Below are 144,179 nucleotides of genomic sequence, written 5' to 3'. Positions count from 1 at the left end.
GTGAACTTCCAGATGTTCAAGCTGGTTTTAGACAAGGCAGAGGAACCAGAGATCAAATTGTCAACATCCGCTGGATCATGGAAAAAGCAAGAGAGTTCCAGAAAAACATCTATTTCTGCTTTATTGACTATGCCAAAGCCTTTGACTGTGTGGATCACAATAAACTGTGGAAAATTCTGAAAGAGATGGGAATACCAGACCACCTGACCTGCCTCTTGAGAAACCTATATGCAGGCCAGGAAGCAACAGTTAGAACTGGAGATGGAACAATAGACTGGTTCCAAATAGGAAAAGGAGTACTTCAAGGCTGTATATTGTCACCCTGCTTATTTAACTTCTATGCAGAGTACATCCTGAGAAATGCTGGACTGGAAGAAGCACAAGCGGGAATCAAGATTGCCGGGAGAAATATCAATAACTTCAGATATGCAGATGACACCACCCTTATGGCAGAAAGTGAAGAGGAACTCAAAAGCCTCTTGATGAAAGTGAAAGTGGAGAGTGAAAAAGTTGGCTTAAAGCTCAACATTCAGAAAACGAAGATCATGGCTTCCAGTCCCATCACTTAACGGGAAATAGATAGGGAAACAGTGGAAACAGTATCAGACTTTATTTTTTTGGGCTCTAAAATCACTGCAGATGGTGATTGGAGCCATGAAATTAAAAGACACTTACCCTTGGAAGGAAAGTTGTGACCAAACTAGATAGCATATTCAAAAGCAGAGACATTACTGTGCCAACAAACATCCGTCTAGTCAAGGTTATGGTTTTTCCAGTAGTCATGTATGGATGTGAGAGTTGGACAATGAAGAAAGCTGAGTGCTGAAGAATTGATGCTTTTGAACTGTGGTGTTGGAGAAGATTCTTGAGAGTCCCTTGGACTGCAAGGAGATCCAACCAGTCCATTCTAAAGGAGATCGGTCCTGGGTGTTCTTTGGAAGGACTGATGTTAAAGCTGAAACTCCAGTACTTTGGCCACCTCATGCAAAGAGTTGACTCATTGGAAAAGACTCTGATGCTGGGAGGGATTGGGGGCAGGAGGAGAAGGGGACAACAGAGGATGAGACGGCTGAAGTGAACTTCGGGAGTTGGTGATGGACAGGGAGGCCTGGCGTGCTGCAACTCATGGGGTCGCAAAGAATTGGACATGACTGAGCGACTGAACTGAACTGACTTGGAGTTGATGATATTTTTAAATTTATTGCTTCTCTACATGAAATATAGTTTTTTCTTATTTCCCTTATACTTTACATCTCATGCAGTTTCAAATCAGTTGAGTCGCTCAATCTTGTCCGACTGTGACCCCATGGACTGCAACATGCCAGGACTCCCTGTCCATCACCAGCTCCCAGAGTTTACTCAAACTCATGTTCATTGAGTCGTCAATGCCATCCAACCACCTCATCCTCTGTCATCCCCCTCTCTTCCCGCCTTCAATCTTTCCCAGCATCAGGGTCTTTTCCAATGAGTCAGTTCTTCCCATCAGGTGGCCAAAATATTGGAGTTTCAGCTTCAGCATCAGACCTTCCAATGAATATTTAGGACTGATTTCCTTTAGGATGGACTGCTTGGATCTCCTTGTTGTCCAAGGGACGTTCAAGAGTCTTCTCCAACACCACAGTTCAAAAGCATCAATTCTTTGGTGCTCAGCTTTCTTTATAGTCCAACTCTCATATCCATACATGACTACTAGAAAAACCATAGCCTTGACTAGACAGATCTTTGTTGGCAAAGTAATGTCTCTGCTCTTTAACATGTTGTCTAGGTTGGTCATAACTTTTCTTCCAAGGAACAAGCATGCAGTTTTAAGATTACAAAATCCATGGAGAGAAAATAGGAAAGCAGCATAATAATATCAACTTCTACCTTGAACTACACTGATACCAAGTGGAAATTTTTCTTTAAGTGGCCTTGAATAACTCCCTTCTGTTCTCATAACTTACCAGACAGGCAGTATAAGCTTGGCCTTCTGAGGTCAGGGCAGGGGTGAGAGAATGAAGTCAAAGTTCCAGTCTAATGCCTGGAATTGTACTGTGGAAAGGAAGCCGTTTGTATCATGGAGATATGGAGACAAAGGAATTCCTTTTGTGTCTTCAAGAATATGTTAGAAATCAATGTTAGAACATTTAACTGCAAAAAAGTGGGTCATGTGAAAGGATTATTTATTATTATTTTTTAGTGTTATGGCCTGCTACTTGGTCTCTTAGATGAGGCATAATGAGGGACGTTTCTGAGAATAACATGTAAGGTACAGCTAATCAGATTTCAGGGAATGCATGTGAGACAAAGGTGAGAGGTCAGGATGGCATTTGTCTTAAAGGAAAAGAAGATGGAGAAAATAGGGTAGAATACAACAAATAATCACCGAGTTCAGAGAAAGGAGCTAAACAAGAGATGTGAGAAGGCTTCAAATTGAAGGTGATCCAAGAAAATCCAGTATAAAAATTACTGCAAGTTTGCAACAAACATACTACTACATTTTATTGATTAACGTGAAAATTTGAAAAGTCTTGGTAACAAAGGAAATATTATTGCTAGAGGTCAGGTGAAGTCGCCCAGTCATGTCCCACTCTTTGTGACCCCATGGACTGTAGCCTGCCAGGCTCCTCTGTCCATGAGATTTTCCAGGCAAGAATACTGGAGTGGGTTGCCATTGCCTTCTCCAATTATTGCTAGAGCCAGGAGTCAAACACTTAACTTCTCATAGCAACAGATAGGCCCTCACTTCCAGTTGCTTCTCCAGTAGGTTCATTCTGCATGGACCCTGAGGCAGGCAGAGTGACATTTTGAGCTACGGTCAAGCCACTGGATGCTAAAGGCTGAAAAATTTGATAACTTACTTACAAATGAATATGAGAATGAGTGTGGTTACTGTTTAAAACATTCTCAAAATTCAAAGAGAATTGTTTTTAACCTCAGCATTGCTCTTCTAAACAACTGCAAAAATCCCCAGGGTAGAAGTTCACACTATTTTTTCATCAGACAACAATCCATTCACTGATAAGCATGGGGATGAGGAAATTAGGTCAACTCGTGACATTTTAAAACATTTATATTTAGGTTACTTTTTTTCTTCAGAAAGTAGTGGCCTGGGTAATGAAGTACAGGATTTTCCCTATCACAGTTCTACCTATGGTTTAAATTATTTTTTAAAACTGTCTGCTTATATTTACATATATGTATATACACATATATAAAACCATTAATACATATATTCATAAAGATGTGTGTGTGTGTGTGTGTGTATATATATGTTTGGGGCTTCCCTGATGGCACAGATGGTGAAGAATCCACCTGCAATACAGGAGACCCAGGTTTGATCCCTGGGTTGGGAAGATGCCCTGGAGAAGGGAATAGCTACAATTCCAGTATTCTTCCTGGGATAATCCCATGAACAGAGGAGCCTGGTGGGCTACAGTCCAAGGGGTCGCAAAGAGTCAGACACGACTGAGCGACTAAGCACATATGCACGCATATATGTGTTTATATAGATTTTATATATGTATATATAAACAAATTATGCACATGGTGGGCTAGAGTCCGTGAGGTCGCAAAGAGTCAGACACAACTGAGTGACTAACACCTACACACATATATACATGCATTTATACATCTATAAACTACGATTCCCACAGGAGATGCTGAATGACAAACTGTTTATTCTGAGTCACGTGGTACCAAGATATAGGAAAGAACTTTTTCTCCTTTCAGAATCCTATGTCAGCATTGATTTAAAGAAGAAAAGAGGGGAATTCCCTGATAGTCCAGTGGTTAGGATTCTGTGCTTTCACTGCCAAAGGCACAGATTTACTCCACGGTCCTTGTAGGAAGATCCCACAAGCTGCCTAGCACAGCCAAAAAAAAAAAAATTCATTAAAAAAATAAAAAGGATAAAATAATGCTTTAAATAAGCTTGGAGGCAATTTTTTTTTGCATGCGGTTATACTTAACATACTACAGTTTTTCTTTGCTATAGTTTAAAAATAAATTGTGGAATAATGCAGTAACAGTGAATATCTTATTTTAGGCAAATTGGAAGGTATTTCAAATGTTATTCATATAAAGTGATAGAGCCATTTGGTCTCTGATTTACTGGAATAAATATGACAAGTCATTTGTTATCTCCTTGGCAGCAGAATAGCTGGAAATGGAGATACTAGTTTTGATGTAATTCAGAGAATTGTTAACATTTATAACTAACCTTATATATATCTGTAACACATTTTCATGTGCAAACTGTAATGGCAAAATTAAAAATAAAATATTTTGTTTTTCTGATATTCTCATGTTGAACCCAAAGATAAAAGAATATCGATTATTATAAAAATGTTGGATACTTCAGAAAAAAGTCAGTAAATATTTTGAAAAGTACTTATAAGACCTTATAAACTCCTGCCAAATTGTCTAGTCTCCAGCACTGCCTTCAATCACAATAAAATTGCCAATTTCATGGGCTGTGTCTTATAACTGTTCACAGGCTTCTCTTGAAACTCTCTTCCTTCAGTTCCTATGAAATTAAGCTTAGTTTTCTCCACTGACTCATGTCTTCTTTATTTCCTGTTTCAGCTTCTCTTCCCCATTCTGCTACATAATTTGGGGCTTCTGTCAAATTTCCATTCTTTGTCTATGCTTTGTCCCTCATACTTTTTATAAACTCTGTGGCTTCAAATTTTACTACTAAGTTGAGCATTTCTTCAGCAGCAGATCTCTTATGGTTCTAGTTCTAATTTCAGCTCCCCATACATAAAATTCATGTGTGTATCCTATGTAATATTTATAATATGGGCATAATATTATCCTATGGAATATCCTATCCTATAATAGGACATAATTAGGACATAATCATATCCTATGGAATATCCTATCTTATATGTAATATTTTGGGCACCCAGACCTTTCTGATCATGCAGGGCTTCCTCAGTTGCATTTGCTTCATATTCTCATCCTAAATACCAATCACCTCTCTAACTAAAACCTCTAGGCTCCAGATCAATACATTCAATATATTCAACTGACTCTTAACAGCTCCATGTTAAAGGCAAAAAATTCTAGCCATTCAGCTTACACATGGAGCCCTTCACTTACCACCTTCTCAATTTGATTCTTTCCTAATGCTCTTCACCTCAATTAATTGTATCCCTCCCCATCGTGTGTCAAAAACCATGACATGGGGATTATCCATGACTCAGCCCAATTCATCACAGCCCAATCATCATTGTTGATTTATTCAAACCTACCAGTGTCTTTCCCAGTACTACCACATAGCTTCCTAACTATTTTCTGCACATAAGTACTTCTTTTTCCTACTTTTTTTTTTAAACTGCAACTAGAATTAACCTTCATTTTTTTCATGTATCTAAAATTTTATCCATTTATTAAAATCTAAGTTTACAGTGGTTTTTCCAGTAGTCATGTATGGATGTAAGAGTTGGACTATAAAGAAAGCTGCTGCTCCTGCTAAGTCACTTCAGTCATGTCTGACTCTGTGTGACCCCATAGATGGCAGCCCACCAGGCTCCCCTGTCCCTGGGATTCTTCAGGCAAGAATACTGGAGTGAGTTGCCACTTCCTTTTCCAGTGCGTGAAAGTGAAGTCGCTCAGTTGTGTCCGACCCTCAGTGACCCCATGGACTGCAGCCTTCCAGGCTCCTCTGTCCGTGGGATTTTCCAGGCAAGAGTACTGGAATGGGGTGCCATTGCCTTCTCCGTAAAGAAAGCTGAGCACCGAAGAATTCATGCTTTTGAACTGTGGTGTTGGAGAAGACTCTTGAGAGTCATTTGGACTGTAAGGAGATCTAACCAGTCCATCCTAAAGGAGATCAGTCCTGAGTGTTCATTAGAAGGAATGATGTTGAAGCTGAAACTCCAATACTTTGGCCACCTGATGGGAAGAGCTGACTCATTGGAAAAGACCCTGATGCTGGGAAGGATTGAGGGCAGGAGGAGAAGGGGACAACAGAGGATGAGATGGTTGGATGGCATCACCAACTCTATGGACATGAGTTTGAGCAAGCTCTGGGAGCTGGTGATGGACAGGGAGGCCTGGCAAGCAGCAGACCATGGGGTTGCAAATAGTCGGACATGACTGAGCAACTGAACTGAACTGAAGTTTACAGTCCACTCCTTCATTTCTTCCCTGATTTCCACGAACTTTCAAGTTTTATTTGTTTTTAAAGTAGCAATGTGATGGCAAGCTAGGAGCTTTGGTTATACCCATTTCTCAGATGTGCAACCTAAGGCTTAAAAAGGAAAATGATATGCCCAAAGTCACCAAACCTATCAGTAATGGAAGAGGGCTTTAAAATCAGATGTATGTGACTTAAAATTCATCCTGGTTGAAAAATCACCTCCCTCAATATTGTCTTTCTCTAATATACTTCTGTTATTAAGATGAAATGTACCTTGAGATTCCATTCTTTCATATTCCCACCTAGAACCTCCTTGAGAGAGGAACTGTTGCTTCATTCACTCACTTGATAAATGCTTTAATCTATGATACACCTGGTGCCACATGAGGATTTAGGAATATTGTACTGACATGTCAGATTTAAAAAATATGTTTCCTACACAGCATATACTGTTTCAGAGGATCTTAATAATTATTAACAATGTATATGCTCTATTTTAGTTTTAACATTATTAATAATTTTCAGCAGCTACAGGACTTTGTGAATCTAATTATTGGAATCTTGAAAAAGTAAATTATAGTTGCCTATTATGTTGCCTCAGATGACTTTATTTCAAAGAAATATCCCTATAAAATACCCAGAGCTTCAGCCAATTTTTATACAGCCTTTGAAAGATTATATAAAATTCAAAGTAGGAATTTTCAGGCTGAGTTCAGAAGTGATTAAGTAAACAAATATGGATATTTGTGGCATAACAGACATAATTTTATATAATTAAGAGAAGGTAGGTAGTGGAGTCAGGAGCTCAAATATTCAACAGAAAACATAACTGTTTAATTTGAGGAAAATACAAGGGTATGAAATGGTCTGCTGGATATGCTGAATGACCTACATTCCATCTCCCCTGGCCCCTAGGACAGAACAAATGGGTACTAGGCTCAAGTTGGGGTGGAGATAAGTTAGTTCCGAGAAGTTGGTATATCTGGAGCTGTGAATCTGTCTTAGAAGTTGAGCATATCCTTGATGGCCAAACAATCCATGCTTCAAGAATTGGGTTCAGTTCAGTCGCTCAGTCACGTCCAACTCTTTGCAACCCCATTAATCGCTGCACGCCAGGCCTCCCTGTCCATCACCAACTCCCAGAATTTACTCAAACCCATGTCCATTGAATTGGTGATACCATCCAACTATCTCATCCTCTGTCGTCCCCTTCTCCTGCCTTCAAGCTTCAAGAGTAGCTCAGTTCAGTTCAGTTCAGTTCAGTCGCTCAGTCATGTCCGACTCTTTGCGACCCCATAATAAAGAGCCAGTATGTCCGGAGCAGTAAGAATGCCTCTAATGTCAGTTTTTATTTGCTGACCAACCTATCCAGCGTAACTTTGAGGCTATCCATACTTTAGTGATATTGATATCATTATCCTAACAACAAATATTTATTTAGTTGGAATCCAGTGCTTTGTGGCAATTAATTTTAGCCATAATTCATATTACATCTATGGTTTTTTAAAATGTTAGAAACACATTAATATTTAAATGCTGTCAGGTTGTTGTTGTTGTTTTTTTTTTTTTTTAATGTCAATCCAGGAAATGACTGGCCTGTTGTGTTGACCTCAGTTGCATCAGACTCTTTGCGACCCCATGACCTGTAGCCGCCAGCCTCCTCTGTCTATGGTATTCTCCAGAGGAGAATACTGGAATGGGTTGCCATGCCCTCCTCCAAGGGATCTTCCCAACCCAGGGGCTGAACCCAAGTCCCCAGCATTGGCAGGTGGATTCTTTACCACTGAGCTATTATTTTTTCAGACTTGACTCTACACAGCAGAAGACCTTCTGCAAGAAGTCTGTCCCTAAAGAATCACTAAGCGTTGGGATCAGAGACACTTCACCTATTGACAGTAGGTTTCTGCACTGAATTACCTGTTCTCAGACTCTCGGGCGCCCTGAAGTATAACTTTGAAATGGTAGGGGACATTCTGAGGCTTATTGTGTTTGTTCACAATGCAGCCCTTGATCATGTTGTCACTTCACATGAAGAGACTAAGCTGGAGAATAAGTTGACTTTTGCTGTCTCTCTCTGGGAGAGTCAGGTCTTGAATTTTCTAACTTGATTGAACAATATTTCACCTGCCTGCAAAGCAACCCTATGCTCACACTTTCCAATTGCCTTTAGACTTGCTAAATGCATTTATAGAGAACAAGCACGAGGAAAAAGGTGGTGGATGAAATGAAGTCTTTTTCCCACTGCACCTTTTATTATTGTGTTATAAAAAACAGGCTTGAAATAGACTGAGGCAGATTTATCTTTTAATGAAAATCACCAGGAGGTTTGAAGTCAAATATTCTTATCTTTTTCTGCTGTCTCCAGTGCACGACTCTTTCACAGGGCTGACCTTGCAGTATGGTCCTAGAGGGAGCCACAATGATATTGTGGACTGACTTCCTTCAGAAGGGACTTTTAAAAGAGATAATGAAGCCAGCATGCGTCCTTTTAGGCTCCATTGTCCAAGGCGGTGCAAGTCGGCCTTTCCAGAGAGCAAAGGGCGGCAGAGTTCAAGGGCACTGTGTGTAGCAGGAAGCAGCAGGCTCTCAGGACATTGTCAGGAAGCTGGCCTCGGCCGACTCGGGAGGCCTTCTGCAGCCCTCACAGGCTTCAGAGCTCACCTGAGCTGCAGGTGGGAGGTTGGGCAGGTCTAAACCTCTGGGTCCTTTCCTGGATTTCCCCTGCTGGGTCTGCACAGAATGGCTCTGGAGTAACTAGCTACCAGACTCCTTCCACCAGCAATGCACAGGCTTCTGCTGTCACTGTGGCATCCCCACAGTTTAAATAGACACTCAAAAAGCTGTTTGGTATGAGACTGATTTTACCAATTCTTTCTTGTCTTGGCTTTTCTTCTTAAGTAAAAATGTTAATTGCCCAGTCGGGTCCAACTCTTTGTGACTCCATGGACTGTAGCCAACCAGGCTACTCTGTCCATGGGATTCTGCAGGTAAGAATACTGGAGTGGGTTGCCATGCCCTTCTTCAGGGGGTCTTCCAGACCCAGGGATTGAACCCAGGTCTCCTGCATTGCAGGCAGATTCTTTACCATCTGAGCCACCAGGGAAGCCTCTATATAAACTGCTCCTGCTGCTAAGTCGCGTCAGTCGTGTCCAACTCTGTGTGACCCCATAGACGGCAGCCCAACAGGCTCCGCTGTCCCTGGGATTCTCCAGGCAAGAACACTGGAATGGGTTGCCATTTCCATCTCCAATGCATGAAAGCGAAAAGTGAAAGTGAAGTCGCTCAGTTCTGTCCGACTCCCAGCGACCCCATGGACCGCAGCCCACCAGGCTCCTCCGTCCATGGGATTCTCCAGGCAAGAGCACTGGAGTGGGTTGCCATTGCCTTCTCCCTATATAAACTAGTGGGGAAATAATCTGGACTTCTTTTGCTTTCAGTTACTTCTTGAGTTTCAAACTTCATAACGGAAGAGACAGGGTGTTGGCGTTGGGAAGCAGGAAGTAGAAGAAAAAGTAAACAAGGAAATGGCATTGAAAAAGGTTGTTATCAGTCATCATTTCAATGGATATATGTAAAAAGAGCACACTGGGGAAATACAGTAATGAGAATTTAATGTCATTATGATTGTAATTTTATGCCTAAGTACACTTAACATGACAAGGAATTCTCTTAATCTTAATTAGGAGTAGGTGGGGGCATCTTCATTTTTTTCCCACTAACTGCTTAGCTCTTGGAACTAATTGCCTTCCAAGAGAAAGATATAATAGAAAAACACGATTGCATCATACATTCTGGAGAACATAAGGAGCATGTTGGGCTGTACTCTAAAGGCCCTTAAACCCTGTGCTTGCCCAGCTTCAAGACCCAATAAAAAGCCTTGAGTCAGCGACAGAGACATCAGTGGGTTTAATGGATGGGTCAGCTTACAAGTGGTCCTGGAGCAGCACTCCACCTTGTGCGGGGCAGACAGTGGCAAGACATGCAGGCAGATTTTGCTCCTGGAGGCAGGGGGAGATGGCCACTTACCTGGGCAATTGACATCAAGTGGGCTCAGCAGGTTACCAGGGAAACCAACAGACGAGCACACCCCTCACAGCCCCTTGGATTAGGACAATCACTAGCTGGGCCTGGGGCAAATGTGGAGGGAGGTCAGTGAGGTGAGTAGGGTGTAGGTGAAACAGGTGATGGTCAAGCAGGGGACACACAGAGAACAAGAGGACAGCCATCTTGACTGTCCAGGCCAGACACAGCATCACACTGATTTCTTGACTCTCTGAACTGAAGCAGCATCTCAATCTAGCTGGTAGTAATCAAAATGCCATACATCTAGCTATCTGATGGGCAGCTTTTACATTTGATATATATTACTGTACAACCACTTCCTATGAATGAAGTCCATGTGCAAATGGCAAAGCAGGCTTGAAGAACTGATTTGGGTAAGTCCTTTTGAACCTATTACCCCAAATGAAAACCTCAATGAAATTGTCTGCAGCTTAGTATTTTAAGGATTTTTATAAATTGGAAAGACAATCTTTCCTGAAACTAAGTATTGTCTGCTTCTCAGATTGGAGGAAAGAGTGCTGCATTTCTACACAGGACGAACACCTGTGCACGCAGTGATGGTTTTGGCTGTGTTTCTTTTCTAGTCTTAGTTTTGTTATTCTTGATTTTATTTTTCACCATGAAAAGAACTTCATATGTTTTCAACTAATAGAGATAAAAGTAAACTTTTTCAACCAGATCCAATTATGGACATAATTTTCATGGCACAATTGAATTTAAGTACAGTGTGTCTTAGAGTAGGGAAAAATAAAATACAAAGAGGAATTTTTTTTCCCTAGAACCTTCCTTTCTTTCTATGTTCTCTCCTTTAGTAGAAGGCCTATTTTCAAAAGTTAGACACCTCTTATGCCTTAGACATTCTTAAAGGAGCACGTCTGACATTATGAATGAAGAAAAATAGGCAATGCTAAAGGTAAACAAATTTCATTTTGTTTTATTTGCACGTGAATTTCTGTAAGATCAGTAAGTCTATGTTTACTACTTGTTGCTGTTTCATTTTTAAAGGTCATTCATCATAGGCTAAATTGACTTCTAATACCATGAAGCTGTTGTGAATGCCTGCCACAGAAAAAGCATCTTATAACCTTTATTATGCAGATGACACTACCCTTATGGCAGAAAGCTAAGAAGAACTAAAGAGCCTCTTGATGAAAGTGAAAGAGAAGAGTGAAAAAGTTGGCTTAAAGCTCAACATTCAGAAAACTAAGATCATGGCATCCAGTCCCATCACTCCATGGCAAATAGATGGGGAGGCAATGGAAACAGTGATAGATTTTATTTTTTTGGGCTCCAAAATCACTGCAGATGGTGACTGCAGCCATGAAATTAAAAGATGCTTGCTCCTTGGAAGAAAAGCTATGACCAACCTAGATAGCATATTAAAAAGCAGAGACATTACTTTGCCAACAAAGGTACATCTAGACAAACCGATGGTTTTCCCAGTGGTCATGTATGGATGTGAGAGTTGGACTATAAAGAAAGTTGAGTGCCAAAGAATTGATGCTTTTGAACTGTGGTGTTGGAGAAGACCCTTGAGAGTCCCTTGGACTGCAAGGAGATCCAACCAGTCCATCCTAAAGGAGATCAGTCCTGGGTGTTCATTGGAAGGACTGATGTTGAAGCTGAAACTCCAATACTTTGGCCACATGATGTGAAGGGCTGACTCATTTGAAAAGCCCCTGATGCTGGGAAAGATTGAGGGCAGGAGGAGAAGGGAATGACAGAGGATGAGATGGCTGGATGGGATCACCGACACAATGGACATGAATTTGGGTAAACCCCAGGAGTTGGTGATGGAAAGGGAAGCCTGGTGTGCTGCAGTCCATGGGATCCCAAAGAGTGGGACACGACTGAGTGACTGAACTGAAAAGGCTGAACAGGTGAATGAAATCTTCCTTGAATTTACTGTGTGATTATGACATGAGAAATTATTAAAATGTGAAGGGTGAGCACCACATTATAAAATTTATTGCTTGAGGTACTTTTAAAAATCAATGCTCAGTGTTACACTGGCGTTCATGGAAACAATTATGTTTTACTCATAAATAATGGGTTTATGGAATTAGACCTAGGAGGTTTTCCTGCTTTAATCTTTTCAGGAATTAGAATTACCAACCTAAATATGGTAACCTTCATGGCAACCATGAGTCTTCAAATATTTGTAAAATATTTCTTTTTCTCAAAAATGTGTTTTGGGTGCTTACTCTGTGATGGTGTGCTGAGTCACTAAGCTGTGTCCAACTCTTGTGACCCCATGGAGTGTAGCCTGCCAGTCCCCTCTGTCCATGGGCTTTTCCAGGCAAGAATACTGGAGTGGGCTGGCATTTCCTCCTCCAGAAGATCTCCCTGACCGAGGGATTGAACTCAGTCTCCTGTGTCTCCTGCATTGGCAGGTGGATTCTTGACCACTGGTGCCATCTGGGAAGCTCTAAAGGGTATGAATTGAGAAGTGAATAATAGAAGCAAGATGTAAGTCTCAAAGCTAACATTCTAGTAAAGGGAAGTAGGTGATAAGTAGAAAGTAACATGTAGGTATCAGATAGTGATGAGTGGTGGGGGAAAACCCAAAGAGGAAAGGGAGATGGATATGAATTAACATACTGTAATTAGGAAATGCCCATTGAGACTGTGACGTTTGGGAAAAGAGCTGAAGACGTAGAGGAAATGAGCCAAAGAGAAATCCAGGGGTTGAGGGAACCTGAGGAAGAAGGTACAGTAATGAGTACAAAGGCTCTGAGGCAGAAACATGCAGGAGATGTTAGCAGGCCAGTGTGACTGCATGGAGTGAGGGACGGGAATAGTACGAGAGGTCGGGCTTCCCAGGTGGCTCGGTGGTAAAGCATCTGCCTGTCAGTGCAGGAGACCAGGTTCCATCCCTGGGTCAGGAAGTTCCCCTGGAGAAGGAAATGGCAACCCACTCCAGTATTCTGGCCTGGAGAATCCCCTGCACAGGGGAGCCTGGCGGGCTACAGGCCATGTGATTACAAAGTGTAAGACACCACTGAGTGACTGACCACATATACACGCATGTGAGAGGTTCATTGCTGCAGATAGTGCAAGGCCACTGTTAGGCCTGACTTGGCATCCGAGTGAGATGAGAAGATTGGTACTTTCACTTTAAAATTTCCACTACTTGGATATACTATAAATCTGTATATTTAGGATATACACATATCATTTGAAAGTTACTTTTTTGGAGGCTGAGTTCAAAACAAGACTAATCCCCACAACTTCAGCTTTCCCCCTGAGTTAGGAAGGAGGGTTTTACTATGTTTTTTGACATAATTGTCTATATTGTCAAAACTAATAGGAGCATGAACATTCGATGTAGGGCACTGGGATTGCCTGGTGGCTCAGCTAGTAAAGAATCTGCCCACAATGGGTTTGATCCCTTGGTCAGGAAGATCCCCTGGAGAAGGGATAGGCTACCCACTCCAGTATTCTGGCCTGGAGAATTCCATGGACCCCATAGTCCATGGGGTCGCAACGAGTCGGACATGACCAAATGACTTTCACTTTCACTGGGATTCAAGGATTGTGTTTTAGGTCTAAACTGGACCCAGATGACCTTTCTCATACTGCTGATCATCCAAGAAAGGCTCCTTCATGAAGGAGATTAGGTAAAGAAGTGGGCAGGAGCCTGTTTTCATGTGTCCAGGCCGTATTCCCAGTGCCAGGATCAGAGCTGACCACCACCTGGTACCTGACTTTTCAGGAAAGTCTGGAGACCAAGGGGACAGAGTGCATGCTTGGCAGTAAAGGCGCAGAACAGGGAGATTGGTGTCGCCTCCCACTGAGGCCTGGAGCCCTGGAATTTACAAAAAGGCACTGCCAGGGACCCCATGTCCTGGCACAGTTACAGAGTCAATGTGGACAAACAGTTTATGCCTCAAAGGAGTCCACAAACCCTTCCCTTCGTATGAAATGACTTGCATTCTGGATCATCTGCAAATGGTTTCTAGCATTTTTCTTATTCAAAATGGAAAATAAAGAGTTTAGTTTTAAACACATGGTGAAACTTTTTTGGTCCAGACAAGTGTTTATGGCCTGAGAGTTGTGGCCAATGTTAGATTAGTGAAGAACTAGCCTCATAGGAACACAATTATTTTTAAAGCATTTGATAATGGATTGCAAAGAGTTGGGCATGACTAAGCAACTAACACACACACACACACACAGTGTTTCTATTTATTTTTCTATATGGAAGGACACTATACATTTTTAGGGCTAAGTTCTCTGAAGAATGTGCTTCTTGCCTGACCAGAGCTAACTTATGTTCCTCTTTAAAGTTGCAAAAATTTTGTGGATAACCTAGTGATATTAATACCTAATGCTTCTCAATAAGAAATTTTGAGATCTTGAGGTGATAAAATTTTGAATTGCAGCAATTGGTGGAATGAGAACAAGATAATGCTGCAAAAAAGAAATAGTTAAGCATCTTCTCTTGAGAATACAAAGTGACAGAAAGGATCTGATCAGCACTAATTGATGGTTAACAGTGAATTCATTTTCACATTATTAGTTTCAGTATAGTTCAGTTCAGTCGCTCAGTCATGTCCGACTCTTTTTGACTCCGTGAATTGCAGCACGCCAGGCCTCCCTGTCCATCACCAACTCCCGGAGTTCACCCAGACTCACGTCCATCGAGTCAGTGATGCCATCCAGCCATCTCATCCTCTGTCGTCCCCTTCTCCTCCTGCCCCCAATCCCTCCCAGCATCAGAGTTTTTTTCCAGTGAGTCAACTCTTCGAACGAGGTGGCCAAAGTACTGGAGTTTCAGCTTTAGCATCATTCCTTCCAAAGAAGGTTCCAAATAGGAAAAGGAGCACATCAAGGCTGTATATTGTCACCCTGCTTATTTAACTTATATGCAGAGTACATCATGAGAAACGCTGAACTGGAAGAAACACAAGCTGGAATCAAGATTGCCAGGAGAAATATCAGTAACCTCAGATATGCAGATGACACCACCCTTATGGCAGAAAGTGAAGAGGAACTCAAAAGCCTCTTGATGAAAGTGAAAGTGGAGAGTGAAAAAGTTGGCTTAAAGCTCAACATTCAGAAAACTAAGATCATGGCATCCGGTCCCATAACTTCATGGGAAATAGATGGGGAAACAGTGGAAACAATGTCAGACTTTATTTTTGGGGGCTCCAAAATCACTGCAGATGGTGACTGCAGCCATGAAATTAAAAGACGCTTACTCCTTGGGAGAAAAGTTATGACCAACCTAGATAGCATATTCAAAAGCAGAGACATTACTTTGCCAACAAAGGTTCGTCTAGTCAAGACTATGGTTTTACCTGTGGTCATGTATGGATGTGAGAGTTGGACTGTGAAGAAGGCTGAGTGCTGAAGAATTGATGCTTTTGAACTGTGGTGTTGGAGAAGACTGTTGAGAGTCCCTTGGACTGCAAGGAGATCCAACCAGTCCATTCTGAAGGAGATCAGCCATGGGATTTCTTTGGAAGGAATGATACTGAAGCTGAAACTCCAGCACTCTGGCCACCTCGTTCGAAGAGTTGACTCATGGGAAAAGACTCTGATGCTGGGAGGGATTGGGGGCAGGAGGAGAAGGGGACGACAGAGGATGAGATGGCTGGATGGCATCATTGACTCGACGGACGTGAGTTTGAGTGAACTCCGGGAGTTGGTGATGGACAGGGACGCCTGGCGTGCTGTGATTCATGGGGTCGCAAAGAGTCGGACACAACTGAGTAACTGAACTGAACTGAACTTCCAAAGAAATCCCAGGGCTGATCTCCTTCAGAATGGACTGGTTGGATCTCCTTGCAGTCCAAGGGACTCTCAAGAGTCTTCTCCAACACCACAGTTCAAAAGCATCAATTTTTCTGTGCTCATCTTTCTTCACAGTCCAACTCTCACATCTATACATGACTACTGGGAAAACCATAGCTTTGACTAGACAGACCTTTGTTAACAAAGTAATGTCTCTGCTTTTGAATATGCTATCTAGGTTGGTCATAACTTTCTTTCCAAGGAGTAAGCATCTTTTAATTTCATGGCTGCAATCACCATCTGCAGTGATTTTGGAGCCCCCAAAATTAAGTCAGCCACTGTTTCCACAGTTTCCCCATCTATTTCCCATGAAGTGATGTGACTGGATGCCATGATCTTAGTTTTCTGAATGTTGAGCTTTAAGCCAACTTTTTCACTCTCCACTTTCACTTTCATCAAGAGGCTTTTGAGTTCCTCTTCACTTTCTGCCATAAGGGTGGTGTCATCTGCATATCTGAGGTTATTGATATTTCTCCCGGCAATCTTGATTTCAGCTTTTGCTTCCTCCAGCCCAGCATTTCTCATGAAGTACTCTGGATAGAAGTTAAATAAGCAGGGTGAGAATATACAGCCTTGACGTACTCCTTTTCCTATTTGGAACCAGTCTGTTGTTCCATGTCCAGTTCTAACTGTTGCTTTCTGACCTGTATACAGGTTTCTCAAGAGGCAGGTCAGGTGGTCTGGTATTCCCATCACTTTCAGAATTTTCCACAGTTTATTGTGATCCACACAGAAAAGGCTTTGGCATAGTCAATAAAGCAGAAATAGATGTTTTGCCACCTAGGGACCTGATTTTGATAAAACAAGTTTTCTTGGTGAAGAGTTCTACCTTCTTTGCATCTGGGTTCTTCAGATGATTGTTTTGGGCTAGGTCCTCAGCTTTCTCTGACTTCAGAAGAATGCATCTGTCTGATGGACTCCCAGGGAGTCCTTTTCTTTATCATTCATAATACTTTTCAACGGCCTGTCAATTAGACATTCAGTCCCAGTGTCATTTAACCGACCATTTCCCCTGTACCTCTTACTGGAGTTAGTATGTTATCTGCATTCTCCAGGTAGCCAGGAGGTCCACATCAACTACTTCATCTTCTTAAAAAATAACGTATTTATTTATTTAGCTGTGCTGGGCCTTAATTGTCGCATGTGGGATCTTAGTTGCAGCATGTGGGATCTAGTTTTCTGACCAGGAATTGAACCCAGGCCTCCTGCATTGGGAAGGAGTTGTCTTCTTAGACACTGAACCACCAGTGAAGACCCCAGGTACTTCTTTTTTAAAATTTTTATTTATTTTTATTTTTTGGCCATGCCACGAGACATACAGGATTTTAGTTCTCCAATCAGGGATCAATCTCACACCCCCTAAAGTGGGAGGGCAGAGTAGTAACCAGTGGACCATCAGGGAAGTTCCATATCAATTACTTCTAATGAAGTGTTGTTTATCCCTTAGCTCACATCTATGGCCTCCTAGGGAGTTCCCTATGACCAAACAACAAAGGGAAAATTCTGGTCTGGTTCTCAGATGGGTCAGCTTACCAGTTTGATGTAAGCTGAAAACAGATATCTGCTGCAGGTCCACCCAGTCTAGGTACAGTTCTACAGGTCAATGGTGAGAGAAGACCCTCCCAGTGAGCAGCGTTGGGGGTAGTATCACTGGTCATTCATTTTGCTGAATTGGGACCTAGACCATTGGAAGACAGAAGGAAGGAAGACTGGAGTATTATATGCTGAAGGATTTGGGATAAGGTACAAGGCCTGTGGATTATTGTATGTCTCACATTAATGTCTGATAGACATAAAGCCTCTGTGACAGAAGAGAATTTCAGCGGGAAAGTGGACAAGATGGCCTGCCAGTCAGCTTATTTCTCAGCCAGCACAATGTTTGTGGGCTGATGGATAGATTGTCCATTAGGGCTGAGAGGGAGCTATGCATGAACCCAGCAGTGTGAGTTCCCTCTCACTCTGGCTGTTAGCTATTGTGACCACACTGAATGGATAGACTGTCAATGGTAACAACCAGAGCCCTTGGTTTGAACAATCTGACCCTCAATTTGAACAACTTGGAGGCACGTTGACATTAGACCCTTTCAACCTCGGAGGAGGCAGCGATTTAATCTTACTAGCACTGACATAATTTTGGATGTGGGTTTGCTTTCCCACATGCAGTACTTGGCCAACCTTACCATCCAGGCTCTTACAAAATACCAAATTCATCAGAATGAGAACATACAAATTTCCTCCTGTGAACAAGACAATTTTATGGCAAATCTACTTTTCTCATTATACACCTTATCACCACAAAGGGTCAAACTAATATGATGAGGGGACTACCTCTTAACTGTTAAGTGAAATGAAAGCTCAGAGCCTCAATACCATGCATGTTTTGTCTACTGTCCTTTGCAATGTGCCTTATCTGTTAAACTAATTGCCTATATAAAGTGCTGGGTCCATCATGTCTGTAATATCAGTTCCATAAGCAATATAAAGGTACCATTGGCTCTCTTCCCATTACCCTTGTGAATCCACTTGGGAAACTGTGTTTCATGTACTCACAATTCAGACTCTTTTATAAATTTTGATTTTTATTGGGGAAATGTTTCTTTCGGGGAACACAGTAAAGATCTCAGTGAATCGGAAGCTAAAATTAACACCTTATGAAATTGGGCTGTTCATGCTAATGAGCCAGAGGTGCTGATGCTGGCAGGGTATCTACACTGATCATGACAGAGAGTCAGAGTGCATGCTGTTTGATGGGGAAGGACAAGGGCATGTCTGGGACCAGGAAGATTCCCTGGGCATATCTTGGTGTTTCAAGGCCCAGAAATAAACCTGAGAGGGATATGAGAGTTGGACTATAAAGAAAGCTGAGCACAGAAGAATTGATGCTTTGAACTGTGATGTTGGAGAAGACTCTTGAGAGTCCCTTGGACTGCAAGGAGATCCAACCAGTCCATTCTAAAGGAGACCAGTCCTGGGTGTTCATTGGAAAGACTGATGCTGAAGCTGAAACTCCAATACTTTGGCCACCTGATGCGAAGAGTTGACTCATTGGAAAAGACCCTGATGCTGGGAAAGAAGGAGGAGAAGGGGACAACAGAGGATGAGATGGCTGGATGGCATCACCGACACAGTGGACATAGGTTTGGGTGGACTCCGGGAGTTGGTGATGGACAGGGAGGCCTGGCGTGCTGTGGTTCATGGGGTCGCAAAGAGTTGGACACGACTGAGTGACTGAACTGAACTGAACTGGATAATTGCAGCCATTTAGGTCCGCCACCCATTGTCGGACACAACTGAAGTGACTTAGCACAGAACACAGGTCTGCCACAGACAAGTCAGCCAAGTGCTAGACTCCTTGAAGGCTGGGTCACCCCTTTGGGCAAGAAACCTACACGAGCTGCATGAAGGAGCTCTAAGGAAGGAGCTGATGAATACCAGTTATGACTTGGAACTGTTTACACATGATAGAACTACAGCTGCAAAACATCTCCCCATACAACTCTTCTGTAAAGCTTACAGCCAGCTGGCAGTTTGGAGAACTGCATGCCGCTTGGGGGCTTTTCTAGCATATGTTTCACCTGTGGGAGCTAGCTGAGAATTCATGTGTGCAACTCAGAAGTTCAGGGAATTTATGACTCATAAAGGAACACTCAATGGGAGACAGGATCTGATGGGTAATTGCTTCTTCTTTACATTCCTTGAATCCTGAGATCCTTACCATAAATTTCCCCAGATAGTCCAAGTGGGATTACATACTCAGTATTCACAGAAGTCAATTTGAAAACATATCTTTTATATAGGCTTTTATTTTCTCCTTTATTGTTACACTTTCCCCACTTCTTAGCCCATTCAATATGCTGCTGCTGCTGCTAAGTCGTTTCAGTCGTGTCCGACTCTGTGCGACTCCATAGATGGCAGCCCACCAGGGTCCTCTGTCCATGGGATTCTCCAGGCAAGAATACTGGTGTGGGTGGCTATTCCCTTCTCCAGGAGCATCTTCCTGACCCAGGGATAGAACCCGAGTCTCCTGAATTGTAGGCAGATTCTTTATCATCTGAGCCACTAGGAAACCAAATATAATAGACTAGGTGGCTATAATAGAATAGAAACCAAATATAATAAACAACAAGCATTTGTTCCTCATGGTTCTAGAGACTGGGAAGACTAGATTCAAATCACTAGCAGACTGGTGTTGCGGTAAGGGCCTGCTTTCTGGTTCAAAGACAGACATCTCCTTGCTGTGTCCTCATATGAAGCTGAGGTGGAGAGCTCCCCAGTGTTCCCTCTATCAGGGCACTAATCTCTTTCATGAGTAAGCCACCCTCCTGACCTAATCACCTCCCAGAGATCCTCCAAATACTGTGACACTGGGAACTGAGTTTCAACATAGGAATTTTGGAGGGATACAAATACTGAGTCTATGGTACCCTGGTTCCACACTTCTGCTTCTTGGGAGCGTTTGTCCATTTGACTATTTGTACTAAAATCCCTTTGAGCTATGTTTTTAAAAGAATCTAGGCTGAGACGGTAAACATCTGCCTACAATGCAGGAGCCCCAGGTTCCATCCCTGGCTTGGGAAGATCCCCTGGAGGAGGAAATGGCAACCCATTCCAGTACTATTGCCTGGAAAATCCCATGGCTGGAAGAGTGTGGTAGGCTACAGTCCATGGGGTCACAGTCACTTTCTTTCTTTCTGTACTATGAATATGACATACATGTGCACATTTTTCTATAAATAGAGTCCTTAATTTTATTTTCTCCACGTGTCCATATATCTGTTTTACAAAGCATCAGAATAGATAAGATCTTTAAAGGTGGCTCAGATGGTAAAACGTCTGCCTGCAATGCGGGAGACCAGGGTTTGATCCCTGGGTTGGGAAGATCCCCTGGAGAAGGAAATGGCAACACACTACAGTATTCTTGCCTGGAAAATCCTATGGATGGAGCCTGGTAGGCTACAGTCCATGGGATCTCGAAGAGTCGGACACAACTGAGTGACTTCACTAAATGGGTGGAGATTAAAGAAGACAAGAAAAATCCTACTGAAACACATTTTAGATAAGGACATAAAAAAGGAAGCCCACAAAGAGAGAAGGCATGGTCATTTGCCGAGAGGTAATACTAGAAGGCTCACATTCTGCATCTTGGAAAGACTAGGCACATGGGATTTTGAAATTCTGGAATTACCCCAAAATCAATCTTAAAATTCATGATAATTTGGAAACATGTACTGAAGTGAGAGGAATAAATCACTATAAAAATTTATTACTTGGAAGTAAGTACAAGATGCTTTCTTTCATGTGCCATTCTTTCAAGCTGGAAACAAAGTAAATATTGAAACAGAGACATTTGGAAGTGGAGGCTTTTGTGTGGTGGATAATTTCAAAAGGTCTGTGGCTACTTGGTCTTGGTAGTAAGTGCTTGTTTTAAGATGAATTTAAGCTTTATTTCGGTTCGTCTAGTCAAGGCTATGGTTTTTCCTGTGGTCATGAACGGATGTGAGAGTTGGACCGTGAAGAAAGCTGAGCGCCGAAGAATTGATGCTTTTGAACTGTGGTGTTGGAGAAGACTCTTGAGAATCCCTTGGACTGCAAGGAGATCCAACAAGTCCATTCTGAAGGAGATCAGCCCAGGGATTTCTTTGGAAGTTTAGTTCAGTTCAGTCACTCAGTCGTGTCCAACTCTTTTCGACCCCATGAATCACAGCACGCCAGGCCTCCCTGTCCATCACCAACTCCTGGAGTTCACTCAGACTCATGTCCATCGAGTCAGTGATGCCATTTCTTTGGAAGGAATGATGCTAAAGCTGAAACTCCAGTACTTTGGCCACCTCATGCAAAGAGTTGACTCATTGGAAAAGACTCTGATGCTGGGAGGGATTGGGGGCAGGAGGAGAAGGGGACGACAGAGGATGAGATGGCTGGATGGCATCACTGACTCGATGGATGTGAGTCTGAGTGAACTCTGGGAGTTGGTGATGGACAGGGAGGCCTAGCTTGCTGCGATTCATTGGGTCGCAGAGTCGGACACGACTGAGTGACTGATCTGATCTGATCTGATAAGCTTTATTTAAACTTGTAATTCAACAATGATTCTGGGGAAATATGGTCAGGAGCTGAGGTGGAAACTATGTAATTTCCATGAGCAGGGACTGTTGATTGTTGCAGTTTATTAGGGTAATAGTTTCTCAAACTGGCTAGATTACAAACAAAAACAAACAAAATCCACAGCTAGATTCTGTTCTTTGGATCATCTGTGTTAATGGCTATAGCTTGTCTTGATTTGACCACCTGATTACAAATCACACTCAAAGTTGCCTGTGTCCTCTCCTGGCCCCCGCTATGTTCCCCTAACTCTCTGGGCACTCTAGGAATAGAATCCTTGCTACTAAAGGATATGATTATTTATTTTCATGTTTGTTTCTTTTATTTAAATTTTGATAACCACGAGGAAAGGTATTCCTCATGTTTCATGGAGTGCCTAGTAGGGAGTATTACTTTATAATTGTTGAATAAATGTAACTATTTTATAAGATAAATTCTTTTTAGATAATACTTGCATATTTTATATAATACTTACAAAGACAGACATATTAACAGAGTTTATAAACTCACATAAGAAAATATGCCATCAGGGTCTGTAGAATTAAATAGAATTACCCCATAAATTATATGCCTATGTATTGATAAAGAAAAGTAGGACTGAGAACCAGGAATACAGATGATTATTCTCACAACTCACAAGAACACTAACAATTATAAGGATGTCTATAGAAAAGCAGAAAGTATACCTACTTTTCTTTTGCTAAGCCTACATTTGACCTTTGAGAGCTCAGCAAATAGGGTCTTTCTAAAAGCCCACATTTTAAAAAAGAAAACTCTTGACTTATTAGGAGAGTCTTCAGAAACGTTTCTTCATATATGCACATGGTAAATATCACACACTGAATCCTGCACCTCCCCTGTGATTCTTCTGTACCTGAGAGACAAATGATCTATTTGGACACAATGACCTTATGCCTAGTCGTGGAGATCAACGTGCGTGGAAGCCGAAGCGGAACAGCTCTGGTGGAAGTGCTCTTTCCTGGAAACATCTGCTGCCAGCGGAGTGTTTACATTTTGGCAGCCCCGGCAGATGGACTCTCAGGCAGCCCATCTGTGCGCGGATGGAGGCTGGAGCGACGGAAGCTGAGCAGGACAGATAGCAGAGAGACCGCTTACTGAAACACGCTGAGTGGTTCTAGAAAACGCAAATTAGCACCTCATTTATAGGCTTTTTCTCTTCCTGTGCTATTAATGTTTTAAAGCTAACTTATTTGTGTGTTGTCTGGAATGAGTCATAAAGTTTAGGTTTGGGACTGCTCTTCGGAATGTAGTCATGGTATGATTACTGTTATAACAAGAGAAAAGCTGTTAGTAAAATTTAATATAAAGAGTGTAGAGAATAAATATATGTTTAAAATATTTTCCTATTTGAAAATATTCTTCAAAACTACTTTACCCTATGGGAAAAGAAAAAAACACTGAGTAAAGGAAGCATCAACCTTTCTAACCGAAGCTCTTATCTGTTCTCTCTGTACTGGTATTTATATTCAGAAGTGTTAACCAAAATGGTGTTCTGAAGAACATAATTTCATAATTTAATAGGATTTTTATACAAATTATGTATGACTTTTAAACAACAGAAATTTCTTCCTTTATTGCAAGATTTCGCCGATCTTTTCCTATGTTAATATATTTTCTGAATCTGCAAGGAAGAGACATACAGAGTTGTCATCCACCGAGCAAATTTTTGTCGTGCGAGTCCTGGACCAGTGTTTGCTTCTGTTTACTTGAGAAATTCCACGTTGGAATCAGAAATCAGAAATCTGGAAGCAAAAATATTTTTAACAGAGAGACATTTATGTTAGCATTTCATAATTTGTTGACTGAGATTTCAGAAATTCAGCACCCACACGACTGAAGTCTATCTTTTAGGAACAGACTGAACAATGCTGATATTCTTCCATCTGAGATATTTTTATTTTTTGCTTTTATGGGCTCGTGCATGATGAAGCCAGTATATAGGGGAAATCATTAAACTGCTCCTTAATTTGGAGACTAGGTTACTTCCATTCTCAGGAAAAGAAGGAAACTAATAAAAAAAAATCAATATAAAATGGATGAACCTAGTCATTCGCAGAATTTCAACCTCAAGATATTTATGTAAATATTTAGTGCTAAACTGTTAATGGAGAGGAAATACTCATTCAATCAAAATGTTTGTATAGAAATCTCATAATTAGACTTTAAATGCAGTGCCATATATTTTGTGATACATAAAGTCAGATTCTAACATAAGACTAATCCAGCTTCCATGAAAAAATATAGGAAGCAAGAATTAACAGTATTTATGGAGAACCATACAGGAGACACTGCCCTGGAAGGTGCAGCTCTGTCATTAGAGATGATCATTCCTTTTTCACTTCTTAGACTGCTCCCAAGTCTAAATTATGACGCTGCCTGTATGACCCTGCCTACAGTCCATGAAGAGTCGGACGTGACTGAGTGACTGAACTGAACTGACAGACGTATCTCAGCTTTTAATCTATGCTCACTAAGTAACGACTTAACTTGCAAACTAAGTTTCCAAGGGAACTTCTTGCCAGTTATTGGCAAGTATTGCCATCAGTATTGGCATCAAAACCTGATGGTTAAGAAAGTGTACACTGAAGTCAGACAGACCACTTGAATTCAAATCCTTGTTTTCTCATTTCTGGGCTTCGTGACCTTTAGCGAATCACATAATCTCACATCTATAAAAATGGGATATTGCAGCTCACATCTCATGGGCACATGTTGAGGTCTGATTATATCCAAAGAATAAACAGGGATTGCCCACTGTATATGGATCTTTGAAAGAAAAAAATTACACAAATACAAACAAGATTGATATTCACCAACCCTTGTTCATGGTTCACTGTTGGTCTCCAGCACATATTTTAAAATTACAGAAGGTAAAAAGTGACCTCATGAAACTAAAGTTAATAATTTCTGGAGAAAATAATGCAGTCAGAAAACAGACTAGTCAGTTCTAGAAAGCGATGAAAGCTTTAAAAATGTGGTTTTTAGGATCATCCTTTGGAAGTTGAGATGCAAACAAGAGCAAGTGGGTGTAATAGTGTTTGCAATCACAAGTCACAGGGCAGCCATAAGAACGCGTAAGGAGCCACTGGCTTCTTCAGCCATGAAGCTGGAGTGACTCACTGACAGTAGTCACTGGGAATACAAATTGGATATAAACGACTGTAGCTTATGTAACACTCTATTCCCTCAACTACAAACACAATGCACCACACACACACAAAACCTGTTCATGATTCCCGGATGTCCATGAGAGTGTTGATATTGTCCATATTGTTCTGTATACACTTTAAAGAAATGACTGGCTAAATTGCAAATAGCTGGGGCTAATGGGGAGGGAAAACAGGAACCCTACGTAGAGCTTGTTAAAGCTGGTATCACCCACCTTATGTTGATGTGCAAAGCGGAACAGACCTTGTAGATATGAGATAAGAGAAATATGAAAAAAATGGGGTTTAATTTATTTTACAGTTTTACAAATGATAAAACAATAACACCTGATTGCTATACATAAACAAAAGGGAAACAGTGTTGAACAGAATGAACTGGACAGAATAAACCTCATCTTTCAATTCCACAGATGATATAAGAAACACTCAGTAGCAATTATTCTATGCAGCAATACTACCTCTGTAAACTCTTTTTTTTTCCCCCTGCTATATACATTTGTAACTCTTGTGCTTTTGCATACACAAAGAAACAGTAATTATTAAAAGGTGCTACTTAAATGCAGAGACAATGGTTCTGGAGCCACAATCTGAAAACTGCAATTCAAATACATTGCCAGCTTGAAGACTTTTTTTTTTTTTTTAATTTTTTTAAAGATTTGGGATATACTAGACCCTCATTGTAACTCTAGGTATGAACAACATATAATTTAGTTACAAAGTAGATCCCTTTAAAGCAGGTTAGCAACTGAAGTTTCAAAAGAACTTCTTTATTCTAAAGAGGTCTTATCTCCAGAGTGCTTCACAGCATAAACCCTGAAGACATGAGCGTAACACAAATCTAGTGTGTGTATATTACAGACTCAGTGTGTATACACACAGACACACATATATAACATTGTATATATGTATCACACATGTCTATTTGTACTATGTAGATATATCTATAGCACATATATAATAAAATATCTATTTCTAGGTGGGCTTTATTTGGATTTTCTTTCATCAGATAGGAACGATAACCCTCTCTCACTCAACTTGTCAAACATTGGTATATTGATCATGTCTGATGGGGAAACTCTCAAACTGGTAGAGGTCACAACTAACTACACATAACTCTTCCTATACCCCTTCCACAATTATGGATACTCCCAACAATAACCACAGAAAACAAATCTTTTATGAACCAAACACCCCACTGTGTGTATTATGACTAACGGGCTCAATCAGAAATAAATTACTTTGTTCACCCTCTTCCTGCGTAGTAGCTTAACAACTAGTTGGTATGTACACTACCTACAGCATTATTTAAATAAATTGCTTCTGTAAGCATATATGTAGAAATTCCCATTAGCAACTGATATACATTTCATATGAGATACAATACATAAACACATTTGAATGCCCAGCACCTTCTTTCAGACAGAAAAACTTTCAGTCTCATTTCATCAGTCCTGTGGGCTCAATCATCAGATCTGCCCAGAAAAATCTGTTACTGATTTATTATTTTTTATTCCAGCAACTTAATATTAAGTATAGAACAGGCTGGGTAATAATGATGAAAATGTTTCCATGGCCTCTTCATGTCAACAGCATAGTAACAACCATGTTCTCGAAGGGACAGGAGTGTTTCACACTCAGCTGCCTGAGTATTGCCAGGTACAGGTTTAAATCATGAAAAGGAAATAAAATATTAAAGCTGTGAACATAGTCTCAGAGGAAAAAAAACAAACGCAAATATTTCAAGTATGTACTTATAATTTGATTTCATCGTGATCGCTTTTGCCCCCTGATTGGTTAGATCTGAATTCTTTTTCTTATTCTTGCTGTCAGCCTTCAGTAATCTGCCTGCCCCACCCCTGTAAGAAGGCCATAGTGGATGGTGAAGGGGGAGGGGAGATGGAAAGCGCTACAATAGGGAATGGATCGGTCGGTCTTGTACAGTTTGTCTTCTTTGAACACTAAACGCCTTTAATTAAATTCATTCTTGAGTATTGAAAGTTCCCTGAGATGAACAAAAGTAGTCTCAGTCGATACTGAAGCCCTTTTTAGATGCTGAGAATTTTCAGAACTGGGCAACATATTTAGAGAACATAAAGCATAGGGTAACAAAGCAATGTGAAGCTAAAAAGGCACTACTCAATGCATTTATGAGATGAACATCAATGCACGGAACAGCGAATGTCTGGGATGCTTTTGCTGTGGCCTTAAAATTGTCTAAACACATTTGTTGAAAGTGCAGACAAAATAGCAAGGTACCTTGATGCTGCTTTTTACCTCCAATGAGTTCTGAGATGTATCTTATCTATAAGAATTGACTTGTGATTTCAAAATGTTTATTGAATTTAAATTAAAGACTACTCAAACAGCTTGTCTGCAAGTCCAAATTAAGTAATTGCCTACTTTTGATTGGTTGGGTAAATCAGACTTTTAAAGTTTACATTCAAAATATAGACCTAATCCTTTAAAAACTTCCCAATAATAAGAGGTTCAGTGATAAAAGTACATCATATTCTATCCATTTTGGGCTATGTATCTCTTTTCTGGATTCTATTTTGTTTTATTTGAGACACATAAGTTTTCAGAAAATATAATCTTCTATACCCCAAGGTTCTATCGTATTTCTAAAAAGAAAACCACATATTATTAATATATTGAGAACTGTATTACTATGAATATCCTTTTTCTTGATAACATATATATATATATATATATGTATATTCTTTATGCTATTTATTCTTTTTCAGGCCTTCTTCGCCAAGAAACAAAACATATATATTCCTCATGCTATTTCTTCTTTTCGCAGATTGCCTTCCCTAAGAAACAAGAAGTAATCTATGTTGTTTCAGGCCAAGAGTAGAAGTGGGAACGAAGCACTTCTGCTTTCTAAAGAAACAGTTTACCGTCAGAATTACCTACCAGCGTAGTAATTACCAGAAATTGGCCTGTTGGTCAATTCTGTTATATGTTAAAATTTTCAAAAATCACTTTATTAATAATTTCATGTGCTTCTCTGGAAACACATTAATGTGATAATGTGAATAAATTTAACTATAGAAAAAATATTGGTCAATTTAATTAATCTGAAGTTCAAAATACTGACATACAGTCTCATTGTTAAACCTCTTAAAATTATCTCTGTGATGAAAACAGCACTCTATTAATCATATTATTTCTGCACTAAGAAATTTTAACAGTCATCTACAGAGCAAGTCAGTGTTTCTATCTGAATTAACAAGCGGGATATCAAAGAACTGGAAGTCACATTTCAGCCCTACCAGTCAAACATTTACTCTAACGGGCAAATGCTTCCAGAAAATCATTATGAAATGTAAAAGCTGTAGAATCTTCCTTCAAACAAAAATGAAGGTTGAGTTTGGAAAATTTAAAATACCTAGAGACAATTTTCACATTAGTAGCCTCGTAATATACTAATATGTTATTTTCATGAAAGGAGACTGGTTTCTTGTGTAGACACATCAGTATAATCTTTGGTACCAAAAGTAATTTTTTTTTTTCCTGCTAATTTTACCATCTCAGATGACACAGAGTTTGTCTTTCCTTTAGAGTGGCTCGAGATTACTGAGTGAAACAGTTTAGCTGGTACCTTCTACACCACTGGGAAAAAATTGGGAGGTTTACAGTTGTGCAAAATAAAACTTTTTTTACAAAGTTATTGTGTGATAACTGCTTAAAAAATACAAGAACTTTAAAAACAATCACTTAAAGGTCAATTATCTCATTCATATTTATCTCAGAAAGGATTTCAAAGCACCCCGATACCCAAAAAAAAGAGACTCCAGAAGGCAAACACGAACAGAAACAAAACATAAAGTTTATCATGATCAGACTCAGAGTCCTGACTGAAGGCATTTACTTGAGTTGTTTAACCTTACAGATTTCACTGCTCAAACTGTTTCCATCTTGATTTCTGCTGACAGGACAGTTCAGTTTCCCCAAGGGCTGAGTTGTGTTCCTGGGTTCCTCTTCTCATGTGCTTGGCGTTGCAGTGGCAACCCAACAGTGATGAACATTTTTGCTTCGTTAACTAATGACGAGTGCATTGTTGGATCTTGTAAACACTACTGATTATACATTCAAACTGTGTTCTGAGTGGAAGTGGCACTTACTAGGACCCTTGAAGTCAAAATACTTAATTTTTAGAGCACTTTGCAGGTATTTCATCAGCTGGTAGTAGATTTCTCATGAATGTCCTTTAATCACCTTTCAGGTAAGTGGTGGATGCTGCAACCCAGTCTTGTATTGGATCCTGTTTTTCAAATCTTAGGAAGCATCTTCAGAAAAGAAGTGCATATCAGTCTGCTTGTATGTTTCAGGTGTGCTTTATTGCTTTATGCACTTTCCTGTTGTCAATTTCAGAGCTCCTCTATTATGTAGCACATTTAATGTTTTGAATTCTAACGGCATCCTATGAGGACTTGCATTGGAAAAGTACCTATATTTTAAGTCATCATAGTAATGATATTTGACAGCTTTCCCATTCAAATCCTTAGGGAATGGCCAGAATCCATACAGGTGAATCTCATCACAGAATCTCGTGGCAAGTGTATACATGAGTAGACCTGTGCTGGGTCTTTTGATGGGAACTTTGTTTGTCAGCCAGTAACTGGGAAGAAAAAACATACACACAAGAGAAGAATTTAGAGAAGCATTCAATATAACCTATAGCAAGCATACTATGTATAAAGTAAATGAAATGTGAAAAGTAACTGTATAAGTGACATTAAAAAATTGCTGAAGGAATAATATATTGCTCATGCATTTAGAAAATTGAATGCATTTATTTTATCTTTCTTATCCTTTATTTTCTTGCTTATTTTGAGGTCACATGAATAGCCAAGAGACCAAGAAGGTGAGTAAATATTACTGTGGAATCTTATATTAAAAAGAACTAGAAGAAAACATTTATAGAACCTGCAGAGTAGAATCTTTTCAGAAAGGGCTAAATATAACTGCAAAAGGCACAGTAATTGGGCAGTGATTAAGCAATTTTCTCAGAAAAAGAGGACTTGAAACTATGCCTACAAGTTTCCAAAATCTTTCACATTTCAATTAAAAATCCAAACATAAATGCTTTGCCTGTACTGCCGGGGTCCAGCCCCGGCTGATCCAGGGAGTTCAAAGCAGGGACGGCGTCGGTGAGGATCAGGATACAATAGCTTCAATTAGATATTAATTAGAGATGTAAAGAGTAATAGAATGAGGATAGCTCAGCAGGAAAATTCAGTGGAGAAAAGAGGCTGAGTAGCTTGGTTTACACGGGAGACCAATAAAACTTTAAGACAAGAAGCTTGCACCACTTACGCAGGCCGCAGGCGTCCTTCCATTCTCCCGAAGGAGAGGAGACACTAAGGCCTCCCCGGTCGGATCTTAGAAGCCCAGGCATAATTAGTAAGCATGGTGGGTTCTGCGCTCCAGATGGAGACTCAGCCAGAGTTTGAGAGAGAGAGTGACATGGGGAGACCAGTCTTTCGAGAAACTGATGCCAATTCTTTATTTTCCAGTCTGTTTTTATACACTGAGATGTTATACAAAAGTCACGCGGGGACAGCAGTCCTGACTTTTATTAAAGTCAGGTGTTTCATACAAATGTGCACAGAGGTCTGAGGGGTATTACATCATCTTCTGGCCAGGGGGCCTGCTGACAATTTATGACCCTCTCCTTGTGACAGTGGTCAGTCAACCAGGACACTTATTTCTCCAGGGGTGATTATTCTTAAAACAGACGCCACCCAAATAAAGTTACATTCCTATAGGGTGAGGGTGTAGTGGGTTTTAGTTAAGGAAAGAATTTACTTAGCCTAAGGTCTAATGTGATTAATATCAAAGGTTAATACTTATTTCTTCTATATATTCATTAATGTGTGTAATGGCAGGGGATATGGAGACTTAGCAACAAACATTGGCTCAACAAATGAAAAACCCTTCACCAATACAGTTTCTAATCAGCCCATTATACTTATACTAATAGCTTTCTAACTTTTCTAAGGAACCTGTTTTTAGAAGGTTTAAAGCATCTCGTGCCTCTCACGGTTGGGAGGCTGTGAGCAATCACATGTGGCTGGACAAGCTTGTCAGGCAGGCTAGAGAACCTTCAGAGGAGTTTGTAGGTTGAAACACTCTTGTCACGCCCAGGAGTTTTTATTAACTGGAGCTCTAAGTTAACTCCTTCTCTGAAAGAGGTGGTGGGGGACAGGCTCCTGTAAAGTCAGAGGTGTAGGTGAGAGCACAAAGTAGTAAAGTAGGCAGGCTCTGGTTATGGGGGTAGATGGCCCCCAACACTGTACTATACTGACTTATTCAACTCCAATTTCTAGGTCACATTTTACTAAAGCTAATTAAGAATACTGCCTCAACCCACAGAAGAACAAAAACATAGCACAAGTAACAAATATTTGTAAATCATTCACTGCTTATGCTGTGATTTGATAGAAAAATATTTTTCAATGCTGGTAAGTATTTTATACTATTCTTTTAAAAAGGCAATAAAATACTCCAAAATGTTTGATCCACCTTTGTTGCCAAGCTTTGTTCACCTGAATAGCATGCACACTCACAAGTTAATCACCACCTCAAACAGGAAAGGAGGCGTCCCAGCCTTCTCGCCACAGTCATGATCTTATATGGGGTCAGCTAAAGTTAAGGAAGAGTGTGGATTTTCTTTGATATAAAAAGTTGTCTACACTGCCAGAAAACTCCTAATCCCAGGGACTATTAATCAGTGAGAACTTCCAGGAAGGACTATACCTGCATACAAAGCTCAGCAGCACCCAGCTGCCAATGGTACCCAGTGCAGGACGCCTCTCCCAAACAACAAGCAAGAAAAAAACACAAAACCAGTCATCAGCAGACGGGATTCCCACAGACATCCCAAATCATACCACCTCACATAGTCCTGTCCATTGCAGGGGAAAAAGATAAACTCACCTCCTCCCACTAGAATGCAGGCACAAGTAACCCCCAACACTAAACCAACACAACCCACTGGACCAACTGAGGGCAGAAATCAAAAGGAAGAAGGAATACAACCCTAGAGCCTGGGAAAAGGAGACGTCAAATGGAACAAGTTGGGAGGGCGGGGGCGGGAAAAAGACAAGACACAAATATAGTGCAAATGAAGGAACAAGGTAGAAACTCACAAGATCAAAAGTGGTCTAGTTACAAATGAATTTAATAAAATTTGGTTTTTTTTATTTTGGTTTTTATTATCATTTCCTATTCAAGGAAATATATAACTGGCTATCCAAATATGAGGGTAAGATTGTTTGATTCTGGTCATTGCTATATTTAAATCCTTTCCTTAGATTTTACATAATATTGTTTTCCTTTTTCTTTTCTAAAAAATAATTTATGAAGTTTTCCTGGCTGGATCAAATACATCTACACTAATGAGTACAAAAACCCAAATTTTGTTTTATTTAATTTGGTTAAAGAAATATTGGACTTTCAGACCTCACTACATCCAAAACAGGGGAAATATACTTAGCCGTTGTTATTCCTGTTTTCCTTTTTTTCTTCTTTCCTGCCTTTTCTTTGAACCAGTATTGACCTTTCACACTTTTTATTTTTCTTGTTGGGTAAAGGGCATGTGCTGAATATTGTGAGCAACGTGAAACGTGTTATGAACTTTCTGTTAACGCAAGTGTTTTGAGAAAGCATATTCTCAGTAAAGAAGGTTATTAAGGAATTTTTAGAGAAGAACATCTAAGAATTTTCTCAAAACCCAAAGGCAGGAGCAAAACCCGTAGCACATATACTGTTAACATCATGAAGAAACCACAGACGGATTTTGTGCAAGGAGCATAAACTACAGCCTGGAGGCTTTGAAGAAACTTTGATACAGCCGGCAGCTCTCTCTGCTCTGAGAAAGCAGGTGTTCTTAAGATGAAATGGTTATTACAGGAAAGTTTTGTAAGCATGATTTGTGTGTGGTTACAAATGTCAGCTGAGGCAGTTGGTTAGTTTAAAAAGTGCATTTATAAATTTTTAAAGTGAATGAAGTAAGCTTAGTAAAAAAAAAAAAAAAAATCATTTCCATCAGGGAATGTCAATTACTGGAAATAGTCTGGCAATATATGGGCTTCCCTGGTGGCTCAGACCACAAAAAATCTGCCTGCGATTCAGGAGACCCAGGTTCAATCCCTGGGTCAGGAAAATCCCCTTGGAAAATGGAACGGCAATCCACTCCAGTATTCTTGCCTGGAGAATTCCATGGACAGAGGAGCCTGGCAGACTACAGTCCAAGGGGTCACAGAGTCAGACATGACTAAGTGACTAACACTTGGCAGGATATTGGTCATGCTGAATTATCTTATTTCTAAAGTGGGAGAAAAATAGATAGGAGCAAAAAATGTAACACTATAGCATTTGTATGGGACATCAAAGTCACATTGTGTGTAATTACAAGATCATGTTATAAATAACTTTTGTGATGTTTGGCATACAACAATTTGAATAATTTAAAAAAAACTGACACTTTTTGAGAAATAATGAAAATAAATAACATCTTATTTGTTTCTAGAAAGAAATCACAGGAGAAAAGGCCTTAATAAATGGCATCAATATGTAACAGATAAATTTAAACAAAATCATCTAAAGCAGGTCAAGAACTAAAGTCATAATTATTGCTGTAACATTCTGTGAAATTAAAAAAAAAAATAAGGAGCCAAACCAAATACAATCAGTAAAAGTTTACTGAGTGTTTAATATAGCTCTAAAGTGAAAACTGAAGTCACTCAGTCGTGTCCGACTCTGTGTGAACCCATAGACGGCCTCCCACCAGGCTCCCCCGTCCCCGGGATTCTCTAGGCAAGAACACTGGAGGGGCTTGCCATTTCCTTCTCCAATGCATGAAAGTGAAAAGTGAAAGTGAAGTCGCTCAGTAGTGTCTGACTCTTCGAGATCCCAGGGATTGCTGCCTACCAGGCTCCTCTGTCCATGGGATTTTCCAGGCAAGAGTACTGGAGTGGGCTGCCATTGCCTTCTCCGATAGCTCTAAAGTTATGTTTGAAATCGTTTAGGCCAACCTAAACTATCAAGATTCAGTATTTGTCCAGGAACACAGTACAATTTTAAAGAATCTGTGAGTATCTACTTATATACAAGCTGGTATTTAAAAACTACAAGTTTCTTGTGAACAGTTCATTGAAATAGACTGTTAAGTTTTTAACTCTAATTAGGAAAAAAGATGGAAGGCAATTAACTGATAAAATAATGAACTATTCATACTCCAATTCAGTACAAGCTGTTCTAATTTTTATTTCAAATTCTTATCTATTATGGTTTAAAATTCAGCAGTGTTTTCAATTCAGCAAATAATCTAGTTTCCACATATCTATTTCTTTGAAATGAATGCAGAAGAAAAGTATTACCTATAATCCAAACACAAATTGACAATTACTGCTACAAGGTGCTGAATCCTTTTGTTTCTCTAGCTGTTTTGAATCAATATATATTAGAACCATTCATAGACATACATAGGATATTTTCTATCAGCTAGACTCAGTTTTATTTCAAAGACTATTAATCCCCCTTTCCCTCCCTTCCTTTCTACTTTAATTTTCTAATACTCTGTCTTGTATGAAACAAGCTCACCCTGGATTTGCCGTGTAACTTTCTATAGATGTAAAACTTTCCACAGTTATTTCTGCTTCCCAGCAAGGTATTTTATCTTCTCTTCCTCCAACATATCAGTCCCATTTCTTATTTCAAACGAACGCAACTTGAAATGCTTTTACTCACCACATTGGTGTGCTATAGAAGGCCAAATTTATTGTCAGAAGTTACGGGTGTGAATCCGTAATATAATGCCTATGAGTCCTTGGGAAAACTACTTCTTCAGACTTTGGTTAATAATATTTAACATATAACATTGTGATAGCTCATATGGTAATAACTGCAATGCAGCGGATCTGGGTTCGATCCTTGGACCAGGAAGGTCCCCTGGAGAAGGGAAGGTCTGCTGCTGCTTCTGCTGCTAAGTCACTTCAGCCTTGTCCGACTCTGTGAGACCCCATAGACAGCAGCCCACCAGGCTCCCCCATCCCTGGGATCCTTCAGGCAAGAACACTGGAGTCGGTTGCCATTTCCTCCTCTGATGCATGAAAGTGAAAAGTGAAAGTGAAGTCGCTCAGTGGTGTCAGATTCTTAGCGACCCCATGGACTGCAGCCTACCAGGTTCCCCCGACCATGGGATTTTCCAGGCAAGAATACTGGAGTGGGTTGCCATTGCCTTCTCCTGAAGGGAAGGTCTACCCACTCCAGTACTCTAGGCTGGAGAATTCCACAGACAGAGGAGCCTGGTGGGCTACTGTCCATGGGGTTGCAGAGAGTCGGACAGGACTCAGTGAAAAACACAACATTGTTAGGATAAAGTAAAAGAGGTAGTAAGGACATAGGAACATAGCATAAAGCTTGACACGCAGTGGTGGCGGTGATTTAGTCACTAAGTCATGTCCTACTCTTGTGATCCTGTGGACTGTAGCCTGCCAGGCTCCACTGTCGATGGGATTCTCCAGGCAAGAATACTGGAGTGGGTTGCCATGCGCTCCTCCAGGGGATCTTTCCGACCCAGGAATTGACACACAGTGAGTAACAGTAGTTGAACTTCCATGTAGCCCACAAAACCTATTCTTCAATCCCGCGCCCACAGCCTACTTTCTCTCGGAAACATCTGAAACTACAAATGGGTTGGATGTGTCATTTCATCTCAGTGGTGTGTTTCCTTAGCTGAGAAACAAAACCATCTGACCGTATGGCTTTAGGGTTTCCTCTGTTTACAAGATTCGATTACTGTTTCAAATCTCTGTGAAACTGCATGCTCCCTGAAGCCGCGTGAAACTCTTGTTCCAGCTCTAGCTTCCTCCTCCCATTCTGTTCCCTTTACCTTCTTTAGTATTTAATACATTCACAGCAAATGCATTTGATGACCAATCGATATTATAATGGGTAATCACAAGCTTAAAATAAGGAGTTGAGAGATCACTGAGGATCTGGTCTCAGACATATCTCTGCACCACTGAAAACGTTAACTGTCTTTGAACTGTACCAGGCCCAAGCTCACCACCAGCTGTGTTCCCAACAGCACCTGGCAGCTGCAGCCTCCAGCTCTCAAGGTCTTTCCCTGTGACTATGCAACCATTTCGGATTCCAACCAAGCTTTACTTAACAAGCACCCTTACTTTTTGCCAGGTCCAATTATAATGATTGATACACAACTCATGTAACTAGGGGCTTCCCTCGTAGCTCAATTGGTAAAGAATCTGCCTGCAATGCAGGAAATCCAGGTTCAATCCCTGAGTCAGGAAGACCCCCTGGAGAAGGGAATGGCAACCCACTCCAGTATTCTTGCCTGGAGAATCCCATGGACAGAGGAGCCTGGTGGGCTACAGTCCACGGAGTCACAAGAGTCAGACACGACTTAGTGACTAAACCACCACCACTCATGTAACTAACTGCAACCTTGAGATTGTTTTCCTTTATAAGCCTCCTTCATTGTATAGTTCTGTGGTACACAATTCAAGTGTTTCTTGAATATATATCTCCTGGGCAAATATATGTCTCCTAACAAACTCCAAATAAACACCTTTTTATTTCAATTAGGTCTCCGTTTCTAAAATTCTGCCCAACATACTTAATAGATGCTTCTTGATTTTAAAGCCTGCAACAGGTTACATTTTCTCTCATAATCAATTAGATAATAATCACCTCAGGAGCCAACATGCATGATTGTTTTCAGAAACACATGTTTTTGAAATTAAAGCAAAAAATGTTAAATTCAAAGTAGTATTTAACATACTGATGATAGCTCATACTCAACACACTGGCAAATAAGGAATATTAATTTGTATTTATATTTAAACAAAGAAGTCAAAAAGCTTAGAAGTAATATATTTTTTCCTCTTAAAATATTATTCTTCCTGAAATCAACCAAGGAAATTTCTAGAAGAATTTGAATAGAGAGAATGAATTCCCACTGTGCCAACAGTTTTAATATTATACTATAAGCAAAATATCCATTCAAGAGTCCAGAAATTATTTTCTCTGGGATGGGAGGTGGAGTACACAGCCCAGTGTGCCTGTGCATTCTGAGTTCCAATGAATCTTCTGTATTTCTCCACTCATACTTACCCTCCTGCAACCGAGCTTTGAGCTTGGCTCCAGAGGAAGATTCTGTTAAAGGTACACAGTGTGGCTTCTGGGTGTACAATGTCTGCAGAAATCTCAGACATTATAAAAGAATTCGTTTTCATCGTCTTTGCAGAAGATGTTTGCATCTTTCCAATTCTACACTCCACTCCCCTAAACTAATTCTTTTATAATATCTGAATATTGTATTCTGGAACTGTGTCTTCCACGCTTGTCATTATTTAAGTTCATTGTTAGGAGGAGTATGTGTGTTCAGATTATAAAGTTTAAGACTTCAAAGCAATCATCCCTGGGCATTCTGAAATAGAATATCACTGCTGTTTTATTTTCAACTATTCAAATTGTCCTTTCATTGTATTCCCAGTCTGCAGCATACTACATAACATGATTTGATTTTAAAAGTGCATAAAACTTATTTTTTTCGTAAAACTCTTGTGGTAACCTTCATGATATCTTTTAGAATTGTTGAGATAGCTTGGCTTGTCACAAAACTAGGGTTGGTGATTTTTTTTTTTTTTTAAAGAACTTCACTGAGTTCTCACTGTACTCATTGAGAATTATTTAGTCCACCATGAATTAATTCTATTATTCCAGAGAAGCAAAACGTGATAGATCTTATACCAAATTCTTATGTGAGGAAACAAAAGGACAGAGTAGCATATTTAATGTGATTTGGCAAGATAGGAGTAAACCCAGGAGTAGGCGATTTATTAAAAGGTAGTAACAGTAATAATAATGTATTATTTATAATGTGCCAGAGACAGTGTTAAGAGTTCCATATATGTAGCCTTCTTCCTTCGACCCTTACCACAAACCTGTAAATGTATTTAACAGATGAGGACACCAAGGCTTGGGAAGGTTAAATAACCATATTAAGGTCATGGAATTTGAGAATGACAAGCCCACATCTATCTGGCTATGATGATTTCAATTTCAGCTAAAAAAGAATAGGATTCCTTAGCTTCTACAAAGCCTTCATCTTGGAACAGCAAGTCCTTAGGACAATCTGCAACACAGAGTTCACATCAGGAAAAATAAACAACTGTAGGGTGTTTTGGTGATTGACAGTCTAGTATCAATAGTGATGTGTTTTATGGAGGGAACTGTAATGGCTTTCTTTTTTTTTTTTTCAAAGGTAAATAAGAGCTGACCAGTATAAAGTACCCACTTTTCCACATAAGCACTCTCAAAAGTGTTTGAAGTCAGAAGATGATTTCGTAGTTTCAATATGTAACTTATTTAACCACATTGAAAATGCCAAAGGCAGTGACACTGAATCAAAGGGTAGGGATTTTCATGCAGATTTGAATAAGGCTTCTAAAAGTATTTTGAAGTGTCATTAAAATGAAAGCAGGAATTTGCAACCTCAAGAGGTCAAATTTATCAGTAATTTTTTTCTGTGTGTCCTTTATATGCAGAGCTCTGTACTGAATAGGTGATAAAAAGAAGAGAGAAAATTCTTTCTGCTGAGGCCCTTCATAGTATACATACAGATAAAATATTTTCTTCATAAGCCTAATTCATCAGAGGCATAGAGAGCTCAGAGCTTGTGAAAAGGAATAGGGTTACTATTTTGGGCTAATAATCTACATTGTATTTGGTTCCTATCTGTTACTTGATGTATACTATAGAAATGAGTCTTTTGCCTGATTCTTTGACTCTGAATTCACTCTTCTTTTCATCTGACCAGGTACACTGTCAGGCTGAGCGTAGATATAGGGGTAAGAAAGTCTAGATCCACTTACACTATGTTGGCTTTGCCAAGAGTCTCATGTTTTATCACTGAATATATAACTCCCATTTTTGTGATATTACTAATTTCACTTCATACATTTTCAAAGTACTCTCACATGTTCCTCTTAAAATCCTGTGATATATGCTATAGGATATATTACTATCCCTGTTTCACATAAGGTGCAGTTAATAGCTCAAGAAGTAAAAAAATAACTTGTCCAGTTCTGCCCAATGAATGCTGGTGTTGTACACTGACCTGCTGGTAAATGTTTTAAAGCAGACACTGGCTAGGGGAGACAGAGAGTTGCATTTCTGTAGCACCTGTCAATTTCTGTGGTGTAAATATTCCCATCAGGGCCAACTGCAACCAACTAAGCTGACATCATACTGTAGGGTGCGTCTAGTCAAAGCTATGGTTTTTCCAGTGGTCATGTATGGATGAGAGAGCTGGACAATAAAGAAAGCTGAGTGATGAAGAATTAATGCTTTTGAACTGTGGTGTTGGAGAAGACTCTTGAGAGTCCCTTGGGCTGCAAGGAGATTCAACCAGTCCATCCTAAAGGAAATCAGTCCTGAATATTCATTAGAAGGACTGATGCTGAAGCTGAAGCTCCAATACTTTGGCCACCTGATGCAAAGAACTGACTCCTTCGAAAAGACCTTGATGCTGGGAAAGATTGAAGGCGGGAGGAGAAGGGGATGACAGAGGATGAGATGGTTGGGTTGCATCACCAACTCAATGGACAAGAGTTTGGGTAAACTCCGAGAATTGTGATAGACAGGGAGGCCTGGCGTGCTGCCCTCCGTGGGGTCACAAAGAGTCAGACACGACTGAGTGGCTGAACTGAACTGAAGCTGACATCAGTGAGCACTGAGCTGGAGGAGGGATGGCAAAATCAGCTCTCGCAAGGTAGTACAAGCCAGCTTCACTACACTACTGGCAGTAGAAAAGAGATGGAAAATAGTCCTCTTGACCTACAATCTCATTCCGTTTGCACAATAAAATTTAACACTAAAGAACCTTCCCTTAGAAAGATTCCCAGGTAGGGATTAAAGAGAAAAGGTGGAGGTATAATGTGTACCTTTGTAAAGATAACTTCACTATATCCTAAGAGGGAAGCTTAACTTTATTACATAAAGCACAGTGCTCTCTTTCTATTTTTATCACATTATATTTAACTCAGTGCTGGATACACACTGAGTACTTAGTAAGTGCTTGCTTAGTGTATTATTTCTGGCACCTTACAGATCTGTAGTGTTAATGAGATGGAGCATACGCATGCCTTGGCCGTCTCCAAGTGACAACAGTCAACAGTGGGAAAGTGCAGCAAATGTTGGTGTCTTGGCTTTGTTTTGTCTTCAGCAATCTATGTGGTCATGGGCAAACTACTTAAACTTATTCAGCCTTGGCTTACTTACCAGTAAAATGAGATTCGACATATGGCTTCTCCTACACTTAAAGCTCTCATTTATAAAAGCTCACAAATAATACCTGAATTCTGCCTGAGGAATGTGAGTGTTTATCCACTAGTAGCAGCAGTCCATGGGAAATAGAGGGGGAAACAGTGGAAACAGTGTCAGACTTTATTTTTTGGGGCTCCAAAATCACTGCAGATGGTGACTGCAGCCATGAAATTAAAAGACACTTACTCCTTGGAAGGAAAGTTATGACCAACCTAGATAGCATATTCAAAAGCAGAGACATTACTTTGCCAACAAAGGTCCGTCAAGTCAAGGCTATGGTTTTTCCAGTGGTCATGTATGGATGTGAGAGTTGGACTGTGAAGAAAGCTGAGCACTGAAGAATTGATGCTTTGAACTGTGGTGTTGGAGAAGACTCTTGAGAGTCCCTTGGACTTCAAGCAGATCCAACCAGTCTATTCTAAAGGAGATCAGCCCTGGGATTTTTTTGGAAGGAATGATGCTAAAGCTGAAACTCCAGTACTTTGGCTACCTGATGCAAAAAGTTGACTCATTGGAAAAGACTCTGATGCTAGGAGGGATTGGGGGCAAGAGGAGAAGGGGACGACAGAGGATGAGATGGTTGGATGGCATCACCGACTCTATGCACATGAGTTTGGGTGAACTCTGGGACATGGTGATGGACAGGGAGGCCTGGCGTGCTGTGATTCATGGGGGATTCAAATAGTCGGACACGACTGAGCAACTGAATTGAACTGAGCAGTGGTCCAATCTTTCTGTCTTGCTATTAACTATAAATTATTCCAACTTTGATAACATGTCATGTGACAGACATGCGTCCTCTTCCTTCAACAACGTTACATAGCTCTTTTGTAAAAGTCGTCCTTGCTGAAAAAACAATTCTAGTTTCCTGTAATAGTTGTAATGGGAGAGCAGATGATTTTATTTACTCTCCAAATCACAGTAAAGTTATACTTGTTATCTAAAAATTATAAAATCATCCATCATAATTTTAAGCATTAATGCTTAAAATCCTGAACTGGCACATGGAGCCTATGGTAAAAAAATAAAAATAATAATAATAACATGAACATAATGCTACAGGCTTTAATTAGTTTCTGTTATAACCCAACTGAATTCTGAAAAACAACTGAATGTATAATCTAAATTGCCAGAATGAGGAAGTGGTGATGCTCAAAAGGTGAAATATTGGCAAGGTAGAAGGGGGACAGTCTTTTGAAGTATGATGAAGGAATTAAATGAGGTTAATGCTAAAGCGCTTTGTGAATGGTCCTTTTCATGAGGGATCAGGCGACATTTTGAAAATGAAAAATTACAGAAACTTTACATTTCTCCTCCTAAAATTAAAAGGAAGCAGTGAAGTCATTTATCATAAGACAGGGAGTCTTACAAGAAAAGAAAGAGGAATTAAGAGTAAGTAGAGTAGGTAATCCTAACACTTATCAAAAATGGCTTAGATACTGGCAGGTGAAAATGATAGCAGTGATTTATCCATGAGATTTTCCCCTTTTTACATAAACATTTATTCTAAGGAGGCACTTAGAGATTATACTTCCACATTCCCCAGCCAACATAAGCACAGTTTCTCAATAGAAGTTCATTTTACTTTAGTAACAAAATGTAAACAACTCTTCTAATGGCCTGATGATCTTATTTTATCTTCATTCAGACTATTTACAAATGGATATGCCCAGTTTACATCAATAAGTCAGGTTACAGTAACCTTCCAGATAGGTCTGGCACTCAAATCTATTTTAAGAGGAGTAAGGAGCAGCAAATGCAATCTATAATCCATTCGATAATAATGTGATCTATAGTCCACTAAATAATGAAAAATGCTTACTACTAAAGTGTACAAACTAAACATCAGCCAAAGATCAGAGTTCTTCTCAAAACCCAGTGAGAATCAGAATCAAGACAGTCATAAGCAAGTTCAAAGTACTTCTTTTAAGCTTTCTCAGCAAGCATAAAAACAATAACATTTGGGGAGGGTAGTCAAATATAGATCAGTATTCTCTATTTTTATTCCTGTCATAAAGTGTGTGACGCTGAAGAGATGGACCATTTAGAAAACAACCTTGTCCTTGGCATGGAATTATCACTCAATAAAGAACTTTCTATGAGCATGTAAGTTGAGAAAGGGGTTTCTGGCTGAGAGAAGAGTCCCATGAAGGAATATTGCTGAGACAATGCCAGCAAAGCAGGGTTTATGACCTGTGGTGGCGGTAGTGGTTTAGTTGCTAAGTCATGTCGATGTCCGACTCTTGCGACCCCCATGGACTATAGCCTGCAAGACTCCTGTCCCCATGGGATTTTTCAGGCAGGAATACTGGAGTGGATAGCCATTCCCTTCTCCAGGGGATCTTTCCAACCCAGGGAATCAAACGCAAGTTCGATTCTTTACTTGGAAGATTCTTTATTACTGAGGTGAATTTTTTTACCATTGAGTCACCCATGAAAGCCCAATATGCTAAAGCTACCTGTCACTAGAAATACTATTGGTGTAATTCTGTTCCACAAGTTTAATTATGGGATAACACATATATACCTGTGGCAGATTCATTTTGGTATTTGGCAAAACTAATATAATTTTGTAAAGTTTAAAAATAAAATTGTAGTTGGAAAAAAAAATTAAAAAAATTTTGAAGGCAATAGGGTGATAAATAATATTTTTCATTATGTCAAATATTAATAAATATTTGGGAATTTTACTCCCTCCAGACATCAATGTGCAGTTGATGAAAGTCCAATCTAATGAAATCAATGCTAATTTTCCTATCTTTTCTTTTTTAGTCTCACTTAATCCTGATTCCTTCAACATATTTATAGGCAGAATCACTAAATTTATAAATCACTATTAAATAGTTGCTGAATAGAAGACCATTAGTAGATATCAAAAAGATAATGTTCTTCTGAGAAAATAAAATAATCAGAAACTCAGCTGTAAACACAATTACATTATGTAAATACTATTCTTTGCAATGGAAAAGTACAAAAGTGAAAACAGCATTACAAAATCAGGCTACTGTGTAACAAAGTATACCTTGCCTAGGACTTCCCCCTATTCTAATGCTTGTCATAACATTCAGTTAAATTACAATGCTGAAAAAACGAAGCTGGACCCCGCCATCATATTACATGCAGGAAATAACTCAAAATGGGTCATAGACCCAAATTTCTAAAACTCTTAGAAGAAATACAGAAGGAAAATGCCATGACCTTAGGCAAACCCTTCTTAGGTACAATACAAAATGCTCAAGCTACAAAAGATAAAACAGACTGAACTTCATCAAAATTAAAAAAAAAAAAATTATGCCTCAAATGTGGCCATGAAAGTTAGAAAAAAACCCCACAGAATGGAAGAAAATATTTGCAAACCATATATCTGCGGAGAGGCTTGTATCTAAAACACATAAATAACTTCTACAACTCAATCATAAAAAGGCAAAAAACTCAGTTTTAAAGTACGTAAAGGGATAGCCGTTTTTCCAAAGAAGACATACAAATGGTCAACCTTCGCATGAAAAGGCAATATATATCACCATCCACCAGGGAAATGTGAGAGAATTTTGCAGCTACTAGATGGTTACAATAAAAAGACAAATGATGATGATGATTGGTGAAGATGTGAACAACTGGAACCATCATAGAGTGCTAGTGAGTGTGTCTGCGAGGAAAATGAGACAGCCTCTTTGGAAACTGTCTGCAAGCTCCTCAAAAGGTTAACATGGAGTTATCTTATCATGCAGCGATTGCCCTTCTCTCAACTAGGCCTCTACTTTTTGGCCTTCTGTAGTGTTCTTGCCTGGAGAATCCCAGGGACGGGGGAGCCCTGGTGGGCTGCCGTCTATGGGGTCGCACAGAGTCGGACACGACTGAAGCGACTTAGCAGCAGCAGCAGCAGCAGCAGCCATCTTTGCTGAGGTCAGTTTTTGCAAAAACCCTGCCAAGTTAGTTTAGTGAGAATCTCTCCACCACTGGTATCTGATCAAATTTCTCATACCCTAACTTTGATGTTCAAGTTCTTGGCCTAACTTTAGAAGAGTCTCATTAAGCCTATTAAGTAAAAATTACCTCCCTGAATCCCCTGTCTTCTCTCAGAATTTTCCAACCCATACTCTGCACAATGGCCGTACATTTCTACCTTTTTTTTTTTTTTTTGCTGTATTCAGAACTAACCTCAGTTTGATTCTGAAGTATCTTTTTCTTATGGCAATAGTTTCTGAATAAAATCTGTTATCATTTTAGTCAGAGTCTGTCTGGCTCAGTTTCTCTTTCATAATTATCAAGAGAACAGAAAACATTTGATCATATAAAAACTTGCAGACAGATATTTATAGTAGTATTATTCATTATGGACAAAAAGTGAAAACAAGCCACATTTTCATCAACTGATTAACAGATAAGTAAAATGTGGATCTATCTATACAATGGAATATTACATGACAAACAAAATGAAATACTGAAACCTGCTACATGGATGTGACGAGTGATTGCCAAGAGCTGTTGTTGGGGGTTTAGGGGGGAATAAGTATTGACTGTTTTGGAGTGAAGAAAATGTCCCCAAATTGATTGTGATAATAGTTGCCCAAATCTGTCGTTATAGTGATTTAATTATATAATTTAAAGACTGAATTATCTTGTATGTGAATTATGTAGCAATACAGCTGTTATATTTTAAAAAAATGTAATAATGAACATCTATACCTCATATTGGGAAGGAGATAAGGTCCTAAGTCAAAATTATTTTCCTTTAATGTTATTAATATAAATTCACAACTCAAAAAATTAAAGGGTAGAGAACTATAAGCCTACAGGACCTAAATAACAAATAATTTAAAATTACAATATCTATCCTCTATTAGGGCTTCCTAGGTGGTGTAAGTAGTAAAAACAAACAAACAAACAAAAAACCGTCCTGTCAGTGCAGGAGACACAGGAGATGCTGGTTTGATCCCTGGGTTGGGAAGATCCCTTGGAGGAGAAAATAGCAACCCATTCAAATATTTTTGCCTGGAGAATCCCATGAACAGAGGAGCCTGATAGGCTATAATCCATGGGGTTGCAAAGAGCCATAATGACTGAGCACGTAAGCACATCATCTATCTCAAAACAAGAAATGGAAAAAAAAGTTCAGAAGCAACTATGAAACTGATCTTATTGTGTTGTACAACTATACCGCTTTGGTACTATGGAAAATCCTAGGACTTAAAATAGAGTCAGCTATCAGAGTGTGCTCTGCTCAAATTGGAATCTGCTTTGTGAGATTCAGCTGCTCCTTGTCATGTCTGTTTCTGTTTCCTGTTCTATAAATTTGAACTAGAACACCTTACCTTCTGGGAATATTGGAGAAATTGAATATACAAATAAGTGTCCACTGTGAATTCATATACAAATAAATTTTAGGATGTTGCATTTGTGCTCAGCTGTGTCCAACTCTTTGCAACCCTATGGACTGTAGCCCACCAGGCTCCTCTCTCCGTGGAATTTTTCAGGCAAGAGTATTGGAGTGGGTTGCCATTTCCTCCTCCAGGGGGTCTTCCCCACCCAGGGATTGAACTTACATCTCCTGCATTGACAGGCAGTTTCTTTACCTTGGATCTACCCGGGAAATCTTATTCTATTGATGTGATTGTATTAGGTAAGATCAGTGACATCACCTGTGCACACACCTAAGTAACACTCAATTTGAGTTTAGTTTAGTTTACTTTGTTTAAAGAACTTGTTGAATTATTGCTTGCATTATACAACTAGGGCTCAAAAAGCATCTAGCAAAACAAAATAAAACAAACAAAAAACCCAATAGTTACTTCCTTTAAACTTGTTAAATTTTAAGAGGCAGGAAGAAGTAATCATTAGGTTTCCATCCAGAATATGAGCTATACAATTCAACTGAATATAGCAATCATGAAATTCACATAAATTTAGAGGCACTGCCTAAGACAAACATTTATTTTCCAAGATTTGTTTTCTTTTAGCCATACCAATATAATAGAAATTCAGAAATGAGAGTCACAAAACTTTCTTTTCACATTTTAAACAAGAATATAAGTTGATGGAGATAATTACCTCAGACTTCATAACAATAAACTTATCAAGAGGGTGAAACATAACTCTCTTTAAAATGAAAATGTAATTGAAATGCCTTTTTGTTGTTGTTGTTGTTCAAGAGGAATATTTCCATAATAAAGAATCTCAAATCACTTCTCTGATGATTGATTCTACTTGGGGGGAAAAAAAGTCTCAAGATAAGCAATTTGTGGGAGTTGGCTTACAAAGCATGTATACAGTATTCCTGACCATCTGCTTCTCTTTGTGTTAACACATTCATGTAATATTGTTTTGTAGGCTGACCTAAGGTGCATTTATAAACTTCATTAATGCATGAAACACACGTAGAGTACAGAAAGCAAGAGATGAATCTGGGGAATATACAGGTTCAGAAAGGGAGTAGGTACTTCTGGGGAATAAATTACATTTACATTCTGGAATAAAAGTGATCAGGCTGAAAATATTGAGAAATCTCACACTGAATCTCTATGGTTTTGCTTAACAAATAAAACATCCCGAAAATGTCTCAGTTGCTATCTTACTATTCATCCTTTCAAATATGGAAGATAAATGAAACACAATCCCAGAAAGGCTGCAAATCATTAAAATTCACAGAGACTTTGTTGTGAGAGCTGTCCAGAGGATCCTTCATTTTGTACAAGCATGAGCACAAGCCTTTTCATCTTTGGTCTAACAACGGTAAATGAAAGCAAACTCAGGAACTCAGGGACTGAGCAATACATCTGAAGAACACTAAATTATAGGCTCCAAGAGAACAAAAGCAGCCAACGTAGGGCATTCTGGAGAGTCCCTCAATTAAGTAAGAAAATATACCTAATAAGTTCTTAAAAATGCCTGCTTACATGAGAGACTCAGTAAATAAGATCTTTAACCAGCTTCATTAGAACCAGTGATTATTCACTGAAGAAGGGGAAACAGGTAGATTTTTGGAGTGAAGTGGAAATAGAAGGAGATTAATAAACATTATAGTTGTTTTGACGAATGGTTTAAGTCATACCATTTATTTTGAAATTGCAAATATAATTAAAGGGTATGAGATTTTGTGGGTTTTAAAAGGGGACAAAGTTTAAAAATGCTTTGAGGATTGTCTATACAGTCTACCTAAAATATTTTACTGTATTAACATTAAGCTTCCTAGATGATTTTGAAATGTAGTAATAAGCAAAGACACAAAATGTGTATGATAACTGTCTTTGATAATTGGAGCTCCCAAGTTCTTAAGCATTTAAGTATTCTTAATTCTCTAATCTAGACCAATTTCTAATTAATTTAGTCTCAAAAACCTTAAAGAAATTTAAAAACATTCATTATAATTTTTCTTCTTATGGCAAGAACTACCAGGTCAGAGACAGGCTCTGGAAGAACAGGACAGTGACTGAATTCCAGACATTAAAAGGGCTTTTTAGGCCCAGCAACTGACTATGGTAAGAAAAAGACATTATATTTTTTGCAAATGGATGATCAATGTATAGATACATATGTATTTTATAGCTATAGAATTAAGACCTGTCTTAATAGGTAGATTTTTTAAATTATTTTTTTTACAAAAGTATATTTGATTTATAGTTTGTGAATAGCTTTTCCTGAAACTGGATTGCCAGTAAGTCTCAATTTAAGTTGACTATATTAAGGTCAAAATATAATTTTAATTTGTATAGTTTACTTAAAATATAATTTGGCACAATAAATCAAATCCTTGCCAGAAGGATAGTTCACTTCCTTTTCTCTTAACATTTCATCAGCACTTTCTGCATGTCCAGAACTCTAGTTCTTTGAAGAGTATTTTAACCAAAGAGAAAAACAGGCAATTTTTACACTAGCTAAAAACCATCTTTTCAAGATATAATAGAAGTGTGGTTAGTTTGGAATGACCTAAAACTATTTTTTACATGTGGTTCTATAGACGAAAGAAACTGGAACTGCGATGCAATGCTAAGTGGTGATCTTCCAGATTTTAGTCACACACTCTGACCAGTTTCCCTGTTGACTGTCTCTTGTCCATATTTAGGAGCTGACTACATAGTCTAATGTGGGAAAACACTATTCCTTTTAAAAAATGAAGTTCTACTTTAAATTTTAATTTCCAGTTGACTTATCCAAACAAAGCTGGTTCAGAAAGGGGAAAAATTATAAATTGCTTACATCTGTTCAACCTAAAACATTATTCATAATCTGCCAATGATGATGGCTAAGCCATCTGGGGAATATGATGGGTACTTGGTGGCGGGGGGAATCTGTCACAGCGCGATGAAGAAATGACATGTGTGGAGGTCTTAAGGTTACCTCATAGTTCAGCGATGGCGTTCAGGTATTTTGGAATAGACAAGTTCTGAATTTATATACACACAAACCACAAAATGTTCATCTATTTAACAGTTTTACACAGTAAGCAGGGACATGTTTGTTAAATAAAATGAGCTGTTGGAAGCAAGAAATAAATGATTGGAACAAATTAATATAGGTTATGATTGGGAAATAGGACATTTTGCTATAATTAATAATGTGAATCTCCTTACAAGTATACTATTAAGTATGGCCATTTTATATATATATATATATATATATATATATATAGTTATAGTTATAGTTATATATATATAGTTATATGGTGCATCGGAGAAGGCAATGGCACCCCACTCCAGTACTCTTGCCTGGAAAATCCCATGGACAGAGGAGCCTGGTAGGGTACAATCCATGGGGTCGTGAAGAGTCGGACATGACTGAACAACTTCACTTTCACTTTTCACTTTCATGCATTGGAGAAGGAATTGGCAACCCACTCCAGTGTTCTTGCCTGGAGAATCCCAGGAACAGGGAAGCCTGGTGGGCTGCCGTCTATGGGGTCGCACAGAGTTGGACATGAATGAAGAGACTTAGCAGCAGCGGCAGCTATTGGTAATATTGTAATATGGTGCATATTACACTTACAGTATAATTATACATTAATACATAGGAATGCACATGTAAATACACATATGAATATGTGTAATATGCATCACTAGTTTGCTATGCAAAGATGTATACATACAAATATCTCACATGTGTGCATGCTAAATCACTTCAGTCATGCCCGATTCTTTGTTACCCTATGGACCATAGCCCGCCAGGCTCCTCTGTCCACAGGATTTTTCAGGCAAGAATACTGGAGTGGGTTGCCATGCCCTCCTCCAGGGGATCTTCCCAACCCAGGGATCGAACTCGCATCTCTTATGTCTCCTGCCCTGCCAGACAGTGCCACTTAGGAAGCCCACAGATATCTCACAGGTACATTAAATATCAGAATATCTAGATGACAATATTGCCTTAAAATCAAAAATAGTTTGAGACAGCAAGTTTTTTGAACTTCAGTATTAGTTGCATCAAATGTTTCTCTCATTTCCTTTTTGCTATTAGAATGAAGTTTGTTAGTTGACAATGTAGATCTGCATAATTCCTGATAAAACTCTGGCATTTTTGTTATGAGACTCATTTTAGCCAGTTTTGTCAAGAAAATGACCCTATTTCCTACTTTTTAGAAGCTTTAAAAATGAAATTAAAAGAAAAGAAATTTGGTCTAAAATTGATTTACTGTCATCTATTTGGACACACTTGAGGGACCATGTACGTTAATTCCCTATTAATAAAATGCTTATATAATCACTCATCTTACTCACTGAACTTCTCTTGACATTAATGGTACAAGTGAGAAGTTTTCAAACCCTATTATAAGTTTTGGTTTTAGTGCTATAAGCTGGTAAAAACATTGACTAGAATAAGTTCCATAGCAAGGAATAAATATGAAATAATTCTTTAAAATCTGGGTTATGGAATCATCTGTTCTGCAAACATTTCTTTAAAACACCTTGGGGGAATCTAGCAATTTTGTCTTCATTGAAGAAACAGAAGGACATCAATGTGTATTTTATTTATTTTTTTTAAATTTAATTTTATTTTTAACTGGAAATGGTACAATGTGTATTTTAAATCTGTCTGGTTTCCAAATACTGCCTAACCCTCTCAAATACAGATGGAGAGAAATACTGAACAAGTCTGCCTCCAGAAAACACTCAGCAATCAAAGATGACCCCCAGTCACTTGCACCCATCTGCATATTTAGTGCAGACCATCCTGTTAGGAAAAAATAAAAAAAATCACATTCAAATGTGACGGAGCCCTGCATTTGTATTCATTCCACCATGGAAACGGTTCGAATGCTTTTCTCTGGAGACTTATGTATCTCTGTGACAGCTGCATTGCCACAATATGCTGAAGTGGCTCATCTTGACAGGTCATATCCTGGATTTCACATTCTGAATGGCAGCTGGGATACCAGAGAGTTTTCTCGCAGTGGGTCGGCCCTGGCTTTAACCAAGCCCTCCCCAGCTTCTATGACAAAGTTGCACGTGTGGCTACAGGCCACTCTGAGAAGTTCAAGATGTCCCTTTTCCATTCCCTAAATAGCAGGGACATTCACGGCAGCAGGGACATCCTGCGGCTCTGAGAGCCTGCTAAGCCTTCTATCATCACGGATTTCCTGTGTCTCACTGTAGCGCTTTTTCCTGATACCACATGCACACTGTTGGGAGACACTGGTTAAGTGATTCGAGTTCAAACTGAAGTCTGTGCCTCACATCCATTTATTTCAGTCTATATAGAGGTATGAAGTGAAAAAAAAACAAAGCATCTTAATTTAGTTCTGAGACACCTTGCCAACCAGAGCAAATCTGTGATTGTAATAACAAAACATGAGTCCCCCCTAATCACAGGAAAGAACTCTGTGAGTCATTGCTTCCTTCACTGCTTGAGTTCCTTACCAAATGGGGACTGTATAAACTAACCACAATGCAAGACACTAATGCGCCGATATATTTAAAACACACGGAAGAAAGAAGCATTACTCTCAGCTTTTCCATCCCCACTTTGTGCCTGAAAAGCAGCTACCTCTTTGAAAACCTTTCTGAAAGAGGCTTGTAAGGAAAAAACAAATTCTATGTTAGAGGAGGACATAGGTTGAATTTCAGATTTTGAAGCACATCTTTGCAACAAAACTCCTTTTGGGTCAAAAGTCTAGCCTGGGTCCTAGTTTTTCTCACGTGAGGGACTCCAGAGACATCTAAGGCCGTATTTCATGATTAAACGTGCAGTTTGCCTGTGGCAGCTCTATGTAGATGGCTCCAATATAGTCTAATAGAGAGTATGAGCAATTTGTATGGGGTGTGAAAGATGCTTAGTCCAGAGGTGTCAATTCAAGTCAGCAGAGGTAAAGGGCTTCAGTTCACAGGAAAAAGTAAAAGTCGCTGATTTGTGTTGAGTTCTTTGCAATCCCATGGACTGCATCCTGCCAGGCTCCTCTGTCCATGGAATTCTCCAGGCAAGAATACTGGAGTGGGTTGCCATTTCCTTCTCCAAGAGATCTTCCCGATCCAAGAAATGAACCTGGGTCTCCTGCACTGCAGGCAAATTCATTACCGTCTGAGCCACCAGGGAAGCCCCTTTCAGTTCACACCACTCCCTAACTGAGCAAAAGATGAGAGCTTATGAACCAAGAGTTCTTGCCCAGCACTGTCTCTTTTCCCCCTTCAAAGCCATTATCTTCAGGCTTGATGCCCTCTCCTGTCTTTTTTTCCCCCTCTCCTGGATTATAAATTAAACCTTAGTCTTTTTTCAAACAAGCACATATATCCTGTTTTATCCATTTTTTTTAACTCCTCCCAGCTACTACCTAAATGCTTTGATAAATTTTTTCATTTACTTGAAGCTTTTCCTTGCCTTAATTCTATTTTAGAGTAATAAAGAAAAGGTTGAAAAGTAAAAGCTATGGACAGGGATAGATCTATAATAGGGAAAGGAAAGTCATAAGTTAAACAGAAAATGGACATAATAAATCACTTATGCTCTTGACCTCTAAAATGCTTGAGCATACCTTTCAGAATTACCACAATGTTTCTATCTAGCAACATATTCTCTTTTAGGCAAAACGAATCTTTCTAAAGTGCAATTTGAAAAGATAAAGATTTATATTATCTATTTATTATGTTGTATGTACTATTGAGGACAAATATAGACACAAATGTAAATTAAAATTAATTTTTGATTATTTAAAATTAATTTTTAAAAGAGATACAGACAAATGATTTCTACCGAGGATTAAGTACACAGTCATATGTATTTATATAACCATACCTGCATATGACCTCAAATCTAAGTATTATTCTTTATTACATTTGCTTAGGTTGTAACTATATAAGTAGTATTTCAAGAACAAAATGCTAAAATATAGTAAGGTCATTAAGAACATTAGTTCTTAAAATTTAGACCCACTGTTTCTCAAAATAAATCTTACTGTAAATACAGATAGGACTTTGAGTGTACATTGACAATTCCCTTTAATAATATAAACTGAAATTGAAGTTGCTGATTTTACCAGTGCATCATTATAATTATATTTTAAATTTAACACTATAAATTACTTTTGGAAATATTTCTCTTTTTTTGCATTTATGCTCCAGTCCTTAAGTGACTACTTAGCTTTGATGGTCTACTATCTTCCAGGTACTCTCCTGGGGAGCGAGTACAGAACAAGGCGTGCTCTTATCCTAAAAGGAGACTTATAAATCCATCTATTATCCTATTATGAGGATTAAATGAGAAAATAAATGTTCAATAAACAGTTCTCATGACTGTTGTCCTTCTTCCCACACAGAGACACACAGCTCTTCTCCAGCATCCTTTCCCATCTCCAACCTGGTTCATCGTATCCATTTTTCCTTCCTTCTCTGCTACTCTGTTACCTAACCTTCCACTGGAGGTGGAGTCTAGTCATTAGCTAGGTAGACTGCAAGGAGATCCAACCAGTCCATCCTAAAGGAGATCAGTCCTGGGTGTTCTTTGGAAGGAATGATGTTGAAGCTGAAACTCCAATGCTTTGGCCACCTCATGCAAACAGCTGACTCATTGGAAAAGACCCTGATGCTGGGAAAGATTGAGGGCAAGAGGAGAAGGGGATGACAGAGGATGAGATGGCTGGATGGAATCACCGACTCAATGGACATGAATTTGAGTAAATTCCGGGAGTTGGTGATGGACAGGGAGGCCACAGGGAGGCCTGGCGTGCTGCAGTCCATGGGGTCGCAGAGTCAGACAGGACTGAGCGACTGAACTAAACTGAACTGAGAGTGCTCTGAGATGGGTCAGATGTGACCATTTCTGAGGGGATGACCCAAAAAAAATCATTTTACTTAAAAAATGCTCATCTGACTCAATGTAAATTGTCTACACTTTTTTGAGGGGGTAGCTGGGTGACGCAGGAGTTGAGACATAGGAGGAAACTATATATGCAAACGAGCAACATTTGAGTATTTGAGTACACTCTCAGGGGCCAGAGCCAAAATTCTGTGTAAAATGTTGATTCCTCCAAACACTCAGAATTTATCCTTGAGCTCTAAACAGCAACTAATTTTGCTTAAAAAACAACACTTCATAATGGTCTACACAGATACCAGTTATCAAGAGTGGAGACTTCATATCTAGATAAGTTAAATGTGCTGTGTTCATTCACACTTCAAACAAGAGCTCTGATAGAAATCAGTCCACACTTTGGATTTCAGCTTTTTTTTTTTTTTCCAGTTAATTCCACGTGGACTAGTTTTTCCTTTGAGGCTCTGTGGGCCCACCAGAATTTGGCAATTAGACCTCAAATGTGCTACTGTATATCTGGGACATATGCCTGAGGGAAGCCTGCCCAATTCTTAAAAAATATTGAAGATATTTCCGTATCACAGATGTTTCATTTTCAAACATGCTTTGGACCACAGTAACTATAACAATAAGAGGAAAGATTTGTTCTTCTCATCAATGAAGTGAAGGAAATTGTTCTTATTTTCAGGGTGACTCACTCTCTTTCAGATAATACAGGTTAATGCATTGAAATGTATCACAGTGTTCTAAAACTTCAATACACCCTTAGCTAAGTTTCACATCTGTTTCCTTCTCATATTTATTGGCCTTCTTTAGACTATCAGAAATGTGCACACAGTTTAACAAATTAGCCTTTATAATATTCTTATAGCTCTGGTTACCCAAAACAAGACTAATTTTATGAAAATACTGCTCTGGTCTGATCAGTTCTTGCTCACAAACCTCTGCTGATTCTCTACTTTCAAAAGAATAAAGTTCTTTGTTACAGGATTTGAAGCTTTCTAGACATTTACTCTAGTCAAACTCTTTTGTGCATTGTCTCACTGTCTTAATTATTCCCTCACTGTTCTTAGTTATTCTTTAATGATTTTGTTCATCTCCTGCATCAAGCAAGTTTTCTTTTTTTTTTTTTTTACATTTTTTAGAGGTTGATCTAACCGTCTTAGATTAGGGAAATCTAACCCATACTTTAGAGCTCAAAATGTTCCCTTTTAATTAAGTAGTTCATGATTTACACCGATGAAAGTAATTCTTCCCCTCATAACACATTGTTATAATCATTCAATCATTCTGTGTTTAATCAGATGCTAGGCACTGTGTGGTGAATTCAAAGGTGAATATGACAAATTCTCTGCCCTCATATCACACAGGCATCTCTTTGGTTGCATTTGTTGTAAGTTTGAGGTACTGTTTTTGGTTAACATCTCACTTTCCTGGGCAGAACTGAGAATCCCTGGAGAGCAAAGATTAAATGAACTTGCTGTCCCTGGGTCCTGGCAGAGAACACTGCATGGAGAGGAAGACAGCAGATCTTTGTGGAAGTAGAGTGAGTTCTTGTTCTGTTATGGACTTCTGATTCATGATAAATGACACACAGACTTTTTGGTGATTCATATTATTTTAGCTATGGTGAATTGGTCTCTAAAATAATCATACTGTTTTTATTAGACTTCAAAGTGAATAAATTAAAATTGAATTTTAATGCCTTTCCAGTGTAACAGGCACTGAAGAGTACAGCTTATCAGAACAAGCTGCACAACTTGCATTCTGGCTCTGCCTTTGAGTAGTTGCGTAAACTTGAGCTAACTTCTTACTTTCTCTGTTTCCTTATTTGGAAAATGAAAGAAACAACAGAATTAGCTTAGTGGATTGTTTACATAGTGTAAAAATCACTTGTAATAGTGACTGGTACATAGTGTTACGTGAGTGTTGTAATATTATACAGTGAAATAATTGCAACAAGGCATCTGTCTTTAAATCTGTCATTTTCTCTGCCTGAAACACTTCCTTCCCCATTCCTTGCATTAACCCACCAATCTCAGGGCTTCCCTGGAGGCTCAGTGGTCAAGAATCAGCCTGCAAATGCAGGAGACACAAGCTGGATCCCTGACCTGGGAAGATCCCACATGCTGAGGAGCAGTTAAGACCTCGTGCCCCAACTATCGAGCTTGTGTTCTAGAGTCCGGAAGTGGCAACTACCGAGTCCATGAGCCACAGCTGCTGAAGCCCCTGTGCCCTAGGGCCCTTGCAACTCGACAAGAGAAGCCACTGCAATGAGAACCTGTGCCCCACAACTAGAGTAGCCTCTGCTTCTCACAGCTAGAGAAAAGCCCGCACAGCAGTGAAAACCCGGCATGGCAAAAAGAAATAAATCATTAATTCACTAATAAATAAATGAAGCACCAACTTCTCCAGCAGGTCTTTCTCTTGGCATCAAGCCCCCGTTCTCATTTCTTTTAGAAGTGATCCTCCCACAGTGCCCTTAATTCCCCTTGTCATAGCTCTTGTTACACTGCCCTAGTACCACCTGGTACTAATACAATCATGAAGAGGAGAAACTGTATTTCTTTAGCCCAAGTTTGAACCCTAGACCAAGCAAAGTACCTGGCATATAGCATATGTTCAATAAAAAAAGTGAACGAATAGGTGAAAGTAGAAAAGAAAGTTAAAGTTTAGGAAATCATCTTAGTGAATACTAATATATATAAGATGCAATCTAAACATATGGACATGTACAAAATGTGCAGGTGAATATAATATTGATGTCTACTTTTAGCAGAATTACAAGAGTCAAAAAAGGAAATAATAAATAGAAATGAAGCATGAAAGCCTACAGTGACAAAGGAGCAATTGTTAATTTGGGGGGCATAGAAGGAGTAGTGGGACTTCCCTGATGACTCAGTTTGTAAAGAACCTGCCTGCAATGCAGCAGCTGCAGGAGACTTGGGTTCGATCCCTGGGTCAGGAAGATCCCCTGAAGGAGGGCATGGCAACCTACTCCAGTATTCTCGCCTGAAGAACCCAATGGACAGGGAAGCCTGCTGGGCTACACTCCAAGGGTTGCAAATAGTTGGACACAACTGAAGGAAGCTAGCAACACATGCAGAGAGAATAGAATAGCTTAGGATTCAGCATTTCTTAAAACTTTACTTGGATATTAAACAAAGCAACCTCATGGTTGTCTATCTCACATAAAAGAGAAATGTGCTTAAACTTGAGAATGCCTGTAATTTGGTATCTAATGGGGACATTTCACAACAAACTGTAGAAAATTCTTAAAGTGAAGGGAATAGCACATCACCTTACCTGCCTCCTGAGAAATCTGGATGCAGGTCAAGAAGCAACTGTTAGAACTGGACATGGATTCTGGTTCAAAATTGGGAAAGGAATACGTCAAGGTTGTATACTGTCACCCTGCTTATTTAACTTATATGCAGAATACATCACGAGAAATGCTGGGCTGGATGAAGCACAAGCTGCAATCAAGATTGCCAGGAGAAATATCAATAACTTCAGATATGCAGATGACACCACCCTTACGGCAGAAAGCAAAGAGGAACTAAAGAGCCTCTTGAAAGTGAAAGAGGAGAGTGAAAAAGCAGGCTTAAAACTCAACATTCAAAAAACTAAGATCATGACACCTGGCCCCATCACTTCATGACAAATAGATGGAGAAACAATGGAAACAGTGACAGACTTTAATTTCTTGGGCTCCAAAATCACTGCAGATGGTGACCGCAGCCATGAAATTAAACGATGCTTGCTCCTTGGAAGGAAAGTTATGAACAACCTGAACAGCATATTGAAAAGCAGAGACATTACTTTACTGACAAAGGTCATCTAGTCAAAGCTATGCTTTTTCCAGTAGTCATGTATGGATGTGAGAGGTGGACCATAAAGAAAGCTGAGCACTGAAGAATTGATGCTTTTGGACTGTGATGTTGGAGAAGATTCTTGAGAGTCCCTTGGGCTGAAAGGAGATCCAACCAGTCCATCCTAAAGGAAATCAATTCTGAATATTCACTGGAAGGACTGATGCTGAAGCTGAAACTCCAATACTTTGGCCACCTGATGTGAACAACTGACTTATTGGAAAAGACCCTGATGCTAGGAAAAGTTGAAGGCGGGAGGAGAAAGGGACGACAGAGGATGAGATGGTTAGATGGCATCACTGACTCCATGGACATGAGTTTGAGCAAGCTCCTGGTAGTTGCTGATGGACAGGCAGGCCTGGCGTGCTGTAGTCCCTGCGGTTGTAAAGAACTGGACACGACTCAGTGACTGAACTGAACTGAATGGGGGCATCAAAACATATTTGCTGGAAGGAACTATTGTGACTTACTTTAATTTGATGGCTTTGAATTTCTGAATGCTTCAATTTTTTTTTTCTCATTCTCAAGTGATGACTTTTGATGAAACTGACCTATCCTTCTTAAATTAGTTTTTTAAAGGCATAAAACAAAGAAAAATAGAAAGAATTTTATATATATTTTCAATTTATATTCCTTCACGTATAGCTATAGCAATTTTGCATACTATGATAACTGCATAGATTTTATCAAAAGTGGATTCAATTCTTGGACATATACTTGTTCAAGGAATTAGACAACTGGTCATTTGGTATCAGAAAACACTCCAGAGCTTACTGTGTGGGGAGTTAGTCAATTGTTTACAGAAATGTTAGATATTCTGACAGCCAAGCCTGATTCTCTATTTATTTAGAATGATGTTGCCATATTCCCCAAACATAATCTGATTATGTGAGTGAAGAAATATAAAAATACATGGGAAAATCATTAACTTTGAAAAAAAAAATGTTTTTCAGTCACAACCTATGGGGCCAGCTGAAATCAGAACATGTATGATGTTAGAGAAGGCAAAGTCTGGACAATGTGCTTCCTGCAGTATGGAAATTACTAGTAGCTGAAGTACACTTCGTATTTGTTCTTACTAAATGTTGCATCAGAAGTTGTAGTTGTCACTCACGTGAAAGGTCTAAGATGACGTTTAAAATGGAAAAAGACATTATGGATGCTGTGGTTGCCAAACAGTATTTCAGAAATAACACAGAAAAGATGAGAGAGATTTCCCAACAACAAATGCAGATCGGTTTCACCTGCCAAGTTTAGAATAGACATATTTCCCCTCTTAGTATGCAGCAGACATATTCATCCATTATTAATATTCACCAGAATGGAAAGATAAACATCAGTTAACTTCAAACCAAATTGAGGGAGTTATAGAAGTGAAGAGGAATATAAACACAGACATCTGGAGTAGAGTACATTCTGATATCAGGGTAAGGCATAAGAAGTATTAATAATTGCAGGGTCTCCTATTAGTTTAGCTAAATGTTCAATATGTTTTATTAGAACTACCTGGTATTAATTTAAATAAATCAGCCAAAGAAGAGGTTGGCAGCAAAGAGAGGGATATCTAAAGAGAGAAATAAACTTTTCTTTACAGCAAAGGAAGCCATAAACAAAATGAAATGAGAACTTACAGAATTAGAGAAAATATTCTCAAAAGATGCAACCAACAAGGGCTTATTTTCCAAAATCTGTACACAAACAGCTCATACAACTCAAGAACAAAGAACAATCCAATTGAAAAGTAGGCAGAAAGATCTAAATAGACATATCTCCAAAGAAACACACACAGAAAATAGACACATAAAAGATGCTCAACATCACTAATTATTAGAGAAATGCAAATCAAAAGGACAATGAAGTACCACCTCATGCCAGTCAGATGACTATCATTAAAAACTTTACAGATAAGAAATGCTGGAAAGATATACGGAAAAAGGTACCCTTCCACACTGTTGGTGGGAATGCAAATTGGTTACAGCCATTATGGAGAACAGTATGGGGGGTTCCTCAGAAAACTAACAGAATTGCCATATGATCCAGCAATCCCTTTCTTGGGCATGTATCCAGACAAAACTAATCCAAAAAGATGCATGCACCCTTATGTTCAAAGCAGCACTATCTGTGGTAGCTAAGACATGGAGACAACCTAGATGTCCATCGACAGATGAATGAATAAAGATGCGGGGCACACATACGATGGAATACTACTTGGCCATGAAAAGCGCAAACTAATGCCACTTGTAGCAGTGTGGGTGCAACTCGCCATTATCATACTAAGTGAAGTGAGTCAGAATGAGGAAGGCAAACACCGTGTGATGTTGCTTATATGTGGAACCTAAACTATGACACAAAGGAGCCCACTTACAAAACAGAAATAGACTCATGGAAATACACAACAGACTTGTGGTTGCCCAGGGGAAGACGGTGGGGGAGGGACGGAGAGGGGGACTGGGGTCAGCAGAGGTAACTATTACTGATAGAGTGAATAAACAACGGGGGCTCACTGGATGGCACAGAGGATACATCAGCGTCCTCTGATAAACCACAATGGGAAAGAATAGAAAAAACAATGTGTACACACACACAGAGACACACACACGTATATAATATACATATATTTATATATAAAATATACATAATTGAATTTATATAATATTTATATAAAAATATATGTAATATTTATATGTATATAAAATGGAATCACTTTCCTGTACAGCAGAAATTAACAGCACGTTGTAAATCAACTATACTTTAATAAAAAATAAACTTTTCTTAATTACCCAAAGGGTAATTTATTGAACCTGTTTTTCAGGGATCTGTTAATTAGAGCCAAGCCTTGTTTAGTACTGACAATGTGTCAGGCACTAATCTCTATGCTTTATATATAACTCAAATGGTCCTCTCAGCAATATTATGAAGTAGATATTTTTAATAACCCCATTTTACAGCTCTGAAACCTGAAGCATAGACGAGCAGGAGGAATAGGCCCAAAGAGTGAGCAGGTACTGCGCACTGGGAAATAACAATCTCTCTTCAGAGTTTGTGCCCTAGAAACTAGGTTGAGCTGAATCTTAGTAAAGGTATTAACTTGGCCAAGCCATTTTTAACTGGCATTACATCAATTCAACTGGAAATTAGAAAATTACTAAAAAGTAAAATGTGTCTGAGAGTCCTATACTCACTCCATGTTAGAACTTTTGTGAGTATTATTCTGAGATTAGTTAGTAGGTATGTTATATTAACTTATAAAATGCAAAGAAGTAGGAATACTTCTAAAATCTAACACAGAAGAATAGGTCAATGAGCTTTTCTTGGTTAAATATATGGCACTCTTATTAAGTGTAACCTAGAATTTAAAAACTTTCACTTTTCTATGGCAAGTGTTAAATTCCAAGTTACTTCATACTTGTCAAAGTTATCATTCTATATCTCTAAAGGGAACAAATAATTTTAGGAATAAAAATAAACAATAAACTTGAATTATGCATAATTAGAAAAAAATTTCTAGGAAGCATTTTATCATCTCTGGATTTTATTTTTACTTAAATTTGGCAGCAATAACATTGATAGTTGGAAAAGAATAAAATCCATCAGAGAAAACTGCCACTGTTCTGTGCTGACATTGAAATGGAGTACTCTCCAATTTCCAGGCAGAAACACGCCCATGTCAGTTATTATCACTATTGACTTTACTCACAGGAGCTCTAATGGAAGTTTAGGGAATTTTGTCATTAGTGCTAAAATACACACCTGTACACATAAACACACCCATTATACCTGAGGGAAATAAGAGGTCATTCTGATTATTAGCTCTGCTTTCACTTATAAAATCCAAGTCATCATGTTAGAGGTACTTCAGGAGTCAAGGCTGAATTGGTTTGCAAAGAAAAAAAAGAGGGCAGGTATAAGATAGATAGACAGACAGACAGTTTAATAGGTAGATGATAAATAGGTAGAGTCCTGCAGCTTTATTTTCAATATTTTCTTCAAATTTGGGGAGAACACATAAGACAGTCATAAGCCAATTTGTATCTTAGTCTTTTGTATCCAAATTCTGTCTTGAGGATAATTCTAAAATATTAAAGCACGGGAAATTTTACTTTTCTTTTATGGATTTTCCTTTCATATATTGTTCACCCCAAACTCAAAATACTAACCTCTCCAATGTGTGTGTGTACATGTGTGTTGAGCAAAAGAAATTCTTTACTTTATGTGATAAGTGAAGAACTATAAATAACAGAAGAAGGTAGAGGTCACCAACTGTGCCAAGTGATTCTTCCAGCACAGCACAACATACACCGCAGTGCGTGCACACACACACAAACACCCGCACACACACGTTCTTCCATTTTGCCAGTGTTCGCCACAGAAAACATAAAATAAATGGTGTCCACAGGTCCTGTAAGCAGCAGGAACCTTTCACTAGGATTTACTTGTTCATCTCCAAATACTCTGTTTCTTGCTTTCCCTAAATCAAATACTATGTCTGTTGCTTCTTAACTGCTTCTTCATCTGGGTAAAAACAATTAATGGAACAAATGGAACACATTTGATGTCTATAGCATTTACTGGTTCTATGGCATTGAACAAGCCATCTCCAGGAAGTAGGAGCAAAATGTTGGAGATGCAGTGGTTACAGTGGAATGGCATACTTCTGCTTTCTTTATAATATTTTTACCCAAAACTATCTTCTTATATTTTTCAGTTATGACTAAAGTAAATGACAATACAATTTTACTTGCTCAGATAGATCGTTACCATTTTTACATATTATCTTTGTTTTTATGTTGCTGCTGCTGCTAAGTCACTTCAGTTGTGTCCAACTCTGTGCGACCCCATAGACGGAAGCCCACCAGGCTCCCCCGCCCCTAGGATTCTCCAGGCAAGAACACTGGAGTGGGTTGCCATTTCCTTCTCTAATGCATGAAAGTGAAAAGTGAAAAGGAAGTCGCTCAGTCATGTCCGACTCTTAGAGACTCCATGTACCAGGCTCTTCCATCCATGGGATTTTCCAGGCAAGAGTACTGGAGTGGGGTGCCATTGCCTTCTCTGGTTTTTATGTTATGTCATTAATAAATGAGAAACTTCAAATTATGTAGGTAAACAACTCTCTTACCTGTGAGAATCAATGTCAAAAAGCAGGATAAAATGGAAAATTTTGACTCTTGTCAAAATACTTTCAAGCATTTACAATTGAGAAATTAGAACATAAGAATTTTGCCATATCATAGCTATCATTAATAAGATTAGGAGCTCTTACATTTTAGAAAAAAGAACAATATTTAGATAATAAAAAGCTTATAGTACATATCCATTTCTGACACACAAAATAAAATTGAATGCCATTCAAAGTGCTTAGCCAGGCCAAACTCAATAGCAGATAAAGAACTCAAGTACTTTTTCCTTAGTCAGTAACATTCAAAGACTCCACTTTAGAAATTATCATATAAATGAGCCATTATGCATGCTTATATTTGGTCAGAATAATAAACCAAAGAGATACATTATATAAGAGTGATTGATTTTGCTTTTATATGTATCAGTATTGTCAGTGAATTTCCATTAGCTGATCTAAGCCATGATAACAGATAAAATAAAAGGAAAATATTCTCATAAGTGAGATAGACATTTTTGATAAGGGTTGCCAGTGTAATAGGAATGATTTTGTTTAATAAGCATGTATGTTAGTCACCTGAAATTCTCTAATATACGCAAGATCCTTGAATCATACATGTATTCTGGAGGGCTAGATGTGGCTCAATGATTGACAATAGCTATTGCTAAATTTTCTTGACTTTTATAAGCTGGTTGATGTCTCATTGGTAGCTTCGATTTGAACAAGGTGGGAGTATTTACACTATCAGCAAATGCGTAATCTAGGTTTGTTTTCCCAGGGAGTTGATATTAAACATTTATTCGCACACACTGCCTGCAAAGAAATTCTACTGGTGAAACGTTGAGTAATTTTCTGCAACTATTTCACAACAAGTTTCTTAAGATGGTGAAAAGAGCATGACATTTAGTATCAATAGATGGATATTTGAGACTAAACTACTGTTTATACGCAAATCTTAGTAAGTCACCTAACTTGTCCAAACATGCATAAATGTCATTACTTCTAATGAGAATTTTGGTTAGATGGTATGAAAAGTTTTCTCCATTTCTAAGATTGTCTGAATCATTGCCAAATATGTTTATACCTCACTCTCCTCCCCAAAAGTAGAACAGTGAAACGAATGGTTAAGAGCTGGATACAGCGGAAAACTATGATAAGTGAATCAGGCTGACTGTCAGGATGGAAGAGATAAAGGGCTGTGTGAATGATGAAGAACAGGATAACAACAGCTAGACACAGGAGACAACAGTTCAGTTCTGGCTCACGGGCATTTTGAAGAAATGAAGGACCAATCACTGCCAGATCTTCTAAAGAATCAACAAAGATTAAAATTTTTATTTGATAGTTCAAGGATCTTAAATATTGGCAACAAATTTCATTTGAAAATATCTGTGTTGTTAAACAGATCAGTAGGCTGGAAATGAATTGTTAGTTATCAGTTTGATGTCCCTACTCCGTAATCAAGAAGAGGAACAGAAACAGTGATAGGGTGTTTGTATAAGAAAAATGAAAGAAAGCAGGTATTTTAGTGAAGTATGAAGTATGAAAGTCGCTCAGCTGTGTCCATCTCTTTGCGACCCCATGGACTGTAGCTTACCAGGCTCTTCTGTCCCCGGAATTCTCCAGGTCAGAATACTGGAGTTATCCCTTCCCTTCTCCAGGGGATTCCCAACCCAGGTGTCGAACCCAGGTCTCCCACATTGCAAGCAGATTCTTTAGCATCCGCACAACCAGGGAAGCCCAACATTATATTACTTATACTACTAGCAAAGAGATGAGTACCAAATAGACACCAGGAGTGCCAAATACACACCGTAACAATACATAAAAAAATCTGTTTTGACCAGAAATAATATATAAACTATATTTTTCTCATTCCAGTCCAAACATTAACAACAAATTATGTTGGGAGCACTAGAGAAAAAACCTGCCAAATTATACACTAAAGTAGAAGTCTCAGTGTAACTAGCCATTTGCTTATTTATCTATAAGAATGCAGTTAGTTTAATCTGAATTTCAAATAAATACAAACTTGAGTCCAGAGACTCAGGTCTAAGTCATCAACATTGCAGCTACTTAGAATCTATTCTCTGACAGTTGTCCCAGGTATATCTTCATGAATGATTGTTTTGCATGGAATAATAAATGTATAGAATAGGAAACAGTTCTCACTAGGTATTTTCAGTCAGTTGTCAAACAATGTCATGCACAATAAGCTTCCCAGGAAATTGTTTAAACCACGTGAACAAAGCTAGTTAAAAAAAAAAAACAGATTATTTTTTGTTCCTAGCCTTTCAGCAACTTAGAATATGTAAGATTTGTTATTCATACATCTGTGTCTCTTTTGCTGTCTCACATACAGGGTTATCGTTACTATCTTTCTAAATTCCATATATATGCGTTACCAACCTAGATAGTATATTCAAAAGCAGAGACATTACTTTGCCAACAAAGGTTCGTCTAGTCAAGGCTATGGTTTTTCCTGTGGTCATGTATGGATGTGAGAGTTGGACTGTGAAGAAGGCTGAGCACCGAAGAATTGATGCTTTTGAACTGCGGTGTTGGAGAAGACTATTTTTCTTTTTTTTAGTTTTTTTTTTTTTAATTTTATTTTATTTTTAAACTTTACAAATTGTATTAGTTTTGCCAAATATGGAGAATACCCTTGAGAGTCCCTTGGACTGCAAGGAGATCCAACCAGTGCATTCTGAAGGAGATCAGCCCTGGGATTTCTTTGGAAGGAATGATGCTAAAGCTGAAACTCCAGTACTTTGGCCACCTCATGCGAAGAGGTGACTCATTGGAAAAGACCCTGATGCTGGGAGGGATTGGGGGCAGGAGGAGAAGGGGACGACAGAGGATGAGATGGCTGGATGGCATCACCGACTCGCTGGACGTGAGTCTGAGTGAACTCCTGGAGTTGGTGATGGACAGGGAGGCCTGGTGTGCTGTGATTCATGGGGTCGCAAAGTCGGACACGACTGAGCGACTGAAGTGAACTGATACTGTATTGGTGTTTTTCTTTCTGGTTTACTTCAATACAATACTGTAAAGTAATTAGCCTTAATTAAAATAAATTTAAGTTAAAAAAAAAAGATTTGTTGTTCAGTTATGATGCAAATTTCACTGATTCTCCGGGCAAATAATTTTAAAGGTCCTTGCCAAGTCACTTCAGTCATGTCCGACTCCGTGCGACCCCATGGACTGCAGCCTACCAGGCTTCTCTGTCTATGGGATTCTCCAGGCAAGAAAACTAGAGTGGGTTGCCATTTCCTTCTCCTAAAGGTCCTTAACGGGTTTCAAATTTTGGTTAAAATATTTCAAATATAGATGGTTTGAGGTTTACAAATAATATGCACAAAATCATTCAGTTTTCTAGAAGAGATCTTGGTTTTGCTCTGCAGAAGTCAGCTGAAAGCCTGGGTAGATACATGAAGTTCAATTTAATGAAATGCTTCAGAACCCAGCTATAGGATCTGTGTTATTTCCTTAAGAGTTGGAAACAAAATGGAATTCAATTTTAGGATTACTTAGGAACTTGTGTCTGAAGTTTGTGGTATAAGTCCCTAGCTAAACAGAGTTTCCGCAGTTGCTTCCTCTTTTTGTCTATGAAAAATAACATTCTTTTATCTCTGGCCAGGAAACACAAGTCAGAAACAGTTCAAGATCTGTGATAAGATATAAATAGGAATGCATTCACTTTTTGAATATCATTTTGGCAAAGAGTACAAAGCTACATAAATTGTTTTATTATAGTCAAAAATCATACATTCAAAAGGAATGATAAAATGGCACAAATATTGTCATGCTAATATAAAGCTACATTCTTCTATAGAGATATTGCTGGAAAGTGAGCTGCTGAAATCAGCAATACGGGCTCTGCCACTAATTGAATATCTACAAGTAGTCTTGGATCAGACTGGGTCTCAATAGTCTGCTCTGTAAAATGAGGGGTTTATAACTCAATTGTGTCTAAGGATCAGCCTCTTCGATATATACTAATTACCTATGTATTATGGCAGAAAGTGAAGAAGAACTAAAAAGTCTCTTGATGAAAGTGAAAGAGGAGAGTGAAAAAGTTGGCTTAAAGCTCAACATTCAGAAAACTAAGATCATGGCATCCGGTCCCATTACTTCATGGCAGATAGATGGCGAAACCGTGGAAACAGTGTCAGACTTTATTTTTTTGGGCTCCAAAATCACTGCAGATGGTGACTGCAGCCAGGAAATTAAAAGACACTTACTCCTTGGAAGGAAAGTTATGACCAACCTAGATAGCATATTCAAAAGCAGAAATATTACTTTGCCAACAAAGGTTTGTCTAGTCAAGGCTATGGTTTTTCCTGTGGTCATGTATGGATGTGAGAGTTGGACTGTGAAGAAAGCTGAGCACCGAAGAATTGATGCTTTTGAACTGTGGTGTTGGAGAAGACTCTTGAGAGTCCCTTGGACTGCAAGGAGATCCAACCAGTTCATCCTGAAGGATATCAGCCCTGGGATTTCTTTGGAAGGAATGATGTTAAAGCTGAAACTCCAGTACTTTGGCCACCTCATGTGAAGAGTTGACTCATTGGAAAAGACCCTGATGCTGGGAGGGACTGGGGGCAGGAGGAGAAGGGGACAACAGAGGATGAGATGGCTGGATGGCATCACTGACTCGATGGACGTGAGTCTGAGTGAACTCCGGGAGCTGGTGATGGACAGGGAGGCCTGGGGTGCTGTGATTCATGGGGTTGCAAAGAGTCAGACACGACTGAGTGACTGAACTGAAATGAACTGAAAGTATCTCTATATTTAAAATTATATCCTTCAAATATTTTTACCACACCTAAAATATTTTTAAACTATTTCTGATCCTGAACTTTTATTATTATTATGTGTGGTTTTATCAATGAGACTCAACAAAATTTTCTGATGCATGCAATGACAATCTGAAATGCTTTTCAAGTAAGTTAAAGTTTTCTCAGCAGTTATGCATGTCCTCACACCTTCTTTAATATTTTAAAACATTTTCTACTTATTTTAAGGAAGATTATAGTGACACTTTTAAAGAAATCCAAATCAGAGGATATAGTTGCTTTAATGTATGTGTATAAATACATGGCAATTTCAGAGATTCCTTTATACTCTTAAGAATCCCTTGGATTGCAAGGAGATCCAACCAGTCCATCCTAAAGGAGATCAGTCCTGAATATTCATTGGAAGGACTGATGCTGAAGCTGAAACTCCAATACTTTGGCCACCTGAGTTGAAGAGCTGACTCACTGGAAAAGACCCTGATGCTGGGAAAGATTGAAGGTGGGAGGAGAAGGGGATGGCAGAGGATGAGATGGTTGGGTTGCATCACTGACTCAATGCACATGAGTTTGAGTAAACTCTGGGAGTTGGTGATGGACAAGGAAGCCTGGCGTGCTGCAGTTCATAGGCTCACAAAGAGTCGGACACGACTGAGTGACTGAACTGAACTTAGGGTAAAATATGGGGGATTTTCAAAGAAACTACAAAACTAGTTTTCAATATATTACTCTAACATAATAAAGAACAAGTTATGAAAGTGTTCCCTAAAATCATCCACCATCAGTTTGTTGAGAAAGTCCCCAGTCAAACCTAAGTGTTAAAAGGTCCAGAACCCTGAGTGAGGATGCCAAATTCCCCAAACAGTTCACTTCATCGTGAGTCATAGGCTTGGGCAATGCAGAGTCATTTCCTAGCACACTAACTGCTGGCGAGGAAACCGCAGGGCTCCATCATCTCCTGGCCCGCTGGGACAGCATCATTTTTGAATAGTTCAGTCTGCTTTCAGTCTCCTTCCCAGACAGGCTATGTTTGTTTTTGTGAGTTCCCTATCACCAAGTTTCTTCACGATACAAGAAAACCAATCTACAAAGATTTCCTATTATTTAGATCCAAAAGAATAAAGTGAATGAAAATAGCAGTGTGTCACATTTTTTTTTTTTTGTAATTGTTTCTTCCTCTTCTGTTTCCCAGTAAATCTCTGCCCTCCATGTAATATGTTTGCAGTCCCAGTATGCCTCCTCATCATATTTAGTGCCTGGCATGCTGTGAAAAGCCCAAGGGATTAGGTCCTGTGCACACCAAGTGAAATGAGAAAACGAGAGCAAGGGACACATCAAGCTCACCATATATCATGGCGGAGGCAGAAGAGAGATGCATAAATCTATTTGAATATAATTTTGTTCTGTCACCTTGAATTAATTCTAAACAAGTTATTCTTTTTAGTAGCTGTATGCATGCTTAGTCGCTCAGTGGTGTCCGAGTCTTTGCGACCCCAAGGACTGTAGCCCACCAGGCTCCTCTCTCCATGGGATTCTCCAGGCAAGAATACTGGAGTGGGTAGCCGTTCACTTCTCCAGGGGATCTTCCTGACCCAGGAATCAAACCCTGGGTCTGGGTTTGATTTTGCATTTAGTAATGCAGAAAGCATGACATTCCTATCAGACTGGACAAAAAATGAAACACAAAATTTTTCATTACAAAGTTTACATTAAAGTGGCAAAATACTTTAAATCACATAATTCCACATTTGGAAGATATGAACAGATGTGTTTTCTGTTCATATACTGCATTACAGGCAGATTCTTTACCGTCTGAGCTACCAGGTTGCATACGTGTTTCCTTTTATCACCTTCCATCCCTTTCTAGAAAAATATTTAGTGTGTGAAATCACTGTTTGGATCTCGTAGCTTTGTGAAAACTGGGATTCTAATGAATAGTCTTTCATTAAAAGTCAAGCCATAACTTATTGAAATCTTTCTATTTATTTCTCTCAAAAGAGGACTATTATGCAATATTTAGCTATTAGACAATTTGCAAATAGGCACTCCTGTGAATTCTTGGTCTATTCTCTTCTAGTTAACCTTTGATCATGCTTGGAAACTGTTTTGTGCATCTCTGCTCAGTGAGTCCATTCAGCTCATATATCCCACTGGGGGTTCCAGGCATTTGCCAAATTCCTTGGGCTGGAGTTTGCAACTTACCATGTCTCTTCCTTATATGAATCTCTGGATAAAGCAGGAGGGGAATCCATCACTAGAGGAAACCCACACTTCTTTTGCTTTCTTTTCAGTTTCAGACCCCGCCCAGCTCCTGGCATAGGTTGCATCTATAATCGGTGAACGGGTAAACACACCAAAACATTTGTTCATATCTTCCAAATGTGGAATTATGTGATTTAAAGTATTTTGACACTTTAATCTAAACTTTTTAATGAAAATTTTTGTATTTCATTTCTTTTCCAGTCTGATAGGAATGCCATGCTTTTTACACTACTAAAATATTTGTCTGAAACATATTTTGTGTTATTTTCCATAAAATAATCAGCTTACTAATTTTGAAACTGACAGTTAATACTGTTGTAGGCATCTGTTCTAGGGAAAAAAGAAGAAAATATTTTCCAGCTAAATAAACTACAAAATGTGCTGACTTTGCCTATTAGTGACTTTTAATAACAGAGACCTGCTCATGGGTTATATTACTACAACTCTATGAATTCTACAGTGTCAATTTCTTTTTTTGTTGTTGTTTTTTTAAATGGTGACTACCATGAAGCAAAAACAAAGATGAGAGTTTTGGGAAACTTCCAATTTTCCACTCCAACTGTTTCTTTAATTTTTTATTATTTTAAAATATACACTGCCAAGTATTTATAATGACTGTACAATTTTCCCAAACTCTACTGAAAAATAGATACTTTAATATAAGATCAGGCTGTCATATTGTGAAAATCATATATAGATATAAATTAATTTCTGTTACAAAGTTTACAAAATTCTGTTGAGATGAGTAAGATGATTTAATGCAATAAAATGCAAAATCATGACTTTAGCTGTAATAATTTTGCTTTAAGTAAGATTCACTGAAGCAAAGGAAAAACTAAAGTTAGATTCTATTAGACTAAATCATTAAAACATATTAATATAGAATCCCTTGCATTTTAAGTTATGGAAGAATATCCAAATGTCACATGATTATTTTAGCTATTTAATTTCATCCAACTGTGAACTGAAAAGATATCATGGGGTACCTGAAATAAAGAAACTCTAAATCTGAACTCAGTTGCTGGTGCTACAGCTTTATTAATTTTGGCCAATTTCTCTGATTTTATGACAAAGGCCAGGAAAGTCAGTACATGTAAGTCATTCAATGGAACCTATACAAGCTAAGTATCCAAGAATTCCTAGTTACTTTATTGCACTATTCCCTGATTCAGTCAGTTCAATTCAGTTCAGTCGCTCAGTCATGTCTGACTCTTTGCAACCCCATGAATCGCAGCACGCCAGGCCTCCCTGTCCATCAGCAACTCCCGGAGTTCACTCAGACTCACGCCCAGCGAGTCAGTGATGCCATCCAGCCATCTCATCCTCTGTCGTCCCCTTCTCCTCCTGCCCCTAATCCCTCCCAGCATCAGAGTCTTTTTCAATGAGTCAACTCTTCACATGAGGTGGCCAAAGTACTGGAGCTTCAGCTTTACCATTTTACTTATCTTTTAAAGAAGGAGAAATGAATTCTCCCACTGACTTTACTGTCTTTAGAAGGATATCAAAGGGTGATATTTCTTCAAAAAGCCTGCTTTAAATGAGTAATTAAAGAATAGGACAAGCAAGCAATTAAAGAATGGACATACTTCCATTATGGTGAAACAATTTGATGTTGACAGTGGAAATGTATACTGCCTGAAATAAAACCTGTTACATGTTTAGTAAGGAATTAATGATAAGATAGCAACTGCCAGCCTAATCTCTGTAACACATTTCATTTGACCACCAACATGGTCGTTGGATGATGGTTTGGAGGATAAAAGTTAAAGCACGGCGGAACTGAATGACTGTGAGTTCTTAATACACTAGTATTTGACTGATATCTCTCCAGGAACATTTAATCAGGGAATATAGCTAAATAATACCATTGCTGTGGTAACAAGGTCCTGAGCTGAAAACTCACATAAAAGCAAGAATGCAGCAGGTATATATCCAATACAGAGCAGTGACTTTTCACCAACAGTTTTTTGTAGTAACCTTATCTGAGATCTAACTTCATGATCCAGTTGGATAAGGACACACAGACAGGGTATGAGCAACAGTAGCACAGAAATATCAGTACTGCTGCTCCCAATGTATATTCACTGGGCCTTTATGATTACTTTCCTTTACTCCTAGGGCCTCCCTGGTGGCTCAGACAGCAAAGCGTCTGCCTGTTATGTGGGAGACCTGGGTTTGACTCTGGGTCGGGAAGATCCCCTGGAGAAGGGAATGGCAACCCACCCCAGTATTTTTGCCTGGAGAATTCCATGGATGGAGGAGCCTGGTAGGCATGGGGTCGCAGAGTTGGACACGACTGAGCAATTTCACTGGTTTCTTTAATTCTAACAAATAATTTGCCATTAAGTAAAAATTACTTATCAGTTATGTATACCTTACTGCTTATCTAAGCTGCTCTCTCCTGAATATCTTAAATTTAGGTAGTTATTTTTCCTTGAGACAAAAATCTGTTCAAATTGCACAGAAGTAAAATCTTTTGAGGGATGAGGAATCCTCATGGCATATATAAAAATTCTACCAAACAGACAGAATTTTAATTTATGGATGAGGATAATAATAGCATATTAGAAGGCTAAAATTCTTAGGATATGATAAAAACTATCTGTTTGTAAGAATGGAGAAAATACCTTAGGATTTTACCTTCACTTAGGCCCATGAAGTGAGAGTCCCAGTACAATACTAATTGGAGGAAATGACTGCTCAGATGGTAAAGAATATGCCTGCAATGCAGGAGACCCAGTTCAATCCTTGGTTTGGGAAAATCCCCTGGAGAAGGAAATGGCGACCCACTCCAGTATTCTTGGCCTGAGAATTCCATGGACAGAGGAGCCTGGTTGGCTACAATCCATGGGGTCGCAAAAAGTCAGACACAAGTGAGCAGCTAACACTTAACCACTTTCAAGAAACTGTACATTTTTTAAAAGATTTATGGGACCTTTGATTCAGTTACATTCTTCAGCAAACTTAGACAATATATAGTCATACTACTTAAAAATTTATTATATATTTGCCTATTATTTAAAATTCACAACTAATTTTTTAATGTATATAAGAAGTCTCTGAATGTAGTCACTGCTAGATCACTTGAACTTAAATTAGAATAGCTTTATGCAGATTAATTCAAGACATATTTTGCATAGTGATCCGTGTTCTTTTTTCTTTAAAGGTCAGAGAAACAAGGGAATTTCTAATGTTATTTTTGTATTTTCTACCACTCATTACAAGATCGGGTCTTCAGAGTAGAAAGGAAATAAAAGAACCAAAAGCAAGTAATGAATACAATCCATGAAATAAATTCATGAATATTTTGTGTAGCTCTTAAAATAGCAGAGAAAACCTTTGTTCTGAATACTGTCAGTATAGGAATTTTTTAAAATGATGAAAATAAATTTATTTCCTTCATTAACATGTTTTAAATAACAATTTTCTTTTAGAAAGCATCATAATCAAACAATAATAGATACATATATATATATACAGATATATATATATAAAGATATATATACAGAGAGAGAGAGATTTTGAAAAACAATAATCAAGAGAAAACATTAAATTGCTAAATTATGGAACAAAGACAATATTCCTCAGGTGGCCAGGATGAATTTGTAGTCTGAATGTTCCCGTGTCACACTTCGTTATTATGATCTATTTACTTTTTAGTTAGAACTTATTCTTATATTTTCATTCTAACAACAACTTAGGCCGGTAAAGTTTAGTAAGCATTGCTTTCACAATTTTGTGAATACTGAGCACAGGATGGTTCTTGATGTGTACCAGTTGATTAATTAATAAATTGTGGGAAAGACAAGTTATTCTAGTTTTAACCTCATTATTTGAGTTTCAAGCCTTCCTTATTTCCATGATTTCCTTCTATTTCAAAATAAGCTGAATGGTTAATGTGATTCCCAGTGGTATCCAGATTCATATTATAAAAAGTCATTTCCTCCTTCTGCTTGCTGCTTTGCTTCTTTGCTCTAAATAATGAACCCTTAAACAAAACTTCAAAGTCTTTTTTCAGCACAACTTGGCTCTTTTTCGTGACTCCATTCTCCTTCCCCTTGCATCCAGGCCCCAGGCCCCAGGCCCCAGGCCCCAATATAATGAACACAGGGATTTCATACTTTTTCTTAGGTATACAAAGGGATGAATAAATCAACCTTTTATCTCATGAAATATACAATATAAAAAGACAGAACAATATAAAAAATAATCATACATTCTGATGGTTGTTCTATTTGAAATATACATCCCTTCTGAAGAGAAAAGACATCCAGGTTAATTTGAGAGAAAGGGACAAGAGTGAGGAATTGTGTCCAACTGGCTCTTACCTTTAAAGTGAAGAAGCAGAATGATCTAGGTGGAGAAAAGAAAAAAAAAAATGCCTATCAAGGAGAAGCTCCAGAATACGTCAATATCAGTGAGTGCCATGAAGGATTCTCTACTCCCCTAAAAGTACTCTAGATACCCTGCAAAAGCTTTTAGTCTCAATGAGAAGAATCAAGAACTGGAAAACAGGCTGGCTGAGGGCATGCTGGCAATCCCACAGGGTCCTGTGGAGCCATACACCTATGAATGACCTCTCAGATATAAGCTATTTATACTGTCACATTCCACAATAAAATATGAATAATGGAAGCTGCCAGAAAACAGTACCACAGCTCAAGGCCAACTAGATTAAGATATCAAGAAACCCTGCAATGTGGAAGGGTGGATATCAGAGTTGCCAGGAAGGGAAGAAATATTCCATCATGGAAATATCATGACGTTTAAAATACCGATTAAGCAGTTTCTAGCTGCTCAAAAGCATTAAAGAAGGATACATGTTTTACAAAGAAGTATTACAGCTGTGTTGCTCATTAGTCAAAATGGAAACCATATGGAAGTGTTTTTGGCATAAAACTAAATTTAAAACAAGTAAGCCATTTTCAGAAAGCGTTCCGAGTGAATGTCTCCATTTTCAAAGCTGTCTTTTAAAATTGCTTTTCCTTATACAATTTTGAGTTGATTCAATACTCTAAAATAATCCACTTGTATAACAGAAGTAAACTCAAGTTTCCTGAAGTCTAGTATTGGTCTATGTCAGTGTATATTTTTACCGACGATTCTATTGGAATTCCTGGTCTGATTCAACTTCTTCTGCAAGTACATGTCATTCACATGAATTTAGCCTGCAGAGGATCAATCTAATTTTATATAGCCTTTTATCTTTACACTCATTTAAAAGTGACAGGTTTTAACACCTAAAAGATAAGTTCAGAAAATAAAGTCTTTGATACTGTATTTTTGTGTTAGTCTTACTGGAATAGACATTGATGCTGAAACATGTATGAAAATACAACATGTTTATCTGTAAGAACCATATTGAAAGTCATACATTGTAACAAAGGAACTAATACGTGCTTCTTTTAATAGAAAAGTATACTTAACCAATGAAATAGTTTATAACAGAGAGAGAGCTACACAGATAAGGGGTAAGCTAGAGATGTCATTTGATATCATTTCTGTAAGGCGTGTTGTTCCTTCCTACATTGAAATCCACAAACTAGGAATTACAACTTTGCTTACTGCATTGGGAATTAAATACTCAGCTATAATAGTTTACAGGCTGCATGCTAAAAGAAAACATTAATGATTCAGCAAAACTCTGAGAAATTTGGGAGGTTATATTAAGTGATATCCCATTGTTCAACATAATATTATTTAATAAAAAATCAAGAAATAAGTTTACTGATCATGAAATATATAGATAAACTAGAATATATCTTATATTCTGAGTAAGAAGAAAAATTCAAGTTATTTAAACATTTCAGTAATAATATAATGGAAATAATGCAAAGAAATAGAGGAAAACAATAGAATGAGAAAGACTAGAGATCTCTTCAAGAAAATTAGAAATACCAAGGGAACATTTCATGCAAAGATGGGCTTGATAAAGGACAGAAATGGTATGGACCTAACAGACGCAGAAGATATTAAGATGAAGTGGCAAGAATACACAGAAAAATTGTACAAAAAAGATCTTCACAACCCAGATAACCACAGTGGTATGATTACTCACCTGCAACCAGATATCCTGGAATGCGAAGTCAAGTGGGCCATAGGAAGCATCACAACAAACAAAGCTAGTGGAAGTGATGGAATTCCAGTTGAGCTATTTCAAATCCTGAAAGATGATGCTGTGAAAGTGCTGCACTCAATATGCCAATAAATTTGGAAAACACAGCAGTGGCCACAGGCCTGGAAAAGGTCAGTTTTCATTCTAATCCCAAAGAAAGGTAATGCCGAAGAATGCTCAAATTACTGCAGAATTGCATTCATCTCACATGCTAGCAAATTAATGCTCAAAATTCTCCAAGACAGGCTTCAACAGTACAAGAACCGTGAACTTCCAGATGTTCAAGCTGGATTTAGAAAAGGCAGAGGAACCAGAGATCAAATTACCATCATCCATTGGATTGTCAAAAAAGTAAGAGAGCTGCAGAAGAACATCTATTTGTGCTTTATTGACTATGTCAAAGCCTTTGACTGTGTGGATCACAACAAACTGTGGAAAATTCTTAAAGATATGGGAATACCAGACCACCTGACCTGCCTCTTGAGAAATTTGTATGCAGGTCAGAAAGCAACAATTAGAACTGGACATGGAATGGAAGACTGGCTCCAAATAGGGAAAGGAGTATGTCAAGGCTCCATATTGTCACCCTGCTTATTTAACTTCTATGCAGAGTACATCATGAGAAACGCTGGGCTGGAGGAAGCACAAGCTGGTATCAAGATTGCTGGGAGAAATATCAATCACCTCAGATATGCAGATGACACCACCCTTATGTCAGAAAGCAAAGAAGAACTGAAGAGCCTCTTGATGAACATGAAAAAGGAGAGTGAAAAAGTTGGCTTAAAGCTCAACATTCAGAAAACTAAGATCATGGCATCTGGTCCCATCACTTCATGGCAAATAGATGGGGAAACAGTGGAAACTGACAGACTATTTTTTGGGGCTCCAAAAACACTGCAGATGGTGACTGCAGCCATGAAATTAAAAGATGCTTGCTCCTTGGAAGAAAAGTTATGACCAACCTAGACAACATATTAAAAAACAGACACATTACTTTGCTAACAAAGGTCCATCTACTCAAGGTTATGGTTTTTCCAGTAGTCATGTATGGATGTGAGAGTTGGACTATATAGAAAGCTGAGTGCCGAAGAATTAACGCTTTTGAACTGTGGTATTGGAGAAAATCCTTGAGAGTCCCTTGGACTGCAAGGAGATCTAACCAGTCCATCCTAAAGGAAATCAGTTCTGAATATTCGTTGGAAGGACTGATGCTGAAGCTCCAGTACTATGGCCACCTGATACGAAGAACTGACTCACTGGAAAAGACCCTGATGCTGGGAAAGACTGAAGGCGGGAGGAGAAGGGGATGACAGAGGATGAGATGGTTGGATGGCATCACCGACTCAATGGACATGAGTTTGAGTAACCTCCGGGAGTTGGTGATGGACAGGGAGGCCTGGCGTGCTGCAGTCCATGGGGTCGCAAAGAGTCAGACACAACTGATGAACTGATCTGAACTGAACTCAGAACAATATAGAAGGAAACTTAGTCCTTCAACACAAGAAGAAATTACTAGAAATAATAATTCAAGATGGCAAAATAAATGCCAACAATATAAATACAGAATGGGAGTCTGCTGTATATTAAGCAATGTAAGACAATGTATTTTTGAGTATTGTTTGACACACACAAGGTCTAGCAAAGCAACCTGCATGGAATAAGTTGTTACATATGTATTATTAGTATACTGTACTTTATATACGTATATATAAAACAGTGTATTACACATTATTTAGTCAGTAAAGATATGTAAGGTATTAATATTAATATATTTTAATGTATTATATATTGTATTATATAAGAATGTATTTTGTGAGTATGTATATACAGCATATATGAACACTACTTTTATTTTTCAAGTATGCAAGAAATAAACACTTCTCCAGAAATAATTTTCCATAATTTGCATTTATAGAAAGATCTATGCTTTTTAACAATAACTGCAGAAATCAAAGAAAGAATAATTCAATAGATAAATGGCCCCATAACAAATATATATAATTATCTCTTTTATATCTTCATATATGCACATACATATTTATGTGTGTATATGAATGTGTTTGTGTGTGTGTAACATTCTGATGAGGCTCTTAATTAATTCTGGTCTTGAAAAACCTGAAGAATATTTAAATTCCTAGACAAATGACTTTAAAGCAGGAGTATTTTAGAAAGCTACCTCAGTTATTGTGAAAATCAAAAGTTAAATGATGCCTCCCTTAAGGTTATAGAGAGGATATTCCTGAGGATATTTATGAAAATTCAGTACAAATGTTTGTGGCATTTTTAATATTCATGTGAGTAAGAAAACTAAAGAACAGAACCAGTGAAACTCAAAGCCCAAAGGATCTCGATGATTATTTATGTCAATATCCACATTTTATAGAATATAAATCTGAGTCTCCAGATTGTAAACAGTCTTGTCTATGGTCAGAATAAGAAGGGTTTGTTTTGACTGTCTTTGGAGGTCAAACTCCTAAGTAATTTTTAAAAATTCTGTAAGCCAGTGTTCTCAATTTGGATCAATATAAAAACATGTTTTAAAGAGAATAAGTATTTTTTCTCAGAACCTGAGAAATACATCTGTGAACTCCAATTTGAATGATATTGCTGTAGGTCATGAGGGTTATCCCAAGCATTTCAAATAGAAATTCTTAATTCCAAGCAAATTTAAAGCAGTCATATAGTCAACTTATCTCACATTTGCACATTTCTTTTGTAGTTGCAAAATTATCCTTCAAAGAAAAAAATCATTTGGAATATTTCTCAAATACAAGGGTAGATACATATTCTCAGCTAAAAGTTAAGGAAGAAAGTCATAAAGAGGATTCACATAAAATAGTAAAGAATATGTATGAATTGAATTTATCATTTCCTTAAAAATCATTTTGGTAATTATAAAAATAGAATTTTTTGCCTAATATATATTTTGCAAAAATATATTTAATATATCTTACAGAATAATTGAATTGCATATTAAATCACATTATTGGGTTAAATTCTTTTCAGATTTCAGGTTATACATTGATAATTTTGCTTTCAATATATAAAGAAGAAACCTTGATTTTTATATTTTGTAATCACATTTTTAAAATTTCAACAAGTCATTTTAAAGTTTAAAAATTCCCTCTTCACTCCTAAAGTCTTAGGAAAATTATTCCATTCTTCACAAGGGAAATTACAACATAGTAATAAGAGTATTAGACATGTGAAGCGTCAGAATAAATACAAATGAACAGCTTGCAATCCCAAACCAGTGTAACATTGATGTATTCACTTTAATTTGTAATTATAGTTTATTTTTACAATTTTCCCCATTAGACTACTCTTTCATTATTTTGTAAGACTGTTTCAAAATTAGAAAATAGAGATATTTTCCCCTCCTGTTTCACTTAACATGGCTTGGGAAGAATGGCTATACATTAAAAACCATATCAAATTTTGTGATTGATGGTTATATTTTCAGAGCTTTAAAACATGTACAATTAATTTGATGCTTAAAGTTGGTAAGCCATCATAATTTTCAGACAGGAAAAAATTTAAATCATGAAGCTTGACAATATGGAAACTACATGATTCTCATGGGTGTTCAAGGACTTTTTTGGTTTCCAAATCATTTAAAATTTCTATTTGTAACTGTAGTACCTGGAAGAGGCTTTCCATTTTAATACTGTGATGACGTGCATCATAAAATCCATGGACTGCAAGAAAGACCTCTCATGAGACACAACGCTAATAATCCATAGCGGACACAAAATTCTCTAAACTATTTTCCTGAATTGTATTAACCACAGGGTTTCAGAGACATGTGAAAAAATACGTAAAGAATATATCTTTGGGGAGTTTGCTCATGGTTTCATATCATGTGAATCTTCTCTGTTTCATCACTATCCCCACTTCCTTATTTTCTTTCTGAGTCTCAGTAACTTTGTAGAGTACAAATATTATGTTAAATGCTACATTTGCATGAATCAATGTGTTAATTCCATTAGTCCCATAAATGAAACAACCTTTCACAAACATCATGTGTACAAATTTCCAATGTGACTTGAAAGGTGAAAGGTACATTTAGGGCTACCTTTTATACCTTAGGCCACAGTTGAGAACTTGACCTTGAGGGGAAAGACGCTGCTGTGTAAGCATGAAAGTAGCAAGTTAAGTTCTTTCTGGAGAATACAAAATAAGTCTTGTCAAAAATACCTAAAGTACAGTAATTAAAAGAAAGCATATCACGGACTTCACTAGTAGTCAGAAGCTTGACTTTGTTGTTCTTTGGAATAAAATGTTTAGAAAATGGTGAGATATTTTATATGTATAAAGTTTATGGAAGAAAAGTGAATAAGACAAACATAAAAGGAGAGGACTGATGAACTAATTAGTAAAAAGTTTTGCACTTTCTATGTTTAAAATACATGCAAAGGGGCTATGTGAATTTACTGTTGTTAAAGATATGTAATTCTATCTAGATTCTAACTTATTGAAAATGCCCTATTTCAATCATTCCTCTGATTAAGTGTTTTGCTGTTGTCAGTAAATGGAGAAAGAAAAACCAGAACCTAGGGAATAAAGTAACAAATCCAAAGTTCATGCAGAGATGCAAACACCCAGAATAGTCAACACAATATTGATGGAGGAATAAGGTCAGAGGATTGACACTACCTGACTGCAAGGCAATACAATATTGTAAAGTAAAATAAATAAAACTGAGCGGAAAAAAAAACCAAACTTACCATAAAGCTTCAGTATTCAGGACAATATGATGTTGGCAAGAACAGACGAAATAGATCAAATGAAACGGTTAAAGAGCCCAGAAATAGACCCCCCCCGCAAATGCAGTCAAGTAATGTTTGAAAAAGAAGCAAAAGTAATACAAAAAGGCAAAGACAGTCTTTTTAAGAAATGGTGCTGGAACTATTGGCCATCCTCATTAAAAAATGACTCCTGATAAAGAACTCGAGACCCTTCACAAAAATTAACTAAAAGTGGATGATAGATCTAAATGTAGAATGAAAAACTATAAAGCTCTTAGATGATGACTCATAAGACAATCTAGACAACTTTGGACTGGTGATGACTTTTTAGATACAACACATAAAGCACAATCAATGAAAAAATAATTGATAAACTGGACTTCATTAAGACAATGAGAACAGAATGAAAAGACAAGTCACTGTCTTGGAGAAAATATTTTCAAAAGACATATCTGATAAAAGATAGTTATCCAAAATACACAAAGAAACTCTCCAATAAAAAAAAATGGGCCAAAGACTTCAACAGATATCTCATTAAAGAAGAGATGTAGGTGGAAAATAAGCATATTCTAAGACACTTCACATCATATGTTATAAAAGAAATGTAAATTAAAACAACAAGTGAAAGTTAAAGTCACTCAGTCACGTGTGACTCTTTGAGACCCCCTGTACAGTCCATGGAATTATCCAGGCCAGAATATTGGAGTGAGTAGCCTTTCCCTTCTCCAGGGCATCTTCCCACCCAGGGATCGAACCCAGGTCTCCGGCATTGCAGGTGGATTCTTTACTAGCTGAACCACAAGGGAAGCTCAAGAATACTGGAGTGGGTAGCTTATCCCTTCTCCAGCAGATCTTCCTGACCCAGGAATCGAACCAGGGTCTCCTGAATTGCAGGTGGATTCTTTACCAGCTGAGCTAACAGGGAAGGTATCACTATATACCTATTAGGATGACCAAAATCACCCAAATATAAACTGAAAACACCAAATGCAGAGAAGGATGTGGAACAACAGCAATTCTCGATCATTTCACCCAAATATAAACTGAAAACACCAAATGCAGAGAAGGATGTGGAACAACAGCAATTCTCGATCATTATTAGTTTGAGTGTAAAATGATACAGTCACTTTGGAAGACAATTTATCAATTTCTTACAACACCAAACATACTCTTATCATGCTGCTGCTGCTGTCGCGTCAGTAGTGTCCGACTCTGTGTGACCCCATAGACGGCAGCCCACCAGGCTCCTCTGCCCCTGGTATTCTCCAGTCAAGAATACTGGAGTGGGTTGCCATTTCCTTCTCCAATGCATGAAAGTGAAAAGTGAAAGCAAAGTCACTCAGTTGTCCAACTCTTCACGACCCCATGGACTGTAGCCCACCAGGCTCCTCCATCCATGGGATTCCAGGCATAAGACTCAGCAATCAAATGAGTTGAAAACTATGTCCACTCCAAAACCTGCACTCAGATGTTTTTATTACTTCATTCATAATTGCTAAAACTTAGAAGAAATAGATGAAAGAATAAACTGGTACATCAAAACAATGAAGCATTATTTAGCCCTAAAAAAGGAATGAGGTATCAAGCGGTAAAAAGATATGAAAAGAAACTTAAATGCATACTACTAAGTGAAAGACACCAATATGAAAAGGTGACATACTGTATGGTTCTAACAATACAACATTTGGGAAAAGGCAAAAAACTATGGAGAAAGTAAACACATCAATGCTTGCTATGGGTTCATGGGAGAACGGGATGACGGTCTGAGCACATATGATTTTTAGGACAAGGAAACACTATATGATACTATAATGGTGGATACATGTCATATAACATCTGTCAAAAACCATGGAATGTACAATTAAGGGTAAACTCTGGTATAAAGTATGGACTTCAGGTGATGATCTATAAATTCAGGTCCACTAACTGTAACAAATGTAGGTCTCTGGTAGAAGATTTTGACCACAGAGACCATGCATGTGTGGGGGCAGGGAGTATATGGAACATCTCTGCACCATCTTCTCAATTTTTCTGTGAACATAAAACGGCACGAAAAATAGTCTATTGGGAAAGTACTCATTCACAGTAACCTTGAATTTTCTTATTAGTTTCCTACAATCAAGGAGTACTTAAAAATATTTGTATTTAATCCTAAGATATCACTGGTGTATGTGTATGTGTGCATGCTAAGTCACTTCAGTCGTGTGCAACTCTTTGAGACCCTTTGGACTGTAGCCCACCAGGCTCCTCTGTCCATGGGATTCTCCAGGCAAGGATCCTGGAGTGGGTTGCCATGCCCTCCTCCAGGGGATCTTCCCAATCCGACCCAAGGATCGAATCCGCGTTTGTTATGTCTCCTGGCAGGCAGCCAGGTTCTCTACCACTAACGGCCACCTGGGAAACCCGAGTGTGTATATGTATATGTATGCATACGTGTATATGGATGTGTACATGCAAGCATATATGTATATGAATGTGTATATGTATATGTATGCGTACATGTATATGGATGTGTACATGCAAGCATATATGTATATGAATGTGTTAGAGTGTGTGTGTGTGTGTGTGTGTGTGTAAGACAGGACAGAATGACTTCTTTGCTTTTCTATGAATCAGTGATACTCTAACACATCAAAAAAGAAGATGTGTGGAGAAATAAAGATTTCACTAAAGGTAAATTCATGGGCAATTATAAAAGTTAGTATTATTCTAACAATGGTTTGTAACTACTGTCATCTGTTTCTACATGACTTAAGAGATTAATACATTAAAAATTGTTAGTGTGAAATCTAGGATTACTGTAATTTTGGTTTATATCTAAATCTTGTTTTCTACATAATTTAGGATACTAACGCATTAAAAATATTAGTTTATGTTTTGGGACACACCATGTATAAAAATATAATTTTGTGACACCAACAATGGGAAGTAGTGGGGACAAAACTTTTTGCGTGTCACTGAAGTTCAGCTGGTATAAATTCAAATAAAAGTGTTATAACTTTAAGATTTCAAATGAAATCCCCATGGTAACCACAAAGAAAATAGCTCCAGAATACACACAAAAGAAATGAGAAAGAAATTCAAATGTTTCACTACACACATAGACACACAAAATACTAAAAAACAAAAGACAGTAATACAAGAACAGGAGTGACTATACCAATGTCAGACAAAACAAATTTTAACTTAAGAAAATTATAAGAAACAATGAAGGACATTACACAAAGTGAAATAAGCCAGTCATAAAAAGACAAATACTGTATTATTCCACTCATATAAGGTAGTTGCTGCTGCTACTGCTGCTAAGTCACTTCGGTCATGTCCGACCCTGTGTGACCCCATAGACGGCAGCCCACTAGGCTCCCCCATCCCTGGGATTCTCCAGGCAAGAACACTGGAGTGGGTTGCCATTTCCTTCTCCAATGCATGAAAGTGAAAAGTGAAAGGGAAGTCGCTCAGTCGTGTCCGACTCTTAGCGACCCCATGGACTGCAGCCTACCAGGCTCCTCCGTCCATGGGATTTTCCAGGCAAGAGTACTGGAGTGGGGTGCCATTGCCTTCTCCAATAAAGTAGTTAAAGTTGTCCAAATCATAAACACAGAGAGTAGCATGGTGACTGCCAGTGAGTGGGGGGAGAAGGGAATGGGGAGCAACTGTTGTAAGATAAAGAGTTTCCGTTTGCAAGAGGAAGAGAGTTCTGCATGCATATAGTAGTGATGGTTGTACAACAAAACGAATGCACTTCATTCCACTAAACTGTACACTTAAAATGGTCGAGATGGTAGATTTTCTGGAATGTGTGCTTTATCACAATTTTTAAATGAAGGAAAAAATATAGACTAAATTAAGTGAAGTGAGTGAAGTCACTCAGTCATGTCCGACTCTTTGCGACCCTGTGAAGTGTAGCCTACCAGGCTTCTCCATCCATGGGATTCTCCAGGCAAGAATACTGGAGTGGGTTGCCATTTCCTTCTCCAGGGGATCTTCCCGACCCAGGGATCAAACCCGGGTCTCCCACATTGGAGGCAGACGCTTTAACCTCCAAGCCACCAGGGAAGCCCAAATTAGATTTTGTTAAAATTAAATTCCCGTACATCAAAGGGTAACATTTAGAGAGTGAAAAGCAAACCACAGACTGGAAAAAATATTTGCAATACACATGATTAATAAAGAAATTAAAAAGATATGTTCCTAGCACAACACATTACGAAGTTTCTCTCTATTAAGAACACATCTTTTTTTTTTTCAGACTCAATCTGTAATTACAGGAATCAGTAACTTAAAAAAAATTACTTATCTTCTGAATGCATGTATTTTATCTTTGTTAAAACTTTATGCCAAATGTCAAGAGAATGAAAGTTGAATAACCAGGATCTAATTGCAAGAATGCAATTTAATTGTGTGCAGAATAACGATTAAAAAAAAAAAAAACTGTCTCAAGAATTAAACAAAGAAATGACAAATTCCTGAAGGAAATTATCTCAATAACAAAACAAAACAGAAAACACCTTAGCCCAGTCCAAATGACAGTGTATAAAGTAAGCTATTTTTAACTCTGAGTTTGGAAAGATTTTTCTTTTGGGACTTCTGTCCGTTGTATTTAATTACCCTGAACTTGCTCATCGTTTTCATGTCCACTGACTTTGCTCCACATTTTTATCATTTTATGAGTACATTGAACAAAAGCCTATATGGTCTTTGTATCTCTAGCACTTCTCCTTGTCAATACAGTCTGCAGTTACAAGATTTAATCTCCTAAATTCACATATCTAATGATGCTTCACGAAGGATAAAATTGATTATCTTCCGAACCAGATCACAAAAGTTATCTTGTATCCTATTGCACCAAAATGGACTCCATTACACAAATTTACAACGCATTAAATTATTTTCCTGCCTCAGTTTGCTCTAATGATGCAATAACATTTCCTTCTGGTTTCTTCTTTTTTCCCCTGACAATCACTTTAAAGTTCTTAAAAATTACTTCTTGCATTCAAAGTCCAGTTCAGATGTTAGATTTTTAGGACTTCTTTGTTGACATGAGGAACAGATTCTACACTTCAGACAATATTCCCCCTTATCATTGTTTATGCCTTAGCTCACTGTACAGGCCTCTATTTCTACCAGAAAGCCTATGCATTCCTCTAAAGCAGTGATCAGCTCTTCAATTTTGAATCTACAGTATCTGACATTCAGTTGATATTTAATAAATATACAGTATTGCTTATCTTTGTGTTATGCATGTTACACACATATGTATGCATGACTGAAGTTAGCCTTTTGGTTGTTTGCCACTTTGAGACAAGAGTCTACTCCTGAGGTCTTTCTGTTGAGCTTGTATTAATAAAACGAAAATATTGACATAATCCATAAAAGTGGCATCTGTGACTTTAGTGGGGAAGCATTAAGGCATATTATCTCAGCCAGCTTTATCACTGTTTGGCCTCTTAACTACAGATGGGATTTAATTGCTTCTTACAGACATTTAACATTTAGGCTTCCACAACATTGCCCACTAGCTATCTAGCACTTCTGTTCATAGTTTTTACCCCAAATTCATCAAATTATACTATGAATTCTTATTATTCTTTAATGCAGCAACATATAAAAATCAGTAGTTTGTTTATAAGCAGATAAAAGTAAGCGCCAAGATCATATGTTTGCCTTTTCAAAGAAGAGAAGCGCTAAAATAAAATAGTAGGTAAACAAAATTCAAGTTGGTAAGCAGAGTAGCCATTAGAAAACAATAGAAACTATATATATATATATAAAAATTACTGAAGTTCCTTCTGGTCTAGGGAAACTGTGTAGGTATACGCACCATTGTGCCAAGGACAGACTGGTCCTTTGCAGACACTTACCCTCTGACAGCATGAATAAGTCTCAGTGATGGATAGGCAGTCCGCACTTTGAGTTTATTCTTAAGGATTAACGCATTAACCCACTCCACGTGCTTCTCTCCTCCTTTGACCATGAAAGCAGGGATCCAAAGGACACTGTCATTCAGCATGGAAAGTCTATGAACAAATTTTTCTCTGTCACTCTCATTCCGAAAGCCTCCAAACGCTCTTTGTACAACTGATGGATTCATGGTAATAAAATCTGATTTAGTTCCCACATCTGCAGCAAACTCCACCACAGGGGCTAGATTACACCTGAAGAGGGAAAAAATTAATGGACAAATGAAAAGTAAGTACGAAGCATTCACTTATAAAATGGCATTCATGAAAAGAAAAAGCGGAGTGAGCATGTTTTTCGTTTTTCAGTTTTTTTAACTAGGTAGGGAAAAAAAACATAATCTGCCTGGTAAAATTACATTCTCAGCAAGTCATCACACTTTCAGGAATACAGTACTGTCTTCAATAAAGGTTATAATGGGGCTCAAATTGTCATTTATACTAATACAACCTGTTGTTGAAGAATACTTATTGCTATTATCTTCATAAAACCACATGATATGAATTTCTAATAGGGGAATTTATGATGGTAAATTCATAAGAGCTCTGCCATGAAGTAGGCAGTCTAAGCCACATGCTGTTCTGGAAGTAAGTAAAACACACTTGACCTGATAGGCTAACCTGCACCACTTGTCAAGCTTAAGTCATTTCAACAAGTTTCTAAACATATGTAAGTGGAGATGGCTTTTCTGTACCCTGAGGTTAAGGGAAAAATATAACTCCTTGCAACATTTTCCACAAACCTATTTGTCATTGCTTTCCCTAGGCCTAAACGGGGAGGAAAAGTAAGAAAATGGAGTTACTGCATTTAATATACCTCTTTGAGATGTTACCAGAGAAAAATCCTCTACCAAGGGATCAGATATCTTTCTGTCCCTTTTGAGGACATCCTCAAAATGCCTGCCTTCCCTATTAATCAGACATGAGCCCTTTGTGGAGGAGGACCCCTGTTCTCAACACCCGAGCTCCTGAGCCTCACAAAGTACCTGATTCTGATTCTATTCTTGTAACCTGATTTTTGCATTTTAAGAAAGCTTTGGAAAGCACCTGGAATTTGTCTTCCACTTGTGATACTTTGATTCTGTCACAAAGAGTTCTGGATTTGATTAAACTTGAAAAACAGCTTTTAAATTTTACAATAGTTTAACTTGCTGAAAAAAAGGGCACATTTTAATTAGTTGATCAGTGAAAAATTAGATTTTTAACAAACAAGAGTTTGCTATTTGGAAAAAAAAATTAATTTGAATCTATACATTCATGAAAACACACTCACAGATTTTTTTTTGTTTTCTTTTCTTTTTGGTTGTTTACATCAACCTTTCAAGTGAAGGGAAGATAAACTAATTTCCTCTTGCTGCATTTTTGCAGGTTTGACTGCATTATGAAAGTTTCTCACATTTCTCTACCTGCTGCATTTCTCCACATTAATTAAATCTCAAGCCAGTTAAATTGAATTAGAAAGTAAAGTGTGTGTTCTTCTATTAAAATTATTGGCTTATATATCGCTCCTTATCTCTCTTAATTAATATATCTGACTACTTCCTAGATCTCTGACAACACTTATCTAACACAACAAATATCTTTCATCTCACACAATTAAGCAGAGTCTCTGTTATCTAGGCTGAGCTACCGAGAGAAAACAAAGTTAACACATCATATTATTTAGAAATAATCTCAAGTCATGTAACTTTAAGTATACCCACTAGATTATGTGATAGAGTACTTATCTGTCTCCATCCATGATCCATGCCCTGTTGGAGATTAGTTATTCCTCATTCCTCTCACAGTAAGGATACTAGCGATGGGACTGCCCTGGGAAAGAACAGCTACATGCGAACAGAACGAACTGAGCATCTTACAGTGTAACTCACAGAAGACTAAGGATATGGTTATTTTTAAAGTCTGAAAATTCACTCCACATCAGCTTCAAAAATAGTCTAAAATTCTAACCAAGCTGATTATAAGATGGATTTGGAAAGTGTGGAAATACGTTCTGAACAACATGGGTGCAGACACTTCCCCTTCCTTAGGTAAAAAAATCGACAGCACTTGCTAACACGGCAGTTAACGTGTCCTGTCTGGGGAGATAGCTTCAGACAGATCATTCTGCTGTAATGATACCTCAGCCATCCTTTTCAGAGGGTTCTACCAGAGGAAAAACAATATCTATAAATGTCATTTTCTCTATAATTATACAAGTAATCAGAGCCATCCCTGTTAAAGACAGCCAAGATAACATCCCAATGAATGATCTTTTCAGGAAAAAAAAAATGACTTAGTTTATGCTTTTCATTCCTTTTTATCACATGTTTAAAAGCCCCTCCACATCTCATGTTTGCAAACACCCACTCTTTTAGCCTCAGCTTAGTTTCTGAAACAGGACTGTCTGGCCAGGTGTTATTGAAGAGTTAATAAGGCAGTCATCAATAAAGCTGGGTGCTGAAAGACAGGGACTTTCCACCTTGGAAACAAAAGGAAATTAACAGAATAACACGATTTCTGGAGAACAGGGGTGATCAAGAGGGAACTAACGTATCTGAGGAGGTAAAAAACGCTAAGTGGCTGTGATGCAAACCGAAAGGGCATCAGGCGATCAAAGATTCATCAGTTCACCTGAGCTTCACTGTAAAGTTTCTATGACCCAAGCACAGCCCCATCAGGCTTTGCAAAGGATGGAAATGGGAGTACTGAAAATAGCGCGACAGAGGACACACCATAACATGTCGACTATGCTAGCTCGGCATGCCTGCTTGTTCTTTTTGTTTGGAGTGCCTATGCCTAAGTTTTTACTGGAAGGAAAGATTAATATCACGTCCACATGTGGCCAGAAAATTAACTTTGCTGCGGTTGGATTAGATATGTAGTCATATAATTAGCTGAATCATATAATCAGGGCAAGCATTAAGGAGGCCAAAATAACCAACCAGCTGTGTTGTACTCCAGCAATTCAGTAGACTCGTTGTGAACTTCACAGCATTACTAGTAGCAATGGTGCTGATTGAGCAAGATTATAAATAGGTTTGCAATCACACATTCTTTATCTTCCTTTTTAATAACTCTTCTCAGGGATTACAATAATCAAAAGTAGCCAGAATGGGTAGCAAGCATTTATGAAGCATTATTTCACATTATTCTTAATCTTGTAAAATTGAAGAGGGCTCGATTTTTAAATGGTGGATTTCTGTGAGTCAAAACTACTGAGTATACAAGAATATTTAATGCACTCAAGTTCCACTTCTTTAGCCAAATTAAATTTGTGTGTGTGTGTTAGTTGCTCAGTTGTGTCCAACTCTTTTTCGACCCCATAGACTGTAGCCCACCAGGCTCCTCTGTCCATGGGACTTCCCAGGCAAGAGTACTGGAGTGGGTTGCCATTCACTTTTCCAGAGGATCTTTCCAACCGAGGGATGGAACCCTGATCTCATGCATTGCAGGCAAATTCTCTATCATCTGAGCTACCAGGGAAGCCCCAAAATTTTATACTGACCAACTATTTTGACATATCAAAAACATGAAACCATATCTAAGAATTAGGTATGGTGGACAAACTCACTGCTTATTCAAAGCTGCCCAATTTTCTGTTCGTTTGTGTTTATTTTCCAAGACTGATTAAAACCTTTGGGAATGCAGCCAGCTCCATTTCCACCCTAGACCTCTGAAATTTCTTCTGTGGTCTCAAGCTAGATGTGATGCCTTCTCAACAGTCCTTTTATGTAGAATTGAAGGCACTTTCATTTATCTCATGGCCATGTAAAATATTCTTTAATGTATTTTAATTTAATTTTTTAGGAAAGTTGTGTTTATTTCACAATAATCGCTCAAGACCACCTCATTCTCCAGCAAGACATATCTTTTAGACTTGGCAATATTCTCTGCATTTCCCTTAAGTTATGGCTGAACAGTCTAAGCAACTAGGAGGTCCCTCTTTCAAAAGTTCAACAGATACGCCTTAAGAGTTCATTGTGCAAATACAATACATTGCTCAGATTTTTTTTTTTTTTCCTGGCTATCTTACTCTTTGTGCTAGTTGGCAATGATGTAATCTGGCCAAAGTATGATCCTGACATTTATTACTAGTAATAGCAATAAGAAAATGCTCAAGTAGCCACATGTTTACATATCCCACAGTGTGTGTTACATACCTTTGTGCTACCTACAGAACTAGTCATTGGAGACACTGAGGTGAAACAGCATGCACTGTGATACAGGAGGATGTCAATAACAACTAAGTGGATTACAGCCTTATCTTCATTCTTTCTCACATTAATGTTCAGACAAGTTCCAATCACATAATTTTACAAACACACCCTTTTTTCTGTTAGCCAGTCTCACTGTTTGCTGTACTAACACTGAAATCCCATCATAAGCTGGGAACCACATTTGTCAACTGACAATGAAATGGGAGATGACCTCTTTTCTTTTCTGCCCTGAGAGGAAGCACATGGTTCCTAGCTGCTCCCATCCTGTTTTTGAGCTTGAAGAGTCAAGAGAACATTGACTCTCTAATACCTGGTTTTATTCTAGGCTTTGTGGTTACCCTCTCAACTCTGCTAGGGGAAGCCGAAACACGCAACCTCTCAGCCTCTCTGGCTTTTCCTGAGGTGAAGGCAGTAGAACTGAAGCCAATACTTTTTGCAATACTTTGAGGTCAGGAGTGGTATTATCTTCACTTAGGGGTGAGGTTAAGAAACAAGTTTAAGGACATAGTGTATAGAAAATAAAAGATAACTATTTAAAAATTACTCCAGGACAGGTGTTTTAATTGACACTATTTACACACTGATTTCTTTCAGAATCAGTGAAAATCTCTATATGTTCATCTTTCACCCAACCCTCCTGTAAGGAACAGAATGCCTTATCATTTGGTCTTAAGCATAGTCTACAAGGCCAGTCAGTCACAACATTCCCCAAACATTGAGCAATTATTGAACAAAGGGGTTTTAAATATCTAACACAGCAAAACAATAGTTACACGTCAGGTCTCTTGAAAGAAAGGATTTTTAAAAATGCTAGTAAAATGATTAAATAGCTAGCTGATGTCACTTTTTGAAATAGGAAGCCTAGGGTTAACAGATGACTTATATGTGGTATAATATTACATAGTAGACAAAGTGTAAGAGTTGGAAATGAAGCATCATGTTGAAGATTTGAATTTTCAGTATGGTAGATGAACACAAAAACACAGAAACACACATTATGCGTTATGCTTGCTGATAACAATGAATAAACTCCTCAAGTTGACAGAAATAAATGCAAATGACACATATCATGAAAATGACTAAGTGACTAAGTAGAAAAGAGGTTTCTTTTCACAAGCCCAGATTTGTTACATTACTGGCAGGGGTGGGAAAACAGTGTCATATTATTTCTAGGGAAATCACAGAATCAAAAAAAAAAATCAAACTCATTCTAGAAGACAATGATCCATGTAACGGAGAAATATCTTAGATTATGTCATTCCCATACTTCAGTCAAAATCAAAATAGCATCACCCATTTGGCAAATTTGCTACAACTGTACAGATATTATTCAATAAAACTTAAGTTTTTTTCTAGGGGGGAGAAGGAAAGAGATGCCAAAGAATGAACATACTGTGCTTAAATCAAATGAATTTCCATGCATGTGATTGTTTTCTTTTTCACAAAGTGAATATATATAGTTGCAAGACTAATATTTATTTGAATTATACATGTAAGTTTCTTGAAAATGCATATGAAATGAATATTAAGCATATACTATAAATACTTCCTTTGTAATTAAAATGAAGGATCATTTTAACTTTTCTGAAAGGGGTATAAAGAAAAAATTCTGGCAAAAAATTCCTGTTGAGGAATTCCTTTTTTCTGGTAAAAATTCATTACTGGAAATATTTAAGACAAGGAAAACCAAGCAAGATTCTTAGGATGTATTTTTCAGCCCTCTTGTCCTAGTCAGGGAACTGAACTACTCCATTTATCAGTGGTTGCTGAGCAGTTACTATTTTTTCTACAGAGGGAAAAACTGATTTAGTATGGAATTTATGTCCTTAAAAATTATGTTGTACATTAAAAGGAAAGAAACAGCATTCGTGAAATATTATAGCTGATACTTTAATCACCCACGCCAGAAAACCAAGGCAGAAAAACTATAACATTTTCTCTTTGCAATTCATAGTGTTAATAAACTAAGTACCACGTGACCGTTATGGTGGTGGTGGGAAACACACCCGAATTTTCTAACATTTAGTGATGATACCAGCAAACTCGTCACAGTAATACCACGCTGACACAACTTTCTTGTCTAAGAAGACAAAAACTTGTCATTCTAAACTACAAATGCACTTTTCATTTCTTTTGAAAGTACAATCCAAGATTAAAAGATGATTTCTTACTTAGTATATATAATCTATTTGACACATGCTCCTGGAAAGACAGTTGATATAATATTCAGAAGAGTCAGGTATTCTGATGCTCACCAAGCATTCAGAAAAGTATCATACCACGTGTGGATAAAAATGAATGTTTCATTTCCTAATATCACAAGGCAGGCCGAGGCCATCTCACATTAATTACATCATATTTATTCTAAGTGGGTCTTTCTCTATCTCCATTTAGCAGAAAGTCACATTCTGACTGACCAGAAGGACTTGATCTCCACAATTCTTTTATCTTCCGTATCTGGTTCATCACAAAGCCCTAAAAATCCATCTCAGAAAATCTCTCCTGAGTATGTTCTCTCTTCTTCATTCTTATCGGTATTTTCAAAGCTTAGGCACTGCCATGTGCGTTTGAACTATCACTGGAATAATTTCCGAATTGATTACTACTTAGCTATAACAACTGATGAATCATGAATTGATCTGCAATTTTTAAATAATGAAGGAGAATAAAATGGATTATAACAGAACATGACAGTGTTCCATGCACATCACGTTATGGAAATTTATTTCAGGTTTACATGTGTGTAGCATTAATGACCATAGCTGGAGAAGCAACAGGAGGAGGATATCATGATATAAGTTGTATTTCTTGCTGTAATGTTTACTAAGCAGTACTGAAAAACACTGCTCTAACCAGTTCTATAAAACCCGGACTCCAACTTGATCTGTCTGTTTCAAGGATGGTATCATCTTATTAATAAGCATGTTGCTGCTGCTGCTGCTGCTAAGTCACTTCAGTCGTGTCCGGCTCTATGTGACCCCATAGACAGCAGCCCACCAGGATTACCCATCCCTGGGATTCTCCAGGCAAGAACACTGGAGTGGGTTGCCATTTCCTTGTCCAATGCATGAAAGTGAAAAGTGAAACTGAAGTCGCTCAGTCGCGTCCGACTCTTCACGACCCCATGGACTGCAGCCCACCAGGCTCCTCCATCCATGGGATTTTCTAGGCAAGAGTACTGGAGTGGGGTGCCATCGCCTTCTCCAATTAATAAGCATATTTGATCACAATACTATCCCAACCAAAACCTTCAATGACACCAGTCCAAGGGTTTTCATAACTTGCCCATACCCTTTCTTTCCAGAATTTTCTCTCTACATGTTTGCCTGTCTTGCATCCCAATGGCATCAGACTACTCCATGTAGTTCTCTGCCTGTGTCTCTTTATTTATGATGAACATCTCTGAGTGAAATTACTCCCTCTCTAAGACACTCTAGCCTCCAACCTCAAAATGTCCTATCTTTTCCTAAAACTCAAAGGTTAATATCCTTTGCAATGCTTTATATGTTTTCTTTGGCAGAATCGACTGCTTCTGTAGCACTGATCTAAAATATTTACCTTATTTTTATTCTATCACATATGGAACTCCATTACTTTTAGTTGCTTGTATAGGGTTGCTATCTCTTTCATGCAATTAGTTAAGCTAACTATAATAATAACATTGGTTATTCTGTGTATGTGAATTGAGAATCTGTTTAATTTACAGGGGTTACTTGATCTCTTAGTCTTCTAGGAGCGCTGCTGAAGCTCTTAACCAAGTCCTGAAAATTCACAGGCCTCTGGGTCACAGGTTAACATAACTCTGAAAAATGGGCAATTTTGCTGGGCTATTTCCCCATTTAAAGGGGACAGGCTCTCATGGGCTAATGATGATAAATGCCAAAGAAAACAAAACTACCACTTGGTTTGTGCCCCAAGGGCGTCAGTTCGTGAGCTCTGCACTAAATCTTCTGATTCTCTGTACAACCACTTCAATTTTCACTTTTAACGTGTTTGTTCTGTTAAATACATTAAAGGTGTTTCATTAGAAAGCTGATACAGCGTGTGTTTGGGGAAGTGAATTAAGGATCACCAAACATACTAATAAACAGGTGTTAAGCTGAAAACTCTGAAGCTGATAAAATGTTTAACCCTCAGAAGGTGTGCTAACTGAAATACACAAAAATGGAAACACAACCGTCCTTTTTAGTTGGAATTACTTACGTTACAGTAAGAAATGCGATCTGTTTCATTGACGCGCCTATTCTAGGTGACCTGTGTTTTCTGTGTGCAAAGCCATCATCATTCAAAACAAGCAAGGAAAGCCTAGAGGAGTTCTAAGGGCCGATAATAATTTTTCAGTCTGATTTTTAAAAACACTCACAAGTCAAAATGTACCCATAAGAGAACATACAGGGGTGACAGGTGGAGAAAAGAAACTATGCTGCTTAGCATTCACCAACTGGTGGGGTCCCCTTCTCCCTTTTATTAAAGTCTCACAGTTTCAGTCCGTGGACCAAGACAGCGTTCTGTTTCTTTGTTAAACATCACATAAAATGTTGAGATATGCCTAAAAGTCTATTATACATTAAAATTACCCAAGACTCTGAAATCTCAGCAGATAATTAAAGAATGGATGAGAAACATCTTTGTATTAAAGGAATCAAACAATACATTCCAAATGTTAATAGCTTTCTTAAGTTACATACAGAAGATCATGCCTAGAAAAGTTGAAAACATAAACTGAGGGAAAAGGCATGTGTATGTATGTTTAAAAGGTAAGTAGGATTATTATTAACGATCTCAATCACTGATGTTAAAAAGCATGAAAAGCATATCCCTGCAATCCTTCGATAAGATGGTGTATGCCAAGAGCAGGGGCAAGCATATCCATACAAACACAACATTCCTGGAAAGGGGGCTATTTTCCTGTCCCAAGTTGAACAGCTTTAAAACTCAGTTTCACTCACTTTTATAATTAATTTCTCGTGTCTACCTGGCAGCAATGCTATGTTCTTAGTTCCATTTTTACTGTTATTATTACTGTTACTGTCCTGTTTTGTTATTCCTCTCTCCATCAGACTGTCTCCTCCATCAGACTGTGAACTTCAAACAGAATACACCATGTAATTTATCCCTATATCCCGAATACCGACTGAAATCCCTCAGATCTTGTCATCTAGTGGCTGCTTGATAATTATTAGTTGAATGAAGAAATACTTGCTGATTTGACTACAAATTAATGGAGTCACTGCTTCCATTTAAAACTTCAAGTAAATGCTTCTTATCTGTTATTTAGGAGACATATATTTGTGCCAAATGTGATTTCCGTACTTACAAAGTAATTGTGGACCCTAACTCTGGACTTCTTTTCTAAACAATTATTAATCACAATAGAAAAGTTCCTCTCAATTCTTTATAGGATCACCATGCTCTTGACATTGTTTAGTCTGATCATTTATATAATTCACTAAACATAATAAGACCTATCATATACTACCTTATGCCAGATACTATACATATCTGTTATTCAAACTTACAGCACATCCAAATAATTAAGTATAAGTAAGTAATCATATCCTACAAATGAAGAAAAAAGTTTCAGTTTACGAACCTTCAGAGTTGGGATTTAAATCCAACTTTGTATCTAAAACATTATGAATCCAAAATTTACTGCACAATACTGCATCCAAATGATTTTCATTGTCTAAAATACATATTCATTTTCTCCCCGCCCCCACACACTACACTTGGCACTAAAGACAGAATATTAAAAGCAACAGAATACAAAATCTGTAAGTTGCAGTTTTATGTGTTTGTTTAAAAAAATATTTCCAGATTACTCAGGTAGTGATAGAGCTGTAACATGACCCCAAATTTCCTAAGTCCCTGCTTATCACTCGTCTTATCTATACCTCAGGCCTTTAAGATAATTTTCAAAGTTAAAATTGTTCTCATTTCCAATTTAAGAACAGTGTTGGTATTCACTACATGGAAAAACATGCAAACACACAACACTAATAAGAACAGGAGCCTAATTACTTTTCAAATATAGGGCATTTGCAAGTCTCCCCCAAAAGACAATCACTACAAACATTTGGTACCAAATTGAATTCTAATATTCTGGAAAAAGATTCCATTAATGGCATAAATCAAGCTGTAGTTCCAAGAATCTTGGTGGATGCCAGTGAAATAGATGGGAAATTCTGAATGAGATGGGAATACCACACCACCTGACCTGCCTCTTGAGAAATCTGCATGCAGGTCAAGAAACAACACATAGAACTGGACATGGAACAACAGACTGGTTCCAAATAGGAAAAGGAGGACATCAAGGCTGTATATTGTCACCCTGCTTATTTAACTTATATGCAGAGTACATCATGAGAAACGCTGGGCTGGAGGAAGCACAAGCTGGAATCAAGATTGCTGGGAGAAATATCAATAATCTCAGATATGCAGATGATACCACCCTTATGGCAGAAAGTGAAGAAGAACTAAAGAGCCTCTTGATGAAAGTGAAAGAGGAGAGTGAAAAAAATGGCTTAAAACTCAACATTCAGAAAACTAAGATCATGGCATCTGGTCCCATCCCTTCATGGCAAATAGATGGGTAAACAGTGGAAATAGTGGCTGACTTTATTTTTCTGGGCTCCAAAATCACTGCAGATGGTGATTGCAGACATGAAATTAAAAGACGCTTGATCCTTGGAAGAAAAGTTATGACCAACCTGGGCAGCATATTAAAAAGAAGAGACATTACTTTGCCAACAAAGGTCCATCTAATCAAAGCTATGGGAGGTCTTATTTCCCAGAAAAATGTCAGGGTCCTTTCCCAAAACTATCCTAAATGATACTGCTGTGAAACAATTTCTCTCTCTTTTGATAGTACTTTTATTCACCAGTTCCTCATGCATTTTGTACATATGGTGACTTCCCAAGGCCCTGACCTCATCACACTTAGAATAATCTGTATAAATCACTAAAACTTAGTCTTGATCTATAAATAACAAACTTATGTAGGGCTACAGTCCATGGAATAGCAAAGAGTCAGACACGACTGAACAACTAAGCACAGCACGTAGTTCTCAAAGGGGAACGGTTTATGTATGTAAAGTTGAACCACTTCGCTATACACCTGAAATTAACACAGCACTGTAAATCAACTATATTTCAATCAAAATTAAGAAGAAACAAACAAAAATTTAGTCTTGTTTTTCTTTGGCTGAGAAGTAAAACCCTTCCCATGATTTTAGGTCTTAACATTGGCTTGCATACATCAGGAGACAAGGAAATACTCCTGGACCAGAGGAAACAGAAAACCAGATTAGAGGATACACAGTATTAAGCAGAGAATGCTATTTATACAAGTTGATTGATGAGAAGGAAATTTATTCATAGAACATGACAACCAGAAGGGAAAAAATTCAAACCACAATGCAAGTTGACAGGCTCTATTCCAAAGTTGTCTATTGAATCATAAGAAGATAGTCATAGACTTTTAGAGCCAGAAAGGAATTTATGAGTCCATCTAGTTCAACGGCTAGATTTGGCATATTAGGAAACTGAAGCCCCAAATGCTTTACAGTATTTGTTCAAAGCCACACAGCTATATTTAGAGGCAATGCCAGCCAGGGGATCCAAGTTTCTGAACTCTCTGACAAGTATTATTTTAACTGCACTTCATGAGAGAATACGTACTACTGAGCAACAACGACCATTTAAGCACAAATATTTACATCTTCTGTGTACCTGGGTCACAGATATAATTTTACCACCATGAGTATACCACCAATGTGCTAATGCTAATACCATCAAAAAGAAGGAAGATCTACATTTACTGAATAGCTGATGTGTCTTTGGATTTATTCTAGTCAATTTCACACATATTATCTATACCCACAGAAAAAGGGAAGAAAGATTATTTTCATCATATAAAGTTTCTTTATATTACATATAAAGAAACTGGGGTTTAGAGAAGTAAATAAATCATTTAAGACCAAAAATAAATTGGATGGAAAAGATGGAACTTGAAACCAGATTTATCTTATTTAAGGGTTTATTACATTTGATTATCTGAGAGAAAAGGTCATGAGTCTCCTGCTCTATTATCTGTCTCTAGAATATTTTGACATATTTTTGGCACACAGCAAGTGCTTAGTAAAAGAAAAGAATTCTCGTTGGATGATCCACAGACCACAACTGGAGAAAATGCTAAACATTATAAGGTTGGTTTGGTGTTTATTTAAGCTTTTTTTTTTTTTTTTTGTAGCATTAGTGAGACATAATTGACATACAAAATTGTATATGTTTAAGGTACACAGGGTTATTTTATACTTGTACATATTTCAAAAGGATTGCCATATATAGTTACCATCCACACAGCTTTTGTGTGTGTGATTTTATTTGCTGTTCAATTTGCTTTGTTAACCCAGCCTTTGAAGAATTGCTGGTACCTCGTGGAAATGTCAGACATTAAAAATGGCCTTCCCTCTTCTGCTTTTCATGTTAAGTCATCAAAATTTTAAATATATCCTAATTAAGATAATTTCTCACTGGTCTCCACATTTCAGAATAAACATGCAACCAAAAAACTTCACACTCTAGTGCAATACTATTATTTCTATAAAAAGATAAATGTTTTCAGGGACTTACAGGTGGTCCACTGGCTAAGACTGTGCTCCCAGTGCAGGGGGAGTCTGGGGTCAAACCTTGGTCAGCAAACTGGGTCCCACATGCCACAGCTAAGGGTCTGCATGCTGTAATTTAAAGACGTGCAGGCTGCATCGAAGACTGAAGACCCCCATGCCACAACTAAGGCTTGTGCAGCCAGCAATAAACAAATATTTAAAAAGACAAGCATTTCCAATCTTCATTTAAAAACAAAGTATTAGACTCTGAGTAAGAGAGGAAACAGTTCTGCTGTTTCCTTCTTCAACTTACTGTGTACACTCAGGAAAGTCATTTAGACTCTCTGATCTATGACAAAATGTGGTATGTTAACCTAAGTCTCATTAGAAAAGACCCTGATGGGAAAGACTGAGGGCAGAAGGAGAAGGGGACGACAGAGGATGAGATGGTTGGATGGCATCACCGACCCCATGGACATGAGTTTGAGCAAGCTCCGGGAGTTGGTGATGGACAGGGAAGCCTGGTGTGCTGTGATCCATGGGGCCATAAAAAGTCGGACACGACTGAGTGAGAGAACTGAACTGAATCTAAGCCTAACTTTCTCAGAGGAACCAATGGAAACCAATTTGGATTATTCAAGATCCATTTTCTGCCATCCAAAAATATGTTATGTTTTAAAACATGGCATATTCATGCTCACTATTACTTGCCCTTTCCATGAATTATTTGTTGTTATTGATTCTCTAAGTCATATTGGACTCTTTGTGACCCCATGGACTGCAACAGGCCAGGCTCCTCTGTCCTTGACTGTCTCCTGGACTTTGCTCAAATTCATGTCCATTGAGCCATAAATTATAAAAGTCATATATTCTTTGATTTTCTTAAACTGCCTTCCACCATGTATCCCCACTGTCACTCTCCTACTTTGCCCCTCATTATCTCCATATTTAGACTATTTTCAGTATTTTCTCATCCTCTGTTGCCATCTTCTCCTGCCCTCAATCTTTCCCAGCATCAGGGTCTTTTCGAATGAGTCAGTTCTTCGCATCAGGTGGCCAAAGTTTAAAGCTTCAGCTAAACATCAGTCCTTCCAATGAATATTCAGGGTTGATTTCCTTTAGGATTAACTGGTTTGATCTCCTTGCAGTTCAAGGGACTCTCAGTCTTCTCCAACACCACAGTTCAAAGCACACACACCACAGTTCTTTGGCGCTTAGCCCTTCTTTATGGTTCAACTCTCACATCTGTACATGACTAGTGGAAAAACTATAGCTTGGACTATGTGGACATTTGTTGGCAAAGTGATGTCTTTGCTTTTTAATATGCTGTCAGGTTGAACATAGTTTTTCTTCCAAGGGGCAAACATCTTTTAATTTCATGGCTGCAGTCACCATCTGCAGTGATTTTGGAGTCCAAGAAATAAAATCTGTCACTGCTTCTACTTTTTCCTCCCTCTATTTGCCATGAAGTGATGGGACCGCATGCCATGATCTCAGTTTTTGGAACATTGGTAGGCAGGTAGCAAATGCTTTAACCCCCAAACTGAAGCTATATTTTGAAAATCTATGAAATGGTGAACTGCCCATTTGCTAATGCTTCTCTGGTGTCAGGGAAGGATGATCTCCACCATATTTTACATTAGTATGACTCCTCCCATCAAAGTCTATCATCTTACTCTGTCCTGTGATTTGTAATTCATCACATCTGCCTCCTCTAGTATCTTATTGAGTGCTCTGTCTTTCTTGTCTTTGATTTATTCATTATCATGGTCTTTTCATTTGCAAATATGCTCATGCTTCTTTACCTTTATATTCCTCTCCTGCTTACAATAGGAAGAACAAAACCCCAACAAGAACAAATAAATAAACCAACAAACTGCAAGGCTGTCTTTTGGACTATAGGATATCATGTGAAACCGTCATGTGAAACAATCCTTCATGATTTAAGGCCAGCGTACCTTGCCATTTCCCCTTCCACAGCCTGTCTCATTAAGAACCTAATAGCAGAGGAGCCCCAAACACTGCCTTCTCTGAAGACCTTTGAAAGCAGTTGTCTTTGTGCTTACTCATCTCTGCCTGAGATTCCTCTTTTTCATGTGCTGAATGACGTATCATTCACGTGTACAATGATTTACTCATCCTTTTCTTGCTCTGTGTTATAAAATGCATTTATACTTAAATAGGTGTTCACATTTGGGTAGATTCCTAGAATTGGAAATGGTAAATAAAGCAATCTACTATTTTTAAGGCTTGGAGGACACTGTCAACCTGAGTTTTGGAAAAGTTGTATCAGTTTTCATTTTTAAAAGCATTCAATACGAGTGCCAATATCAACATAACTTTATGCTGAATATTACAGATTTTAAATATCCTTGTTGGATTGATAGACAAGAAACTGTATTTAATACTGCATTTTTAGAAAATGAGATAAGCATTTTAAAACTTAAAATAGCTTGTCAGTTCATTGTTACTTCCATTAAAATTTTTTTATTCTTCTGGATTAAATCTTTTCATCCAAGCAGTCACATGATTATAAGGAAAAAAGTTAGAGTCTTATCTCACATCACATGTGCTTATTAATCACTTAGTCATGTCTGACTCTTTGCGATCCCATGGACTATAGCCCACCAGGCTCCTCTGTCCATGGGGACTCTCCAGGCAAGAATACTGGAGTGGGTTGCAATGCCCTCCTCCAGGGGATCTTCCCAACCCAGGGATCGAACCCAGGTTTCCTGCATTGCAGATGGATTCTTTACCAACTGAGCCACCAGTGAAGCCCAACTCACATCACAATCAACAAAAATTCCATATTTAGTTCTAAGTTAATTTTAAAAACCATAACTAATTAGAAATAAATAGAAATTCTGATTTCTACCTAGAATATGAATTTTATGGTTAAATCAATAGAAATAACAATGATAGTTTCTTAAAAACTATAAAATTTCATAGATCAAAAATATGAATAACATACTGAATAATCAATGTTGCTATTTCTAAAATATAATGTGGTTATCTTAATCAATAAGAATTAAGAAAAAATCTTTCTAATGCCTGTACCAGATTCACTACCAGAAATTAGTTGTTTGCAGTTAAAACACTTGAGTTAATGACGAACATCCTCAGTGAGAGTGGAAGGAAAAAAAAATAAGGCCATTTTTGTGAACACACGGAAAAGCAAGCATAATTTTTTCTCCCAGAAAAGATTCTATTTTGCTATAAAAGAGTTAGCATTTATAGAAAGTCAAAGAGAATGATTTAAAGTTTCCCATAAATTATCTACCAGTGGAGAATGAAACACTGATTGAGTTATAAAAATACACTGGGATCAGTCAATGTAAGTCAGTTCTTCCATCTTTTCATTTTGTGAAACATCTCATCCCTTCTCTTAGGAAGCTAGATCATCATAAAGTAAAACATTTTTATCTTATACTTTGGTTTCCTGAAGAAATATATCTCTTCACTACAATTATTTCTAATTGTATACACTCAGGTTTTATAGACACTCTTGAGTAGTGTTCTTGTGTCTTCATATTATCTAATATGTTATTCAGTATCAACTATAGACATGTTTGATAAAGTTGACAAATTTGGGGAAGGTCTGACTTCTTGTTTATGTATGACAGAGAGAATTTGCATTTCCAGCCAATGGCCATGGCTATTAGAAAATGCAGTAACAAATTTAACTTTCAACTATGACATTTAACTCAAGCAAGGTATGCTTTAATATCATTCACCATTAGTTTAGATTTACAGTTTATACATTTCTTTATTATATTTCCCATATGATACTTGGAAAATCACTTTGAAATTATACATCTATTATTATCATCATCACTGGACACTGGAAATAATAATGTTTAGAAATTAAGATATTTGTGCACTATTACATTTTATGGCTTTATTTTTTCCATTTTATTTTTATTAAATTATAGTTGATATATAATATTATATTAGTTTCAGGTGTACAACATAATGAATCTAGTAATTGTCAGAAGCCCAGATTTTCTGATTTCCAACATCTAGTACATTTCATTATACTACTCATATTTCTATATTTTCTTTTTAATTGTAAAGGTTTGCTGCTGCTGCTGCTGCTGCTGCTGCTGCTAAGTCGCTTCAGTCGTGTCCGACTCTGTGCGACCCCATAGACGGCAGCCCACCAGGCTTTCCCTGTCCCTAGGATTCTCCAGGCAAGAACACTGGAGTGGGTTGCCATTTCCTTCTCCAATGCATGAAAGTGAAAAGGGAAAGTGAAGTCGCTCAGTCATGTCCGACTCTTCGCGACCCCATGGACTGCAGCCCACCAGGCTCCTCTGTCCATGGGATTTTCCAGGCAAGAGTTACTGGAGTGGGGTGCCATTGCCTTCTGCTGTAAAGGTTTAAATGACCATAAATAACCTTATACATGACTCTTCTTACATATTAATTTTGAAATTCAGTAGTGTATAAATTTAATACAATAAAACATGAATACAAACCAAAAATTTCTCAAATCCTACATTAATTCTTTCATTCAATAAATAGCACATGTCTCAATGTATCAAATTTGGTGCTAGATTCTTGAAGATACAGGCTACATAAAGCAGACATACTGGGTAGTCCCAGCTTCTCTAGAGCATGCTGTTTAGCCATATTGGGAATTCTAGTGCATGGCAAACCTTAATGCACAAAAGAAGCACCAAGGCACCGTGATCAAATGCACATTCTGACTTAGCAGGTCTTTTGCAAGTTTTGACATTCTGTATTTCCAACAAGCTTCCAAGTGATGTCAATGCTGCTAGTTCAGAATCTCAATCTAAATGACAAAGACTTATTTATATAAATATGTATACATTTAAAGGGATATTTTAAGTGATCTATCCTTGCTGTTCCTGTGTTTTTAGGGAAAAAACACTAATGAAAAGGAAATTAGAAAGGATTTAATCAAACATGGCAGGAGTTGAGAATAATGATTAACAAAGGAAAAATGAGCAAAGTCGTCTATCCGAGAGGAAGACAGGGACAAGACAGAATGGATAAATGAAAGGTGGAAAGAGAGCAATCAGTAAACAAAATTAACTGGAATCTCAAGCAGCCAGAACAACACAAAGTGTTTTGCAGCTCTTGGTTAACCATGTCTGAATCACTTAAGTCTTACTCATTGCTTCTAGCATCTCTGTTTAAGCACAGCGTGGAGACAGCGGAGTGGCAGCTGATGGTCAAAATGTGTCAGCTGTGAACTATAACTGTTATTAACTCCTCCCTCAGTGTCCTCCGGGCTTCCCTCGTGGCTCAGCGGGTAAAGAATCCGCCCACAATGCGGGAGACCTGGGTTCGATCCCTGGGTTGGGAAGATCCCCTGGAAGGCTACCCACTCCAGTATCCTGGCCTGGAGAATTCCATGGACTGTATAGTCCGTGGGGTCGCAAAAAGTCAGACACGACTGAGCAACTCTCACTTGACTTCACTTCAGTGTCCCCCATATGGCATCAAAGACAGTATACTGCAGGGCTCAGTTTACTTTCGATGAGGCTGGACGCTGTCCTTCTTCTGTGAAAAACCAGCACTGGCAGATGCTTGACATTTCCTACCATCCACACAAGCCCAGAAAATGGAAAGAATGCACGGTCGCTTCCACACCACGATGGGGGGGGAGAGAAGAACCAGGGAAGATGGTCCTTCAGCACCTTTCAGCCTTAGTTTTAGGAAATACCTTACTTTTCTGGTTCTCATTAGAAAAACCACTCTTGTTGGTGGGATGGGGAGAGAGATGGGAGGAAGGTTCAGGAGGGAGGGGATATGGGTCTACCTGTGGCTGATTCTTGCTGATGTGTGACAGAAAACCACACAATTCTGTAAAGCAATTATCCTTCAGTTAAAAGAATAAAGTGGCAGGAAAAAAAAAAACAACGAAGAAAACCGCTTTTGTTAATTCTATGAAATTCTTGAGTATAGACAATACAAATATTATAATGTACTTTTTTTGTAAATACACATGAGACTAAAGCATCCAAAAAATGAGAAAGCATCCCAAAACTGCAGGACAATTGAAAAGCACTTTAAATATCTTTTTGCAAAATCCAACTTTGACCACTAAAGAGATATATTCTTTAGTCTAAGATGTGAACTGTTGAAATAACTTTATACCTATACCTAACACAAAGCAAAGGAAAAAAAAAAAAAAGACCCAAGAAAGGATTTAAAGATACTTTTAAACAGATTGCATGAAGGGAGCTTTCTAACTCTGTTTTCTTTTACTTATACTGATACATAAATGATGCATAAATGTCTTCCAAACTCTAAATTCTTGAAATTTTACAGCATACCTTTAGATGAGTATACAGGGTAAATTTAACACTGACATTGTCCAGAGACAATTGTACCGCTCTAGGTTCTGTGAGCAGGTAAATTGTAACACTCCAGGAATAGAGAAATAGTTCACACAATAATATCAGTTTCTAAATTAGAAAAAGTATAGAAAGGTATACAACTTCATCCACTATCACAGACAATGAATTTTGCTTGAAATCCTGGACTCTATGTTGGACAATAGACTTCCTTTGCTGCATTGATTTTCTCTCTCTCTCTCTTTCCAATATTTAGCATGTCAGGCCATCCAGATATAAAATACAGAATTTAACACCAATGGGACAATGTTTCTAATGCTTACGAGGTGAGAGAAGGTTTATATCTGACACACTGGTGCCAGATTAAATTGAATTTTTGCTTATCTGGAGCTATATGACAAGATCTTTAACAGCACAAGAACTTTATCATCCTTAATGAACTTTCTCAGACAGGATTTCAAGTCCAGAAAAGTGAGATATTTTCAATTTGAGTGAGTGACTGACCACCTGTACTCTGTCCTGGCCTCCTCCTTGCAGCATGGTACTCACCGATTGAAGAATTACAGATTAGAGGTCTTAAGTGTAGCATGTGTGAACATAATGCTAATATTTGAATTATGACTTCAGGCATTTTTATTAAGAAATAAAAATATTTCTTTTATGCCCATTTTTCTGTTTTTTAGGTACATGTGAAACCTAGATTTTACAAATCAGTTCAATATTTAGTAATTAGAGAATCAGAGTAAGGTTTTGATTTTTCTGACCCTCCTTTTTTCCCCTTTAAGCATCCTGATATTGATCGAACTCCCATTTTGTGTAATATCCCTGCAAACCCAGCATTTAATTTAATTGATTAACTTCTAATACAAAGAGCCCCTGAGGGAGTATCTCTTCTAAGAGAAGAAATGCATGATGATGTGTGTGTGTGTGTGTCAATTCTTGTGTATAGCTATCACTACGTGTGCAGACACATAACGTGAGCAGTTTTAAGCAGCTTATTTAAAAATATTGTGGGACATTAAAAATAACATTCTCCCAAAATACCGATACATTTCACAGGACAATTATTCCATGCACCTTGCTCTCCTTTTCAATAGGACAACTGTTTGGAGCAAGAGATTGCTGTTTGCACGTGATAGTACATTCTGTGCATCATTAAACAAAGAAGACAGCCTCGCATTCCTCTAAAGCACCTTCAGAAAAAATACAAAGTTTGAAATCTAATGTTGAATGAATATTTTATCTAAAAAGAATGCTTTGCTTCATGTCAGAGGTCAAATTGAACATAATACCTGGGTGCATCTGATCCTTGAGGGGTCACTGAACCAACAGTGCCCTCGGCAAGAGATCAGACATAAGTTCTCTCTCCCATAACAAACTTATTATCTAACAAGAAGAAAAGCGAAACAAACAACCTGGGAGCAATAGGTGATACAGGCAAACAACCAGTTAAAACTATGTACCTAAGCAAATGCACGTGCACACCATACAGCTCTGAGAAGATGGGAAGTTTGAAAGATTTTTAAAAATCGTTACTACAATTTGTGACTTTAACCACTTTGACCTGGATGGGAAACTATTACTGTTTCAAGGAATGGGGTTTTGATTGAGTTTTAAAGCAAAAATCCTTTCTGCTGGTGTAGAGTAGAACTGGAGAAGGCAATGGCACCCCACTCCAGTACTCTTGCCTGGAAAATCCCATGGACGGAGGAGCCTGGTAGGCTGCAGTCCATGGGGTCGCTAGGAGTTGGACACGACTGAGCGACGTCACTTTCACTTTTCACTTTCATGCATTGGAGAAGGAAATGCAACCCACTCCAGTGTTCTTGCATGGAGAATCCCAGGGACGGGGGAGCTTGGTGGGCTGCCGGCTCTGGGGTCGCACAGAGTCGGACATGACTGAAGCGACTTAGCAGCAGCAGCAGAGTAGAACAGACACTAACAAAAGGCCACATACACCCGGGGAAGAACAGATGCACACGGATGATGTGCCACACGCCGGGGGAAGATTCGAGTTCTAGGAAGGGTGGAGGTCTGGCATAATGATGTGTCACTGAAGTCTCTTGTGTCCAAGAGACTCAAAGGAATGGGTTTCCAGACTAGATATTATTACCAAAAAAACAGGTTTCGCTGCAGGGATTACCTGTTTCTAACATTAAATGTATTCTTGCTGAAATTTTTCTCGGAAAATCAGAAACCCATCCGTAGGCTACACTTTCCTAGTACATATTTTAACGTAGAACATTCCAGCTTCTAGTTTCAGAAACTAGTAAAAATAGGAGCAAAAGAAAAAAAAAGTAATTATGGCAATAATCTTATGCCTTCATTGAAATGCTTATCCTCAGTGTTTTATACTTCTTGGTAAGACCATAACACACTTAGGACACTAAGGATTGACCACTATGGTGTTCTTGTTAATAAGCTTTTAAAATAATCATAGCTGAGGAAAGTATAAAGAACTTCTGAAGTTCAGTTCCTAAAAACACTTTACATTTGTAAATGCTCAAACATCAGCATGTGTTAAGTCGCTCAGTCACGTCCAACTCTTTGCGACCCCATGGACTGTAGCCCACCAGGCTTCTCTGTCCATGGGACTCTCCAGGCAAGAAGAATGGAGTGGGTTGCCATTTTTACCCCTGGGGGATCTTTCCAACCCAGGGATTGAACCCATGTCTCATGTCTCCTGCATTGGCAGGCGGGTTCTTTACCATCAGTGCCCCCTGGGGAGCCCTGAAACATTAGTGAGTGACCTGCAACAAACACGTAAGTTCAAGAGATCTAATTCAACCTAGTGACTATAGTCACAATACTGCATTACCCACTTCAAAGTTGCGAAAATACAAGATCTTAATTATTCTCACCACAAAAAAGAAGAGATAATTATGTGCTCTGGTTGAGGTGTTAGCTGACATTACAATCTTAATTTCAGAGTTAGAGGTGAGGTTGAACCCAGTGCATTATGTAGATCTCAATGCTGAGGTCTGAAGAGATGTAGGAATAAGGAGTCAGTCCTTATTAATAGGGATACAGGATACATTTGAATCCTGTATCCCTCCAGTATTAATCATCTTTACAAATTATCTACTTTCTGAAATTTCTACTATACTCTAAAATCTTTTCTTCCTCATCTTATCTGAGCTCTGATTTTAATCTCTTCAGAAATTCTAAAGCCTTACTTTTTCTTTCCAACCATACTTCATACAGACTTCAATGTCTTAAGCTCATTGTTTCCATTTCCACCATCATTCCTTCATCAAACAATCTGTTTCCTCCTTGGACACAATTTTGTTTGTATACCTACATTTTCACAGGGTTTTTCTCTCAGTTCAATCGATTTAAAAGCTCAGGGTTTTAAAGGGTCAACTGATGTCAAATCAATCACTAACCCTGCATGTGACTGAGCAAAGTAAGATAGTTATACAAAATGTTCATAGCAATATTCATTGTTATGCATTGTATTCCCTGAGTGTTCTCTTATGATTTTTCATGGCTATTATTGCTTTATAAAAAAAAAACTGTGGCCTATTTATGATTAATATTTATTATATTTAATACCATAGTTCAAAAAAATTTTTTTTCAAGATACTACCACAAGCAGGATTCCTGCATAGCTTCAAGACTTCAAGCTATTTGTCAACATGGCAAATCAGCATATTTTCCTATTTATCTTTATATTGTAGTATTTCATATTTCAATATACATGTTTCATTTATTTAGCAAGTATTTCTGAAGAAATAAAAAACCAACAAATCTATTTAAAAATAATAACTGAGAATTAAAAAATGATAATATCTATGTCATCATTACAATCCTAAGTCTATGGTTGTCTTTCTTTCAGTTAATCAAAAGCTAACCAAACACATGATTCATCAAATATCTGTTGAACATCAATGAAAAACAAACAGCTATGTTTAATTCCATGAGAAAACTGAAAAATCAAAATATACTAACATTCACAAATACCACATATAAAGAGTGATGAAATCAATTTGGCCCAAGGTATCAAATATAAATTTGCTACAGTATATTCCTAGAATATGCTAAATAATCATTATTAAAACAGTAAAATTAAGTTACATCTGTTATATCATTGCAGAGTAATGTTCATAATTTTGTGAATAAGTAAAATAATTTATTGAATATAAATGGCTTATAAATGCAATTAAGTGAATTAATTCATTCACTAATAGAAAAGAATAATTATAAATATATTATAAATTATACACAGAAGAACTATTCAGTAATAGAAATAAACAATTAAATAAATTAAATTATAATAAGTAATTACATCTATTAGCAAATAGTTTTTCTATGTATTATATGTAATAAAATTATCATTTGGCAAAAAAAATTAAAAAACAAGCTGGTGTGAATTATTGCTACAAGATCAACTTTTCTTTCAAGGATATAATAATTTTAATTTGACATTTCACGGTGAGTAAATTTGGATACTACACACATAAAGATATTGTCGATAAACGCTAGATTTAGCTTTCAGTAATTCTTTATTAATATTAGATTTACATATTTCTGCCAGCATTCTAGTCCTAAGTAAAAGGTCTTTGAAGAAGTTACACATTTTAGCAACAGAAGAAAACTCACCTTATTACAAAATTGTGACTGTCGATCTCTTTTCCACACTCACTATCTAGGAGAATGCCAGAGTTCCCAACAACGGCACAGGTCTTAAATCTACGGTTTTTCATTGGTGAAACTTCAGGTAGGAGGCTGTGCAGATCCTGAGAAATGTTTAGTGTCCGACGTCTATCCAGCACATAGTGTATGACGTCACCAGGCTTAAAGCTGCTCTTGACCACGGAGACATCTCGCTCGGCATCTAGGAAACGAAGAATGTTCTTCCTGCATTTGAGATACAAGCAAAGTTCCCCATTAATGACAACGCATCCAAGGACTGGTGACACGTTATTGACTGGGGGATTTTTGTAGAAATTAATGCCGGTGGCAAGCAATTTGTTACGTAAGTGAAACTGAAACATCTCTGGTCAATAATGTTCAGGTAACAAAAAATTCATTAACGCGTCTCTGGTCAATAATGAGGTAATATCATTTATAAAGAAACGCATTTGGTAATTAAACCCACCAATTAAGTTGATACTATAGGAAATAAAAAATATTTTTAAAAAGTCATTTTCACATAGTTTTTCAATGATTCTGTAAATAGATATACACTATACACACCTATATGTGGAGTGAAAAAGGCCCCCTATCTATGAAACAGAAAATTAGTTTATTAAATGAAATATTATTGCCATGACTTGACTTACCTGAGCCTGATAGTATTCTGCAAACCTTTATTAATTATCCATAATCATCTATTTTGTTCAATATTGTCTAGTTACGGTGTGTAGAAGAAACTTGAAATTGTTTGGAATTATACTTTAGTTAATTCTATTAAAGGACTGATTGTTCCAATAAAATTATTGACATTTACCAAATCATGTGTATATTGTAATTAAAGTAATGTTAAAACTATAGCAATATGTATGTACTTATGAAAGTTTTCCTCCAAGCTCAAGAATCCTGGAAATTGGATGGCTATATTAGAAGAAAACATGGACAGATAGAATACTGGACCTTGTATGGCAAAGACAACTCACTGTTTCTGTGTTCTTTCTTCCCTTCTCTCTTTTTCTAATCAAATCTTCTAAGTTTTACTTGGGGACATGGATGCTCAGCTAGAACATGTCCAAGTTTCCAAACCCAAGTATAGCTGGATTTGGTCATCTGAGTTAGTTTTCTTAAACAGGATATGAGTGGATCAAGTATATTCCTATAGGAGAAAGAAAGAAACTTCCAACTTGTTTGACTGGCTCACTGAATTCTTTAAAAGTTTTAATCGGAGGATTCTTACTTTACAATGTTGCGGTAGCTTCTGCTATGCAACAATGTGAATCAGCTCTAAGTACACACGTATCTCCTCCCTCTTGAACCTCCCTTGCACCCGTCCACCCGTTCCACACCGCTAGGTCATCACAGCACCAAGCCGAGCTCCCTGTGACCCACTGTATTTTAAAGTCTCCTTTCTGTGGAAGCTTAGCCTATCCCCTAATTACTAAAGAAATTGGTTAACAGATGTGTGAAGCTACATAAAAATATATGCATTTATGCTAAGTTAGATGATGGAAAATGAGAAAATAGATACAGCTGCCTGGAAAGCTGGTGACTCCTGGCATGATACAGGATAGCACCTGCTAAAACTGTGGTCTGTAATAACCTGAGCGTCATATTCTACATATAATAGCTTGTTGCTCTTGGATAGCTATGTTGGTTACCCCTTTCAGCAAGGCACCAAAAGAGGTTAAGTCAGACATGAAACAGCCAAGTTGCAAGCTGAGATAGAAGGAAGTAACTCTAGCAATGGCTTACAATTTAAACTGTGTTGAAAGTTCAGTATTTGGGACCTCCCAAATGTCTCCAGTAACTCATGGACAGAGGAGCCTGGCAGGCCCCAGTTCATGAGGTCGCAAAGAGTCAGACACGACTGAGTGACTTTCACTATATATTAACAAAGAAATATCTATTAACCTAGCTTACAAAAGTCTAAGACTGCTTGATTCTCAAGTTACCAAACAGAGACCCACTAGAAGCAATCTGAGAAAGCAGTCTTCTGAGTTGGACGTTGGATATTATTTACTGAAGTGCTTTAACTCCAAGCTTGAATTTTCAGAAAGCACAAAACAAAGTCATTATTATAATATTCGTGATATTATAGATACATTTTCCTCTAATGATATTACTGTTTAAGCTTCATCACTATTTGTAAATTTTATTAATGAGCAAAAAATATGATCTCTTCCTAACACTCCAACAAAAGGGAAATTCCCCGATAAGGCAGAAGCATGACTAGCAATGAGGGATGTAAAAACAACTCGTATCTTTGCTTAACACCATTCTAAAGACAGAAAGTAAAGAGGAACTAAAGAGCCTCTTGATGAAGGTGAAAGAGGAGAGTGAAAAGGCTGGCTTAAAAGTGAACATTCAAAACACTAAGATCATAGCATCTAGTCTCTTCACTTCTTGGCAAATAGAAAGGGGAAAAGTGGAAACAGTGACAGATTTTATTTTCTTGGGCTCCAAAATCACTGAGGATGGTGACTGCAGCCATGACATTAAAAGACACTTGCTCCTTGGAAGGAAAGCTATGACAAATCTAGAGAGTGGAAACTACGCCTTTTCCAGTAATCATGTACAGATGTTAGAGTTGGACCAAAAAGAAGGCTGAGTGCTGAAGAATTGACACTTTCGAACTGCAGTGCTAGAGAAGACTCCTGAGAGTCCCAAGTCAGCAAGGAGATCAAAGCTGTCAATCCTAAAAGAAACCAACCCTGAATATACATTGGAAGGACTGTTCGTGAAGCTGAAGCTCCAACACTCTGGCCACCTGATGCGAAGAGCTGGCTCATTTGAAAATACCCTCAAGCTCAGAAAGATTGAAGGCAAAAGGAGAAGAGGGCAGCAGAGGATGAGATGGTTAGATGGTATCACTGACTCAATGGTTATGAATTTGAGCAAACTCTGAGAGTTAGTGGAGGACAGAGGAGACTAGTATGCTACAGTTGCATGGGGTCACAAAGAATCGGACATAACAGCTACTGAACAACAAGAATCTTTCCTTTACTTTTTATTTATTTCTTAATTGGAATATAATTGCTTTGCAAATTTTTTAGTGTCTGCTCTACAAGACGAATCAGTTACATGTATACATATATTCCTTCCCTCTTGAGCCTTCCTCCAACCTCCCCCATCCCACCTGCCTAGATCATCACAGAGCGACAAGCTGACCTCCTTGTACAACAGAGCAGCTTCCCACCAGCTATCTCTTTTACACATGGTAGTCAAGGTGTAACTGACATTACAAATGTCAATGCTACCCTCTCAATTCGTCCCACTCTCTCCTTCCCCCACCGTCTCTACAAGAATGTCCTCCACGTCTGCCTCTCGATTCCTGCCCTGCAAATAGGTGCATCAGTACCGTTCTTCTAGAGTCCATACGCATGTGTTAATATGTGGTACTTGTTTTTTCTCTTTCTGACTTACTTCAATCTGTATCATCAATATCACTACAAATGGCCCTCATGCTGGTCAGAATGGTAATCATCAAAAAACCATCAAAAACAATAAATGCTGGAGAGGGTGTGGAGAAAAGGAAACCCCCTTGCACTATTGGTGAGAATGTAAATTGATGCAACCACTCTGGAGGTTCCTTAAAAAACTAAAATAAAATTATAATATGACTCAGCAGTCCCCCTACTGGGCATACACCCTAAGAAAACCATAATCCTTTGGTTTTACTTTGGTTTGCCTTAAACACATCCCACTTTAATGTGTGATCTAATTAGGAAACCAGATCACTGAATATTTTATTTGTCCAGATTTGATGCACAAGGAATATGCCCATTAGCTCTGGAAAAAAAGGACATTTTTTAAATTTTTATCAAATATTTGGATTATCAGGTTCATAAGGGGTAAAATTTATACAGGAAAATGTATATAAATGTCCTACAAATGAACATTTAAAATTAACAAACCTTATAAGGCATCATAATAGTCATCTTAACAAAGTACAGACTACATCAGAAGAGAATCACTGTTGAACTCAGCAACTGTGGAGCTTATGAATTGCAGAAGATTCAGAAGCCTTTCCTTATGTTAAGCACATGTGATTCTTCATAAAAGTTAACTAGCACCAAGAGCAGCAATCAACTTTTGTACATATTAACTCCCACTTACTTCTTTGGTGAAAAAATTAAGTAATGCCTGATACCTGTATTTTAACAATTGTTTTTTCATTTCCTGTGACAATGACAAGCTTGACTTTAAAGACTGCACGGATGTGGTCGAATTGACAAACTAGAAGATGTTTATCATTTTCCTTTGAACAAAATTTAAAGGAGTTACTGTAGGTATTTGAAGATGTAACTCAGGAGTTGTGGTATGTTTGCAAGCCTAAGGTGAACAGATTACAGGTCCGGCTTTGAAAAAGGACTCTTTAGCTTGGAAAACCAAAAGGGAAAATCCCCTTACTCATAACGTTAACACTTAAATGCTTGTCAACTGATGGCAAGAGGGACTTTCCAATCTCAGTAGCTTTGCTGTGTCATAAAAAGTTAGCAGTAAAAATATTTTCCAACACAGGTTTCTAAATCTCTGAGTTTAGGTAAGAGAACACTTCAATTCATTCATTCTTAGGGAAAATTGATATTTAAAAAGTGGACTCTAAGAGTTCAGGAAAAAATAATGCTTAATGTGATAAATAAGTATTAAGTACAGATGATATTATTGTATGTATTATTCCAATGCTGTCTTACAGGCTCAACAGTTTTTTGTTTTTTTTTTTTAATGGAAGCAGTAAAAATAAAGTACTTTACAAAACAGAATACAAAACAGCAATTCACACAGACTAATTGAAATATAAAAATGTAAGCTTCTTAGATAAAACTCAGAACAATGGTTGCCATAGAATTTGCTTTCTTAAGCTGAACAGGGGAGGTGGACCTTGAATGCCTCCAGCTTATTCTTTTTCCTACATTCAACCAAACTTTTCATTTCTTTGGGCTTAAACCTATGCTTTGAATATTAAAATTCTTAGTCTAGGGTACAATAAAGACTGAAAATAATTACAATGAGTGAAAATATTGATGAAAATGCTTGATATTTGTTTGGAAACAGTAAAGAAAATTTAGTTGTTTTTTTTTTTTTTCCTCCCCAGTAGGCTGTATTTTTTAGATTATAGATTTAATGTAATATAAAAATTATATGGATTTGCTAAGTCTAATTGTTGTTCAGACTATAAATCTATTGAAGAAAAAAACAAAAAAGAAAGTGAGTGGGTGCTTAGTCGTGTCCAAGTCTTTGTGACCCCAAGGACTGTAGCCCATGAACCTCCTCTGGTCTTTGTGACCCCAAGGACTGTAGCCCATGAACCTCCTCTGGTCTTTGTGACCCCAAGGACTGTAGCCCATGAACCTCCTCTGTCCGTGGGATTTTCCAGGCAAGAATACTGGAGCTGGTTGCCATTTCCTCTTCCAGGGGATCTTCCCAACCCAGGGATGGCACCCAGGTCTCCTGCATTTCAGGGAGACTGTTCACTGCTGAGCCACTGGGGAAGCCCCAGAAAGAAGAAAACGAGTGCTTAAATATAATTAACTGAACGTCATTGGAAGCCTGAAAAGCTTGTGTACTTATGCTGAACTGAAACATGTTAAGTATTACCAAGGGGAACATACATGCTTTGCTCACAAGATAAAATTGACATGAATGAAAACAGCTCATTAAAAAAAAAAAAAAGATACTTTGGAAAGAGATAGAAAACTCCAATTTCTGGACTCGGAAGCATGAATCAACAGAAGCTGATACTGAATATGCAGGCTGTACCAGTGTAAGCTTTCCTAATATGTGGTCAAGTTATTACCAGCTTTTTAAAGCAAAGAATTGTGTTTTCTGTGTGTGGCTTCAAAGAGCAACACAATGGCAGGATTTCATCTGAGCCACCAGGGAAGCCCTGAAGGATTCCTTACAGGTCTCTAACTGTTATTTTGTAAGCATAATGTGACTTCTGAAACCCTATTCGAAAAGCAAACACCTAAATTCAGCAACTGTCTTAACGGTAAAGATAAACTGACAGAATCAGAAAATATTTTTCACTTTTGGTAAGACTAAAAAGTTAGTCATAAAGATAATGTTTTGTTAGGCAACGTTGGCTTAAACCGAAAGACTGGTTTAGACTGTGAAACTGACAGGAATAGATGCTATACAGAAACTTTTCAACTGAATTTTCAATGACAACTTCCCTTTCAACGTCACCCACCACTTGAAATAGCAGCTGCAGAGTCCTGGGGAATTAATTTACTAAACATTGTTTTCACTTGTGAAATGTTAAATATAGCTAACCTATCACCAGGTGCCACTCTTTCTTCTCTGTAGGTTTCCTGTCAACAGCAAGCACACGTGCTGTGGCAGCTAAAATTTAATCTAAATCACATTTTTGACTTCATCAGTAAGTATTGTGAGGCGAATCTTACAGCTGGAAGGCATCACACGTTGAGAAACGAATTAGGTAGTGATACACATGTATTAGGAATCAGTTTTTGCAAACTTTTGACTCTAGACAAAAATCACTGAATCAACTCAATTGTTTTCACTGAAAAAAAAAAAGTTTAAGAAATGCCAAGTGTTTCATTAAACCTAGAAAAAGCAGACAATTTTTTGTCTCAAAAGATTAATTCTGCAAGGTAACATGCCTTAAAGTTCTGAAAAAAAAAAAAAAAAAACCAAAACGAAACAAAAACATAACCTATAGCTTGTTCGAGCTTCTGAGCTTAGGGTTCTAGCTGTTATAGGAAAGATATTCTAGTTAGTGTTAAAATAAAGAAATTCTGAACACAACCAAATGAAAAGGCAAAACTGTCTCAAAAAAGCTTGAGGAAAAGCCTGTTTTAGTTTAATTTACACGTCAGGCAGCCATTTGATATTTGGTTCAGCATTTGGCAATACTGGATGAATACTGTTATATTTTATTATGTTAGAGCAAAAAACTCCACCTTGTGAACTTTACATAAAGATGTGTTTTAATAGTATGCACTTTTAGTATTAAACGTGAGCCTTCCAAAATATTTATCTCATAATAAGAGGCTCTGGTTGCACAGTCAGAGAGGCCTGGCTTTGAAGAGTGACCGGGGAACTAACGCGCTGTGAGAGCCACGATGGTCACTTACTGAACGAGTGGAACTGTATGTGGACCTTCTTCTAAAGTAAATCAGCGCATGCAACAGCAAATTATTGTTGACAGCCGGAGCACATACAAATTTGCTGTTATGGTTAGTCAACCTACCAACTTTATCCAGTAAAGAACTTTGTTATATAATGACACTAAGAGTTGAAGATCTATTTGCTGACTAATCATGATGTGCTTATTCTGGTTCTGATGAGCAACCCACTCCAGTGTTCTTGCCTGGAGAATCCCAGGGACGGGGGAGCCTGGTGGGCTGCCGTCTACGGGGTCGCACAGAGTCAGACATGACTGAAGCGACTTAGCAGCAGCAGCAGCAGCAGCAGCAGCAGCTGAGCTCATACATTTCTGTACATTTATATCTGGTATTGTAATTCTTTATCTATTCAACACATGAAAAATGAGGGAACAAAAAGAAACAACCCAAAGATGAAAAAAAAAGTCAAGTCACAAATGTTGGACATGACTAGTACAATTTCTCAGTACATAGTTCACGGATATACTGACATCTGATGCATCTTAAACGTGTCATTTCTTAGCTTACAGTATAAAGAACAAGCTACTAACAATAAAATCAAGCCTTTAACCAAGCTAATTAGTTTAATTGTGAAGTTAGCTGTGGGATGCATAAACCTCCCTAAATCTCGATGAGTTTTCAAAGTACAATGAACTAATATATGAAATCATCTCTCTCAGATAACTCCTCAGAGGTACAGTTGTTTGATGAATATATATGAATCCTTTCTTGATGTGCATATGCAAGCAGCAGAATGTATATAGGGATGGAAGAATTAGTAATAAGAAAGAAAAGCATGTCTACAAAAGTACAGGAAAACAATTTATCTTCAGTGACTGTTTCACATTTTAATGCAAACAGATAAATAATTTATTAGGAATGTCACAAGAGCATTATAAGTTTAATGAGATTTCAAAAATGAGAAAGATTTGTAAGCACTGTTCAATCATGTAAGATCAAAATTGACTAGTTTTAATGTCTTAATCAAAAACTTCAAAGTCGAATTTTGAAAACACTTATAAAATAGGCCCACACCCACTCACTGACACAAATTTAATATGGTTCTTCGTAAATGCTATAGGTGTGGGGAAAAACAAAGGAAAATAACCAAAATACTTTAAGATTAGTTTTAGGTTGGAGTTAAAAAGAAAGTTAAGCCACTAACTAATTTTTTATATTCTACACTTTTTAATATTAGGTGTCAAATTGATACTTACTAGTCACTACTGTGATCGGCAATTATATAATTTTTATAAACTGTATATTAAGCAGTAATGGTTTTATAAATTATTATTTCCTTGAAGTGACAACTTTGTATGTCTTATTCAATATTTGCTCACTGTTTAATTGTTTACTTCTTTACCTACTAAGGAGAACCATATGAAAAGAGTGTTTACATTTCATTCACATTATGAGCTATTATAATTGAAGATAAATCACCCTTAAAGATATGAATGCAACTCTCATTAATTTGTAAAGTTGTAATAATAAATTGCTTGGGTCAACTATGTTAAATGCTTTTAGCTTGAATATTTTAAAAACAGCAATAGATGGAGCCTCATGCCCCTATGTAGTATTCATTTTTTCACAGATACTAAGAAGGCATGGCCAGATTTATTGATTAAACTATTGTTAATTATGTATTTTTATTTATTAGACTTTACCTGATTTATTATTCAGCATGGCTATATATGTTCATTACATTAATTATTACATATAATAATTATATTAAGTATTTCAATTTCTGATTTTACTTTCTTTCAGTACTTTACTTGATCTATAGAACCTTACCTAATTGACACCTTTCTCGTCAAATCATCCACACTTAAAAGTTTTCTTTCTAGCCATTCTTGTAGATCATATATTTTCTTTTTAATAACCCATCTCTCTCTCTCTCTGATCTCCTTCTAAGAAATATTAAATCCTTACTCTATTCTAAACTCAAACACACTGGACTCATGGCCCCTTCTAGTTCCACGTGCTGTGGCTTTTCCTTCATAATTATCTCATCTCTTACAGGGTTTCTAAATGCCAATGTGGGCATAGGAGTATGAGATAGTAAGGATGACACTAGGTAGGTATCATGAGAAATCGGAGCCAAGGTGTAAAACTGTCCAACTGGAGATATCATGATTAGTGTTGGTTTCAGCCAAGGAAGTCTTAGGAGGAGTACAGGCCCAGAGTCACACATTTTTCAATCTCTCAAGAGAATATGAAAATCTGTACTTTTAAAAGGAATTTGCTAATTTATTAGAACTGTTTGAAGTTTCCTTTTATCCACTGGAAATAAATATTGATTGCTGCACACATTCTACCCAGAAGACATCGATTTATAAACTGTCAGAGTTGTACTACATCAGTCAGATGCTACTCATCTCCTTGTTCTTGTACTCTGCCTTCAAATATACAAAGTTCACCCTCAGCTAAAAACAACCAAACAGACACCACTTGACATTGCATGGCTTGATTCCTGTTTCCACTCCAGTCAGACTGAAAGTTTTAAAACAAAGAGGTCTACCAATTCCTGCTTTTCCATGGCACCCATCTCTTTTTTAATTTCCAGCCACTCTTTCAATTATATTTTAACATGTAGTGAGTGCCTTTGATGCGATGCATTCTATGAACTGCTATGCATACACTGCAGATGAGGGTAGTGAATCCTTCCTTCAAGTGGCTTATTCTACATTACATATAGATGTGAGGCAAGAAGTGAGGAGGTAGAAGCCCAAAGAGATCAGCCAGCTTACTCTCTTAACCACTAAACCACTCTTACAAAATCTATATGTTAATATTCAGTCATTGAGTAATTAGCATTTTACCAATGCTAGAAAAATGCAGTGTTTTATTATGTAAAGGATGGTTGTTCTCTTGAACTTTTAAAGAGTTCTGATTTACTGAAATGCTCTTATTTAAACATGCCAACCAACACAGCAAAGTAACTATAGTGAAAATGATCTTCTTTCCTCTATAATTAGGAAGGCCCTAACTTTCTTCTTAGTTACAGAGTTATAACTGAAGAAAACAAGATATAATGAATATAGATAGGCGCTGTATTTGATTTCAAGAGCTTATCTAAGTGAAAATAACAGAATCTTACAAAGAATAAACCTCTATTCTAGAAACCTTATTTGCTAATTTTTACCTGTTTAGGATATAATTATTGAATGAGTACTCTTAGAATAAGTAAAATTTATTTATAACTGTTGGCAAAAATAGCAGTTGAATAGGCTCTACTTGTATCCAGTATGAGAAAACACAAGATTATTAAAGACTTTAGAGAAGTTAAAGATAATTCTCAAAATATATGTCCATCCAGACAAAAGTATGTTAAATATTAGGGTTCTGCTGAATGTTTTATTTCATTAGCATAAAGACAGTATGTTAAAAACTCATATATTCATCCTTATACTTCTGACTGTATAGTGATTTCAGTCTTATGACTTCACATCTTTCAGTGAGCAACATTAAACACTGGTCCACTCTTACTGAAGTATTCACACTTAAACTATAAATCAAGCATTCAATGTACATTTGCCAAATCCAGTGTATTCTCGAACATGATGTGAAATTCATTATGCCTTATTAAAGAAACTCACCTTATTTCTAGGACCAAAGAGGAATTGATTTTCCAACCTTCTACAGAATGCTGGAAGATTGAAGAACCAGCCTTCCGAATGATTTTATCTGAACTATTGACAAGGGATCGACTCAAACACAGCTCACCATCTCTGGAACAGAACACAATAAAAGCTTTGTAAAAATAAGAAACACTTTGTATAATATCATAATACCCGATTTAGATTACTGGTTGACAGCTTACAGATACAACATTTTCTATATGTTAGAAGAAGAAGTATAAGCATGATGAAAGGTATTATTACAAAGATTAGGTGAATATGACTTTATCAGGCAATCATTTACACTTATTATTTCACTTACTCTTTTATTATTTTTTTTAATTTTATTTTATTTTTAAACTTTACAAATTGTATTAGTTTTGCCATCCACGCACATATGGACACCTTATCTTTGACAAAGGAGGCAAGAATATATAATGGATTAAAGACAATCTCTTTAACAAGTGGTGCTGGGAAATCTGGTCAACCACTTGTAAAAGAATGAAACTAGAACACTTTCTAACACCATACACAAAAATAAACTCAAAATGGATTAAAGATCTAAACGTAAGACCAGAAACTATAAAACTCCTAGAGGAGAACATAGGCAAAATACTCTTTTTAAATAAAACTGGTTTCGTGTAAAGAAAAGACTTGTTTCGTGTAAAGAAAAGACCTTTGTGGTACTTAAAGGAAAAAATTCTCATCAAAGTTCTGCTCCCCTTTAATCCCTCCCTCCCTGCTGTGTGTAACAATAGAGACAGGATGTTTGGCCAGTTCTCCTCCATCTGCGTAACTGTGACTCCTAAGATAGTAATTTTATTTTCACAGGAGACATGAGACATAACGGAAAGAGCTTTTGTTTTGGAGTAAGACGCTGGCTATCAAGTGATCTAGGCATGTTTGTGACTCTCTTGCTCCCTAGCGCCTAAATCCTTTCTTTCCAAGCCACTGTGGCTTTCAGTTCAGTTCAGTTGTTCAGTCGCTCAGTGGTGTCCGACTCTTTGCGACCCCATGAATCGCAGCATGCCAGGCCTCCCTGTCCATCACCAACTCCCGGAGTTCACTCAAACTCATGTCCATCCAGTCGGTGATGCCATCCAGCCATCTCATCCTCTGTGATGAGGTGGCTTGAGCCTTACCTTGAAAATTGCAAAAATATTAACTAATATGCTTTGACTTTGTGAGTATTAAATGGGACTCTGCACGTGAAAGTGATTTATAAAACAACTGAAGTGCTAATTCTGAAATTACATTGGTCTCAAAAAAAATCTCAACAATGAGGTGCTTTTCTGATTGTTGTTTGGGGTGGGGAGATAAGAGATTGCAATTGGGGGAATACTCATTCAGTAGCCATTATTACTGGTATTTTCAGTTATACCAAAAAATCAACTGTGCTACCCCCACCAATCAGCAGCATAGGGCAAGTATATCATGAGGCATACTAACAGCAGGGGTACTGACTGTAAGTGACAGATACCTATGACGGCATTTAGGCCCTTAGGGCCTTTATAGTTGAAACTGTTCAATGTTCAGTAGAGTATTTCTTGGCATTTTATTGATGTAAATCCAGACTCAGAGAATTAAAAAAAAGCCTCCTGTCTATGGCCTAGCCCTTTCAAATCTGTATTTCTTTACATGTCACTTCTTAATTTTTTTTTTTTTTAGAATCTCAAGAACATAGTTAAAAAGCAGCATGGCTATTTGCTCAGTCACAAAGTCTAAATCTGTGTTTATTATGTAGGCAATCCTCCCCTACTATCAATGGAAACACTGCCTGTGCAACAGCTGCTAGATGAATTCTGTAATTGGAGGCTTATAGTTTGGTATTTTGGTTTGCATTCTTTTTGAAACATGTAGTTCCAATTTGAAGCAACTCAAAGCATCAAATGCAACTACTCCCTGTAAAATTTAGAAGTCTATAAAAATTAATATTTTAAACTGTTCTACTGATGAAAACGATACACTCACATGCCTAGGCATGGCTAATAATAGTCATTTTATAGAGGTCATTTAGGATGTAAGGAAACAGGGTGCAATTACTACTCAGTGGCCCAGAGTCAATTTTTATATTACATGTCTAATCATGATAACTATATATGAATGAAAATGTGGATGTACAGAGTTAACCTTCATACTTTTGGAGATGTACTTTCAAGGGTATGGACACAAACATTTCTAGGGGTTAGTATCTTCCCAATCTTCATCTTGTCAATAATTGGCCTGTCAATTCATCTTTTTCTAAACACAGATTGCTACTGTCAGGTGACTGTATGCTCCTCAGTTTTTGTCTTGTCACAACAAAGATTTGGAGTGACGGACATTAAAGCCTTCTCGGCATGTCACAGCTCTGGGGTCCTGGACAGACCGTTATAGCTTTCAGGTCGTGAACGGACCATGTTATAGCTCTTAGACAAATCAGTGTTACAGTTCAGTGTTACAGCTCTGTTTTATTTAGAAGATAGCAGGAAAATCCATCTTCGAGGCTTGAGGGCACTTAGATCCAAAGACGCTAAGAGAAGAGGGCCCCAACGCGTGCAGGGGCAGGAAAGAGAGAGAGACAGCCCTTTGGCTCCTCTTTTTATATGTTTTTTTTCCTTCCCCCTGGGGCTGCCCTAGGCAAATTTGCTTAGTCAGGAATGCTGTTCTACCTAAGTCCTTACTCCGGTCCTCGGATCTTCCTTTAACCTTCCTCTGTTCTATTTTTGCCGGCTTTTCCCTTCCTTGTCTTTTAGCCACCGCCATTTTGGACTCCTTTTCCCTATTTTAACTACCTAACATTACAATTAAAATAACTATTTTTGCCACCAATAAACTTTTATAGAAGAAGTAAGCTGGCATTTTAAATACCTGTGGAAGATTGCTTTACTGACAGGTAGATAAAGATACATTTTTATAAAGCAGAATGATTGCTATGATATGGTATGCAGCCTTTTCAGAACTGCAAAGATTTAAAGAAGTGCTTTAAAAGTTTAAATCAGTTTTATTAATATATTAACGAAATGCTGCCACATTACTCTGCCCTTTGAATTGTTTTGTTTTCACTAAACTGGTGATCAGCCAAACTTCAGACTTTTATTACTGGAAAGTATTTTGAATGAAAGTATCTACAACTAGTCACACTTCTCCTTGAAGTCAGTGGAACTCATGTGTGAGAAGGCCAGGATTCCAGCAATCTGAGGCTCTGGAGCAAACTTCTTTGTATAAAGTTAAATGAGTCCCAGGGGGTTCTTCACTTGTGACCTTGGTAGTACTTGGTCTTGGACAAGCCTTTTCCTTCCTGTGAATGCAAGGCATGAAGGATGTTGCCACCCCCTCCTAGCTTCTCATCCCAGATCCAAACAGCTGCACTGAAAACATTTCTTGCATGGGCTATATACAGGAAGGTTCAACATGTACTTCTAAAGGGATAATTACACACCATATAAAAGAAATAAAGCAACATATAAAGTATTCCTGCTTATACGCAGCTAAAAAACCCACTTAGATAGCCATCCATGTAATACCAGGGATAGAAGCTAGTCAGTAGTAATGTTACTACTAGACTTTACAAATATTTTTCTCTTTGAAATATGAGTTGCCAGGCATCACTATAATTTATTCTATTAATTCTGCAGTGCCTAATACGGAGGATTAATTCAGTTTCATGAAATTAGGTACCCAAAAGCCCTGTATTCCACCTCATTGTATACTCTTCTTGATTTGGTTTTGGAATGTGCTCTCTTAGGTTAAACTTCCTATTTAAAATGAAAATGTACATTATTTATGCAAAAAGAACTTGCATCAAACTAAGCCTCAACAGAAATAGCAGGCAGTTTTGTGTTTTCATTACCTAAGTGTAAAACAACTAAAAAACAATGAGATGTGCTACCTTAACTTACAGCATATGGCTTTTAGTAGAATTCCAAATATAACATATGAAGTAACATGCAGATTCTGGTTTCCTGAGTTACCAGCGCGTGTTCTACTCTAGAACAAACTGGAATGAACACTGCTGACAATGCTAAAATACTCTTAAGTATGAATGCTTATCTCCACTGTCAATCCTGTTTCAGAACTAATACTGGAGATAACCTAGTGAGACAACCTAAAGTGCACAGTCAAGTGAAAAAAGAGATCTCTAGATAATAAGAAAAGTAAGTTAAAGTGCCATTTAAAGTCCACCATTAAAAAAGTATGTCGTAAGTTTTAAGGAGTAACAAAGCAAATGTCTATTTGGTATTAAAGTCTGTTACTTTCCCAAATGCATTATTTCATTAAATGAGTACACCCACATGATTTTATCTGTAGGATCTTTAAGTTAGCATATTTCTAATTATATCCAAAGAATACAGTCAGTAAAAGAATATGCCAACTGAGAGGCAAATGCCATTTTCCATCATTAAGTAAAAATATCAGCTAAGAACAGACCCCTTTATATCCCTAAATGAGCTTTGAGTTAAATTTTATTAACTAGCCAACAGATCAGGCAATTAATAGGCTAGCTTTGAAAGAAACAATTCTGAACATCCAATAATTACTCGACCCATTCTTCAATCATTGCTTATGACAAACATAATGCTGGAATTCCTCTGGAGATGTGTGAATGTGGATGCTTGGTGTGGGAAGCTAAGCGGCTGTTTCTTGCTTTTCCCTCTGTGCGGAATGACTGCTCTATCCTGGATATAAGAAGAACCAGGTCACACAGACTCTAGGTGGGACCTCCAGTGTTAAAAGGCAGGCAGGTGGAATAAAGAAAGAAACTACCTGTCTGCTGCCAGATGGAAGCAGAGACGCTAAATCCGAATCCAGAAGGATGTTTGATCCAAGGACTACGGAATTGCCCTTCACCGAATCTACGGCCCGCTCACAAGGTACGCAGCGGCGCCCCCAAAGGTCAGACTCCTGTTTACCTCTCGGGCGATGAACTGGCTTGGGTTCAGGCGGCCAAACCGCCACGCTGGGTTACTCATCTCCAAAGAAACCAGCCCCTCCACGTGGCTTGGGTAGAAAGAGAGTCAATGAGAAGAACCGTTGTTTGGGATGAGTCAACCCTGCCACCAGAAGCACTACTCGGGGGAGTTGAAATAATCAGCTGCTATCCCCAGCTTTTCAGGGGCACGTTTCAGCCGAGGGTAAAGCGCTGGGGCGAGGGTGGGCTCGGGGGGACCAGCTGTCCTCCCGGTGCGCCCCCCCAACCCCGAACCCCAGGCAGCGCCAACTCCCAGGTTTCAGCGAGGCGCGGCGCGCGCCGCCCTGCGTGGCTGTGATTGCGGGTTTTAATTAGGGAGGAGGCGCGCGGGGGCCGACTGGAGCAGTAAAAGTTATTATTTTATTTGTAAAGGGGGCCTGATTCTTGCAATAGAGGCTGGTTCCTCCACCCGGGCGGGCAGCTCTTTCGGGGAGGGGGCCCCGGAGAACCCCCGTTCCGCGCGCACCCCTCTTCCTGCTGGATGCGCCCGCCCGGTGCATCCTCGGAGGGGCGGGCTCGGCCCGGAGAAGGTGCGAGAGAAGCCCCGCGGGGCTGACCCGACCCTCTGGCCCAGGCCGACGCCTGCTCGCCCCCCCGCCTTCACTCCCCTCCCCTTCCTCCTCCTCCCGGGCGCCCTGGGCTGCGCACACCGGCTGGCAGAGGCCACAGGAGGCATGTCGCCCAGGAAAGGGGGAGCATCCCAGGACTCGGGGTGAGCCCCGCCTTCCCGCCGGCGGGTTAAGGAGGCCTGGGGAGGGGGCCCCCCGGGGGAGACCCCCAACCCGTTCCTCCCGCTCGCGCCCCGCAGGGTGGCCCGCCGCCGAGGCCCCGACCCTCGGAGTCCTGGCCGAGGACGCGGCCGCTTTGTCTGGGCTCAAGGCGCGTCTGCGGAGCCCACCGAACCCGGAAGATTACCGAGAGCCTCGACCCCGCACCCCCAAGCCCAGCCTCAGCCTCTCCCCCCTTGGGCGCCGGTTCACCACTTCCCAAAAGACCCCTTTGTCCGTCTGCAAAGCCCCAGGTCTACCCGGGAATGCCCACCCATTCACCCCCGCCCCCCCCAGAGTCCTTCTCTGACAATCGAGCCAGGCTGAAGGTTCAAGCCAACCCCTCCCAGTGTGAAGGACCTCACACAGTTCGGGGACCCCCTCCCCGAATAGCCCATTTGGAGATTTATTGAGGCATAACAACCATCCCGCACATGCCTTTTTGGCTTTTTCATTCTCTTCAGTCCCCTTCGACTACTTCTGTGTTAATTTTCTATCAAAGAACAGCGTCTTCTGTACAGATAAGCCGGCGTTTTGTTCACTTAAATTCTCATTACTTAGGGAAGAGCAGGAATATTAAGAAATGGAGCGCATTAAGTTTAGTGTGTGTGTGTGTGTGCGCGCGCGCGCGTACACACGTTTTAGCCGTCCTGTGCCCCCGCCTCCCCACCCCAACGTGCAAGGGTTCTATCTTCGTCCTCATCTTTAGGGAAAAGAAAAACCAGGCTGGCATCTCTGCCAGTGTGGAGTTTCCGATAGCGACAGCAGACACCTCCGGATGAGGCAGGATTTCCGAAACAGGACTTCGAGCAGAGTTGACAACCAGGGGTCACATTCTCAGAAAAGAAAAAAAAAAAAAAAGAACGCTTCCAAGCTCTGTAAGCAACACAAAGTTGCAACCACCTCCTGGGTAAACTTCAAAGTCACAGAGGCTGGGGGGAGGGAGGAAGGAAGTGTGATATTTAGAGAACTGACTAGGGTGAAGGAAGATTCTGAACTCATCTAGACAAACTAAAGAAAAAGCAGAAATCTAGTCTGTGTGAAGTCGAACCCAGTTTCCAAAACTGTAACCATGACGCCCATGCATTTGACCCATGGACAGCAAACAAGGAAGTATCACTGGTTGACCTGGAGTTTCTAATTCAAATGATGATACACAGATCTAACTAGAAGCCAAAACACACACACACACACACACACAATTGTAAAGAAGAGGAGACGCTTTTCCTACTTTCTGGGCTTTAACTTCAGCCTTTCAGGAAGCCAGCTTCTGCTGGTACCTCCCTTTAGAGCTAGCACAGAGAAAGACGGAAGGGCAATAAAGACATCTGGACCGAGTTCTGCCCTGGGACTAAAAAGGGCAAGGGTGCCCGTTCTTTGTTGACACTCTGCGGGGACTTCTTTGGCTTGCGAGCCCCGGCACCAAGGCAACTGTCACTATCACCGCGCAGGGCAAGTTGAACTCCTACTGAGAACCCGCCGTGGAGAAATCACACACCTCAACAACATCCTTTGTTATTTACTTCACCAGACTAAGCGCTCACAGGCGGACCCCACCGCCAACACAACCCCAACCCTCACTCGATCGCTTCAATTCACATCTCATTCACGGCTGGACTTTTTGTCAGATCCTAGAATGAAGCTTTGCATTTACCCGATGAGTTGCGTCTCCTGGTGCTCCTCGGTCCGTGCCATCTCTTTTGTCTTATAAAAGATCAGGAGCAGACTGATCGTGCAGATCGTCCACCTCTTCCTGATGGAGCGCATCTTGGGTGCCCGGGAAACTCCTGGTGGCCCCAGCTCCCTCACCTCCTCTTCATAGAAAGATTCCTTTAGGGGGAGAGGTAGTCGCGGGGCGGGGGGGCAAGATCTGTAAAAGCCGAGGAGACCGTGGAGCCGGGATCTCCCCAGCAGGTCTCGAGGGTCCTCTGCGGCCGACCTCCGGCTGGTACCCGAGCGCTGCGCGGGGCTCTCTCTCTCGCGGTTCCCTCCAGCTCTGCCCGGGTCGGTCCAGCGCCTCCTCCCTGGGGCTTCGGTTCCTTTGCAGGAGAGACACCTTGTGCATTGGAGGTGGCGGCCGCTTCTGCAGCGGGGTTCGGGGGCGTCACTGGCCCTTCCCTTTTTGCTAGCATGGAAATGATGAGCAAAGCCAGCCAATCACGGCGCCGAGGGGGCGGAGGCTGCTGTTGCCTTCGGTCTCCGGCTGCTGCTTGCAGAGTAACGTCGCCGGCATTGCCTGCGCGGTGCGTAGAGAGGAAGCTCGCGAGCTCAGTCGTGTACAGACACAATCGCGCTCACACACACACACACACACACACACACACACACTCACACACGCACGCACCAGTGCTCGCACACCGTGGGAAGAGAGAAGCGCCCGAGGAAAAAGTCAGCTGGTCCTCTCGGGACAGCAAAGCTTGAGCTCGATCTGGGAGGCAGGGCGCACCTAGATAGTCTTGTCCGCTTCCGCTTGGAGAGGACCCCGCGGCTGGGGACACAGATCGGAGACGCGATCTGAGAGCTGGGGGTGGCTAGCAAGAGGGGTAGCCGCTTCCAGGCGTCTTTGCTAAATATACACCCTCGCGCGCGCACACAAGCCAAACGCACAGCCTCCAGAGGGGAGTGAATGGGGGGCGGGAGGAGGAGGGGGTTGGAGGACATTTGATATGCTGGGCGCCGCTCGATCCCGAAAGGACAAACACACGCGCTCAAGAGCGGATCTCCCACTCCGGGTGGGTGGTGGATGACCAGCCCAGCTCAGAATCTGGCAAGGAACCAATGATGGCAGAGGTGTCATCGGGGACTTGATGGATATTTAGGAGGGTCGATCGCTGCCATTTGAAAACTCCTCACGCAGAAGTCAAGGAAACTCCAATCCCACTTTAACTTTGCTGCGGAGAGATCAGAGTCTGAGAAAAGCAGAATCTCCTTTTTAAAACGCAAGTGGACTTACGCGCACACACACACACACAGACCCATACACGCATACACATATGCACACACCCAGAAGAAAGAAGGGAGGAGAGAAGAAATGAAGGGAGGGAGGGAGGAAGAAGGGGGAAAAGGAAAAACAGCAAGCTTTTCTCTCAAAGTTAGTAAAGTGTATTTAGCCTAATTTTCACCCTCTCTTTCCCTCTACTGTTTTTTTGTTTGTTTGTTTGACTTCTACCTTATTGTGTGGCGGGAGCACTTTTCCTTCCTAGATTCTAGTCTTCAGTTATAGTCCCTCTCCAAGTCTTGGGTCCCCTAGCCTCAGCCACTTAGTTTGCCTTGGTTTGGTTTTTGTGTGGTGTGGGTGTGGTGGAGGTGCCTGGGGGAGTCAGTCCTAAAGTGAGACAGTGTCTGGAAGCCAGAATTTCCCCCATCTATCTGAGCAGGACCCAGACTCTCTGCTTTTAGTCCTTCCCCCAGAGCCTCTCTCAATTCTGTTTCTTGTTCCTTCAGATTGAGCAGTGGCTCCAACTGTCATCCACCCTTGGCCCCTAGGCCTTCCACCTCCCTGAACTTAGAAATGGTGAGGTTCACTGCCAGTCCTCTGCTGGAGGGGAGCAATACTGGCAAAAAGTTTCTAGTCCCTTGACAGTGTAAAATAACAAGGATACCAGCCAACACCTTTGCTTAAAAACTTGGAAACCCTGGCGACGTTTGCCATTCTTCAGCTAAGATGTAGAAAGTTAAGAACCACTCAGGTCTCCAGCCTCCTATTCACAGCAGAGTGAAAGGAAGTTGGGTCTAAAAAGCTCAAAGGAGCAAGTAATTATGAACCTTTATTGACACTACAAGTGGCCCACCGGGAGCCTTTCGAGTTTATTGATGTCTCGGGAAATCCCGCTTGCATTAATGCAGCTTGATCACAGTTCCTGCTCAACTAGCAGAAACTGCAAGAATAAACAGCTTCTTATTTAAGTGAGAAGGGTACCAGGATGCAGAGGAAGTGGGCAATGCATGGTTAGTATGTTAGCTAAGTTAACTTTTGATGTTTAAGCAGTAAACAAACATATTCTGAATTTCAAATAAAACACTATTTGCTGCTGCTGATGGAGTAATAGGTATAATTTAATTAAATTCATCCTTCTTAAGCAATTCCTATTGACCAGAAAATGCCTTCGGTTCAGTTCAGTTCAGTAGCTCAATTGTGTCCGACTCACTGCGACTGGATGAATCACAGCACACCAGGCCTCCCTGTATATCGCCAACACCCAGAGTTTACCCAAACTCATGTCCATTGAGTTGGTGATGGTATCCAGCCATCTCATCCTCTGTCGTCCCCTTCTCCTCCTGACCCCCATCCCTCCCATCATAAAGGACTTTTCCAATTAGTCAACTCTTTGCATGAGGTGGCCAAAGTATTGGAGTTTCAGTTTCAGCACCAGTCCTTCCAATGAACACCCAGGACTGATCTCCTTTAGGATGGATTGGTTGGATCTCCTTGCAGTCCAAGGGACTCTCAAGAGTCTTCTCCAACACCACAGTTCAAAAGCATCAATTCTTTGGCGCTCAGCTTTCTTCACAGTCCAACTCTCACATCCATAAATGACCACTGGAAAAACTATAGCCTTGACTAGACGGACCTTTGTTGGTAAAGTAACCTCTCTGCTTTCAAATATGCTATCTAGGTTGGTCATAACTTTCCTTCCAAGGAATAAGCATCTTTTAATTTCATGGCTGCAATCACCATCTGCAGTGATTTTGGAGTCCCCAAAAAAATAAAGTCTGACACTGTTTCCACTGTTTCCCCATCTATTTCCCATGAAGTGATGGGACCAGATGCCATGATCTTCGTTTTCTGAATGTTGAGCTTTAAGCCAACTTTTTCACTCTCCTCTTTCACTTTCATCAAGAGGCTTTTTAGATCCTCTTCACTTTCTGCCATAAGAGTGGTGTCATCTGCATATCTGAGGTTATTGATATTTCTCCTGGCAATCTTGATTCCAGCTTGTACTTCTTCCAGCCCAGCATTTCCCATGATGTACTCTGCATATAAGTTAAATAAGCAGGGTGACAATATACAGCCTTGATGTACTCCTTTTCCTATTTGGAACCAGTCTGTTGTTCCATGGCCAGTTCTAACTGTTGCTTCTTGACCTGCATATAGGTTTCTCAAGAGGCAGGTCAGGTGGTCTGGTACTCCCATTTCTTTCAGAATTTTCCACAGTTTATTGTGGTCCACACAGTCAAAGGCTTTTGCATAGTCAATAAAGCAGAAATAGATGTTTTTCTGGAACTCTCTTGCTTTTTTGATGATCCAGCGGATGTTGGCAATTTGATCTCTGGTTCCTCGGCCTTTTCCAAAACCAGCTTTAACATCAGGAAGTTCACAGTTCACATACTGCTGGAGCCTGGCTTGGAGAATTTTGAGCATTACTTTACTAGCGTGTGAGATGAGTGCAATTGTGTGGTAGTTTGAGCATTCTTTGGCATTACATTTCTTTGGGATTGGAATGAAAACTGACCTTTTCCAGTCCTGTGGCCACTGCTGAGTTTTCCAAATATGCTGGCATATTGAGTGCAGCACTTTCATGGCATCATCTTTCAGGATTTGAAATAGCTCAACTGGAATTCCATCACCTCCATTAGCTTTGTTCGTAGAGATGCTTTCTAAGGCCCACTTGACTTCACATTCCAGGATGTCTGGCTCTAGGTGAGTGATCATACCATCGTGATTATCGGGGTTGTGAAGATCTTTTTTGTACAGTTCTTCTGTGTATTCTTACCACCTCTTCTTAATATCTTCTGCCTCTGATAGGTCCATACCATTTCTGTCCTTTATCGAGCCCATCTTTGCATGAATAGTTCCCTTGGTATCTCTAATTTTCTTGAAGAGATCTCTAGTCTTTTCCATTCTGTTGTTTTCCTCTATTTCCTTGCATTGATCACTGAGGAAGACTTTCTTATCTCTCCTTGCTATTCTTTCAAACTCTGCATTCAGATACTTATATCTTTCCTTTTCTCCTTTGCTTTTTGCTTCTCTTCTTTTCATAGGTATTTGTATGGCCTCCTCAGACAGCTATTTTGCTTCTTTGCATTTCTTTTCCATGGGGATGGTCTTGATCCCTGTCTCCTGTACAATGTCTCGAACCTCTGTCCATAGTTCATCAGGCACTCTATCTACCAGATCTAGGCCCTTAAATCTATTTCTCACTTCCACTGTATAATCATAAGGGATTTGATTTAGGTCATACCTGAATGGTCTAGTGGTTTTCCCTACTTTCTTCAACTTAAGTCTGAATTTGGCAATAAGGAGTTCATGATCTGAGCCACAGTCAGCTCCCAGTCTTGTTTTTGCTGACTGTATAGAGCTTCTCCATCTTTGGCTGCAAAGAATATAATCAATCTGATTTCGGTAGTGACCATCTGGTGATGTCCATGTGTAGAGCCTTCTCTTATGTTGTTGGAAGAGGGTGTTTGCTATGACCAGTGCATTTTCTTGGCAAAACTCTAGTAGTCTTTGCCCTGCTTCATTCTGTATTCCAAGGCCAAATTTGCCTGTCACTCCAGGTGTTTCTTGACTTGCTACTTTTGCATTCCAGTCCCCTATAATGTGTAGGTACCTGGAAATACAGTAGTGAATAAAATTTAGCATCTAAGCAGATAGGAAGACCCCTCACTCAGAGGGGACAGATTAAGAAAAAGAAATCAAAATAAGTTGCAATGTGAAAGTGAAAGTTGCATCCAACTCTTTGCAACTCCATGGACTATATGGTCTGTGGAATTCTCCAGACCAGAATACTGGAGTGGGTAACGTTTCACTTCTCCAGGGGATCTTCCCAACTCAGCGATTAAACCAAGGTCTCCCGCACTACAGGGAGATTCTTTACCAGCTGAGCCACCAGGGAAGCCCAAGAATACTGTAGTGGGTAGTCTTTCCCTTCTCCAGGGGATAATCCTGATCCAGGAATCAAACCAGGGTCTCCTGCATTGCAGGCACATCCCTTACCAGCTGAGCTACCAGGGAAGCCCAAGTTACATTTAGGCACCATGAATTAACAGTAAGGTTTGAAGTATGTGTCTCATATGTAGGTAGGCTACTGGATGGAAGCACATAAAGCACTTAAGTTTTTGGCAGCAAGGAAGGTAAGATTTCTAGGAAAGGGCACACATAAATGGAGTTTGCACAGCTAAGAGGCAAGTCAGGCAGAGGGTTCAACAAGCATAGGAAAGATATGTGTACACAGGGAGGAATACATTGCTGGAGCTTTGGAATAGATCAGTACTGTTGGAATAAGAAATGGAAAAGGAAAACAGTGGGATATAGTCCTCAGTGTGATCATACTAATCTAAACCTCCACAATGTCAAACTGTTTTCTCTAATAAGCAAGTTACAATATGAAAATCTTCAAGAGAACAGTAAGTTTATTTCATGAATTAAGCTTCCAGTTTGGTGACAATGTTCACATGGCCAAACAAGACAAAAAAAAACCCATCAACAGCAAAACTAAAGCAAACCAAGAACTAGTTATGGGAACACATAAGACAAATTCAAATGTCCGGGAAAAAAAAAGAACTCTCCAATTGTATAATGCTGCTGTTTCTGAATTTGTTAAGCAGAGCACCTTTTACTTAGAGGTGAACACTTCTGAATGATTGATAATGGTTCAATGAAATTCAAGAGAGTCCTTTCCATATTTGAACAATTAAGTGTTGAGAGTATAATTTAACGTCATTTATTTCATCTTATTAGAATTATGAAATACGCATCCACAATCATTTGCCAAGTTTAGAAATACGTAGAGACCAACAGTATGACCAAATTGAGGACAGTCTGATTCTTCTCAATGTGCTATTAGGGACAAGAGCCATAAATATGTATGTTGGGTAAAAACTCTTATCCACACAAGTGTCTTTTAAACTTATTGCCCTCTATTAGAATACTGGTTTTGATGATCCTGAAAAATTAAAGTTGCTCCTAAATTTCTATTCTATATTTGGACTGTAAGTTCTTCAATAAAGAGAACACATTTGTCTTTATTCAGCACAAATCTGCAATTACACAGTACCCTATGAGTAAATAATACAAGTAATGGCAGTTGGTTTCAAAATGCAACTTTATCCTTTAACTTAATGTAAATCATGTTTTAATTACTGGCAGTGCCCTCAACTTCAGCTGGAAAGAAATGAATAGACACATGGAATCTCATAGTGGGGTTTTTTAATAGCCCATGACATTTTTAATAGACTATTTTTTAGAGCAGTTTTAGGTTTACAGAGATATTGAGTAGCAAGTTATAGACTGCCCCTATATGCGGTTGAGAGGTGGAGATACTGAATATCCTCCAAACTGAGAAGGAACTTTGGAGACCAAAAAACAAAGCAGGCAACTCCAGAAAGTGCAGTTTATTGTGAGTAACTCACATACAGAGGATCCTGCGACATTTGCCACTGCATTCCGTTCAACAAAAGGGGTACTGGGGTCTGTGACATTTGCCACTGCATTCTATCCAACAAAAGGGGTACTGAGGGATTCAAAGGGACAAACCCTAAAATACAGAACCTGACTACCCAGTGAGACGCACATAAACAGGGACTGGGACCAGGGGTTTTCCCTCCCCCTGGAGGTCTCATGACTGTTAACCGTCTGCATTAGCAAAAGACATTCTTCCAGTTTTCGGATCTGGTGAAGGCAAGGGTAAAAGCTGATAGGGAACTCATTGGGTTTAGGTGCATTCCTTATGAGTAGGTAAATGTTCAGTCATAAGGAAATGGGGGTGGCTTGGACTGTGGCCCTAACATGGAGCTGACCAATGGAGTCCAGGTGGGTCAGCCACACACACCTTTACCTCCAAACATGCACAGCCTCAATATCAACATCCCACAGCACAGCAGTACATTTGTTAAAGTCAATGAAAGTACACCTTCCCATCATTGTCACCCCATGGTCTGTAGTTGACTCTTGGAATTGTACATTCTGTGGTCTATATGTCTAATTGCTTTGACAAATGTACAATGATATCCACCAATAAAATGATGGGATAATATCTACGATTGTAATGTCATACAGGTAGATTCACTGCTCTAAAAATCCTCTGTGTTCTGGCTATTCATGGCCCCCTCCCCAGGCAACAACTGTTCTTTTTATTGTATCTATAGGTTTGCCTTTCCCAGAAGTCATATAGTTAGAATGATAAAGTATGCAGCCCTTTGCTTCTTTCACTTAATAATATGCTTTAAAGATTCTGCCATATTTTTTCATGACTTGAAAGCTCATATTTTTAACACTGAATATTTCATTATCTGGGCGTCCCCGGTCGTGCTAGTGGTAAAAAACCAACTTGCTAATGCAGGAGATATAGGAGATGAGGGTTCAATCCCTGGGCTGGGAAAGATCCCCTGGAGGAGGGCATGGGAATCCACTCCAGTATTCTTGCCTGGAGAATCCCATGGATAGAGGAGCCTGGTGGGCTACAGTCCATAGGTCACAAAGAGTCAGACACAACTGAAGCAGCTTAGCAGACACACACATTCCATTATCTGCATGTACCACAGTTTATTTATCCAAATGCCTACAAAGAGCATTTGGTTGCTTCCAAGTTTGGGCACTCATAAAGTTACTACAAACATGTACAGGCTTCTGTGTGTGTAGGCATGTTTTAAACATTTGGGTAAATACCAAGGAGTGCTGTTGCTGGTAAGACTGATGGTGGCTCAGTGGTAAAGAATCTGCCTGCCAAGCAGGAGATGTAGATTCAGTCCCTAGGTTAGGAAGATACCCTGGAGAAGGAAATGGCAACCCACTCCAGTATTCTTGCCTGGAAAATTCTATGGACAGAGGAGCCTGGTGGGCTATAGTCCATGGGGTTGCAAAAGAGATGGACATGACCTCGTGACTAAAGAATAACAACAAGACCATAATTAGATTTGTAAGAAACCTGAAGTGAAAGACTTCCAAGTGGCTGTATTATTATCCATTTCATCAGCAAAGAATGCGACTGTGTTGCCCACATCCTTACCAGCATTTGGCGTTTTGGGTTTTGGCCATTTATTAGGTATGTAGTGGTATCTCACTGTTGTTTTAAGTTTCATTTCTCCAGCAACACACAGTATGTTTATTTGCCACCTGTTTATCTCCTGTGATGAGATCTATTCCGATCTTTGGTCCACTTTAAAATTAGGTTGTTCATTTTCTAATTGCTGGGCTTAAGAGTTCCTGTATATTTTAGATAACAGTCCTTCATCACATGTCTTTTGCAATATTTTCTTCCAGTACATTCTCTTGACTTTCACAGAGTAGAAATTTTTAATTTTGACTAAGTCCAGCTTATCGACTATTTCTTACGTTGATCATGTCGTTGATGCTGTATCTAAAAAGTCATTGTCACATCCAAGCTCATGTCGATTTTCTCATGTGTCACTTTCTAGATGTTTTATAGTTTCCCAAATTACACATAGGTCTACTGTCTATTTTAAGTTAAATTTTGTGACAAGCATACAGAAGGTGTACTTGCATGTTGATATCTAGTGTTTCAGCATTATTTGTTATGAAATAACAATCTGTTCTGAATGTTGCTGCTTTACTCCTTTATCAAAGATCAGTTGAATACACTGGGTGGGTCCTTCATCTGCTCCATTGAGCTGTTTGTCTGTTCTTTTACCAGTGTCACATCGTCTTGATTACTAAAGCTTCGTAGTGAGCCTTGAAGTCTGGTAGCTTCACTTCTCCAACTTTGTTCTTCTTCGATATTGTGTTGGCTATTCTGGGTTTTTTCTTTCCACTGTAAACTTATAACTGGTTTGTCAATATCCTCAAAATACCTTGCTGGGATTTTGATTGGAATTGTGTTGATTCTGTTGAAAGCAGAGAGGAACTGACATCTTGGCAATACTGAGTCTTCCTATCCATAAATATGGATCATTTCTTCCTTTATTTAGTTCCTTCATGAGTCCTTTCATCAGAATTTAGTAGTTTTCCTCATATACATTTTGTGCATATTTAAATTTATGCTTAAGTGTCTCATCTCTTTGAATGCTAGTATAGATATTTCTTTTTTCCATTTCAAATTCCAAGCGTTCCTTGCCAGCACCTGTGACATTTTAATAGTGAGGATGCTGCTGTAGTAGTCAGGAATCTCCAGAGGAAAAGAAACAATAGAAAGTGTGTATGTACAGAAATAAAAAGATTTATTTTAAGGAATACGTTGCATGATTGTGGAAGCTGGCAGTTTCTAATGTTGCAGAACAAGCTGCCAGGTTGGAGACTAGGAAAGAGGAAAGAACTGATATTGCAGCTCAACTCTCAGGTCATCTGGGGGCAGGTATCCCTCTGGCGGAACCTGGTCTGTTTTCTCCTTAAAGTCTTCAGTTTCCAGGCTAAGGTCCACATTATGGAGGGTAATTTGCTTTACTCATAGTTTATCGATTTAAACGTTGTTGCTATTTAGTGGTTAAGGCGTGTCTGACTCTTTGCAGTCACATGGACTGCAGTGCCAGTGGTGGGCCACAGCCACCAGGTTCCTCTGTCCACGAAAGTTACCAGGCAAGAATACTGGCGGGGGTTACCATTTCTTTCTCAAGGGGATCTTCCCGACTCTTGCATCTTCTTGGATTGGCAGGTGGATTCTTTACCACTGAGCCACCTGGGATGCCCAATTTAAATGTTACTCTCATCTAAAAGATGGGCTTCCCAGGTGGCTCAGTGGTAAAGAATCTGCCTGCCAAACAGGAGACACAAGAGACAAGGGTTCGCTACCTGGGTCAGAAGATCCCCTGGAGAAGGAGATGGCAACCCACTGTATTCTTGCCTGGAGAATTCCATGGACAGAGGAGCCTGGTGGGCTACAGCCCATGTGGTTGCAAAGAGTCAGACACAACTAAACATCTCAACAACCACCACCACCACCTCGTCTAAAGGACACATCCCAGCAACATCTAGACTGGTGCTGGGATCAAATATCTGGGTGTTGCGGCCTAATCAACTATAAAATTAACCATCATAGATGAGCTACTTGAAGGTCTTATTTATGACCTAGCAATATAGTAAGAATTATTCAAACAAATCCTTTTACCCATGAATCAATTATCAATAAGAACAAGAAGCATATTAATAAGAAAATTCAGCTGTTCACCAATAGGCAACTCAACCTCTTTGTTTCTGGACAAAGTATCTAGTCTTTAAATTTCATTCTATATTAATTCGTTTTGCCCATGTAAAAATTCATAAAATCTTCACATATTTTTTATATGTATATTCACTGTCTGTTACTATTTTCATTCATAGTAACCAAATTTACTAGGCTTACAGCACAAGAGTGGTTTTGACTTTAGGTACCAGATACAAGCATGAATCTAGTATAACTGGAACAACAGGAAAAATTCCATCATTGCCATTCTCAATTTTTCCCCATCATTTAACGTATTATTTAAGTGATGCATGTCACTTATATCATCCTTTGCTTTTAATACTTAATCTCAAAACATGAATGTCCTTAGAAGAGACAATTCTTATGTACTATTAGACAAATATTCTTTAAGTTGTAATATCCATTTTAAATATTCTCTGACATCTTTTAACTTCTGTTTGGCAAACATATCTCAATTGGAAATAAGCACTTCTTTTGCTCACAGTTCACATTTTAATTGTTTATAAACTGTTATTTCTTTTAGATGTAGTTCCTGGTGTTTTATTTCCTACTGCACACACCTCTGGAATGTTAAAATAAACAGACACACACCCCATACATGTTTTGGCAAGTTCCAGATGCCCTACCTTATTACCTAGCAATACATTTTGTGTTCTCAGTTTGCTGTTTTTCTGTGCTTAATGGTAATGGGAGAAGCTATCTACCAGGACAAGAATAACCATAAGGCTCAATATCACTTCAAACTGCTCAGCTATTGAATAGTGGTCACTTGAAAGGCAATTTTGTGTGTCACCACCTAGGGAATTTACTGTTTGGGATTGTGATTTCTTTAATCTTTTTGTACCTTCTAAAAGTCTGTCTTGTATCTAATTCATCCAATTTATCTTTTCTTCTATTATCTATATTTCATAAGATTGCCCAATCTAATCACTCACTTAATATCTTCTTTTATGGAACCCACCTTCTTTTTATATGACTTTCCATTCATCACAATAAAAGCAAAAGAGAAATAGTAATAAAAATTGTTCAAGGCTAAAAAATCATTTGTGTAAGTCTATCTCTTTCCAGATATAATAGTATTCAGTGAGTATCTCTGGAAAATATTGTTTTGATGTACACATTATAACACAGAACAGTTCTATGTAAATTGAATTTTGTGAAGCAGACATTTCAAATTATTTTTAATTTGTCATTTGAAGATTTTAAAGAAAAATAATATTGAGGTAATTATTAACTGGCAAACTAGTAACCAACATAGCCTGTAAAAGGCATTTTGTTTTCCCACAAAATGGGGAAATGACTGAAATAAGGTACACCGACACACACACACACACACAGAAAATTAGTTGTCAGTACTTCAAATTTCTTTTCAAAAATATCATAAGACTTGTTAATATCAGATTCATCTACTCTGATGGTAGTAATTAGGTGAAGTTAAGCAGCAGCTGTTTCATCTCTCTCTTGTTTGTGTTTATTCCAGTATTTAAAAATTCATTTATACTTTAACTTCTTGGTCCCTGCAGGTATTTGAGTTGCAGTCCTTCAAGTAAATGATTCCTTTAAAAGATATATACTTCATGATTAACCTGTCTGATGTACTGAACTTTAGAAAATACCAACTTTTTTAAAAGTAACAAAATAAAGCTCTTATTAACCAAAATTTCAAATGCCAAGTCTACAAATGTCTGTCAGAAGAGAAAGTTGCTCTAGGGGAATGAATCAATAGATATTCCCTAGAGGGCACCTGTGGGACTAAAGGAAAAACAATGAGTCTAATTAACATATGACCTGTGCCTCATAATATAAATAATTGATCTGTCTTCTACATTACCCCTAGGGGCTTCCCAGGTGGCTCATTGGTAAAGAATCTGCCTGACAATGCAGGAGACACAGGAGACACAAGTTTGATCCCTGGGTTGGAACGATTCCCCGGAGGAGGAAATGGCAACCCACTCCAAGTATTCTTGTCTGAAAAATCCCATGGACACAGGAGCCTGGCCAGCTACCACTGTCCATAGGGTCACAAGGAGTCAGACATGACTGAGCACGCACACACCGCGTTACCACTATCGTATATCCCTACATTACACCAGAAAACTTTGTGTAAATAGCTATGGATAATGGTGGCATCGGAGAAGGCAATGGCACCCCACTCCAGTACTCTTGCCTGGAAAATCCCATGGACGGAGGAGCCTGGTAGGCTGCAGTCCATGGGGTCGCTAAGAGTCGGGCACGACTGAGAGACTTCACTTTCACTTTTCACTTTCATGCATTGGAGAAGGAAATGGCAACCCACTCCAGTGTTTTTGCCTGGAGAATCCCAAGGACAGGGGAGTCTGGTGGGCTGCCGTCTATGGGGTCGCACAGAGTCGGACACAACTGAAGTGACTTAGCAGTAATGGTGGCATTGTGGTTAACCACATGCTCACAAATATACACCTTATATAATTGTGATAGCTTGTTAGTTACAATTGTGATCCTATCCTCAGAAAAATAAATAAATGTGCTTTAGAATTCTACTGGGAAGATCAAAAATATCTGGCAATTTTATCCCTCCTGTGTGACCTAAATGTGAAACTCTTTACCTTTTGACTGCATTCTTAGAAAGAGATAGGAAGAAGAACACTGATTGGATTTATCCACTCACAATCTTTCTGACAGAGTAGTGTGTTTACAGGGAGTTCTCTGATGTGAGTGGACTATGACTACAACATTTATGATGTATAGAATTCCTGGGAAGACTAACCTAGAACCTATGAAGGTTTTGAACATGTGTCCTTGGTATTAGAGATATCTGTCATAGGTCTGTTAAGGTGAGCAGAGATATTTGGGCAATGGATTCTTGTCCATGGATGTTGTGATCCCTTTGAAGATGAAGTCACCTACAGGAAGCCTTAAAACTAGTCTTAGATAGCTCTCTGACAACACCTGGTAGAACAAGCATAAAAAGACATGTCAAACTGCCAGTACAACTAGGATTCAACTATCCACTTAATCCTGTGATAGTTATTCACAACTTACAGTTAAGGTATTAATTAAAGAAATGGCTAGAATCCTACAGGAGACCTTGTAAACCATACACTATCATGTGTACTAATACACCCTCACTTTACAAGTTTAAAAAATGACTATTACATGTACTAGTACATCTTCATTTTACAGACTATAAAATGAATTAAACTATTATCAAGTGATTTGCAGATGGCATTCATTCATTTATTCATTAGCCAAAATATTTATTGGATAATTTCATATTGTGATTAGTGTGTGAAGCAGTCAACAGGGCAATGGAACGGAGGGTAATAAAGGTGTTTTTCTTTGAAGAGACGGTCAGGCAAGGGCTCTCTGAGGATGTAATGGTTGGAATGAACTTGCTGAATGAGAGGGATATAGGAATCCACAGAACTCAGTAGGAGAATTATAGGCTAAGAGAATAGCAAATACAATGGCCAGGAAGCAGAAAATGGCTAGGCAGATATGACATAAATAACGAATACAACAGCAGCCATTATATGAAAAAGAAGTGAAAGTGTTAAGTTGCTCAATCATGTCTGACTCTTTGCGACCCCATGGACTGTAGTACACTTCCGTCCAGGGAATCCTCCAGGTAAGAATACTGGAGTGGGTAGCCATTCTCTTCTCCAGGGGATCGTCCCAACCCAGGGATCAAACCTGGGTCTCCTGCATTGCTGGCAGATTCTTTATAATCTGAGCCGCCAGGGAAGCCCCTAAAGGCAAGGGAAGTTAGGCCAGCCAGAAGTCATTATACAGTGCACAATAAATTAAGTGAAATAGAAGATATCATATAAGAAGGCATTTGAGGAAAACAAATTTCTGAGATATATATATATCTCAAAGCCTGTGAAAGCCAACTTATTTAGGACATGTAGCATTATTTTTAGGCAATCCTTGTCTATTTGAGGCTTTAGCTCATGAATTTAAGGAGAGACATGACTGTATGGTTATATGACTACTTCCTACTTCCAGTTGAGCTCAGTTATACAGGTTTCAAACACAGAATATATATACTTGCGTTCAACCACGGTTGAGGTTTTGCCAGACAAGAATGGCGAAGGGAAAGAGTTGACAGTGATTAACAAGGGTTGAAAGGGCCAACAAACCTAATATGGGAAAAAGGCGAATCAAAGCAGAATGGTCCCACACAATACTGTCAATCAACTATACTTCCAAACATTTTTTAAAAAGGGGTACAGATGTGTAAAGTCTATAACTCAAGAGGATGAAATTTTAAGATAGTGGTCTGTCTAGTCAAGGCTATGGTTTTTCCAGTGGTCATGTATGGATGTGAGAGTTGGACTATAAACAAAGCTGAGTGCCAAAAAATGGATGCTTTTGAACTGTGGTGTTGGAGAAGACTCTTGAGAGTCCCTTGGACTGCAAGGAGATCCAACCAGTCCATCCTAAAGGAGATCAGTCCTGGGTGTTCATTGTAAGGACTGATGCTAAAGCTGAAACTCCAATACTTTAGCCACCTGATGCAAAGAGCTGACTCATTGGAAAAAACCCTGAAGCTGGGAAAGATTGAGGGCAGGAAGAGAAGGGAACAACAGAAGATGAGATGGTTGGATGGCATCACCAACTCAATGGACATGAGTTTGGGTAAACTCCAGGAGTTGGTGATGGACAGGGAGGCCTGGCGTGCTGTGATTCATGGGGTCACAAAGAGTCGGACATGACTGAGCGACTGAACTGAACTGAAATAATTTTAAAGAGCTACAGGACAAAGTTCAAAAGGTAGAGTCAGTACTCAAAGAGTGAGATACTAACAGTGTGGACTTCAGGGGAAAATAAGCTAATGGCAGTGTAAGATACAGAATATCTATGGGAATGGAAGACTAAATTGAGGTGAAACCAAATTTTGCTAGAGATGAGACAAAACGCAAAGACTAGGGTTTCAGATGGATCATTTAGATGATTATTTGAAGTCACCAAGGAGGACAAGAGGAGTCAGTACGGACTGAGTGAGTTGAGCAGGCCTTTAATTATGGTTAGTGAGTAGGTGTTCTGTTCAGTTCAGTCAGTTCAGTAGCTCAGTCGTGTTGGATTCTTTGCGACCCCATGAACTGCAGCACACCAGGCCTTCCGGTCCATCACCAATTCCTGGAGTTTACTCAGA

At 38.6% G+C, this 144,179-nt stretch overlaps 1 protein-coding gene across 1 annotated transcript; it reads right to left on the bottom strand.

The window, feature by feature from the left end:
* Window positions 1–25,546: 25,546 nt before the first annotated feature.
* ST8SIA4 (ST8 alpha-N-acetyl-neuraminide alpha-2,8-sialyltransferase 4) lies at window positions 25,547–129,080 on the bottom strand. The gene is made up of 5 exons (XM_027545529.1): window positions 128,623–129,080; window positions 121,230–121,361; window positions 110,471–110,728; window positions 86,639–86,932; window positions 25,547–29,902 (listed from the first exon to the last, which is right to left on the bottom strand). Exons 1-5 carry the CDS (start codon window positions 128,733–128,735, stop codon window positions 29,620–29,622), a joined length of 1,080 nt encoding a protein of 359 aa, XP_027401330.1. The 5' UTR covers window positions 128,736–129,080; the 3' UTR covers window positions 25,547–29,619.
* Between the last annotated feature and the right edge of the window lie 15,099 nt (window positions 129,081–144,179).

This window comes from Bos indicus x Bos taurus, chromosome 7 (genome assembly GCF_003369695.1).
Source record: "Bos indicus x Bos taurus breed Angus x Brahman F1 hybrid chromosome 7, Bos_hybrid_MaternalHap_v2.0, whole genome shotgun sequence".
Classification (NCBI taxonomy): domain Eukaryota; kingdom Metazoa; phylum Chordata; class Mammalia; order Artiodactyla; family Bovidae; genus Bos; species Bos indicus x Bos taurus.
The sequence above is the reverse complement of the archived record's forward strand: the minus strand, read 5'-3'. Positions and strand labels throughout refer to the sequence as shown.

Coding starts and splice junctions, on each gene's coding strand:
- ST8SIA4 (XM_027545529.1), bottom strand. CDS start 128,735: ATGCGCTCCATCAGGAAGAGGTGGACGATCTGCACGATCAGTCTGCTC. Junction 121,362..128,622: donor CAGGAGACGCAACTCATCGG/GTAAATGCAAAG, acceptor GTTCTGTTCCAG/AGATGGTGAGCTGTGTTTGA. Junction 29,903..86,638: donor CTTATTCATGCTGTCAGAGG/GTAAGTGTCTGC, acceptor TTTTCTTCCCAG/TTACTGGCTGACAAACAAAG.